This window comes from Mesoplodon mirus (genome assembly GCF_964341445.2).
Source record: "Mesoplodon mirus genome assembly, chromosome: 1".
NCBI lineage: Eukaryota > Metazoa > Chordata > Mammalia > Artiodactyla > Ziphiidae > Mesoplodon > Mesoplodon mirus.
This window is the reverse complement of record NC_138976.1, coordinates 42522725-42666903: the sequence shown is the minus strand read 5'-3', so window position 1 is coordinate 42666903 and position 144179 is coordinate 42522725. Positions and strand designations below refer to the sequence as shown.

Here is a 144179-nt window from a genome sequence, read left to right as displayed (position 1 = left end):
CAGTACCATACTGTCTTGATTACTGTAGCTTTGTAGTATAGTCTGAAGTCAGGGAGCCTGCTTCCTCCAGCTCCATTTTTCTTTCTCAAGATTGCTTTGGCTATTCGGGGTCTTTTGTGTTTCCATACAAATTGTGAAATTTTTTCTTCCAGTTCTGTAAAAAATGCCAGTGGTAGTTTGATAGGGATTGCATTGAATCTGTAGATTGCTTTGGGTAGTAGAGTCATTTTCACAATGTTGATTCTTCCAATTCAAGAACATGGTATATCTCTCCATCTATTTGTATCATCTTTAATTTCTTTCATCAGTGTCATACTTTTCTGCATACAGGTCTTTTGTCTCCTTAGGTAGGTTTATTCCTAGATATTTTATTCTTTTTGTTGCAATGGTAAATGGGAGTGCTTCCTTGATTTCACTTTCAGATTTTTCATCATTAGTGTATAGGAATGCAACAGATTTCTGTGCATTAATTTTACATCCTGCTACTTTACCAAATTCATTGATTAGCTCTAGTGGTTTTCTGGTAGCATCTTTAGGATTCTCTACGTATAGTATCATGTCATCTGCAAACAGTGACAGCTTTACTTCTTCTTTGCTGATTTGGATTCCTTTTATTTCTTTTTCTTCTCTGATTGCTGTGGCTAAAACTTCCAAAACTATGTTGAATAAGAGTGGTGACAGTGGGCAACCTTGTCTTGTTCCTGATGTTAGTGGAAATTATTTCAGTTTTTCCCCATTGGGGACGATGTTGGCTGTGGGTCTGTCATATATGGCCTTTATTATGTTGAGGAAAGTTCCCGCTATGCCTACTTTCTGCAGGGTTTTTATCTTAAATGGGTGCTGAATTTTGTTGAAAGCTTTCTCTGCATCTATTGAGATGATCATATGGTTTTTCTCCTTCAATTTGTTAATATGGTGTATCATGTTGATTGATTTGCATATATTGAAGAACCCTTGCATTCCTGGGATAAACCCCACTTGATCATAGTGTATGATCCGTTTAATGTGCTGTTGGATTCTGTTTGCTAGTATTTTGTTGAGGATTTTTGCATCTATGTTCATCAGTGATGTTGGCCTGTAGTTTTCTTTCTTTGTGACATCTTGGTCTGGTTTTGGTATCAGAGTGATGGTGGCCTCGTAGAATGAGTTTGGGAGTGTTCCTCCCTCTGCTATACTTTGGAAGAGTTTGAGAAGCATAGGTGTTAGCTCTTCTCTAAATGTTGGATAGAATTTGCCTGTGAGCCACCTGGTTCTGGGCTTTTGTTTGTTGGAAGATTTTTAATCAGTTTCAATTTCGGTGCTTGGGATTAGTCTGTTCATATTTTCTATTTCTTCCTGGTTCAGTCTCAGAAGGTTGTGCATTTCTAAGAATTTGTCCATTTCTTCCAGGTTGTCCATTTTATTGGCATATAGTTGCTGGCAGTAATCTCTCATGATCCTTTGTATTTCTGCAATGTCAGTTGTTACTTCTCCTTTTTCATTTCTAATTCTATTGATTTCAGTCTTCTCCCTTTTTTTCTTGATAAGTCTGGTGAACAGTTTATCAATTTTGTTTATCTTCTCAAAGAACCAGCTTTTAGTTTTATCGATCTTTGCTATCATTTCATTTCTTTTTCATTTATTTCTGATCTGATCTTTATGATTTCTTTCCGTGTGCTAACTTTGGGGTTTTTTGTTCTTCTTTCTCTAATTGCTTTAGGTGTAAGGTTAGATTATTTGAGATGTTTGTTTCTTAAGGTAGGATTGTATTCCTATAAACTTCTCTCTTAGAACTGCCTTTGCTGCATCCCATAGGTTTCAGGTAATTGTGTTTTCATTGTCATTTGTTTCTAGGTTTTTTTTTTTTTTTTTTTTTTTTTGTGGTACGCAGGCCTCTCACTCTTGTGGTCTCTCCTGATGCGGAGCAGAGGATCTGGACGTGCAGACTCAGCGGCCATGACTCACGGGCCCAGCCGCTCCGTGGCATGTGGGATCTTCCCGGACCGGGGCACGAACCCATGTCCCCTGCATCGGCAGGCGGACTCTCAACCACTGCGCCACCAGGGAAGCCCCTCTAGGTATTTTTTGATTTCCTCTTTGATTTCTTCAGTGATCTCTTGGTTATTAAGTAGTGTGCTGTTTAGCCTCCATGTGTTTGTATTTCTTACAGATTTTTTCCTGTAATTGATATCTAGTCTCATAGTGTTGTGGTGGGAAAAGATATTTGATATGATTTCAATTTTCTTAAATTTACCAAGGCTTGATTTGTGACCCAAGATATAATCTATCCTGGAGAATGTTCTATGAGCACTTGAGAAGAATGTGTATTCTGTTGTTTTTGGATGGAATGTCCTATAAATATCAATTAAGTCCATCTTGTTTAATGTATCATTTAAAGCTTGTGTTTCCTTATTTATTTTCATTATGGATGATCTGTCCACTGGTGAAAGTGGGGTGTTAAAGTCCCCTACTATGATTGTGTTACTGTCAATTTCCCCTTTTATGGCTGTTAGTATTTGCCTTATGTATTGAGGTGCTCCTATGTTGGGTGCATAAATATTTACAATTGTTATATCTTATTTCGGATTGATCCCTTGATCATGGTATAGTGTCCTCCTATATCTCTTCTAATAGTCTTTGTTTTAAAGTCTATTTTGTCTGATATGAGAATTGCTACTCCAGCTTTCATTTTTTTTTTTTTTTTTTTTTTTGTGGTACACGGGTCTCTCACTGTTGTGGCCTCTCCTGTTGCAGAGCACAGGCTCCAGATGGACGCACAGGCTCAGCAGCCATGGCTCACGGGCCCAGCCACTCCGCAGCATTTGGGATCTTCCTGGACCAGGGCACGAACCTGTGTCCCCTGCATCAGCAGGCGGACTGTCAACCACTGCGCCACCAGGGAAGCCCTCCAGCTTTCTTTTGATTTCCATTTGTATCGAACTTCTTTTTCCATCCCCTCACTTTCAGTCTGTATGTGTTCCTAGGTCTGAAGTGGGTCTCTTGTAGACAGCATATATATGGGTCTTGCTTTTGTATACATTCAGCCAGTCTATGTCTTTTGGTTGGAGCATTTAATCCATTTACATTTAAGGTAATTATCGATATGTATGTTCCTATTACCATTTTCTTAATTGTTTTGGGTTTATTATTGTAGGTCTTTTCCTTCTCTTGTGTTTCCTGCCTAGAGAAGTTCCTTTAGCATTTGTTGTAATGCTGGCTTGGTGGTGCTGAATTCTCTCAGCTTTTGCTTGTCTGTAAAGCTTTTAATTTCCCCATCAAATCTGAATGAGATCCTTGCTGGGTAGAGTAATCTTGGTTGTAGGGTTTTCTCCTTCATCACTTTAAATACGTCCTGCCACTCCTTTCTGGCTTGCAGAGCTTCTGCTGAAAGATCAGCTGTTAACCTTATGGGGATTCCCTTATGTGTTATTTGTTGTTTTTCTCTTGCTGCTTTTAATATTTGTTCTTTGGATTTAATTTTTTTTGTATTTAATTTTTGATAGTTTGATTAATATGTGTCTTGGCGTGTTTCTCCTTGGATTTATCCTGTATGGGACTCTCTGTGCTTCCTGGACTTGATTAACTATTTCCTCTCCCATATTAGGGAATTTTCAAGTATAATCTCTTCAAATATTTCTTCAGTCCCTTTCTTTTCCTCTTCTTCTTCTGGGACCCCTATAATTCAGTGTTGCTGTGTTTAATACTGTCCCAGAGGTCTCTGAGACTGTCCTCAATTCTTTTCATTCTTTTTTCTTTATTCTGCTCTGCAGCAGTTATTTCCACCATTTTACCTTCCAGGTCACTTATCCGTTCTTCTGCCTCAGTTATTCTGCTATTGATCCCTTCTAGAGAATTTTAAATTTCATCTATTGTGTTGTTCATCATTGTTTGTTTGCTCTTTAGTTCTTCTAGATCCTTGTTAAACATTTCTTGTATTTTCTCCATTCTATTTCCAAGATTTTGGGTCATCTTTACTATCATTATTCTGAATTCTTTTTCAGGTAGACTGCCTATTTCCTCTTCATTTGTTAGGTCTGATGGGGTTGTGCCTTGCTCCTTCATGTGCTGTGTGTTTCTCTGTCTTCTCATTTTGCTTAACTTACTGTGTTTGGGGTCTCCTTTTCACAGGCTGCATGTTCGTAGTTTCCGTTGTTTTTGGTGTTTGTCCCCACTGATTAAGGTTGGTTCAGTGGGTTTTGTAGGCTTCCTGGTGGAGGAGACTAGTGCCTGTGTTCTGGTGGATGCGGCTGGATCTTGTCTTTCTCATAGGCAGGTCCACGTGTGGTGGTGTGTTTTGGGGTGTCTGTGGCCTTATTATGATTTTAGGCAGCCTCTCTGCTAATGGATGGGGTTGTGTTCCTGTTTTGCTAGTTGTTTGGCATAGGGTGTACTGCACTGTAGCTTGCTGGTCATTGAGTGAAGCTGGGTCTTGGCGTTGAGATGGAGATCTGTGGGAGATTTTCGCCATTTGATATTACGTGGAGCTGGGAGATCTCTTGTGGACCAGTGTCCTGAATGTGGCTCTCCCACCTCAGAGGCACAGCACTGATGCCTGGCTGGAGCACCAAGAGATTGTCCTCCACATGGCTCAGAATAAAAGGGAGGGAAAAAAGAAAGAAAGAAAGAAGAAGATAAAATAAAATAAAGTAAAATAAAATAAAGTTATTAAAATAAAAAATAGTTAAAAATTTTTTATGTAATAAAAGAAAAAAAAAAGGACAGAACCCTAGGACAAATTGTAAAAGCAAAGCTATACAGACAAAATCACACACAGAAGCATACACATACACACTCACAAAAAGAGAAAAAGGGGAAAAAAATACATATTGTTGCTCCCAAAGTCCACTTCCTCAATTTGGGATGATTCATTGTCTATTCAGGTATTCCACAGATGCAGGGTACATCAGGTTGATTGTGGAGATTTAATCCGCTGCTCCTGAGGCTGCTGGGAGAGATTTCCCTTTCTCTTCTTTGTTCGCACAGCTCCGGAGGTTCAGCTTTGGATTGGGACCCACCTCTGCGTGTAGGTCGCCTGAGGGCGTCTGTTCTTCGCTCAGACAGGACGGGGTTAAAGGAGTCGCTGATTCGGGGGCTCTGGCTCATTCAGGCCGTGGGGGAGGGAGGGATATGGATGCTGGGCGAGCCTGTGGCGGCAGAGGCTGGCGTGAGGTTGCACCCGCCAGAGGCGCGCCGTGCGTTCTCCCGGGGAAGTTGTCCCCGGATCCCGGGACCCTGGCAGTGGCAGGCTGCACAGCCTCTCCGGAAGGGGGCTGTGGATAGTGATCTGTGCTTGCACAGAGGCTTCTTGGTGGCGGCAGCAGCAGCCTTAGCGTCTCATGCCCGTCTCTGGGGTCCGCGCTGTTAGCTACGGCTCATGCCTGTCTCTGGAGCTCCTTTAGCAGCGCTCTTAATCCCCTCTCCTCGCGCACCAGGAAACAAAGAGGGAAGAAAAAGTCTCGTGCCTCTTCGGCAGCTCCGGACTTTTTCCCGGACTCCCTCCCGGCTAGCTGTGGCGCACTAGCCCCTTCAGGCTGTGTTCACGCAGCCAACCCCAGTCTTCTCCCTGGGATCCGACCTCCGAAGCCCGAGCCTCAGCTCCCAGCCCCCGCCCGCCCCGGCGGGTGAGCAGACAAGCCTCTCGGGCTGGTGAGTGCTGGTCGGCACCAATCCTCCGTGAGGGAATCTCTCCGCTTTGCCCTCCACACCCCTGTTACTGCGCTCTCCTCCGTGGCTCCGAAGCTTCACCCCCGCCACCCCCCATCTCTGCCAGTGAAGGGGCTTCTAGTGTGTGGAAACCTTTCCTCCTTCACAGCTCCCTCCCACTGGTGCAGGTCCCGTCCCTATTCTTTTGTCTCTGTTCATTCTTTTTTCTTTTGCCCTACCCTGGTACGTGGGGAGTTTCTTACCTTTTGGGAGGTCTGAGTTCTTCTGCCAGCGTTTAGTAGGTGTTCTGTAGGAGTTGTTCCACAGGTAGATGTATTCCTGATGTATTTGTGGGGAGGAAGGTGATCTCCGTGTCTTACTCTTCCGCCATCTTGAAGCTCCTCCCAGAATTTCCTTACTTTTTAAGGCGGAATAATATTTCACTGTTACCCAACTCAGGTCTGGCTGAGTTCTGGGTACTGTCAGGGCAACCCAGGCTACAGGCTCAGCTTTATCTGTGACAGTTCAGGGGTGGCGTATTGGTGGTGTTAATAATGACCATGAATGACAGCAGACAAGGTGCGGTGAGAGAGGCGTGGTCTCTACAGTGACTCAGGTGGATTTTATGTGCCTAAGCTTATTGATTTTTTGTAATACAGATTTGATATTGTGTTTGCTGTCTTCCTCTGAGGAAAATATCTGAATTTTTGTAGTATATATTATATAGAGAGACGTTTGCTATGTTGAGAGTAAAACATAATTTCCTACAATAATCTGGGTTTTCTCCCCTATAGATTGGCTTAATGCCAAATTGCTTTGTTTCAAATAAGTGCTATCTTTTTCTACCCTGAGGTTTATCTTTTAACATGAAATTTCAGAATTACAGACTCTCAAATTTGTAGACAGGGAGAACTCTAATCCCACCCTTTCATCATGTATAAACCTCTTCTGAAATACTGGAGAAGCGCATCCATCTCCACTTGAGTACCTGGGGTTGCCCCTCCCCCTGTGGCATTCCCCCCCCAGTTGTTACAGCCTTCTCTGCCTGCCTGCTAGAGGGCACATACCATGTTTTACTCGTTTTTCCACAACATGTTTTACTTACTTTTAGTAAATTGTATGTGTAAGATCCTGTGAACATATAGGTTTTGTCAATTCTGGAATTCCCAGGGCCTCAAAAAGTCCTAGTATAGTGTAGGTATGGAATACGTTTTTGATGTTTGATAGAATGAATAAATGGATTGAATATTGGAAAATAAGGAACAAGAAAAGATCTGTTGCAGCATCAAATAAGTCTACTTAATTTCCTCACAAAAGTGAAGGAAGTCCTACATATTTAACTTATTTTGTTAAATTTGATAATGTTTCTGCCCGAGTCCTCATGAAGAGTTTCAGCTAGGTCAGTGCACTGTATAATCTTTTGATGCTTTTCTTAAAATGTCCCTAATTGTTCATAAATAACCATCAATAGACACACCATCAAAAGACAATTTCACAGCTGAATAATTAAGACTTTATCATCGTGGCTTAAAGGGCAACAGTAATAAGTGGTCAGTATATTTAGGCTACATCTAATGCTGACAAAGAAGATTAAAAAACATCACCAGGCACAAAAGCACAAATTGATTCCTCTTATATGAGGTACTTAGTCAAATTCATGGAGAGGAGGGTTGAAAAGATATTGTTTCATGGGTACACAGTTTCCGTTGGGATAATGAAAAAGTTCTGGAGATGGGTAGTAGTGACAGTTGCACCACAATGTGAATGTACTAAATGTCACTGCACTTTACACTTAGAAATGGTTAAAGTGGTAAAGTTTATGTTATGTATATCTTACCACAAAACAAATCTCCTAAGAAAGGAAAGGCCCTGGGATTTCCCTGGTGGTCCAGTGGTTAGGAGTCTGCGCTTCCAATGCAGGGGGCCTGGGCTCGATCCTTGGTCAGGGAACTAGATCTCGCACTCCTCAACTAAAGATCCCGAGTGATGGAGCTAAGACCCGGTACAGCCAAATTGAAAAAAAAAAAAAAAAAAGGCAAGGCCCTGTGCCACCTTATATGGCCAAAGAAGAGCCATACTTTTCCCTTCTTTTTAGTCTTCCTGAGATGTCATATTCGGTCTTTGTATTTGAGAAGGTTCTGAGTCACGTGCATTAGGATAAAAATGACTTGTGGACCCTCCAAGTCACCTAGTTCTCCTGGTTAGGCAGTGGTGGCCGAGCTGGGGATGCCAGCTACCAAGGAAGCTACTAAGAAGAAATGAGGCTGGGGTCCCTGAGATAGTTTTAGAGTTTCAGAATACCTTAAGGAAATCATAGTCAGCACTTACAGAGTTAAAACTGCCAGGTGAACTGTCCTAGCCTTTGAGTTCTGTCACCTCACGGGTATTTCATGCTAATTGGAAACCCTATGGTGGGTGTTTAGTAAAAACGAACATGGGCATGAATTATCACTTAATACACCAGGCTCTTCCAGAGATAATTAATTTTAAAACTTGACACTCAAAGGTGGTCTGCAGAGCAACAGCATGGGCTCCATTTGGGCCTTGCTTGGCTGGATGTTCAGAACCCCAGACCTTTGGAATCAGGACTGCATTCTGACAGGATTCCCAGGTGACTTACATACAATCCTAAATCTTGAGAAGAATTGCTTCAAGACTGGACTCCACGAAGAACAATAAAAAGGTACTCTATGGTGAACAGTTTGGGAATTACTTGTTCATGGAAGTAAAACCATGAAGTAACTCACAAAGTTATCAAAAAAATGAGGGTTTTAAGCTGGGGGACTATTGCCGGACAAAGCCCTTGCCTTCAGGAAGGTTGAGTTCCATGCAATTACCAAAGATTCTGTGGGAGCGACGGAGGATGTTGACATCCCACATTCCACAGAGATTTTTTTTTTTTACATCTTTATTGGAGTATAATTGCTCTACAATGGTGTATTAGTTTCTGCTTTATAAAAAAGTGAATCAGTTATACATATACATATGTTCCCATATCTCTTACCTCTTGCGTCTCCCTCCCTCCCACCCTCCCTATCCCCTCTATCCCCACCCCTCTAGGTGGTCACAAAGCACCAAGCTGGTCTCCCTGTGCTATGCGGCTGCTTCCCACTAGCTATCTATTTTACGTTTGGTAGTGTATATATGTCCATGCCACTCTCTCGCTTTGTCACAGCTTACCCTTCCCCCTCCCCATACCCTCAAGTCCATTCTCTAGTAGGTCTGTGTCTTTATTCCTGTCTTACCCTTAGGTTCTTCATGACATTTTTTTTCTTAAATTCCATATATATGTGTTAGCATACGGTATTTGTCTTTCTCTTTATGACTTACTTCACTCTGTATGACAGACTCTAGGTCCATCCACCTCATTTCAATTTCATTTCTTTTTATGGCTGAGTAATATTCCATTGTATATGTGCCACATCTTCTTTATCCATTCATCCGATGATGGACACTTAGGTTGTTTCCATCTCCAGGCTATTGTAAATAGAGCTGCAATGAACATTTTGGTACATGACTCTTTTTGAATTATGGTTTTCTCAGGGTATATGCCCAGTAGCGGGATTTCTGGGTCGTATGGTAGTTCTATCTGTAGTTTTTTAAGGAACCTCCATACTGTTCTCCATAGCGGCTGTACCAATTCACATTCCCACCAGCAGTGCAAGAGGGTTCCCTTTTCTCCACACCCTCTCCAGCATTTATTGTTTGTAGGTTTTTTGATGATGGCCAGTCTGACTGGTGTGAGATGATATCTCATTGTAGTTTTTTTTTTTTTTTTTGTGGTACGCGGGCCTCTCACTGTTGTAGCCTCTCCCGTTGCAGAGCACAGGCTCCGGACGCGCAGGCTCAACGGCTGTGGCTCACAGGCCCAGCCGCTCTGTGGCATGTGGGATCTTCCCGGACCGGGGCACGAGCCCGCGTCCCCTGCATTGGCAGGCGGACTCTTAACCACTGCGCCACCAGGGAAGCCCTCTCATTGTAGTTTTGATTTGAATTTCTCAAATGATTAATGATGTTGAGCATTCTTTCATGTGTTTGTTGGCAGTCTGTGTATCTTCTTTGGAGAAATGGGTTCCGCATCTCGAAAGAGGCCGAGGGTAGGGTGGGGACATCCAGCCCTGCTCTCCCTCTGAAGGCTGGTGTGGCCTACCTGGGCCCAGGGGGTTCAGCTGCTACTCCTCCATTAAGGCAGGTTGCTCTCTACACAGGAATTCTCTTTATAGCTAATCAGCTACTAAGAGAATACGATTTCTCTGTATGATTACATTTTTAGTTCTTTTCAAACAAGCTACGTGGTCATTTGAAAGAAATGCAGCAAATTTCCCCCAGATTTTAATATGGGACAATAACTCCTTAATGGCATGGAAACTCTCATTTCTGTGAACTCTTGCTTTGACTGATAATCCGTGGGTCAAAGGGGCTAGAACTATAACGTACTGAGTGTGCACTCTAAGCTGGATGCTGTTTATATGCAGTTATTAGCTCATCAACTTTCCCCAGTTCTGAGCCTGTTCTACGGAAGAGAAAACAGGCTCAGAGAAGTTACCTAATCTGTGCCAGGTCTCAAGGCTACAAAACGACAGAACCCGTGATTCAATCCAGGTGCACCTCACCCCCAACTTCTCCCTTTGCACACCAGCCTCCCATGAACGCACTAATGTTGGCATCCCATCTGTATTTACTCCACACTGAAACTGTCTCCCTGGCCCGGGGCACGTCTGCCCTGAGGCACAAATGGGACACTGGTAGTTAAAGAGCTTTGCAGGCTGTGAAGTTCCTTACAGCTGGTTAGATGGCAGCGGAATTACCAGGCAGCTTACCACCACAGGCTTTTGCATTTCCCTGGTCTCTCAGCCACCAAAACAAGATAAGAAAAGCTGATTTGTAAAGGTATTTCCTGCTGAATGAAATCTAGGAAGTACTGGAAACCTAAGGGACATCTGATCTTCCAGGGGTTTTTCTAATCCCATTCCACCCTTTCACCTTTGAGAAAAGAAATCCTTCTTGTGGGTGCGGAGACAGAGGGCAGGGAGGCGCACTGCGGCCATGCAGCACGGCACCCCCATGCCCTCGGCTCCCGGAATTCTCCAAGGGGTGTTGCAGTCACAGTGGCCCGAGCACCCCCAATTAGCATCCTGCTGTGGAAGAGTGGGCTTCTAAACGTGATCTAATAACCATCATCAACCATCGACTCTGCCTCTGCGTGAAGCTCCCTCCACAGCAGCTGACAGCCTACATGTCACACAGGGGCACTGCGAAGTGACCTCACAGGACACCCGAGGTATGGAGCGGAGCTTGGATTTATAGGATGCAGAACAGACAGAACACCATACGGCTGTAGGGGTTATTTTGCCAAAAATAATTACCGTGTGCCTGGTGCTAAGTGAATATGAGAGAAAATGACTGTGCTCTTGTCTTCAAGAACCTTTCAATATTGTGCAAAAAACCAAACCAAAACCCAAACACCAGTACAAGCATTGCTAGTGTGACCGGCCAAGAGCCACAAAATGATGGCCTGTCTCGGTTGCTGTGTTGAGTCCCACCCATTTCACCTAAGCCTTCCTCACACCAGCCCCTCCCTCAGGTCCTCATTGGGGTTTTGCAGTAGCTTCCTCCTGTCCACCCTCCTCAGGGCAGCCTCCTGCAGCCTTCTCCCCCTCCACAGGGCAGCCAGGGTGACACTGCTAAGTACAGTCCTTTTAATGAGCCCCTCGTGAAAACCTTCCGCAGCTCTCAGCACCCACAGAGCCTAGAGCGAGCCTACATCCCTGCCTTGCCTTCCATCCTGTCTCCTGCCCCTTCTGTGCCTCAGTCTTCTGAGTGCTTAGCTTCCTAGCATGTTTCTAACCCTCTTTAGTTTTGTTCATTCTCTTCCCTCTTCCCCAAATCTCTTCTAAGACTCGGCTCAGGTGTCATAACCTCTTAGATACTTTTTATTTATTTATTTTTTTTGCGGTACGCAGGCCTCTCACTGTTGTGGCCTCTCCCTTTGCGGAGCACAGGCTCCGGACGCGCAGGCTCAGTGGCCATGGCTCACGGGCCCAGCCGCTCCGCAGCATGTGGGATCCTCTCGGACTGGGGCACGAACCCGTGTCCCCTGCATCAGCAGGTGGACCCTCAACCACTGCACCACCTGGGAAGCCCTCTTAGATACCTTTTTAAAAGGGCACCTGCAATCTCGGCTCTTATCGTGATGTGCAGTGAAGCCTAACTGCGAGGGGCAGGGGGCTGGAGCCAGATGGTGTGGGGTGTCACCCTGACTTGGCCACTTACCACGTTGCCTTAGGTCAACTGTTTGGTCCATGCCATATTTCAGTTTCTCATCTACGAAAAAGACAGTCATCAGACCTACTTCACTGGGTTGTAGTGAAGACTGTTAATCAGAACAGTTCCTGGCATGTAGCAAGTATGGAGTAAATGCTATTAGCAACACTTACCCTATTCTTTTCATTGGTGTCTGTCTCATTTGTTAACACTAAGATCTTTCAGAGATGGTCTCTGGTTATCTGTGAAGCCTAAGGGATGGCGGAGAGCAGGTGCTCACAAATACGCCTGAAGGTAACTACCGCAGGGAGATGAACATAAAGCTCAGATGACAGAGTTGGAAAAAGCATTCCCTACTGGGAATAACAACATGTGAGAAAGTAAGGATGAAATTTGCGTGGGAGGCTGTAGAAGCAGCTTGGATGAGGTGAATGACCCTTATAGTGAAAAAGGGAGAAAGGCAATACAGAAGGAGAAAGGGAATGAGGACTCTGGAGCCCAGAGCAATCTGCAATGGTCTGTCAGTGGGCTGCAAGGGGACCCCAACAACTAAAAGAGTGGATGCAACAGAATCGGGTGGGGAAAATCCTGGCGGCAGGGAGACTGGTTAGGAAAGTAGAACATTACTTAGTAGCAACAATGGCTGCTATTCACAAACCCTGCTCTCTTAAAAGAAAAGGCAATTTTATGATCACAAAGAGGCTACATTTTTTTTTTATTGGCAACTCAATCTATATATATACAGTATTGCACAAATTATAAGTGGGTTGACAGTTATATTAACAATACAAATTCATGAGCATTTACATAAAGCTACTGCTCTAGCAGGTTTTGGTGCATTTTGTGCCTGGTACTTTAGTAAATATGACAAACATAAAGGAACTCAGCTACTTCAATTCATAAGAAACGGCTTTCAAAAAAAGCAAATATGTCATCTCACAGAACACTTAATATGTCAAACCCAGGAAAATCAATAACTAAATGACAAAAGGAACACTGTTAAAGAAAAGTTGCTGATAAAATGTCAGGTTAAAATATTAGGCTTAAAAATTTTAGCAGTTGGACTTAGGACCCAGAGTGTACACACCATATTGGGAATTATAAGAAAAGATCCCCATGTTCTGCTTCACAATTACTACTACCTTCCAAAAGAACAGTTCTGGGTGGCTACAATGTCTTCTTCCCTGCTAGTATAAACGACTGTTCCACAGTCCTGGTGAAACAAGATGGCAATTCACATAAATGGGTTTTAAAATAAGATTCTTCCCAAATAAAATAAAACTAAATATGCTCTCCAAATTACAAAGCAATCTTATCCAAATGTTCACCAGATAAATAAGCCAGACCACCCATTTACCTTCACTGACTGCCTCGGAGCGCAGGGCTGGCGTGTCACCTACAAGACGGGGAGATGTGGGTGATCCTGGCTGTGCCCCTACCCAGCCTGCAGTGTGAGGGGGTACAAAAGCCCTTCAGCTTCCCCAGGTATAGAACTGAAGGGATGGGCTAGATGGCTTTTAAGAGAACTTCTGACTAAAAGGATCTAAGTCCGCTTGAGATCCCATATCCGAGCAGACGCTTAGGGTGGGCAAAAGAAATGGACTTAAAAACAGGTGGGTGAAGTATTTACCTTTTGATCCCATCACTCAGAACTATTCTGCACTACAGTTCAAGGAAATCTTTGTCCAATACTTTAATGGCTGGGGATGCTGCAGGGTAAGCAAATGAGGCATCTGACAATGAAGTTTTAGATAAAAATGTAGAAACGCTGTGCCCAGTTTGGGTAGAAAAACAGTGCACCACCACACCACACCAGCAGTCAAGACTTCCTGCCTCTGAATTTTAAAAGCCATCCATCTTGTTGGGAGATGTACGTTCAACCCTTTCAAAAGATCTACCAATCTACACCTATTAAGAATATGTTTTCCAGGGCTTCCCTGGTGGCGCAGTGGTTGAGAGTCCACCTGCCGATGCAGGGGATACAGGTTCATGCCCTGGTCCGGGAAGATTCCACATGCCGCGGAGCGGCTGGGCCCGTGAGCCATGGCTGCTGAGCTTGCGCGTCCGGAGCCTGTGCTCCGCAACAGGAGAGGCCACAACAGTGAGAGGCCCGCGTACTGCAAAAAAAAAAAAAAAAAAAAAAGAAAGAATATGTTTTCTGAAATCCCCCCGGGAAGGCAACTTCCATGAAACTAGCTCTAACAGAAAGGATGCAGGAAGGAGAATTTAACTGCAGGGTAAAACTTTTTTTCTTTACAGATCAGAAAGACGACACAAAGAGAGCAATAGATTCTCATTTTCTGTCTCCTATAAAGGACACAAGTATCAATTCTTCTGGAATCTAACACACTGGCTTCATTTTCAAATGCATCACTTTATTTTCCTTGTAAGGCAGCCATACGTTACAAATCTTAAGCATGCGACAGTCCTATGACTTCTTCAATAAGCCGTAGAGCTTCCACAGCTCTCCTGGGGCCTACAGCCCGAGCAGTCCTGAGGAGTCAAATGTTAAAGCTTTCTCCACAGCCACACGTTCCTTTGATGTTTGGGTTATTGAACACAAACTCACTGGATAATTTGTCTTCAACATAGTCCATTTCTGTTCCTAAAAGTGTTAGCTGTGCTTTCTTCTCGATGAACACTCTGACTCCTGGGGGAGAAGAAAACATGAGTCATATAAAGCCTGCCATCCCATGGAACCTGCTGATTCAAAGCACAACTGAACTTTAAATAGTAACCACTAACAAACGTCAAACAAGAGGCTTTTGGGGCTTCCCTGGTGGCGCACTGGTTGAGAGTCCGCCTGCCGATGCAGGGGACACGGGTTCGTGCCCCGGTCCGGGAAGATCCCTGCGGAGCGGCTGGTCCCGTGAGCCATGGCTGCTGAGCCTGCGCGTCCGGAGCCTGTGCTCCGCAACGGGAGAGGCCACAACAGTGAGAGGCCTGCGTACCGCAGAAAAAACAAACAAAAAAACAACAAGAACCTTTTGAATCTGTCTCATTATTTTCTTTAAGGGATGCAGTGCTCAGTTTTCTGTCCCCTTTCCTACACAATAATCTATGTCAAAAACAATTGTATTAAGCGACAGTTGTGTACAGCAAATTCCATGACAATTCTGTGTAAAACTAGAATTTGCCTTTCTTCGCTATACTTCAATTTGCTACATGAAGAAAATGTGTATATTCTCAGTAAGAGTTCTGTAAAGATGGAGTGAATGAGATTAATGAAAATCCTGAAATGACATTTGTACACACAACACACTGCCAAGCCTAGAGAAACACAAAGGACTATGATATAATGGGCTAGTTTAATAAGACTAAATCATAAATCAGTACAAGCAGTTCTGCTTTTCTGCTTATGGACCTGAAAACTGATAATAACATAACTCCCTAGTTATCTCTACCTACCTAGTTGGTAGAGGTGGGCACCTTCATAAATACTAATGGATTAAGAAAGCCTTCTTCCTTATAAAAAACTGCATCATTACTTAAATATGAACTATCTTTATTAGATCTCTTCTTTAAGATGAAAAGTTTCAGGTTTAAGATACTTTTACATATTGATTTTAAAAATAATATATTATTCCTGTCTTACCCCTAGGTTCTTCATGACATTTTTTTTTCTTCTTAGATTCCATATATATGTGTTAGCATACGGTATTTGTCTTTCTCTTTCTGACTTACTTCACTCTGTATGACAGACTCCAGGTCCATCCACCTCACTACAAAGACACAGACCTACTAGAGAATGGACTTGAGGATATGGGGAGGGGGAAGGGTAAGCTGTGACAAAGTGAGAGAGTGGCATGGACATATAGACACTACCAAATGTAAAATAGATAGCTAGTGGGAAGCAGCCACATAGCACAGGGAGATCAGCTCGGTGCTTTGTGACCACCTAGAGGGGTGGGATAGGGAGGGTGGGAGAGAGGGAGACACAAGAAGGAAGAGATATGGGAACATATGTATATGTATAACTGATTCACTTTGTTATAAAGCAGAAACTAACACACCATTGTCAAGCAATTATACTGCAATAAAGATGTAAAAAAAAATATATATATATATATTAACAAATGTCTTTACTGATCAGTAACTTAAGTGCAATAAAAAGAATACACATCAAGAACCCATGAAAACTGGCTAATGGTGCACACAAAGCCAGTGCTGCAGAACCCATGCACGCTGAAACTCCCCTGAGGTTGTGGCAGTATTTATTTTGTTTTAAATAGATTTTATCAGATTATTGGGTAGGGGCAGGGACTGGCGGGGGGAAGGGCAAAATATAATTAAAGCACTGCAATTTTTAATAAAATTTGGAAATAGACCCTTCTAAAGCAGAAGATGACATTACTTATTTGACATAGATGCTTCACACCAAAGTGGCTGGTTCATTCTGAAGTTTTATCATCTTAAAATCTTTCTGCACACAATGATAACCTTTCATAACTGAAACAAATAAACAAGTTTATCCAATAATCTATCACTTAGTTACTAAGAGCGCAGCCTATGGAGTGAACTTGATTGTGTTCAAATGTTCATAAGGCCACTTACTGGCTGTGTGACCTTAGGCAAACATATTTAATCTCTCAGTGCCTCAGTTTCTTCATCTGCAAAATGGGGACAATACAGTACCATTCTCATTTTAGTTGCTGTGTATAAATCAGTTAATATTTGAAAGCCTGTCGAACCGTGCCTCCCTCACAGTGAGCATTATGTACACCATTCCTACTATTATCATCATTACTCTCCATGCTACACAAGGCTAAACATTTTAGGGAGAACAAAGTGTCCAGAAAAAGTTTGCTTAAAACTCACCATCTTGAACAACTTCTTCATCAGAGTCTCCTTTTGTCTTTGTATATTCCAGAGTGTAGGAAAGGCCATTACAACCCCTGGTTCGGACACCAACTTTCACACCAACCTGAAAAGGCATTGTAAAAATAAACTTAGTTTTAAAGTAGTACAGATTAAACAGTTATATTAATAAAAGCCCTATTTGATAACATTCATTTCTTCAAAAGCTAAAAGATAAATATTAGATTTCTGGCTATAAAGAGTCCCTTTAGGAAGTATAAGCAGAATGGGAAACCAGCATTTAAAAAATTTAACTACTGTACAAATATCATTACAACATTGGCAGGGATCCAAAAAGAATAAAAACCAATTATATACAAAGAAAGAAATATAGAGGGAACACTGCCCCCCAAAACTACAGTCACCAGTACCCTAAAAATGAGCTTGTGTGTTTTTTCCTATTTTCTTTCAGTCTTTGTCTCATATATAATCTAAACATGGGTTTTTTTTTTTTTTTTTTTTTTTTGGCCATGCCACGTGGCTTGTGGGATCTTAGTTCCCTGACCAGGGATTGAACCTATGCCCTTGGCCATGAAAGCTCAGAGTCCTAACCACTGGACTCCCAGGGAATTCCCTAAACATAGTTTTTATTAGAGCAGAAATAAAAAATTTATTCTCTACTTTGTTTTTTTTCCCACTTAAGACATCATTTTCCCATGTAATTAGCTTTTGTAATATCATTTGCAACTAATGCCTACATAATATTCCACTACACCTAAAGCATGTTTATTACTTAACCATTACTATTAACCATTTTGTCTGGGAATAACATTTTTAAGGGAAGAGTTTTAATTCCAAAAATGAATAATCACCTTTTTTAAAAAAAAAAAATATCTGATGGCAGAGACTACCTAAGAAAACTGGACTTTCTCAAAAATGTTTTTGCTTCACCTCACCACGTGAGATGTTCCCAGGATATTTCCCTATGGTTAGGTTCACCAAGGTTCATAGGTCATCACCTGGCAATCCTATTGCCTCTATGTGACATGGGGCCTTAATTCTGTAAACATTCTCAAGTACCAGAAAGCAAAAGCCTGCAGTCAACACAGACGTTAAGAAGTTTAAAAGGTGACCAAACAGCACGTTTAAAATACCAATGTCTACCTCAGTGTAGTTTTCTAACAATATCTACCCAATTCCTATCTATTCTTGAGTCCTATCTGCTTTCTCGTGTGTGTATACAGCATTATCATAATAAGTATCATTTTAGCAAGCAGATCCTGATTCCCTGAAAAGCAGTAACACGTGCTTGCTCCAGGAAAGCAAACATAAAGTGGGAAGACACCTGATGAAGAGCGTGAGTTAAATGTTAAGCTGTTTGGTGGTTCTGATGAGTTGAAGCATTCAGAGTATTCTCTTCTGTCTTCAAACAAGGAGACAACTATAGCTTTATTCACCTTCAGAGTGACAGCTTAGAGAATGTGTAAGGGAATTTCACATATTCAACATGATAAATAATAAACTGCCTGGCTGAAATTCTGGAGCATACGTCATAAATACTTGTTTAACTTAGTTTTTATCTTTGCAAATAGGAAGACTCAAACAAGCAGGAAGTCCAACTATTAGGAATAGAGAGACACTTAAAGAGTATGTGAAAATACAGCTTTAGGTAACTGGAGTTTGGAAAAGGGATTGCTTATGCCATAAATGACACCTGATGAAGTGTTTGCTCAACCCTTTTCATGACAATATGAACAAACATCCCTCAACTCTACAAAAGTGAAATTGTGTCAACTGGTCAATTTATACTCTAGTCATTAGTCTACCCAAATTGAGTTGGAATTGAGTTGGAACACTGATATACTTAGATTTAATAATTCTTAGGGGGAAGATGATCGAACTCCTGTTATATTGTAATACAGGTTGTACAATGGAACTTAGAAACTACTCTGTAGTCTAATTATTGAATATTAATAGTCTTGGAAGTCATTTACAGTATCCCTTATGCAATGAACAATATGCTAAGATTAAGATGGTACGCACACCCCTTGCCCAACAATTCTACATCTACGAATACAGCTTATGTAGATGAAATAAGCTATGCCTACAGATCCAGAACAACGGGCCTGGCACACTACAGATGTTAAATATTTGTTGAATAATGTTTGTGGAAGCACTGAATGAGAACAACCCAAAAGACCTTTAATATGAGAGCCTGGCTAAATAAACTTGTTCAACGGAATATACTAGTATATGCAGCCATGAAGAGAATAAGGATCTTTATGTTAGGATATGGAAAGATCTTCAAGCTATACTATTAGGGGCAAAGCAAAGTGCAACCACAGTGTGTGTGGTATGTTCTCACCTAAGTAGGAAAAGAGACACACACACAAATGAAACAGGCAAAGTCTAGGCCAGTGGTTCCCCTCAGGGAATTAGTTTTGGTTGTGACAACTCTGGCACAGGCCAGAGATTCTGCTAAACATCCTGCAATCCACTCCCAACAAGGACTATCCAGTCCAAAAACATCAACAGTGCTGAGGCTGAGAAACCTTGGTCTAGGTAATAAAATGCACAGATGATCTGTGCAAGGACACGAAGAGGCTGCCTCCTGGAAGGGAGAATGAATGAAGAATGTGGGGTGAGAGAGTGACTTCCTTTTCATAACACCCTGTTGTGTTACTTGCATTTAAAAATCATGAGCATTTTTTACTTTTTAAATAAAAACACCTAATTAATGAAAGCACACTGTTTATCACAAGATAAATTCATTGTGAAAATACAACTTCAATTTTTTACTAAATATTTGTCTGACTGGTTTTACTTACGTGTTCAGGCTTATCTTTAAGAAGCTGTTTTATCTTGTTTACTGCTGAAGGTGTCTGAAAAAAGGGAAGGTTATTAAGTTGTTACAAACTTTGCATTCTTCAGCCTTATATTTCCTAGTATTTAAGACAACTCAAGCCTATCTTTAGCAAATTCATGTGGTGAATTTATGTTCCATTCTAATCAGAGTACCTTGTGGATTTCATACACAAGCATATGAACTCTACTCAATTAAAAGCATTTTTTAAAATATCTACTAGCAACATCCTCTTCATCCCCTGCCCCCACCCCCCCAGTCAAGGTCAGCTCCCTGTCATAATCTCTGTGGTACTATCTACTCACATCACAAATGTAATTTTTCTAATCAGCATCTATTTCGAATTCCTACTTTGTGCCCAGCAACAAGCACATTGCCTGACACACAGAAGGCACTCGACAGTCAATGAATGATTTCAAGTACCACATTGGGAAAGCCAACCTTCAGGCATTTTTCCTATTGATCATTATTAACTCTATTGCTCATTCTGTTTACCCCAAATCTATTTCAGATCCATCAAAATGCACAGCTAGAGGAAAAAGTGATACCAGCATCAAATAACCCAGTGTGTGCCTCTCGTGCCAGTCCCACCGAATATTCACAGAGATTAACTGATTGATTGATTTCGGCCGCGCGGCACGTGGGATCTTAGTTCCCCAACCAGGGATCGAACCCGCGCCCCTTGCATTGAAAGCACGAAGTCTTGACCACTGGACCTCCAGGGAGGTCCCTAGTCACAGAGATTATTACATCAGCATCTAAGCATCTAGATGACCAGAACTAAGCTAGTCAATAATAGAAACAAGAACATGGAAGAGTTTTCAGGAGAAATGCTGTTTAACCAAGCCCAGTTGTCCTCGAAAATACTTCATGCGTAGATCAGCATTACAAACAAACCCCAATTTCCTGAGGAGGCTGTTAGGGAGAAAGCCTGTCCCAGGGCATTCCTGGTCCACTTCCTTGCTGTGTCCCAGCCCATTACTTGGCTTAAACAGGGATAAATGTCCCTCCTCCTCAGGATTCTTGTGAGGATTAAATGAACGAATTCATGAAAAGCATTTAGAATAGCACCAGGAACAGAGAGCTCAACATAAGCCAGCTATTATTATAACAATGAGAATGTATTATCATGAAGAGATCATGTCCTTCCTACTTCTTGTTTTACTAGCTCCTCTAGCTGGCAATGCTGAACCGGTCCTCAAGTTTTCTATACAGGCATTTTCCTGGTTTGTGAAATCTCAGAGTGGACATTATGACCTAAGAGTGGACATTATGACCTACAACTAGGTAGTAATCGTAGCCAGAACTCAAGCCTGTGCTGGGGGTACAGACCTGATGGATGGCCCGAGTGTGCTCTTTCACCCTGTCTGGTGGGGACTTGGCCAGATGAAGATGCTGAAGCAGAGTCTGGACCCAATTTAGAAAAGTCATGAAACCAATGTAGAAGGCTGACACTATCATTAAAAAAACAAAACCAGGGCTTCCCTGGTGGCGTAGTGGTTGAGAGTCTGCCTGTCGATGCAGGGGACACGGGTTCGTGCCCCGGTCCAGGAAGATCCCACATGCCGCAGAGCGGCTAGGCCCGTGAGCCATGGCCGCTGAGCCTGTGTCTCCGGAGCCTGTGTGTCCGGAGCCTGTGCTCTGCAATGGGAGAGGCCACGACAGTGAGAGGCCCGCATACCGCAAACAAAAACAAAAACAAAAACAGGGACTTCCCTGATGGCGCAGTGGTTAAGAATCCACCTGCCAATGCAGGGGACATGGGTTCGATCCCTGGTCCGGGAAGATCTCACATGCCACGGAGCAACTAAGCCCGCGTGCCACAACTACTGAAGCCCGGGTGCTACAACTAATGAAGCCCGCACGCCTAGAGCCTGTGCCCCGCAACAAGAGAAGCCACCACAATGAGAAGCCCGCGCACCGCAACAAAGAGTAGCCCCTGCTCGCCGCAACTAGAGAAAGCCCGTGCGCAGTAACAAAGACTCAACACAGCCAAAAAACAAAAACAAAAATCACAGAACAGTGCACTGCACTGGATAAACAGTGAAACTTTGATTTAGTTATTAACATACGGTGTGTATGTATTTCTTATTGTGTCTCACTTAAAAAAAAAAAGTTAAATAAATCACTACCAGTGGGTGGTTTATAAAGGCCGTTTCCCATGGTTCTATCAGAACAGGAACCAAGCAGATCAACGACAGGGAACAGGATGGGGGTGGGGGGTGGGGGGAAGGAGGAACTTCTGCAGAATTATTTTTATTTATTTATTTTTTAAGATCACAGTATGTTAACCTCAAATAGTTAAGAGAGATATTAATGGAAAAAAATTTTTTAAATGCTTAGTTACACTTCTAAATGATTGCCAGTAAAAACTAGCTTTCCTAATTTTCATGGTGATATTTCCCATGTGAGTCTTGAAGAAATTAATCTGATTACTGTCAAATTACAATCAAAAGATTTCCAGTAAATTAAAAAAAAAAAAGGCACAGCCATGGGAAAATACTCACTGGAAGTCCAACCTGATGCGGAGCCTTGGTTTATTGCCAGCAGATGGGAGGTGTAAGCTCAGGGCACACATACTACGCTGCCCCACCTCTTTCTTTTCATCCTGACCAGGGACTGAACCTGGGCCATGCAGTGAAAGCGCCGAATCCTATCCGCTGGACCACCAGGGAACTCCCGAGTCTCATGTGACTTTCTAAATTATCTAATTTGGTTTTTACAAAAGCAATATATTTCCTTCTTTTCTCAACTCTTAGTAGAAAACACTTAAACAGCAAACAAAAGCAATTCACAGAGAGTGGTCCACTTATCACAAAGTGGTTGATGCTCAACATTTCATACTGAAAGGAGCTTAAGAGAAAAATTACCTGCGTGCCTGGGAACTGTCATTACAGGAACCAAAACATGTCTTAATTTTCTAGTGTCAGGCAATAATCAAATATACCCCACTGGGAGGAGTGTTACTGATGATGTATAACCCTGCTGAGAGTCCACTTCAGGGTAAAGATATGGTTATTAGAACTTTCCAAGCAATGGATCTGAATTTCAGAACAAGTCAGAATGACTAAACAGGGGAACATCTAGGACTTAAGATCATTCTGGGAAATAGTATAAAAACTTCAACAAAACAACATGCTGCAAGCCTAGCGGCCCTCCCATTTCAACATACTCCCCCAAACAACTAAGTTACCCATACCCACCCAAGAAAGTTATGTAGAATCAATGAGTCTAATTCACCTGAGATTTGGCCAGTGAAATAAAATTCAAGAGGCCCTTGAAACTCAATGAAATATTATTTCTCTCATATGTGTATCACAGAACAAGACATTCTTTCAAGTGAAAGAGCATCTGTGAGTGAGATATTTTGGCCTTAAAAAAAAAAGATTTCTAGTCCGTTTTTGTGGTTGAAATTATGGGAGAAGGCACTGTAGATAAATGAATTTTTTGACTACTTCATAGCAACATACTTTTACTTTATCCCATGCCATAGCGTTTCTATTCCTTGTAGCAGAAACTTTCCATCCTCAATACTGCATTTCCTTAGTCATTCCCCAGGCAATTTTCATTTTTTGCTGTTTAAGGAAACAAGATTAAAACCCAAAGTTAACTCCACGATTATGTATACTAAACATGAGCCAACAACTACAACCTACTTTCGTTTCATTGTAAATCTGGCATTTTAAGGTTTAAAAGATGACAGATAAAGGGCAGCCAATGAATAAATTTCAGTATATTTTGTTTGAGTCATTCTATAACAGCTATGGCATTATGATGCTGTTTCCCTTTTGTCTTTGCCTATTCCTGTACATGCAGGTAATCACAGTATATATTCACAATTTTGTAGCCTACTTTTGAAAGTTTAACATGCTACTCATTTGATACATAGTAACATACATATATTCACTGTTTCTTGAGTACTTTCTAGGTGCTTAATGGTTTATATGCATCATCTTTTTATTCTTTCAGTTCTGTGATTTAGGTATTAAAGATTAAATAATTTGCACAGGGCTAGTAAGTCAAAGAATTAAGAGTTATGACTCCCAAACCTTTAAAAAAAATCATTACTTAGAATGACTACATATCTCGCCAACAGGATTTACTCTTACTTATTTAACTGGCCTTTCACTGTTAGACATTCAGGCTACTTCCAATTGTTTCCTGTGTAATGCCCCTTAAATTGCCTCCTATACCAATCTTACAGCTTGGTCACTGTTCCAAAGGACTTCTGGGGCTACTCCTTCAATGAATAAACACCTCCTTGAGCCCCTATGTATTTAACATCATATTGTTTCCAGACCCTTCTCAACCAGGAGCTGCTAGAAATTAAGCCCGAGCCCCTATGTATTTAACATCATATTGTTTCCAGACCCTTCTCAACCAGGAGCTGCTAGAAATTAAGCCCTAAGGCACCCACTGTATGCAATGAATTAACTTCTCTCTTGTGCATCAAGAATGATGCTGGCTATGTACCATTAATCTTCACATCTTTGGTTGAACTTTAGGCCAGTTGTGGGTATATCCCTATAACCCTAATTAGGGCTGCAATGATTCTGCTTTGTACAACAATGGAAATAAAGGCCTCTGCTTGCCTTTGTAGCGTTAAATCTTCACGTTCTCCAGTCATATTTTATTCTGGCTCCTATACATACAATTCCATTCACAATTCCTGGGTCTGCAGCGAAGTAGGGAAGGGGGATGTCATCCTCCTTGGATGAAGGGTACTGACTTTGATGTGGTGGGTTGAAACCTTATTCTATCAAGGACCCACCCCTGGTTGCATAAAAGTGCCTGTGACCAGTCTTTGAAGTCTTTCTCTCCAGCAAACCACCAATCCTCTCCTGGATTAACATCAGTTAACATAGGTAATCTGGCTCTGAAAACATGGAATCATGCTTTTATTTTATCAATACCTTTTCCTAACCTCTCACTGACTAGACTGCACAGGTACAGCACTTCTCAAAGGTTGCAACATGTCGAATTCCTGATGTCAAAATTTGTACTTAGCTAACATTCATCATCTCTTCTTACCCGTTTCATTGAACTATCTCATTTCATTTGCTCTCATCTGTCTTCACTCATTAGTCCTTTGATGAGTTCACTGCTTTTGCACTTAAATGAACATGGTGTTAAACGTTTGCAAAAACACTTGAAAATTAAGCACAGATATCAGTACATGCATGCCAGTATGTTAAGACTAGGAACACATGCCAGGATTAAAATAACTGCAAGCCTGCTACCACAGACCTTTGGTGGAAAGAAACAGGGATGTGCGTTGGCACCAGCTAAGATCACAGGGAAAGGGACTAAAGTCTGCTAGACAGTTAAGTAGGATAAATTCAGACAAGGGACTCCTGCATGCTAATTCGAAATGTTGATCAAAGGCAACACAGAGCCCTTGTGAACTGAGAACTGACATGACAAAGCAGTGCTGGTAGCAGAACTGGCCTGGTAAGCCGGGACAGGTAATGAAGCATAAAGGAGCAAGCGTGGATTGAGAGCTCAGGTCTGAGAAAGTGGGCTGGGTTACTGTTCCTAGTAATTTCTAGAGGTGCCAAAGGCCTGGCCCATGACTGTTTCCCAAGAGGGTGGGAAATGTAGGTCTTAAATGTCTGATGACTAAGTAGGATCGGAGAGAAAGGGTATGACCCATGCCAAATGGTGGAGAAAGAAAAGGCAAAAAAGTGTCTCCACACTTTCTGACTCTTCCTGGCTCTATCAGTACCAGTGGTAGAATTCTTTTGATTTCTGAATAATTTTTACTGAGATTGAAAGGAGACGCAAAGTATGAGTAGTGCTTTCTAGTTCTTATGATTTCAAATCTTGGAGAATTCTAAGATTTGATGGTGTATCTTTCAGACTGGAAAATGGGCTTGATGGTACAGAAAAAAACAATGTAGAATACAGTATCACACAAAAACCGGATAACCTCCTTATGCACCTAAAACAGTGACCCATTATAAAAATATATTCTCCCACCTGATCATGACCTTCTCCTGTTTTGCTGAAACGAATTTTCCGGCAACAGGCCTTCTTATGGCATTAAATTGAACGGAATCCATTATTCAATTTAATCTGTTTTCCCCAGTCTTCAGGAATTGAGTGTTTGCACAAAGACTTCTTTACCAAGAGTGGGGTGTGTGTGAGAAGAATGCTATGAAATTAATCTTTCAAAACTGCAAATAGTGACTGCTTAATGGACAGGGGGTTTTCTTTTGGGGCCAGGTGTTTTGGAGCTACATAGAAGTGACAGTTGCACAATACTGTGAATGTACTAAATGCCACCGAATCGAACGCTTACAAGTGGTTAATTTTATGTGAATTTAAAACACAAAACAAAACTGTGCACTACGTCGGGGATCCAGCATGCGCAGTAAATTCTGTAAGTATCTGCAGCAAGTTTCCTTTGAGTGTGTTTGACCTTTCACCCAGAGAACGCTGTAAACTCACTCAGGGTGGAAATTTATCCTTCTTTGTCCTTTGTTAGAGCTACCACGGCCTAGGACCGCTGGAAGCACAGAGTGCGTTTCAAAGCCTCTTCCACCCCAGACACCAGGAAGTAACCCTTTGTGCACTGCAGCCTTGATCTCTGCAAGGGGGAGGGCTTTGTTGTCTCCGCGCTATCACCGGCGCTCCCATATCACACTGTGGTCCTCCAGCCGGGCGAGGCTAGGCTCGGGTCTCCCCAAGCGCCTCAAGGGTAGGAACCCTGGTTCATTCACCCAGCTGCGCCCGGCACCTGGCATTTCGACCTCTAAGTAACCCGCGACCTCAAGCACTGCTGCCGCGGCAAGACCCTCCGCGGCCCCAATCTCCGGAAAAGCCGCGCCTGATCCCCAGGGGCCACGCTCGCACCGCCCCTCGCCCCTCAGCACGCGGCGGCGCGCGGCCCGCTGGGAAACGTAGTTCCCGGGCGCCCGGCTCCCGAGGAGCAGCCCCGCCCGCGCTTGTTTATCTCCCCAGCAGAGGCGAGTTAGGGATGCGGACGATGCGGCGGCTGCGGAGCGGGTCAGGGGTCCCGCCGCCCGGCCGTGCTGTGCCCTGCCACCGTGCCCCCCTCGCGGGGGCGAAGGTGAACCAATATAACGGGCCTGGTCGCGCGCCCCAGCCACTCACCAGGGTGAGGGCGGCCCGGGTGGGCTGCAGCTTCCTCTTGCTCACAGCCCGGACAGTGGCCCGGACTAACGAAGCCGACATCCTCGCCGTCCCGGCAACCCGATGCCTCGGGCCGGAGCTCGGCCACCTCAGCCTCTCTCCATGGACACGGCGGGCGCATTGACGCCACAAGCTCCGGCGCACGGCGCCCTAGGCCCCGCCCCTCGTGGGCCCGCCCGCGCCGTCGCCATTGGGCGGGCCGTATGAGTGACAGGCGGAGAGCGTGGCTTGGCGCCCGGGCCGTGATCATGTGACGCGGGGCACAGCGGTCGAGGGCAAGGTCGTAGCTCTGCGGCAGGTCCCCGCGCGCTGACTCACACCGGACTGGGGCACATGGAATGAGCTCGGAGTTGTCGACTCTGGAGGCGCGCCGTTCCACGCCCTGCCTTCTGGGCAAGGTGCTGCCCCGCCGCTTAAGAACTCAGAGGAGTCTACCGGCCGGGGAGGTGCCGTTCTCAAGGGCAGAATGGATTCGAGGCCCGGACAGCTACGTTTCCGTCTTCCTTTTTTGTCCAGCTAGGCAGTTCTTCTTAAGAGCGTAGAATTACCGCATATTCTCAATAAACATCCTCCTTCTCTCCCCCGCCTTTCCCCAAGCTGCTTGGGATGTTGAAATATGGTACTAACACAATGTTCGCTTTAGGTTGGAATCCAGCTTTACTGTAAGATGTGACTGGGCAGCTCGGGGAGTACTTTTATAGCGAGTACCAGTCGATAGCTTGATGGAATACCTGTTGCTTGTCAGATCTTGTGGCTGCTCAGGGACTTCTGTCCTTTAATTCGGCAAACATTCCTGAGCCCCAGGCATTGTCCAGCCAGCACTATACCCAGGCATACACAGAAAGCCTGGTAAACGGAAGGTCCAAGGAAGAATTGAAGATCCTGGTAGGAGAGAAGTGCAGCAGGGACAGCATATGGGAGGAGAACATCAAGAAACGCGGCATTTCTAAGTGCTAAAGGGAAAAAGGAAGGAGGGGGTTCTGTGGAGTCTTGCTGGGGAGGATGGATTCTTGCTCAGTGTTTTGACGTGGAAAGAACCAATCAGTGAAGTGTTTTTTATTTTTATTTTAAAATGCTGGGCTGGGTTGGGCGAGGGCTCCCCCTCGCCCCCCCCCCGCCGCGCGCACCACCACGGGCGAAGTGTGAAGTGTTTATTAGAACCCAGTTTATCTTTCATCCCCTAGAGCCTACAGGATTGGATAGTTCAGAATTCGTTAAGTAATTTTCTCTCTGCTACTGAGATGCAATCGCATTGACAGAAGAGAATAGTTGTTTTCCAAGCCCCTATGTGCACAGAAGAAACTGAGTTTAGGAGACGGTAGTGTGGAATCGTCTCTTGGTTTCATCTTTAACTAGGTGGGTGATTTGACTAGGTGGTGATCTGTGACTAGGTGGGTGATCACGTTCCTTCTCATGCCTTGTCTCCTAAAGATATGGTGAAGCTTAAATGAAAAGGTCTTGGAAGACTGCACAGCACACAGCAGCACTCCATAAACGGTGCTAATTGGTAATAGATATTCAAAGATGCCATAAATTGTGAAAATACTCCGTATGATACAATGTCATTATACATTTGTCCAAAGCCACATAATGTGCTACACCAAGAATGAATCTTAACATAAACAGTGGACTCCAGGTGACAATGATGTGCCCACGTAGGTTCATGGATTGTAACAAATGTCCCACTCCGCTACAGGATGTGGACAGTGGTGGAGGTTGGTGTGCTGCAGGGGCCATAAGGGAACTCTCTACTTTCTGCTCAATTTTGCTGTGAACCTAAACCTGATCTAAAAAATAAAGTTTATTAATAAAAATGTAAAAAAAAATGCCATGTATCATTTTTATCAATTATTGAAAAAATGTTATACAGTTGTGCAGCACTGTTCAGGTTTCAGAAGAACCCTTGAGCACGTTATCTCACTGAAGCCTCACTACTTTGAGCCACACAGAGCAGGAGCGTTGGCATGGCTATTTTATAAATGATGCTTAAACTCAAGCCGTTTAGTATAGTGCCTTAGACGCTATTTAAAAACTCTAGTCCTAAATTTTCTAATTGAGGATCCTGTGTATGACTAATAGCTTTCTTTCCTCTATTTAATACACACTACTCAGTTTTTAACTTGTTGGCTGTTTTGCATGTTTGTGCTCAGCCACATAATCTACTTGTCAGTGGATCAGGCATACCTAATGTTACTTGAAAATGGTGCAGATCCCTGAAAGAAATTGGCATGTTAGAAGAAAATGTCTTCTTTATCCATTCATCCGATGATGGACACTTAGGTTGTTTCCATCTCCGGGCTATTGTGAATAGAGCTGCAATGATGTGGCACATATATACAATGGAATATTACTCAGCCATAAAAAGAAATGAAATTGAGCTATTTGTAATGAGGTGGATAGACCTAGAGTCTGTCATACAGATTGAAGTCAGAAAGAGAAAGACAAATACCGTATGCTGACACATATATATGGAATTTAAGAAAAAAAAATATGAAGAACCTAGGGGTAAAACAGGAATAAAGACACAGACCTACTTGAGAATGGACTTGAGGATATGGGGAGGGGGACGGGTAAGCTGTGACAAAGCGAGAGAGAGGCAATGGACATACATACACTACCAAACGTAAGGTAGATAGATAGTGGGAAGCAGCCGCATAGCACAGGGAGATCAGCTCAGTGCTTTGTGACTGCCTGGATGGGTGGGATAGGGAGGGTGGGAGGGAGGGAGACGCAAGAGGGAAGGGATATGGGAACAGATGTATATGTATGACTGATTCACTTTGTTATGAAGCAGAAACTAATAAAAAAAAAAGAAGAGTGTCTTCATGACTATATAAAAAATGTGTGCTCCTTTATCTCAGAGCAGCCGCTGTTGTGTGTTGAAGTTAGGCGGGTGTGGGGACTGTTGAAGTGGTCGCAAGCTGTAACCACTTCTAGGTTTCCACTAATAGGTTAAAAATGTACAATAGGGAAATGTTCAACACTGCACTTCAGGATTTAATTTCAGGGTTCTAGACATTAAAAAAAGTTTTTTCTTAGTAAGACCACACTTGATCCTCACTACTGTGGAAGGGCAGGTATGATTTCCATTTTACAGGCAAGGAAAATGAACTGCTAAGAGGTCAGGGGGATTTGCCACACTCTTAGCTGGAAAAATGGCAGAGCCAGAACCTAATTAGGCCGAGAATCCCACTCAGTGGAAAGTGTGCTAAATTCTTGACTGCTGCTGTCCAAACAAGCCTGCTTTCAAAGAAAAAAAAGTACCGAGCACATCTTTGCAGTTTTAGGGAGGTTTGTTAAATTGTTTGCTTTTCAACATTTTTTTTTTTTTGCCATAATACTGAACCCTATTGACTTATCTACCCAGGATTTTTTCCACTAGGGGAATATATATATATATATTTGAATAAACTGAAGTTATCTGAGAACATTTAATAACATCTCTAAGTGTGCACATTCCTGCTACTGTACACACTGAGCAAGAGATTAAAAAGTATAGATTGGGGGTATAAAAAATGGATTTCATATTTTTGTTTGTTCCTGAGACAAAGAGGAAGGGAGAACCCTGGTGGTGGGGCATTTTTGGAGCTTGTAAGAGACAGACCAGCTGCATCTGCAAGATAGCCACACCCTGGAAACTGGACTCAGCATGGAGCAGATGTTCCTGTCCCCCAGCTGGGGTGCTGAGAAGGGGCTGTGACCAGCATCCAAGTAAAGGGAGTGAAGAGAACCAAGGGCAATACATTATCCAGGTCTGCTGGCAAACACTAGTCACTGTCCCATTGATTCAGTGTGACGAACTGAAAATCAAAAAGCTATCAAATATATTGGGCAGAATCTACTTTAGAAATCAGAATAAAATGTAGGAAACTTTCAACATTCTTAAAAGGATATATGAAAATATGGTTTCTATGAAAAGGAAGATAATAAGAACAAACTAAAAGAATGAGAGGAAAAGGAAGGTGGTGGGTTAGGTAAGTTCAAGAAAGTTAAAAGTGCAATAACAAACTTCATGTTAGAAACAGCAAACAGCAGAATGACACTAAAAATCAAGCCAGTCACGTGGAGGTTAAACTTGACAAGCTTTCCTAACCAGAAAGGAAAGAGATGATAGGGAGAGGCATTTGAGAATAGACAAAAGTATTTTTGAGAACTAAAATTATGAATATAGATATTCTCTCAAATTAAAAAAAAAAACCTTAGGTGGGGAGAGACATTGGATTCACTTTTGTTTCAGACAAATGTCACTGATACAAAAGTTACAGGGAGAAACAAACACAGAAGCATCCAAGCAGAAAAATAAAACCTGTAAGGGAACAAAAATCAGGTTGGCCCCAATCTCGTTACTATGCCAGAAGACAACAGAATGTCATCAACAGTCTTTCCAAAAAAAGTGACAAGAGTTACGTGTCCAGTCGACTTTCATGCACGAAGGCAAGAGAAGAAGAGAGCCGTGGAGGAAAGTCAGGTAGAGCAGTTTTAGCCCAGGGTGCTTAATTCACTTGTTAATTCATGAGTTTCTGTTCATTCAAAACTGAGTAAGGAATAATCCCTAATTCTTTCTAGCACAACTTCCCTACTCTAAAGTTAATTTTTTTTTTTTTTTTTTTTGGCTGCCCCGCGTGGCGTGCAGTATCTCAGTTCTCTGGCAAGGGACTGAACCTGGGCTACAGCAGTGAAAGCCCCGAATCCTAACCACTAAGCCAAAGGGAACTCCCCTCTAAAGTTAATTTTGATATGATTCTTTTTTAGCTGGAAAATGTCTCTAATTTGTTTAAAAGCAGGGCACACAAGGTGTGCTTCTTTCTGAGCCCTCTTCTATCTGGGAATGTTTGCCCAGCAAGCACCCCCTGCAGCCCTTCCTATGCATTCATCCCCCTAAATCTGTGCCTCTTACTGGCACATTCCCAGGACTTGGCAGGCGTCGGGTGTCAATAAACACCAGATCGAATGAGCACATGTAAAGGCAACACAGGATAAAGAGGAGCAGATCTGTAGTGCCCTTAATCCTTGACCTAGTTTCCTCAGGAAATTTAGGACTCTCAGTGGAAAGTAATGTGGATAAAGTTACAGGTTGAAAATGTGATTTTATTTCAAAATGATAAATAAACCGAGGCATAGTTTAGACCATGTACTACTTCTGAAGGGCATGTGAATTAGAGAAACAGTTCCAGGAGGGCTCCAGTCAGACCAAAATGATACCAATCAAACTCATGATTGGCAGAGATAGCCTCTTTAATAATCAGGGACTTTAAAAGTCCTCCACCCTAATTTCTGAATATCATAAAAAGTAAAAATTACTTTTGTCATTTTTCCTTTGAAAATGTTTTTAGCAGCAAACAGGACTCTTGTTTTCCTTACTTCATTTTTATGACCATAGTAGTTATATGTCAACTTACTTAAAATTAGAGAGGGAAGAAAACTAAAAGCCCCTCAGTGGCACTGCTCATCCACGGAAGGCTCACATAAACAGGTACGCATGTTCACGTTATCACTTCTTCTACAAATATCAATAAAGTAAGGTTTGTAAATCGTAAATACAGTAGTGGCAGTTCACACATATTTGACACGCTTTCACACAAGGATTCAATCAACAACAATAAATATAATTTCCCCTCTTCAAAACAAACAAACAAAAAGGATTTATAAGGGAAAAAAAAGGATTAATTTACTTGGAGTTTATCAGCACACCATTTTTAGTGTGCTTTGAAAGAATTAAAAACCATGAAATTGTGTTCCTGAATACTGGCCCATAGTTACATTTTTTTTAAACCTGTCTTCAATACATACATCATGGCTTTCTATTAAAATCCTTAAATCTACAGGGATTTGTAGTAGGTAAGACTATATTAAAATTTTTTTTCCTCATTAACAATTTAATTAAGTTAAAAAAAAATCTGACATTTCCCTTAAATGTTAAGTTGAAGCCTGATCTATGCTGCTGTGTCCTGTGAAATGAACCTAATTTTCAAAGTGAATAGGAACGCCTGAGTGGCCATTTAGAGTGCGGCATTTTCCTTCCCTCATGATTCCTGCTGGGTCCTCTTCGCTGAGGCTTTTCCCTGAGTCATATATTTACTGGAAAGGCTACCTAGAGGAGGGGAAAAAACAAAACCCAACATAAATGAAACAAGCCTCACTTTATCGTAAACGCCATACAATTACTTCTTATTGTTAATTATTCACAGAAACTTTTCATACTGGTCACTTGTTTTGAATCAAGTAATTTGGCTAGATACATTGTAAAAAAGTATATATAGAATATTATCTATTAAACGTAAGCCTCGTCACATTCTTTCTAAATGCAGACGAGTTGCTAGAGTGACATCATTTTAATACATTTGCATGCTCACTATTTACATATTGGTACAGAAGGCCAGGTGAACTTTTAAAGGCTCTGCTGTGCATCTGCAACCAAACAGAATAGATTGCAAAGAATACTTTGGTCAGAAATATATATCTTGCATCATTACTCTGAAGACACGAAGCTGTGAATGGTGATATTGTAGCCATAAGTCATTGATTTAAAAGAAAAAAAGGAAATTTACTATATTTACAGGTGAAGGACAGAAATAAAGACTGCTAATTAAATGCATACCACAGAACAGTTAATAAATTCTGTTCTGGAGTCTAAACAAATAGATCAACGAAGCAAGAAAATTGAGAAGTTCTTAAGTGATTACTTGTAAGAAAGTAGTATATAACAAAGGTTATACACATTGATTATATACATTTCAAACCAATGGGGGAAAGTATGGATTGTTCAATAACTGGTATTGTGTCAAATAAGTAATTTTGGAAGAAAAGGGTTAGATAAGTTTCCTTCCTCACATCATACTTTTCCTCCCCACCTAATTCCTAATGAATTACAGAATTAAATATAAGAGAGTCAAAGTATAAGAAGTAGTGAATATTTATACAATCTTGGGGTGGGGAAAGAGTTTCCTAAGTACATCACATTATGTTTTATTTATGAAAAAGGCTTTCTATGCTTAGTACTAAAGAAGTTACAAATCAATAGAGAAAAGATGAACACCAATAGATAGCTGGTGAAAGAAAAAGCAATATATGAAAGAGAAAAAAACAGCACATAAATATCTAAAAGATATTCAATATCAATGGGTAATCAAAGAAATGTAAACAAGATACCAATTCCTAACCACCAAATTGTTTGAAGGAATATCAGAAGGACAGGGAAGTGGGTAGAAATTTTGGTAAAGGAATATTCATACAAACCTTACAATAATTTAAGTATGCAAACAACTCAAATGTCCAGAACTTGTGATATGACTAAGTATATCATGAACACAATAGGATTATTAGGTATGCAGAGGATAACTAATAACATGAAAAAAGCAGGTTATAAAACCATATGAATAATATTTTCATTAAAACTAAAAATTAAAAAAGGAAAAAGGAAAAACCCTACCAATCAGATATTTGGCGCCTCATTTTCCTTATCTGTAAAATAAGGGCAATAACACCTACCCCCTTGGAGTTATTGTGACGATTAAATTAATTAATACATGTAAAGCAACTGAATAGTACCTGGCACATAGAAAGTACTCAATAAATGCTAACTATTATCATTACACTGATGTAAAAAGATGGGAAGATTTTACCTCCAAAACCTAAATAATAGTTAATGCTCTAGAACGGGACAAGTGTAAATGGCTTTTATTTTCATTTTGCTTAAACTATACTTTCTAAAATGTCCAAAGCCAAAATATTAAGTATGCAAATATAAACTTATGCCCCCCAAAAGCAAACTTTTCGAAGCAGGACATCTAGATAGTCAACTCACAGTGAAAAATCAGTGCTATGTCAAGAAGATTCAAAGCACTCTACTTGTATATAAATACCATATTTATACCACGGAGTGTCTACTGGTCAAAAATACACATCTTTGATATTCTAAACTGCACAAAGTATTGAGGACAGGCTTTTCACTCGAGGGACAAAAATTTAGATCACTACACCTCATATTCTACACACAATTCAGATGGATTAAAGATCTAAATAGGAAAAATAAGGTTTTAAAGCTAACAGAAAAAAATATAGATGTATATCTTTATAACCTCAGGCTAGGGAAGAATTTCTGAAAATTCTAAAATTTTGAATTACATGTCCAAGAAAATGGACATGTAAAATCATGAATTACATGTCCAAGAAAATTAATCAGGGAAAACCAATCATCTGATTATCTCAAAATTAAAAACTGAAGTGGCAATAGATACAAGGTGAAAGATAAGATATACTGGAGGAAGATATTAGGGAAGTATACAATAATAAATGCTCAGTATTCAGAATGAAGAACCCTTGTAAATTATTAAGGAAATGATAACGCAACAGGAAAATGGGCAAATGATCTGAACAGATCATTTATAGAAGAGGAACTCCAACTGGCCAGTAAACATAGAAAAAGGTGCTTAGCATCACCAGAGTCAAAAAAATACCCAATAGAACAACACCAAAGTATTTTTCACTCAACAGATTTGTAAGAATAAACACTGCTGATGGGAGTGATAATTGTTTCAACCAATAAGAGGGTATACGACAGTATCTAACTAAACTGAAAAGGCACATATGCACATATGAAAATGCGTTATGGCCCAACAATTTGACTTCTAGGTACTCAAACCCTATAGAATCTCTAAAACATGCTCAAGAAGACTCACACAAGAATGATCACTACAACACTGTTTATAATAGGAAAAAATCAGAGGTAATCTAAATGTTCATGTACTAGGTAGTGGCTACATAAAATATTCTGTATTCGTATGATGCAATACTGTAAAGAAACAGGCTAACTCTATATACAACAACATATATAAATTTCAAAATAATTTCGTTAAATAGATATAAAAAAGCAGGTTGTAGAACATTCTTATTATACAGTGTGATATGTCATTTAAATTTAAATATTCACCAAGGATACGTATGTTAAAGGATACATATGTAAGGGCTTAAAAAGAACGGGTACCTGAAGTCATAATAATGAATCCTCTGGGATGGAGCGGGACATGACAGACAGAATGGGCCTGGGGTAGTCACCATCTTAACCTTTTATTAACAAACGATTGAAAAGAAAATGTGAAAAAATAACGCCAATTCTCTAGTAGATGGGTAGTTGTTATATTATTTGTACCTTTAAAAATATTTTTCCCCCAAATGTTAAGAAACCATTCTTTTCTAAGAATAGTACTTATAGTTTTATTACTGCATCACTTAAACATGTAATCCCATATATATATATATATATATATATATAAAATCTCATCATACCTGAAGAAACTTCATATAAAAAATTCACATGTAAAAAGATAAAACTATGGGACTTCCCTGGCAGTCCAGTGGTTAAGTCTCCACACTTCCAGTGCAGGGGGCACGTATTCGATCCCCGGTTGGGAACTAGGAACCCACATACCGCATGGTGCGGCCAGAAAAAAAAATAGAACTGCTAGAAATAAAATATGAATTTTTATGTAATCTAGGGGAAGAACATGAAATTCTTAAAATTGTGTACGCATGACTTGAAACTACCCTAAAGTTGGCTAGATCAAATTACTAAAACAAACAAATGTATGTATGGAAAAATAAATCATAAATGAGGCTGAAAGAATAATAAACTGGTGGTGGTGGTGAAGGCTACTGTAACACATTTGACAAAGCATAAATGAATTTCTAAGTAGAAAGAACTAAAGACAAAAATGAATCCTTAACGAAAATACAAAGATATAACATGAAGAAATACAAATGAAAATGTGGGAAATGTTAGTGTTCAATGCTAATAGAATTTCAAGCAGACTGGCAAAAAAGACTACCCTAATGAAGTGAGGGTATGGAAAGGTTGTGAATGACTCTCTGAGACTGTCAACAATCACAACACGCCATTAATCTCTGTCCAAACATGCATACTTTTAAACCTATTATCCTCCTAAACGGGTATTTATCCTGAGGAAATAACTAGACAAACATGCAAATATACATTATAATGTTTAAACAGTGGTCTTCAACCTTGGGTACTTGTATTCCTGAACAGCTTAACAGGACAAGTGCTTAACATATTCGTTGGGCAATCAGAGAGTTGACCACAGTGCTTCAATTTCTGAGTTCTTTCTGAGAATGCCTTTGTGGCCCAGGCTTTGGGCTGGTTCTCAGGAATCACACCACTTTTTCTTTCCCCTTTCACAAGACAGAGAGGCATACCTTCTAACCATCCACCTCTTAATGTGGTACGTTGCCCCAGGGTGAAAAAAAAAAGCCTTGCGAGGCAGGGAGGCACACAAAATGCTGGTATCTGTGACAAAATGTGAATGCCTCTAATGAAAACCCAAATTTTTAGCTTTCATAAAATTACACCGATAGCTGATGACCATCAGAATAATTTCTGATGATGCATTACTATGTGATTTTTGGTCATTTAATTAAAAAGGAATGAAAACAACTGAGTGGCACTGTTGTAATACATCTTCCCTTCCCAGACTCCTAAAGGTATTTCTTATTACTTTTAATTTGCTATCATAAAGACTAATGAGGTTTCTCAATGTTTACCAAGTATAAAAACAAAAAGATTAGGAATAGAAATGATTCACTGTTTCATTCCTGCAATAAGTAGTACTGATCCAAAGATGAATTAATGCATGGGGAAAAAAATCCCATCTAATTAAAGGACAGTCATTTTCAGTAAGTAAACATAAAAAGCAATTTTTAATCAAAATTTGTAACATTTGTTTTGGTTAATTATATTATTCTTATAACTATAAAAATAATTTAGAAGAAATTTTTACACTTTGAGATTTAATAAAAAGCTTAAAAATTCAATTTATAAAAGAAAATCCAATTTATATAAACACTTCTGTTGCAGATAAGTATGATAGGCTGGTCAATAAAATGCTTGAAATATATATGATAAAAGGTATCATCTTAAGATAAAATTCCATGGAAGTGAAACAAAAGAATTCAAGGCGAAAAATAAAAGATGTAAAATTTCTGCAATAATATTTATATTTCATTTGATACACTTAAGGCTGATTTAAAAGTTTCGTTTTTAAAATGCCAATATTTACAAAAAACCTCCAGAAATTACATGTTTTGCAATTATGATGAAAAACTGAGATATAAACTTAAACACATACAAGGAGATACATTGGTGGTTCAACATTTTGGGGAAGAGTATGCGAGCAAAAAAGTTTTGAAGACACCGACATAACAAATGTTTGAAAAGAGCTAGTTCATTAATAAGGAATGGTTAAATAAATAATGTATATTCATATACTGGAATATCAAGAAGGGTATGAAAAAGAATGATCTATATTCACTGATACTAGGATCTCCCCATATGGTTTTTTTTTTTTTTTTTTTTGCGGTACGCGGTTCTCTCACTGTTGTGGCCTCTCCCGTTGTGGAGCCCAGGCTCCAGACGCGCAGGCTCAGCGGCCATGGCCCACGGGCCCAGCCGCTCCGCGGCATGTGGGATCTTCCTGAACCGGGGAACGAACCCGTGTGCCCTGCATCGGCAGGCGGACTCTCAACCACTGCGCCACCAGGGAAGCCCCTCCCCATATGGCTTTTAAAAAGTGCTTCTATTATTTTAAATTTACTATCATAAAGAGAACTGTGTTTTTGTTTTTAATAAGTAGGCTTTAACATTCTGGTTAAGGAAAAAAGTATACATCATCATGAAGGAGAAAAGATATCCGCCAATCTCTTATAGTATCTCCAATTTTTTTTTTTTTTTTTTTTGCGGTACACGGGACTCTCACTGTTGTGGCCTCTCCCGTTGCGGAGCACAGGCTCCGGACGCTCAGGCTCAGCGGCCATGGCCCACGGGACCAGCCGCTCCGTGGCATGTGGGATCTTCCCGGACCGGGGCACGAACCCGTGTGCCCTGCATCGGCAGGTGGACTCTCAACCACTGCACCACCAGGGAAGCCCAGTATCTCCAATTTTTAAGATTTCAAATCCTGGAATTAAAATGGAATAAACGAAGAGACAGGTAGTTTCTTTTGAAAAGTAATTTTCTTTGCAAGAACCCGTGTGCCCTGCATCGGCAGGCAGACTCTCAACCACTGCACCACCAGGGAAGCCCAGTATCTCCAATTTTTAAGATTTCAAATCCTGGGATTAAAATGGAATAAACGAAGAGACAGGTAGTTTCTTTTGAAAAGTAATTTTCTTTGCAAAAACGGTAGAGGATTAAGAAACATAAAAATGTTAGTTTTTTGAGATTCTCATACTGAACAGTTTATGACTATGGTTCTCCAATCTCCACATACTTCTGTTTTGTTAAACATTTCCATTATATATTTGTCCTAGAAGTTAGAGAGAATTACAGCATGGTTGGAGACTTTCTGTTAACCACAGTAATAAGAGTAGTAATAATTTATTGAGTGATGTGTGCCAGATGCTGTGTTAAGGGCTTTACATATATGAAATTAATCCTTACAATTGCCCTGTGAGATATTAGCCCCAATTTATCGACAAGGAAACTGAGGCACTGACAGGTTCGATAACTCGACAGAGGTAATGCAACTATTAATGACTGAGCTGGATTTCAAACTCAAGTAAGTCTGATTTTAATGCTCGTATTCTTGATCATTCTTCCAAACTTACTGAACACCTAAGGCACTGTGTTGGCTGTGTGTATGTGGGGGAGGGAGGAAACAATGAAGATCAAGGAAATTCATGGAATTCTCTATCTACTACTATCACATTTGAGAGTTAAGAACTATACGTAAGCCTAGTGGAAAGGAATGGAGGGAGGTATCAGGAGAGGAAAAGAGAACTTGGTTGAGTGCTTACTACTGAATGGGTGCTTTAATCTTCTCAGCACCCGATGACACAGATGGTGCTGCCAATTTTATAAATGTGACATCTGGAGCTCAGAGCAGCTAATCTCTTCTAAGGTCAATATAACTGATGTGTGAGAGCAGGGGCTGTCCACACCAGCAGGCTCTTGTTAGGAAACTACCCACGCATCACAGATAAATAAGCCTGTGAAAAGGAAGAGCTTTTCGGAAACTTAATACTACTTACAGTTGAGACATATTTCACATCTATAACAACATAGATAACTTGTATAAATTTACCATGGGTAAATTTGACAGTCTTAACAGTTGTCAATAAATTAAACTTGAAGTTTAATTTATTGGAAAGGATAAATTTTTTTTTTTTTTTTTTTTTTTTTGCGGTACGCGGGCCTCTCACTGTTGTGGCCTCTCCCGTTGCGGAGCACAGGCTCCGGACGCGCAGGCTCAGCGGCCACGGCCCACGGGCCCAGCCACTCCGCGGCACATGGGATCCTCCTGGACCGGGGCACGAACCCGTATCCCCTGCATCGGCAGGTGGACTCTCAACCACTGCGCCACCAGGGAAGCCCGGAAAGGATAAATTTTAACCACCTATGTTTTCTTTTCTGGTATAAAGTAAACCTATTTGTTGTAATAAACTTACTACAGGAAAAAAAAAAGTTAAGTTTTACAGTTATTCAAAAGATTTATAAATATGTAAGTCTTTTACTCAGAAGACAATTTATTGAAATCCTTACTGTCAATTGGTAATGCCATTTCTAGGCATATGTCTAATATCTGTATTTCTCCCCCACTTAAAAAATTATACAATTATAATACAAAGTTTTACTCTCAAGATGTGTAAAGCCTTTAGCAGAAGCAATGCCGACAGATGCCCTGCGGGAATATCAACCCCATCAGCAGCCCCTGCCAACCTCCGCCCGCGCTGCATGCAGCTACCGTTCTAAGTGCTTTTACGAGGGTTTCTCAACAGCCGTACCAGGCAAGTGATAGTAGTGCTATTATCCCCTCGTAACAGATGAGGAAACTGAAGGAAGTGGAGGCTAAGATCACAAAGCTAGAAACCACACCATGCGATCCGACGGCAAAGCTGATATTCAGAAACGCCTTATCCTTGGCAAAACAAGTATCTCAACTAAGCAAGAATCAGTATTTTCTCACATAAAATGTTCTGGAAATGCCTGTTCAAGGCTGAAGCTTGTAAAAACAACACTCTTTTGCCCTGCTTACATCTGCTAACTATGTGATCCTCAAACTCTCAGAGGATCTACGGGAAACAATCCCACAAATTGCAGTGGAGTCTGTTTCCCAAACACTTTCATCTGTTGAAGCGGCTTTCAGAAGCAGCCTGTCAATCTCCTCATCCATCTTTCATGGCTGCTGCCATTGTCAATCAAATCCTCTCACGATAGGCCCCATTCTCTTTTCACACAATTTCACTTTGAGGGTTTTCCCAGTAGAACTTTTCTTATTTTTAAGTCCATGCATTCCACTGACAGCAATTACAAGACCTTCCCAGGAAAGACCTGCTCTCCCCTGTTCTTACAGTCTCCTATGTCTTTACCTTTCATGGACACCATATTCCCCTTTTGGGTAAGGGTGGCAATTCTCTGAAGATTTCTGTTTCTCTTTGAGTTGTTCTACCTCACTCTGCATACCAACCTCAATACTCAGGCCTTTAAAATATATTTTTTAATTTATTTATTTATTTATGGCTGTGTTGGGTCTTCGTTTCTGTGTGAGGGCTTTCTCCAGTTGCGGCAAGCGGGGGCTACTCTTCATCTCAGTGCGCAGGGCCTCTCACTATCGCGGCCTCTCTTGTTGCAGAGCACAGGCTCCAGACGTGCAGGCTCAGTAATTGTGGCTCACGGGCCTAGTTGCTCCGTGGCATGTGGGATCTTCCCAGACCAGGGCTCGAACCCGTGTCCCCTGCATTGGCAGGCAGATTCTCAACCACTGCGCCACCAGGGAAACCCTGGCCTTTTAAATTTTGATTGTAAAGAGATTTGATGCCATTTCAAATGTTTTTCCTAATCATTAAAAAAAAACCCAACTGTAAAATTAGCATATCATAAAAATAAATGCCTACTTCTATGTAGATCATTTTATATACTGGAGATAATCATCGTGGTACTGACAGAAACGGAAGTACTTAAATAATTTAATAATTCAATTAATTTTTCTCTTGTTAACATTCAAAGTAGAAACAACCAAATACTCTTCGCCTGGAGCTCTCAGCTTTCCCAGGGTGAGATCACTGTGCCCTGGCTTATTTCAGCCTGGTTTGGTGAAAGCTGGGAAGAGCTCTCTCTACAGTGGGACTCTGGAGGCTGCTGAGGCTCTGACAGCACTATCTCTCAGAAACCGACACCTGATGGTAGATACAGATTAGCCTCTTCACACTCTGTAACTAACACAGGCACCTTCCAATCTAAAAGCAAACATTCTTTGCACATTAGCAATAAGACACAATATGTAAAAGCTGAGCATAAGATATGTGGCTTGTTTTACATTATATATAAAAATGTCAGGTTATATCGATGAAGTTTTAAAATTTCAAAAACTTAACTTTTCTCATCAACTATACAATCAAGTTAAAAAGAGAATGCTCTATTTGCTTATATAATGTTCCTCCTTTAACTCTACTTTACTGAAGATTAGAGAGAGAGAAAGAAAGAGAAGGCCTTCACAGCCTCCCATTTCCCCCTCCCTTTTAGCATTTTTCCTTAGGCCTGGGGCCTGGATGGGGATGGGGCACTAACCCCACCTGGCACTAACCCACAGCTGAAGTTAAGTAGCCTACAGTTCTTCCAGCACTTCTCACCACAACTCTCTACAATCAGGTTTTTCTGCCCTCCACTCCAAAGAAATGGCTCTTTTCAAAGTCACAGTGAGTGACTTCTGTGTTGCCAAATAAAATGCTGAATTCTCAGTCTTCGGTGCACAGACCTATGAGCAGCAATTCGCACGAAGTCAATTCTCCCTCTTTGAGGCACTTTCTCCATTTGGGCTCCGGGACCCAACTTGCTGCTTCTCCTTCCCCATGAACCCTTTTTCCTGTGTCTCCTTGGTTTATTTTGCCTGAGCCTCTACATGCTTTTTCTCTTTTCTAAGTGATCACAGTCAGACCCAGGACTTAACTACCATCTATTATACACTGAGCATCCTCAAATTTGTATCTGCAGCCTGAAATTTGCTCTAAATGCCAGGCTCCTATATCTACTTGGCTACTCAACATCTCTACCCAATATCTAGCAGGTCTCTTAAAACTCACACGTCTAAAACTGAACTCTATTTCTCCCCATAATCTGTTCTTCCTGACGGTTCCCCAGCACAGGAAATTCAAACTCCATTCTTCTAGCTGCTCAGAGCAAAAATCACAGTGTCTGCTCTGATTCTCAAAATCTCATGATTTTCTGTCATGTTTTATCATCTAACCCATCAACAGATCATGATGGCGCTACCTTTAAAGTCTCCAGAACATTAGCAGTCCTCACTTCCTCCACCCCCTTCCACCTACATCTAAGCCATCCTCCACTCTCCCCTGAACTATAGCAGGAGCCTCCCTGTTGGTTTGAATTTTCACCCTTGCCTCCTCACGGCATAATGAACCTTTTAAAACAATTCAGATAATACCACTCCTTTGTTCAAAACCCTCCAACAGTTGCCCATCTCATGTAGAGATAAAAATCCCATCCCCACCATTGCTGAAGGAGCTGCATGACCCACACTTGTATACCCGTGACCTCACCTCCCACCGACCCACCTCACCCTCATCCCACTTAGTGTCACCCATCCAGGACAAAACTGTTCTCAGCTCTGTTGTAAGAGTCTAACTCCAATTTCCTCTTGGCTTGCCTCTTTCTTTCACTTGACTCTCTGCTTAAATGTTACTCAATCAGAGAGGCCTCCTCCCTTCCAACATTCTCTTTCCCTTTTCCTGCTTTATATTTCTTAGCATCTGTCCCACATGAAATATTTGTCTCTCTTCTGACAAGAATGCAGAGTAAATGAGAGAAGGGGCTTTGCTGGTTCACTGCTGCTTCATCAGTGTTTAGGCCCACACCCTGAACTTAGAGGGGGTGGGTGGGTGGGAGGTGTGGCTTGATAAATATTTGTTGAAGGAATTAGTAAATGACGCAGCTGAGAGAGAGAGTGTTCAGGTCAATGATTACTTTCTTTCCTTACTTTGGTGCATGGTAAATGATCTCCATGAGGAGAATACACTGCTGACAAGACAGTGGCCATTTCAAGGCAGAAACAAAAAGTATAGAAGAGGAACAAATAACTAGACTATGGTTCCTACTCAAGGATGGTATAAGAATCACCTAGAACATTTAAAAAATACACAGGCCTAAGCCTAGCCCCTGAAGCATCTGATTTAAGAAATGAAGGTGGGGGCAGGGTAGCTGTATTTTTAGAAGTTCCCCAAGTGATTCTGATGTCCAATCCCTGTTAAAACCACTTATTCAAAGGAAGTGCCTCAAAAGGCATGTGGTACACTATGCAGTAAATAAAATAACACACATTTTTTTTTTCAAACCCACATACCTGACTGGGGACTCAAAAATATAGATGTTTTTTGTTTCTTTTGGTCTTCATGTAAAAGCACTGCCTAAAAAACGAAATAGACTGGTTTACAAAGTCGAAAGGAATAGCATCTGAAACAGCCTGAAAACTGTAACTAAATCCAAGGAGAGCTGAAATTAGGCATGTGGGTGGCAGCACTTTGCAAGTTAATCAACAAGCAAGACACGTCTGCAGGATCCCTTAAAGCACACCCGGCGAGCTGGTGCACAGGAAGCTCACCACAACCTGCGCCTCGGGCAGAGCGGAGGAGCCACAAGGATGGAGACAGGGCCTGGGGCAGCCCAGCACCTCCGAGCACCTGGCACAGAGCTGCTAGCACTCGGTACGTGTTTGCGGGAGAGACAGAGGACGGGAGGGCTTCCTGCTCAGGCCTGAGCCAGGTTTACCTGGACAAATGTGCCAGTTGGTCTCAAAGGGCTGGGTGAAGGAGGGGATCCAAATACACAATCAGACTTAGACAGACCTGAGAAAGAAATCAGCACTTTTGGTTCCTACTTTAAATCGAAAGTAGTAGCCCTGTTTCAAACTTGCACAGAAAGATTTTCTGTTGACATGACAGAAACTCTCCTCAGTATACTGTGTGGACAAAATAATAACGTATTGGAAGAAATGAGCGGGAGCAACATAATTTTTTAGACAGAAAGAAGCTGATTATTTTTAATTGCTCTTGGAGGAAATTCACCATACTCTAGCCCCACTCCTCCCCTTTTTATTTTACTTTTATATTATGACTACTTGATTTAATGTGAAAACACTGCAGTCAGAAGAAACCAAGATTCTAGTGCTTTCTGTAGTTTTGATAACACCCCATCCCTGCCCCAGGATATCCCATCTCTCTTTGATTTGCTACTGCCCGCTAGGCAGCCAGAATCACCACTCTAACTACTTTTTTTAAAAAAAATTTTGGTCAGATCTTAGTTCCCCGACCACAGATTGGCCCACAGCAGTGAGAGCGCCCCGAGTCCTAACCACTGGACGGCCAGGGAATTCCCTGCTCTAACTATTTTGAGAGATTCACTAGTAGGCAACTTAAAACTTGCTACTAGCTAGAAAGAAGAGATCCATCCAAGCTGCGGGAGGACAGGGGCATTCCTTCACCACTTTGTTGTACCAAAGAGGAACGCAATGCTCCTGCTCTGAGTAAACACAAGACCTGAGTTTTCTGAAGGGTAGCCTACAAAAGGAATTTTGGTGAGACTATATTACATCTTATCTATACTGTTTACAGTTTCCTCATCTGTAAACTGGAGATATCAATAATACCACATTTAATGGGGCTGTGGTGAAAATGAGATGAAATTACCCATCATAAGTGCTCAATGAATGTTAGCTATTGCTTTTAATTTCTTTTAAACATTTTACCTCTCATAATTATAAAAGAAGATAATTTTATTCTGGTATACGTCCCTTGTTAGGGCAAAAAAGTTTGAGTTTGAATTCCTTAGAAGTAGGACAAGCTGAAGCTGTAACTTTCATAAACATTTAAGCCCTATTTTTAAATCAATAATGAAAACAATTTAAAAATATACTTCTTTTCATATAAAGCTCATTTAAAAAAAATAAGGATAGCTGATCTAAAAATTTTCTACCTTAAAAAAAAGAGATACTATATTGCTGATATGGTATCATAAAATGGAAGAGAGGTATTAGTGTTCCAGGAACAACAAGGACTAGAGTGAGTATTTTAAGGAAATTGTCAGTGCTGACATTTTTTTATGCTGCACATAAACATTTACAATTGAGGACAGGAACAGGGTTACCACTTTAATCAAAAACATTTCTCAGGGTTTCATTTCCATGCTAATCAAATTCCATCCACTTTCACAGGTTTGTTCTGAGAAAAGAGAGAGTGTATAAATTGCTTTGTAAACCATAACTTATCCCCCCCACACAAAGAACCCTTACCCTTAATAGTCTGTTAAAAAGATGCCCATAACGGACACTTCACCCATTTAATAGAAAAAATGGATTAAGATCTGACAACTCAAAGGGGCAAGATCTGTGGATGATTTTCAGCTACGGACTGACAGTATCAATATATTTTTCCTCATCATAAGAATAATCATGCTCACTGCAGAAAATTATTAAAATGATGAAATGCAAAGACAATCCTCTGCAGGTAGAGGCACCATTAACTGTGTAACCCTTCTACTTCTAGTCCCCTTTCTAGGCCTGTGCGCACATGTATTTAAACAACAATACAAGCGGCTCCTGCACGCACTGTATGGTGTCCTGAGATCACTCCCCCGTGGCCCGGCAGCGCTTCCATTTCAAAAATGCACACACTGAGTAGCAAGGCTCAAGTGGCAGCTTGTTTTCTGGTCACTTAGGTTACATTTTTTTAGGTACTGGGGATTACCAGGTCTTCGATTCACTGATAATCTTATCAGAAAAGTCAACCAAATGACTCTGATAAGCCTCTCAAAAAACCAGCAATAAGTGTTCAAGACATATAGAGGATCAGAAGTAAAGGCAGGAGAGGTGGGTTCACCTTCTTAAAAATAAAATCTTTTCCAGTAAATAGATCTGTTAAAGAAATAAATATAAATAAAATAGTTAAGAACTCTAAAAAAGAGATTTCCCTTGAGATGTGAGTGCAAACATCAAGGTGTGATGGGTGTGCATACCTGAAGAGCCTTTAAACTGTGGGCATTCCTTTTTAATATGCCCTTCTCTTCCACAAATAAAACAACGTTTTTCTCTTAAGTCTTTGTCGTCTTGTCTCTTCCATTTTTCCACTGGTGGCCTGAGAATTTTCTCTCTCCCCAGGTCAACAGCTGCCCTCACTGGCTTGGCTTTCTGAAGTGTGCACTGCATGGGCTTATCTTCTTTTGTTGATACCTCCCTCTCTGTGTACTTGTTTTGAATTTCTTTGTCTTCTTTGCTTCTTTTCTCTTTGTTCTCGGGGTATCTTTGGTTCAGTGTATCTTCCTGATCTCGCCGTCGCCTCACTCTGTAGAAAATATAATATTAGTAGGAAAAATCTGAACAAAAACCCAAATAAATTCCTAAGGTCACTTCAGGTTTAGGAGACAACCAGATATAGGAGGCATCAGAGGGAAAAACAAGAGTTTAACAATTTAAGTGCATCTTCTCTATTAAGAAGCAACCTCAGGGCTTAAGGGTGTAGTTTTTTTCATTCTCACAAGTACTCTAGTGCTGTAAAACCAGTTTTTGCAACTAGTGGAACTCCTTAATTTAATACCTACTCTGATACTGATGCAATGAAACTCAAATTATCCTTGGAGTGATTTCTTAAACCTTTCTGGCCCATGAGCATTCTTTACCAGCACTGGAAACTTGAGACATGAAACTTCAGGTTCACAAGGAAACAGTGGTTATAAGGAGATTTATGTTCTTAAACTGTCAAAATTATTTCTTCCTTGCCCTACATGATCAGTGACTATTATTTGAATAAAAATAAAGTACTAAATAAGAGCCTTGAATTCCAGATGGTGACTTATTTTAAGTGGCATGTTTTTAAATGTGAATATTATCATCCAGTTAAAAATACCACCACCCCCCCAAAACAAGAATATGTCCCAAGCAAGCAACCAAACCTATGTCCCCCTCTGCCCTCCTGCAATCATTATCATAAGAAAGCATGGTGCCCAAATTGAGTAGGTCACTATAGCAATTATTAAGAATTAAAATGCATACAAGTGAAGGGTACTACAGTGCAGTAAAGTATTAGTGAGTCTAAATTCCCACACAGTACACCCCAGTTATTGTACATAGAAGTGTAACTGAGATCCTAAAAAAAAAAACCATTTTACTTGTCATTGACTGAAATGATTCTGAACTCCTCACTGCTGTAAAAGGGAAGAATTTCAGTTTCCTCTTTTGTTCTTACATCCCTGTTGGACAGTATGATAACCAAATGATCAAGTGATGATTAGGGCTGTGCCCCAGATTAGGAAAGGTGACTGGGCCTGGAAGACTGTTGCCCATACACCCTAGTTAATCCTAGTCATCTGCACTTAAAGCCATGTTTTAAATCACTTCATTTTCATGGTAAAAAAAGCTCAAATTTATCTGAGAACTGCTGGATTTAATATGTTTATTTTCTGTTACAAGAGAACCTCATTTAAAAACTGGTACAGCAAGAAAACAAAAACAAAACCACCCCTTTTGAATATTTGCTTACCTTCTCCTCATAGGACAGTCCTTCATGAAGTGTCCAATTTTCCCACAAATTCGGCAACATCTATCATTTGGGGCCAGCTCGCCTTCAGTTAGCACTTCTGGATCAAAAAAGTACTCCTAGCGGAATATAAATATATAAAAATCTGAACTATTAATATGAGATCCAAACACAAAAACTAACCAATATCAATCAGGAATCTCACTGACATACCAACATCGACATTATTAATTTTAATAGTTATTATTATATTGCTTAATTCCAAAATCTAAAACCATTAGGAGGTCTAATTCAGGATAGGCTTACCTAAATTCATTTTGGTTTATTACTATTCATCATGCAGAACACTGTTGAACCATAAAGATAGCTTGTTCCCTTGCACACTTCTGAACAAAAGCATTACACATCCCTGTGAGTCAGCTTTCTAGGACTTGGGGGAAGCTGAGGCCAGGTACAAAGACTTCATTTTCTCATAAAATGAAAAGGCTAAAACCTAAAAAGAAAGAAGCTATGTGCTGTTGCTTTGTTGTGGCTTCTGAAGGAAAATATCAGAGGAAAGGAAAGACAATGGTCTGGACTCTAGCCTCTTTGCCACCAAAATTAAGGTGGGTACCAGCAGAAGTGGCATCCCCTGGGAGCTTGTAGGACATACAGGCTTGGGCCCCACCCCAGACCTCCTGAATGAGAACCTGCATTTTAACAAAATCCCCAGGTGATTTGTTTGAACAAGTTTCAAAAGCACTGGTGTAGAAGACCACCACAGCAGTATCTAGCAAAAACTAGATGTAGAGATGTAATCAAATGCTGAACATGCTTATACACCCAGTAACTTAAGGTTCATTTTAAAAGTCTTTATTAAGAAAATTAATGCAGGAAAAACCCCTTTGTTTTTAATATAAAACTCTCTAGCTCCTAACCCCTTCCCATTTTCTCTCACTGAAATGAATTTTTATAATGCAGTTTTGTTTTGTTTTTAATGAGTGTGGTTCCATAAAAACCTAATTATTAGGTTATATGAGAACAGACAGATCTTTAGCACAGGCAGCACTGACTCTCTCTTGTCCCATTAAGGGATTTATTACTCTTTGCAAGCAGACTGGAAAAATCTAGATGTCATATGAGGGGGTGGGGGATGTCCTTGGATATGTGCAAACTGGGTTTGCAGAGGCTGGTATGGAGCTGAATGCTTGGTGGAACAGCAGTGCCACCAATGTGTGTTACCGAGGAAAAGCAGCAGCAACAAAATTATTAATTTTCCCACCCAAACTCCTCTTCCGGCTATCTCTTCCTGTTCTCCTGATAAATGGCTTCAAAACAGGGATGTTTATTAAAAGGTTTTTATCTTGGCTAGACTCACCAAACTTCCAGAGTATTTAGATTATTACTGAAGTAAAGTATACAAATTAGGTGCTTAAATGGCTTTTAGAATTGGTTTTTTGTGTTTCCAACACTTACCATTTTTGAGGGGTAGTCCTTTGGAAATCCTTTGACTGGAATACCAAATACTCTTCTCCCATTTATAAATGCTTTCATTATAAAATTTGTCACTAAGAAGAAAAGAGTAAAGGCTCAATTAGAGGGATTAAAAGGAAAAGAGATGGAATTAATATTTATAAACAAAGTAATAACTTACTTTTCCTTGATAATCCAGCTCCAAGATTATGATTCAAATCAAATGGATCTAAGTAAAGAAAATTAATGAAAACAAAAAAAGATAATCAAATAGGAAATACCAGTATTCATACATTAAGTGAGGTCTATATAACAAGAAGAAAGTGTTACATACTTTACCATGAATAACAGTATTAAATGACTGCCTTTTTAATGAGTTTTAAGTCTATAATACAACTAAGTAACAATATATATATTCCTAAATATAAGGCAAGTCTTCCCCCAAAAGTATCCATCAGAAAAGAGGGTATTGCTTTATATTTGAATCCTTGAAGAGTCCTTCATATTATGAGAAGGTGCTTCATTCTGAACAACAAAATACTGTTTGGAGAAGACATATTAGTCTGATATTACCTAATCATGCTAGTTTTACAGGCATATAGAGGTCACAAATATATTTAAAACATTTTAGTACTGAATGCTCCTGCTAATTAACAGCCTTTAAAACATCATTTTGGAAAATAATTTATCATGAAGCTCATAAAACATAAGATAAATGAAAACATACACAGGCACACACACCTGTCCCAGTAGCATACCAATGGCTATCTGGATCTCCATTTCCAGTAAAAGCTTTATATAAAGACTCCTGGGACTTCCCTGGTGGTGCAGTGGTTAGGAATCTGCCTGCCAATGCGGGGGACATGGGTTCGATCCCTGGTCCGGGAAGATCCCACATGCTGAGGAGCAACTAAGCCTGTGCTCTACAGCCCGCAAGCCACAACTACTGAAGCCCACGTGCCTATAGCCACGCGGCAACGAAGACCCAATGCAGCACCCCCCCCCAAAAAAGACTCCCGTATGATCTTTTTTTTTAATCAAATGGTTTGTGTTAGAATTTATTGATTGATTGATTGATTGATTGATTGGCTGCGTTGGGTCTTCGTTGCTGTGCGCAGACTTTCTCTAGTTGTGGCGAGCGGAGGCTACTTTTCGTTTCAGTGCACGGGCTTCTCTTTGCGGTGGCTTCTCTTTGTTGCGGAGCACGGGCTCTAGGTGTATGGGCTTCAGTAGCTGTGGCGCACCGGCTTAGTTGCTCCACGGCATGTGGGATCTTCCCGGACCAGGGCTCAAAACCGTGTCCCCTGCATTGGCAGGTGGATTCTTAACCACTGTGCCACCAGGGAAGTCCCTCCCATATGGTCTGAAATGTCTGCATCTCAAATGTCTTAGATAGGTATATATACATGATGTATCTGAAATATTATTTGTTAGATGATCCAAAAAGTGGTAGAAATGATGAAAAAAATGCTGATGTCAAAGATGTATGTGAGATCTGAATAAACTGGTTCATGAAATAAATTCAGGTAAAGCACTATTTCTAAGTCAAAATACTATTTTATATTTGATTTAAAATAAAAATACACAGAATAATTCACAATTTAAACATTATGTGTAGATATTTAATTATTTCCAATAAATGTCTAAAAACATATTTAAGAAAGCAAAGGAAAAAATAAACCCAAAACCTTTTTTGGGGATCATCTCATTAAGAAAATGGAGGATGTATATGGTACATACAAAAGGAGTAAAGAAGTAAAAAGAGGCATTCCTTCTGGTTGTCTGTTATGCTTCTAATGTATAATAACTGGGGTATACCATTTGGGATTTAGACCCACTAAGAGTTTACCGGTGTATAGGACCCTTTACTCAGTTTAACCCTATACTAATAATTGCTATGAGAAGGTTACCTTTCTAGTAGGTTTGGTCATGCTTTCTTCTGGTGATTTTTATGTGTGTGCTATGTGGAAGTATTTTTGGTTGTTTGCTTGGTGTAGCAGAGATACTACGATATTAGCTATTGTACAGACACTACAAACTACCACCACTGAAATTTCTCAGTTCTAGAATAACTAGTTAAAAGTCTTCCTTCTAATATAGCCTATTACTAATGGCTCGTTTGTAAATAATGTAAAAGTTAAAAGCAAAAGATAATGAGGCTTCAAAAAATTAAGAAAAAAATATTAATAATTGGCAGACCATAAGTACCCACTGTGATTCTGGAAAGGTTTAAGACAAAGTTCTATGTTTTTGACATATCAGATACCAAAAAGTTAAAACTGTATCTATAACCCATTGTCATCTGAATTTAATTTTACAAATGTTCACAGTATTTTAATACTGTCAATAAGCAGAAGTAATGATAAAAGCATAACCAAAAGTAACACATTATTTAGGTGGTATGATTATATTAAAACAAAAATAAAAAAGGACCAAAATCAACAAAATATTTAAGCCATTTCTCAATTCATTTTTAAGCATTTAAACTCCATTTTGTCTTTAAAATTAAAAATCCCACAAATTGATCATTTATATGTGGAATCTAAAAAATAAAACAAACAAATGAATGTAACAAAACAGAAACAGACTCACAGATATAGAGAACAAACTAGTGGTTACCAGTAGGGAAAGGGAAATGGGGAGGGGCGAGATAGGGGTATGGGATTAAGAGACACAAACTACTATATATCAAATAGATAAGCAACAAGAATATACTGTGCAGCACAGGGAATATAGCCAATATTTTATAATAACTTTAAATGGAGAGGAATCTATAAAAATATCGAATCACTATTTTATACACAGGAAGCTAATATAATATTGTAAAACAAGTACACAACAATAAGAAAAAACCAGTACTGAGCAACCACTGAAAATAATTTGGTGAATATATAAATATATATATAGTTAATAAAAAATCTACAAAGATAGAAACAAAAATCTCCCAAAGTGGAAATAAACTATCAAATATCAATACAAACACAACGGCCCATGGATCTTAGCATTCAAGGAAGGCTTCAGCATGGGCGAAATAAATGGCAAATTTTATATCTAACTACTTATAGGTAAACTTCTCCATCAATAAACAGCAAATAAGGATCTTGAAAACTGACTTTCGGTGGTACTCTTCAAACCCTCACTTAGGAAGGTTTTAAAAGTCCCACTATTTTGAAGCTGGCTTACCTCTATAGCAATCTTATTCTCCAGTACCTGTTAAACACAGGTAAAGGGCTTGTCATGGTGAACAAAGACTTTTGGATTTGTGAGACCCCATGGGAGGGCATCAGCCATTTAAAAATAAATCTTTAAGTTGGAAACAGACAAGTCTGCCTGATGTGGACAGTAACGGGATGGCCGCAAGGCACACCCCGATCAGTGGCTCATGGCTGCTCTGGAAGAGCTCTGCAAGGATGAAGAACACCCTCACAGTTCAATCTCTATATTCTATTCAGTTTTAAGTTTGATTTTATTTGTACCTTCAATAACAATGTATTTTGATGTCCACTGTTTCTTAAAGGTTGTAAGCAGACTTTTTCTCCTGATGCTAATAACATGTTCTTTAAAATCAAATTCCTCTGTGTAGAAACGAAGAAGTCCCAACCATAGCTGCCCAACAGATTCTGTATTTTTTCCATATTCTGGCCAATAGGTGGGCTAGAAATAGAAGGAACAAGAGATATCATGCTCTATAGTAAAGTGTTAATATCAATAGTCATTTGTATCTTAGGGAGTAAATCTGGATTTATTTTAATTAACTAGAGTTTAAATACATAAAAATACAATTATATAACTTTTCTTTTATATTTTAAAATATCATTTACATGAGTTTATTAGTTTCTACCCTATGACTTGGAGACAGAAAGAGCTCAGGGTTTTAAATGCCAAACCTCAGAATGCATGTTTGTGGAAGAATCTGGAAATAAATTTTAAGAGCCTTGGTGACACCTGGTTATTATATCTCTGTAACTGAGAGCCTTTCCTAACTCTCTGTAGGAAACCACAGAGCAAATATTTATTCATTTGGAATAAAGTTACTTGACCATTTGGAATTATTAGGCATTAAAGAAATCCTGGATACAGTCCCTAGAAACTCACCTGGCTTAAAAAAAATGTTTTCAACTTCAAAGGAATCATCTGTATGTGCTATTTTTTTTTTACTATCATAATATAAATAAATATTACAAGTGATAATATAGTTGTTGACCAGCTACACTACAGCATAGGACAGGTAACTTTCAGTCAAGGATGTAAAAAATCTTTACTATTAAAATACGTACCAGTTCATCTATTTGATCAAAAAAATAAATATTCCAGCCATCAACAAATATTTCAGGTTTCTTTTCACCTTTGTATATCTGAAATTAATTTTTAAACTATTAGTATGGATTACAAACTTAATGCATTGATACAAAAACTTGTAGGAAAATAGTAAAAATTTTAACTACAGAACCACAGAATTTTAGAGAAGGAAGAGGGCTCAAAGATCACCCAGCTCTACAGATGAGAAATACAATTTCTTTTACTAATACCTCTTGAAGGACAGGAATGACTGGTGGGTTCCTCTGCTGGAGAAAATATAGCACCATAAGCGTGTATGCATATGACGATAAGCTGCCTCTAGAAGCATCACCAATATCGCACATCTGGGGGGAAGGAAAAGGAGGAAGGAAAGACCACCAATGTCTTCTGCTACACTTGCATCTATTCTATTGTCACTAAGAGTAAGGTGCTTCTAGAGGGCACTAATATAAAAATTACATTTTCAAATGCTAAAATATGCCAACAAAACCAAGTAAGACCAACCAAAAAAATAAATAAAAATCAAAGCAAAACAAACCCCAACAAAGCTGTGGAACTATCAGCCAGAAGCAATATTAGGTTACCACGTAAAATTTAAGCAACAAAATTTATCTTGCTGAGTAGGGCTTCTCAAATAGTTAAAAGCATTTGACATGGCTATGGTTCTTTAAAAACACTCACTTATCTTTTCTTTTTCTTTTTTTAATTGAAGTATATTTGATTTACAATATTATATTAGTTTCAGGTGTACAACATAGTGATACAATATTTTTATAGACTATAGTCCCTTTAAAGTTATAACAAAATAGGGAATTCCTTGGAGGTCCAGTGGTTAGGACTCTGCACTCTCATTGACGAGGGCCTGGGTTCAATCCCTGGTCAGGGAACTAAAATCCCACAAGCCGTGCGGTGAGGCCAAAAAAAGTTTTTGCAAAATAATGGCTATATTCTCTGTGCTGTACAATATATCCTTGTTGCTTATTTACTTTATACATAGTACTTTGTGTCTCTTAATCCTATAATACCCCTATCGCTCCACTTCCTCTTCTCACTGGTAACCACTAGTTTGTTTTCTGTATCACTGAGTCTGTTTCTGTTACAGACTTATGTTTTCAACAAGGTTGAAGATGTAATGAGATTTCCTGATAAATCACAAGAGGAAGCATACTCACTTTTGTAAATACTTTCATGGTATAGCACAAATATTTCACTCTGGGATCAATGGCTGAATAAGCAGATAAGAGCCTTGTGTTATGAAGGGCCTGTTAAAAGGGAAATTACACTATAAGTCTACCAGTTAGAAGAACAAGTTTTAAGATGGAATTTTCTGAAAAGGTTTACACTGTAATTCATTTTAGGATGAAGACATTTAGGCTGAAACTAGTATTTTTCCCCTGAAGACAAACTTCTTGAACTTACTAGATAAGAATTACAAGTGACATCTGATCTCAGGCCTCCTTAGTCTAAACATTCCTAGAAAATATGGGCTATTAAAATAATCAGTTCCATTTAAGTCAATGTAAGATCTGTACCCCCCCCCGCCCATTATTCAAATTAAATGTCCTTGGGGGCCAGAGAGGGCCAATAAAGCCCTGAAATAAACCAGGTATGAGACCAAAGACACACACACACACACACACACACACACACACACACACACTCCAAAATTAAAACAAAGTTCAAGCCAAACAAAAAGCACTTGCCACTCTGACCTCATTTTAAATGAATACTAATATTAACTCAATTCTATGTTATATCCCCAGCTTCAGAACACCGCCAGGCACTTAGCAAGCACTCATAAATAACTACTGAAAGAATGAATTGGATGAAATGAATGGCTTAATTTTACTGAAAGATTGTGTAAATTAAGAGATACTTGCTCCCCTTAATCTCCATAAAGAAAAAGTCTAAAGAAAATCTTACCAATGTGTTATACAAACTGATGTCCACTTCCAGACCACTTCTCAAATGGAAGAACTTTACAATTGGCACCTTTGCTGTTGTAATAGGCAAGATGTTTCTCAGCCCTAGGTTGGGAAATAAGACAGTGTCATTAAATACAGCAGCAGGGGATATAAGTTGCTCTTACGTTAATGTGAGTCACTAAGACTAGTCAAAGAATTCTCTGTTATTAACAAACATCTGGGAAGACTCTTCTGGCAAAGTTTACATTTGTTAAACACATCAATATCTGAAGTACAAGAATGAACAAGGCAGCCACTGCTCTTCAGGAACTCAATGGATCATGTGCATGTGTATAGGGCTGTCAGTCTGATAAACACCACAAAAGAGGAAACTACTACAGAATCTGGACTATGTGGGCCCTACCTATTCTCTCCATATGACTACACATATAATATGGAGAAAAGCCCATGGGGTAATCATCAGAATCCTCAAAACAAAAATTACTCATCCTGGAGCTAGAAGCTATGTCAGTAAAAGAAAGGAATCAACTTCAACAGAGAAGTAAATTGCTTGAGCTAGGCTTTGAAAAAGAACAGGCAAAAAAAGAGAAGGCTGAGGGGATTTACCAGGCAAGGAAAACTGCACAGGGAAAGGGTAGATGCCTGAAGCAGAACGGCATGTTCAGGGAACTTCCATGGAATTGTTTAGGCTACAGAGTGGACTTGAGGGAAAGAAATAATGAGTAATAGGAGATGTGGTAAAAACTGGGAAGAGTCCAAATAGGGAACATATACATCCTTAGAGGCAAAGAAATGCCAATGAACTGGTGTAAGTTGGGGAGAATCACTGACCACATCTATTTAGACAAGGTCCCTGGCAATGGATAGACTGGAGGCACCCGGAAGAGAGACTAAGTGACCATTATAAAAACTGACCTGGCAGAGAAGCAGTAAGACATGTGTGAGAGCATCCATAACTGGATGGGTTGGGGAAGTAGAAGTAGGGGTGATAAGGGAGAAGGAGGGCTGTAACAGTAAGACCACTTCCTGAGTACCTAGATTCCTTTACAAACATTACCTCCTAAGACCATTCACAGATGAGGAAACAGAGACCCCGAGAAATGAACGTGCTTAGGAATGTGCAGCTGGTGAACTGTGGAGCTGGGATTCAAATCTAGGTATGACTGAATCTACTGAACCTAGTCTAGGACAGTCTAATTATCACTTCATTCATTTTGGTGATTCCAAGGAAGCCAATGTCAATAAGCAAGAAAGAGGATTCAGAAGGACGAGCAGGTAGTGGTGGCTGTAGCAGAAGGGAGGCAGTAAAGAGAAAGAAGAGCTCATCCTGAGATGTTGGGGTTTGAGCTCCTTCTGAGAGAGTTAAGTGGTGATGGCTAGAGGGCAGATCCCTAGTGGTCTGGAATGTAGAAAGAAAGTACACAGATGAAAGAAATTTCAGCAAAAAAGGTCTGTGTGGGAGACAGAAGTCTAACACACTGATAGGGAGGAGAGGCAAGGAAGCTCGTACTTACTGAACACTTAGCATATTTCAGGCCCTGTAGTTTAATGTATTGCCTTTCTTAATCTTAAATGCTATTACTGTTGTTCCTGCTTTAAAGATGAGAAACTGAGTGCTCATAATGAAGTTGAGTGACTTTTGGGGATCACACAGCCAGAAAGCGGGGACCGAAGATTTAAAACTAGAGAGTCTGATTCTAGAAGCCCCATTAACCACTTTGCTATACTGGCTCTAAATTAGATATCCTTTTTCTCAATCTCCTTCCCATTCTAGAATTTGACCCTGTTAACCAGTATGACACTTCTAAGCCTGTTCTCTAGGATTTATTCATAGCACATCATCCTGGTTCCTATTTTACCATTCCAATAGCTCCTTTTTCAGTGTCCTTCCCTAATTTCTACACTCAAGAATTAAAGCTTGGTCCTCAACTTCTCTCAAATGCTCCCATGGAATTCTGTTTTATGCTTGGCTTCTGTCTCTCTTTCTTCCTTCAAGCATTTCAATAGAAAACTGTTTCGTTTTGTTCTTCAATCCTAACTGACAACTCCATATTTCTAACTGCTTGCTGTACTGTTAACTCTTGGAGATTATATCTTCATGGCACGCTGGTGTTCTCTGCAAACATTCTCATTTCTCAAATACCCAGACATCAGCCTGAACCCTTATTTTCTACTTGTAGGTTCCAATTCTAGGAAATTTGCCTTTGGAATCTCTCATATTCTTTTCCTTTTAGGATCACTGGCATCTGGTTAAGGTCCTTCTGCCCTGTCACTTAGCTTATATCTTCCCTAAGAGTATATCAGCTCCCTAAAAAAGTCTAAGTTTTGCTTTTATTGGGTTTCTCCCCTCTGAAGAAAGTTCAGTGGCTTCCAAATATCTACAGACTTCACCTTATCTCCTAATAGTTTCCACTTGAAATTCCTCTCAAAATGTACCAATCTTCTCACTGTCCTAAAAAATATATTACAGTGATTCTCGCACTCACATCCATGCATCTCAGAGATGACTTCTCTTCCTATCCTTTTCAAATCATGTTCATCATCATCAGAGATCAGAAAAAGCCCATCCCTTCCATGAACCTCCCCTACTCAACTCTTTTCCCAGAATCTCTCTCTCTTCAGAAGTTATTTAATACTTGCTGTGGTTTCTACAACTCATTTTAATAAATGAATACTACCACACATTGTTACATAGCCTGTGAGATTACCTTAACTTTGAGATCTGAAAGCTGTCAAAGACCTGTATAGACTTATTTTTCTACCATCCCTAAGTGCCCAACACAGGGCTGAGCACATAACAGGTACCCAATAAAATACATGGGGAGACTGCTTTCTTAATCATGGTCCTGTAGCTATTATTCCATTTTTGTTCCATGCAATCTGCATTACATTGTAATCTGTATGTAAAAGTTATTTCTAGTCTAAAAATGACCTATTTTTAACATGGTTCCTTCTTAGGAAATACACACAGGTATTTAGGGGAAAGGGGCGTGATGTTTGCAGCTTAATCTCATATGGTACAGAAAAAAATTGTCAGCAAGCAAGAGATAGAATGATCAATCAAATGTGGTAAAATGTTAACAACTTGTGGATCTGAATGAAGGATAGACAGAGTTCTTTATACAATTTTTGCTGCTTTCCTTTAACTGTGAAATTATTTCAAAATCAAAAGTCAAAACCTAGCTCAGCACTAAATAACTAATAGTCACGGAAGCTTAGGAATTTAGTTTCTTTGCATAATCTTCAAAAATAAAAATAAAAAAGCACATGATCTTTAGAGGTAAAATTCCCAAAATGCTTATTTCAATGACCAAAAAAATTATATCAAAGCATATTAAAAAAATAGTGATGTGCTAGGTTTTCATTAGGAGTAAATCAAAATTAAGTTTTTTCCCCCTGTTATTTAAATAACACAGTATCCTCTTTAAACTCCTGGAAATAAAAAATGCAACAGGGACTTCCCTGGTGGCGCAGTGGTTAAGAATCTGCCTGCCAATGCAGGGTACATGGGTTCAAGCCCTGGTCTGGGAAGATCCCAAATGCCGCGGAGCAACTAAGCCCATGTGCCACAACTACTGAGCCCGCGCACCACAACTACTGAAGCCCACGGACCTAGAGCCCATGCTCTGCAACAAGAGAAGCCACCACAATGAGAAGCACGTGCACCACAACAAACAGTAGCCCCCGCGTGCAGCCACGAAGTCCCAACGCAGCCAAAAATAAATAAATAAAATATATTTATTAAAAAAAGAATGCAACAAAAAGGGGCATTCCAAGTGCATATTTATGTGTATGTATGTATGTATGTGTGCATGCCCACGCTGTGAATTTAAGTCTACTCTTCACTAAGATATAAGAAAGCTTTTCATGGATGGTGCATGGATTTTAAGTTCCACAAAGGCAACGAAAATATTTTGCTCACTTTCAACTCTTAGCACAGAAGTTTGATGAACCACAGTTTAAATGAAGACTCTCACTGTTAACAGCATCCATAGCTGCCTCTGACAAAGAGAGGCAGGAGAATATGCTAATGGCATTTCAGCTCTGTGCACAATTTACAGAATCTGTATATTTTACAGCTGTAATTACTTGTTCAGGGTCACACACAGCTAAACAGCTGTAAGTACAATCCATCACCCTAGTCCATGGTGCTTTCCACTACACTTCACATCACTGCGAGCAGCCCCTACACTTTGAGTTACACAATGCTGATAAGGCAAAGCGATTCCCAAAATTTCTTGTGTGGTATATACTTTGTCTTCAAATAAAACTGACAGAGGCAAAAACGTGCACACACATATTACAACCAATTCCTCAGTTTTTCATACTTAATCACATAAGATTTTTTTTAAAGACACCAATACCATAAATATTATATGAACCACTACACTGTTTCATTGGCATTCATAAGTTCTAAGTATGCAAAACACTAATAAAAAAGAAAAATATTTTTTAGAAAAAGCTTATAGAGGTACCTGAATGTTTTTTGAGGACTCTTGCCAATTCTTCAATAGTTCTTACACAGTCCAACCCCTGCAAGAAAAATGGCACGAACAAAAAAAAAAAGGCACAAACTACTGAATCAGAAATGGAAGACAGGTTCCTAACCTGGTTATAGTTTCCATTTCCTCCAGAAATAACAAAATTAACTTCAAATTATTCTACATACATTTTTCCCTTTTAGGCGAGCGTTAATCCTCATTCATAGGAATATCCTAAGGATATGGAAACCCTCATTGGGTTGCTCTTGGAGGCACAAGAGAGGCTGAAATCAGTGCCTCCAGAAAAGTCTCTGAACCAGCGAGGATCTCCATTTTTCCCCGCTATGTAATTATGTCACTCAGAAGTACTCTTTATGTGACAGAATTAATAAGACGGAGCTTCTGTGGCCCGTCTTATTCATTCTGGGTAGACCTTCATTACACTTTAATTAAGAGCTGATGAAATGCTGTGGAGAGTAATTAAGCTCAGATTATTTCTCCACAGGGCCAGTAAAAAATATAATGCACAAAAAGAAAGTCATACAGGAAATATGAATAATATTTCAAATATTTAAAAACATTCGGGCTGAAACATTAAGTCCTTCTGATGGCTATATACTTCCCAGAATATATTTGGAATTTAATTTAGAAATGCCCTCAAGACTAGTTTATTAATCATGTAAAAATTCAATCTTGATGATGTATTGGGTTGGCCAAAAAGTTCGTTTGGGTCTTTCCAGAACTTTACAGGAGAGCCCGAATGAACTTTTTGGCCACCCGATATAATCAGGTCATTCTATACATTGGACCCAATCTTGCTTATCCACCTTATTCACCATAGTCATGCTAGATAACTTTTGACGATTTTCCCAAATCAGATACATCCTCAAAGGATAAAAACTTGAAACTCAAAAGAGGCATAAAAAGATCCTGAGCAACAGCAACATGACTCCTTTGGATATACAGCATTTGGACTGTTATAAATAAAAAATTCAGTACTTCTCAGACTTTACACCTTTTTTCAAAAGTATTTTACATTTTATAAATGTCTTCATATCCATGAGGGCTGGCAAACCTTTCCTGCTTTGTGGACCATACGGCCTGTTGCAAGGACTCAACCTTGAAGTTACAGAGTGAAAGCAGATGTAGACAATACATAAATGAAGGGGTGTGGCTGTATGCCAATAAAAACTGATATTTACAACACAGGCAGCGAGCCATAGTTCGCTGACTCCTGACATACATGATCCAAGCTGATGAGCACAACCATCTCCTGAGGCAAGAGGATCTCACTTCCATATTAGAGATTATCAACCAAAGACCACATGTTTAAGGACTGATGAATCAAGTCTGTCTTGAATTCAGTTCAGCACTCTCCTATCACTGTACCACATGGCCTGCCTACTAAAAAACTTCTCAGAAAACCTTACTTTGGCATATTTATGTACCTGAGTCAGCCTAGTGGCTATGCCAATGGGACACGGGAGAGGCTGGTTTGGCTTTCTAGAATTCCCAGATGTTGCTTTCAAATCTAGTTTGCACTACAAGTTGCAAGCAGAAGGCTTTCTACTCCTCACATTCACTTCTCAACTTCTAAGTTATCTGACCAGACAGATTGTGCCAAATGGCATACTCCGCATGATACACCCTGATAAATCGGGAAAATACCATGCTGTATTGTCAGTCAAGATGGTCAAATCACACTCCACAGCAAATGGAAGTTTTACGTGGTCACTGTACCTCAGCAGTTTCAAGTCCATTAATTGTCATACAGACGTCAAGGTCACTCTGTTTGAACCCAAATCCATTTTTGGAGGAGCCAAACAAGCTCAGTTTAGTTCCTGTTAGGGATATATGAGAAGTCATACCTAATTACCTGAGTACATTTAATTTTCTGATCGAAACAACTCTCTCATGAGTCAAAAATACCCAGTTGTTAACTGTCCTATAATAATCTCATTATAATTATGTTCTTTTATTAACTAGTCATTTATTATAAATTATTTTCTCTCAAAATTTACTATAAATAAATAAATACAAGCTATAGAAGACATGAAAGATTATCAAATGCCACTTTCTTCTTAAATGCAAGGACATTTCAAGGAAAATGTGGATCATCTCAGCACATTTAATAATGTAAGCTTACTACTTTCTAAATAAATTCACTTTTTACAGGTCTGAACTTTGACTCTAAACCTAATACTAAATGAAGTTCACTTGTGGTATCTGCTAAGCAAAATACTACACTGCATCTGTCTTTTCTATTGGCAAACTAGGATTGGGAAGACCAAAAACCACCCTAGGTATATCACAAAACAACTGAAGCCCTGTCCCCACCACCACTGCAAGACTGCTTTCTTAGTCTCAAAATTAATGTTGTTGTAACACATGTACTCATTCTGAAGGAAAGTCACACTATCGTTCTTTTCATAAAGGTAAAAAATTATTTACCTGGAAACTCTTGTCTTATGAAACTTTCCAGGTTTTGCCGAATATGTTCACGTGCCTGATCTTCTAAAATAGTTGGAGAAAAGTCCTCTGTTTAAAATAAAGATACATTCAGAAACAAAGATTGTTCACATTCTCTGAAAAATTATATTTTTTAATAAAACCTAACTGGCTTTAAAAAAAATAAACAAAACTCTAAATTTTGTGTGTCTTCTCAGTAGACAGCATTAAGCAATGTAAAATAAAGATGCCTCGTGAGAGAGTCTATCACCAAGAACTGCTCCTGAGATGTAAAGCAGTCTGAACAAGGGTTCTGCTCCTGGGTTTCACAGAGACCCAGAGCCCTATGAAGGCAGCCTTCAGGGAACTCCCCCCAAAGGTGAACGTAATAGTTTGTGAGCATGTGCATATGTATGTATTTTTTCTAAAGAGAACCAATAGTTTTCTTTCACACTTATACTCTCTGAAGAGGTTTAAAAAAGAAATCCCTGATTAAGAATAAGTGTCTTCTGGCACAGACAGACAGCTCAAGGTGCAGCAATGTGATGTATCACATTCTTCCACTCTAAGCAGCTGCCATGCCTCTCCATCGAATGTTTTTCCTTGTAGAACTTTATACCTCTGTATACCAACACTTCCCCAAACTGGTGCTCCTTAAAGGGCTGTTATAAAGGTTATTAGCATTAATTAAAAAGTACTCTACGCTCAAATTTTGGAAAAGAGTTACATAAGAGTAAAGAGTTGAATAAGTTCTTTACCATAGCATTTCTCAGAAGGCTTTATTATGCTAATGTGCCCTGAAAACCTCTATGGGAGGGGGCAGGATATAGAGTTATTCCCTACTTGACCTATGGAATACTTCTTGTGACGAAATATGATTAATGGCAGGCACCTAGAAAAACATTTCAAGGAATACCAGTTAGGAAATGATAGTACTCCAGTCTTAAGACTTAAAAGATTCTCCCTCCGTGTCTTTAACAATTTTTTATTGCATGTCCCAAATGGAACAGGATACATAGAGCACTGTGGATACAATGGAGAATGGAACAGACTTAGCCCCTATAATGAAGCTACTGGGTTAGTGATTCAGATAACTCTTGAGAAAATGACATTTTTTTTTTTTTTTTTTTTTGCGGTATACGGGCCTGTCACTGTTGTAGCCTCTCCCGTTGTGGAGCACAGGCTCCGGACGCGCAGGCTCAGCGGCCATGGCTCATGGGCCTAGCTGCTCCGTGGCATGTGGGATCTTCCCGGACCGGGGCACGAACCCGTGTCCCCTGCATCGGCAGGCGGACTCCCAACCACTGCGCCACCAGGGAAGCCCGCCAATTTAATATTCTGACAAATCAAAAGAAATGTTAATAACTTACTGTAACACTGAATGCAAACTTGATCTAAGATATTTGAAAATTTGGGTGTTAATGGTGGCAAAGGTTCCAGCTGGATTCTTTTGAAGTCTTCGGGACAGTCCTTCTTTAGATGACCCTCTCGTTTGCATAAACTGCATACTACTGTAGGAGACTGCAGGAAGATGGCAAAGCAAATAATATAAGATTTAAGATAAAACTTTATTTACCAAATAAAGGGGTCTTGAATCTTTTTTCCAAAGTACACATTCTACTTCTCACATTCCAAAGGAATGAAAATATAATGGTGTGGCCACTCCAAAGTATCTGAGATGGGGACACCCTTTTGGTACACTCAGGAGAAAAAGGCAGTTAGTTTTACTACCAACGGCATTACTTTTCTCCTCTGCAAATTCCTAAGAGATTAAGGAGGGAAGTGGACCTAGTGGTTGCACTGGAGTGAAAGAGCAACTTGTTAACCACTACCAAGAGGGGACAGCCCTGTTTTAGTACACAAAAATCAGAAGTACATGCATTAAAACTCTTTCAAGTCTCCTAGTGCCATGTCTAGGAGTGGCACTGATTACCTTGCCTTTGGTGAAGGTGAGTTTACTAAATTCATAGAAGAAATCAGACTGATCCGCAGTTGAATTTTCCTCGCATACATTTTCTTCTTTAAGACTGATTTTATTAAGTTCCATTAGTAGATTTCCATCCACCTGGTGTTTTCCACATTCCTTCAAGTCTTCACACTTAGCAGATCCACCTAATTCCTCATCCTCTTCAGACAGGGCATCCTCATCCCCTGATCCAGTGTAGGTGTTGTCTAACTCATCTTCATTAGCAACATCATCCTCATCTTCCCTTCGGGAAATGGAGAGCCTGGGTTCTTCCTCCTCCTCCTCTTCCTCCTCCTCTTCTTCATCAGAGTGAATGATTCCCGATGTCTGGCCCTGTCTTGAAGGGGTAAAGTGGCTTAGAGCATCTCCAAGTTCGTCTGTACCTTCAATGCTTTCTTCATCAACATCAGCCTTGTCATCTAAAGTAGCAAATTCGTCACACTCTTTAGCTGTAGGATTTTCGAAGCCTTTTAAATCCAAAGTGCCATCAGTCTCGTTATTTCCTGGGCTGCCACAGATGACAAGCTCTCCACGTTTGCTACTACTTAAAGCTTGATCATCAGCAGTCAAAGGATGCTTGCCCTCCATTCCACATTTTTCTTTCTCATCTTTACTTCCTGCTTCTTGATGATGTACTTTAACATCCTCAGAGTCATCACAAGTGACCTCTGCCTTGATATAGTCTGAGTTTTCCAGGTGGACACTGATGTGTGTGTTTCCCATTTCCTCTGCTGATGGGCTTTCAAAGCTTTCAGCAGTCTCTTTAAGAGTAAGTGACTGTATCTCGCAGGTGCTTGCAGTTAAACTGGCAGCACCAGGACCTTGAGCCAAAACTGAGGTTTTGAGTTTATCACCTTTCGCTTGTACATCCGGATCACGTTTTGCTACTTCTTTAGAAAGTTTGGAAGTACAGGGATCAGTACTCAGAGGCTTTGGAAGGCTGGATTTTGTAATTTTGTGTGGAAGAGCAAAATATTTATACGTTGTCCTTAAACAATGAAGTATATATTCAAACACAGGTTGATTATTTAGGGTCCTTGCCACATTTCTTTTAACAGAGTAGGGATCTGTAATGAAAAAAAAACCCTGCTACTTCATACACTTCTATTTCATGTTTTAAAAATTAGCCTGCTATAGATAAAGACAACAAGTAAGCAACAGTAAAATTTATCATGTATCATATGCTTTTTAAAAAACTGGGGATGGGGAGTAAGAAGATACAGTTTAAAAACGAAAAGAAATGCTTTCTTAAACATCTGCTCTCTGAAGAGAACCCATTCTGTTCAGAACAAGTACCCCTTCCCTATTCTGTTCTGTGACTGCGGAGGTTGAAAAAAAAAAAAAAAAAAAAAGATGTCATCAGTGTGGCTCTTGTGCCCTCGGGAAGTGAGGTCTTCCCGCCAGGCTCTGCTGAGTGCTTAGCCTCCCCACTCAGCCAGGCCCTGCGGTTTGTAGAGCTTACCTCCACTCTTCTGCCCTGGGAAGCCCCATCACTGAACTGGCTGGACTGAATTCAGGGGCGAGAGGGAGGCACCAGGAGGAGACACCACTTCTCTCAATCTTTTCTCCTCCCCTAGAACTCCAGCAGGTTAGGCAATTGGCCAGAAGAGCTGAGCCAGAGAAACTGCAGGGGAGGGTTTAAAAATGTGAGATCCCCATGACTGCACACAGAATTTATGCAAAATGCAAAAAAACCCTCTTATGCAATATAAGGCTTGAAAAAAATCAAGCAAAAATAAGAGAATTCCATTTAGGAGGTTCTTTAAATTATCTGAAGGAGGAGAATTAAGATTTCTAGTGGGGTTTCCACCTCCTGACTTTGTAAAGCTGAGAAGATCTCAGACATTTAATGAAATCTACAGGGCACATCAGTATGTCTTTTATACAATGGTTTCAGTTAAATGAACCTTAATTCATTTAAGAGTTTAAGTGTTTTTTTTAAGAGAAAAGGTGTTTTTATGAATAAGTTCTAAATGTTACTTCAGATATTCCAAAAATAACTATCCTTTTTCTCTATGGAGAGGAATCCAATGAAGAATGTTATTTTTCATGAGAAAAGGCATTTTCCTCAACCTTTGTAAAACTAAACAACATCAACAACAATCCATGAAAGGAGTGAATCTAAAAATCCAGAAATGAGAACAGCAAAGAGGAAAGCAGGATTTACACATCACTTGGAAAAGACTTTTTAAGCATTTCAAGTTGTTAAGCAATTTACAAAGAAAATAAGGACACAGCCAGCCATTCTTTTAGTTGCTTAAGTGATTAAGATGTTTTGTTGCAGCACTTAAAAAACCCAGGATGAACAATTTGGTCCCTTGGAATGACTCACTGTAACACATGCAAGATTCTAGCTATCTATTTCACTTTTGGGGTCAGGCCTACCTCACATGTAGGAGCTGAAAAAAGACTGAAATAAAAAGCATGCTGTTAGACTGACACCTTAAAAAAAAGGTGGGGTCGGGAAATTAAAGATAAACATTTTGAGGTACCTTCAATGGCAATGCGCTTTTTGGGCCAATCCTTTGATTCACGAGATACCGATTCTTTGACACGGATACTTATCACTAAATCAGCCAAATTAAATTCTAAAGCATAGAATCGAAGCAATTCCACCCAGAGCTGCCCAACTGGTACTGAAGGCTGGTGTTTTAAATCAAACATTAATGATACCTATTAACAGCAAAGAGAAAACACGCAGGTTATTTCAGATGTCAGTACAATCTGAAAAATAAGAGATCATTCAAGCATCAAATTTAAAAAAATCTGAAAAACCTTAGCAAAGATATGAATTTGACAGCCTATCTAGATAACCACATTCTAGGTTCTATTTTGATTGTAGGAAAACAGCCTTCCTTCGCTGAATTCCCAGGATTAAAGTATGTTAAAATCTAGTCATTATCATAGGAATAGACAGGCAGTTTTATGTAACCAGGCAGCACTCCTTATTTTGAAGTCTTAAGGGCAGGTGGAGAGAACTGTGCCCCGACTGCTACTACTCTCAGCACTGAGCTCTCCCTGTTCCTGCCTCTGGAGGGTGCCTTTACACAGTTACACACAGAAATGGGCTGCAGCTAGAGGCACAGAGCAAAAGGAAAAACACTCCACTCACTTGCTCTGAGAAGCTACATTAAGTTCATTGAATCTGCCAGTAGCAACTGATTTTAAAGTCAAATAAATAACTCTTGATATCAGAAATTAATACTAAGTTTTCCACTCACAGACTCATGACAAGTTGGGACATACTGTGATGGAATATAGTGCAAAGTATAAAGGACTTAGAAAAGAAAAAAATTGGTCCAAATACAATTTTGCCACTTCACAGATCTTAACTGCTCTGTGACTTAGCTTCTTCTTTCTTGGACTGGCAGTATAGCACAGAGGCTAAGAGAACTGGCTTTGGAGTGGGACATGCTTAGCTTTCAAATCCAGCTCTGCCATTTATTCGCTGTGTCTGATCCTGGTGAAGGTATATAAGCTGTCTAAGCCTCAGTTTCCTCATCTGAACAATGGGGATCACAGTACCCACCTCATAGGGTTGTTGGGAGGACTGAGTGAGAGAGTGTCTGTTAAGAGCTTAGCACAGTGCCTGGCACACATGTTCAAAAAATGGTCGCTACCATTATCTGCAGAGTAGGGATGATACCACCTATAACACAGGATAGTTATGAGGATTAAATCAGAAACAAGGGAAAGCATCTGGCAGACTGGCTGCTCTCTGTATTTTTTCATTTAGGTATAGTCTTTTAAATACAAGAAATCCATATACCATTGAAACAATGTCACAACTGTAAGATGCTCTTAAGAGGTAATCTGGTTCAACTCCCATATGCTACAAGAGAAGGAACTGAAGTCCAAAGAGTGACTTGTCAAAGGTCTCAATGCCCATCAGGAGCAAAATGAGGACAATGTCTCCTGACCCCAGTCCAGTGTTCTTTCACCACACCATGCAATTTCGACACTGTCGAGGTCTCAGTTTCAGAAGTGGCAGCGTGATTTATCTCTCCAATTAGCATTCAAATGAAAAGATAAAGTATTTAATTGGACTTGCAGCAATAGCTTTTCCTTCTAGGGTATACAAATTTGTTTCCAATCGCACTTTATTATATCAAGCTTCAAAACAAGTGGTATGGTATTTTATTAATGCCACATACTTATTCACTAAATCTTAACCACAAAGGTTCTGTGAAATAAGATAAAGTTATTAGGTGGACTTACAAAGCAAAACTGATTAAAAATGGAAGTTGTCTAGGTCCCACACACTATAGTTGAGGACACAAAGAAAATCCCAGAAATGGAAAGCTTCATTAGATCTCACCTCTTTATCCATATATTCAGCATTACTAAGGATTTTTAAGCATCTCACTGAAATGACTTGATAATATCATAACATGGAACCTAAGAGACCTTTGACATATCTAGACTAGTGGTACTTACACTTTTTGTTGTTGTTGGTATTGTTTCTGCTTTTCTAACGTAGAGAACACTTTCTTTCTCAAATAAAATAAGACTAGCAACTAGCATTTACTGAGTGCTTACCACATGCTCGGCACTGAGTGAAGCATTCTATAAATCAGTGACTATGAGAGGGTACCAATATCATCCCCATTCACAGGTGAGGAAACTGGGGCACAGAAAGATTAAGTCACCTGCCCAAAGACACACAGCTAGGAAGTGGGAGAGCTGCATTTGTGTTTGTCAATTCAAATATTCTGGCTCCACAGCCTGTGCTTTTAGCCACTCCTGGAACCCCAAATAGAAAACTGATACCAGCAGCATGTTCCGGCGGCAACAGGGGTAGAGTGCCACCCCAACCCTCTTCCCCTCAACTCTCAATGATTCCAGAAAACACACCTGGAGAACGTATGATTCACCATTATCTCATTTTAGGCATGAGTAAATAAGGACTAAAAGAGTGACATGATCTGTTAGTGAAGAGCTAGGATTAGAATCTGGATCTCAGAAGTATTTTGTGGGTATTACTGTCATTTTACCCCAAAGGGTTATGGGGAAGCTCATGGAGTCAAGGCCCATTTACCAATTTGGGTCAGAATCCTATTGTTATTACTAGTATAATTACATTGTTCAGATTTTTGTTTGAAATTCTAATGGCAATTCTTTCCTTTCGCATAAATTCTCCTGCCCACCCCTAATGGTATGGATACGCACAAGCACACCAGACCACAGACTTATTCACTGTTATTTTAGTAATTTGAGCTTAGTTAACTTTTCATATATTTAAACCTCATAATACTATCTAAGACCTAAGCTCTTAGAGGACAGATGGGAATTTATCTTTGAATTCTCAGCCTCTTTCATAGCACCTTGCACACACAAGAAACCACATGAGTAACTGGGGATTCAATTATTTGAATTTTACCTTTTTTCATTACTTGTCTATTCAAAGGACTGAATAGGAAACTAAACAGCCACGAAATAGTTAAGACAGTTGAGGAAAGAAGAGAGGAAGAACTGAGTAACTCATAAACTCCACAATTAACAACAAATTAAAAATAGACGGTAAAACTAGCAACAAGGGAGAACAGACCTGTCCCCTTTTAACGGGCATTTCTTTTGGTGCCTCTTCTTTTGCTGAGTCTGTGTCCCCTGCAGCATTATCAGTGTACTCCCAGACCACAGAGTCTTTCTGAATTTCTTTAAGGTTGAAATTCCCTAGTTTGTTTAATGAGAATCCTTCAATCTGGGAAAAATTAGACACATACTATTATAAGGCAGAAACGATTTTATATCAAGCAGAGCATATTAATCCTGGAAGAAATGAAAAGTAACATACTTTAGTTCACTGAAAATATAAAAGGTATTTTTTAATAAAAGGAGTATCTTTGAGACATCTGTAAATTTAAAGGAAAAATCAAGGTTTTGATTTGCAAAAGAATTGGTGATTTTTGGAAATAATTCTTTAGTAGATAGTCTAAGAGAAGGCAACATGGCCTAGGCCTAAGGTCATGGTTCTGGAATAAAACCACCTGGGCCCAAATCTCACTCCCTCATGTACTAGCTGTGAGACCTTCAGTAAGGTCCTCATTTTATTTAGGTTTCAGGCTCTTGTAAAAAGGGATAACACTAGAATCTCCTTCATGGGATAGCTATGGAATAAAATAATGGACACAAAGCATTCAGATACAGGGTATGGCATATAGTAAGTGTTTAATAAATATAAAGTGTTTCTTTTGACATTGTTAAGATGCTAAAGAAAAGTCTAGGCTCAAAAGGTCTAAGAAATGTGGAACAAATGTGAACAGATTTCTTTACTGTAGGTACAAAGGGATGTATCACAGCCTTTTAGACAGGTTAATGTACATAATGAATTGTGGGGTGGGGTGTGTCTGTGGTAGCCCCAGTTCCCCAATGTATTTCCACATCAAATGGACTACTTCTTTGGTCTAGCAGACAGAGCAATCCTAAAACAGAAGACATCATGTCACTCCCCTGCTCATGACAGTTTCCTTCTTACTCAGGATGAAATTCGGTCTTTTCTAGGGCCTAGGTAATCTGGTCCTTTGCTACTTCTCTGACCCATTTTCTCGATCTGTCCTCCTGGCTTGGAGCTGACACCTGCTATTCCCTCTGCTTGGAAGGCTCTTCTCCCTAAATCAGCTAACCCATGCAGTGAGGAACACATTCAGGCTCTGCTCAAATATCTTGGACTCTAAATAACTCCTACTCTTTCACTCTCTGTCCTTCCTACCCTGGTTTATTTTTCCTCAGAGAATTACCACCACTTGATATGTACTTATTTACCTTTCTCACCTTATGTAAGGTGTTTCTCCCGCTGCTTTTGAGTTTTGCTCTTTAGTTTTGGTTTTCAGCAGTCTGACTATGATGTGCTAAGCATGCTTCTCTTTGAATTTATCTTACTTGAGGTTTACTTGGCTTATTGAGACTGTAAGTTTGTCTTTTTATCAAATTTGTGAAACTTTATTTTTTTCTATCCCCTTCTCTTGCTCCTCTCCTTCTGGGGCTCAAACTACCCATAGGTTAGATTTTTTTGAAATTGTTCCACAAGTCCCTGAGGTTTATTTATTTTTTAACTTTTTTTCTTTTTCTTCTTTAGATTAGTTTCTACTTATCTATTTTCATATCTACTGACTCTTTCCTATGTCACCTCCACTCTGCTATGATGCCCATCCAGTAAATTTTTTTAATTTAAAATAATGTATCTTTCACTTCTAAAATTTCCATTTGGTTCTCTTTACACTTCCTAATTCTCTGGCTGATATTCTCTATCTCTTCAAATTATTGCAAGTGTATTTCCTTTGTCTCATGGAGCAGTTGTAACAACTGCTTTTAAAGTCTTTGGTATCTTATCTTGGGCTTGGCATCTGTTGATTTCTTTTCCCTTGAGAGTGTGTCCCATTTTCCTGGCTCTTTGTATTGTTGAGTATTTTTGGATTGTATTCTGGATATTGTGATACTATAATGTATTGTGAAAATTCTGGATTCTTTATGTTACTCCAATACGTGTAGCTACTTTTGTTTTATAGGTAATTAACTTGCTTAGACAAAATGCAGATTGTCACATCTCTGGGAGACAGCAGCTCCAACCTCAGCTCAGTTTAGTAAGCCTTGGCTCTTAACTGTTTTCAGTCTGCTTCACATGTATGGTTTATAAGTCTGTCATTTTTAAAAAAATTCTCAGTCATGGGCTTCCCTGGTGGCGCAGTGGTTGAGAGTCCGCCGGCCGATGCAGGGGACACGGGTTCGTGCCCTGGTCCGGGAAGATCCTGCATGCCACGGAGCGGCTGGGCCCGTGGGCTATGGCCGCTGAGCCTGCGCGTCCAGAGCCTGTGCTCCGCAATGGGAGAGGCCACAGCAGTGAGAGGCCCGCGTACCACACACAAAAAAAATTCTCAGTCATTATTACTTCAACTGTTTCTTCTGTTTCTTTCTCTTTCTTCTTCTCCAGGTATTCCCATTATACATACAGTACAACCCTTAGTAACTGTCCTACAGTTCTTAGCTATTCTGTTCCATTTCTTTTTCATTCTTTTGTTCCTCTTTGCTTTTCAGTTTGAGAAGTTTCCATTGAATAAAGCTCACTGATTTTTTCCACAGCTTTGTCCAGTTTCCTGATGAATCCATCAAAGGCATTCTTCATTTTTGCTAGTTTTGATTTTTAGTATTTCCGTTTGATTCTTCCCTCGAGTTTTCATCTCTCAGCTTATATTACCTATTTGTTTTTGCATGTTGACCATTTTTTCCTTTAGGGCCCTTAGCATATTCTTGTTTTTTAAACTCCTAGTCTGATAATTCCAATGTTTGCTGTTTCTTCAAACTGTGTTTTCTGACTTTTAGTATGCCTTGTTATTTTTTTGTGGAAAGCTGGGTAAAATATAGGCCTGTGGTGTGAGGTTTTCTTTTACCTGGCTAGGAGTCAGGCTATGTGCTGTTTGTTGTAGCTGTACATGTCAAGGGGCTATAACTTATGCTGGTATCCTTGTTTTTGTCTCCTGTATTGCTTTTGGGTTTCCCAAGAGATTTCTTCTTATATGAGGTCTGTCTGTTGTAATCCCATTATTACACCGGAGGCCTAATGATGCTGTAGTAGGGTGTGAGGGGAGAGGAAGCATTCTATAGTCCTATGTTCAGATCTCAGTCTTTTAGTCAGACTGTGGTCCTGGGCTGTGACCTTCACAAAGTGCTTCTCAGTCCTGCCCACCTGAGGTGAGACAGGAAACTACAGAGGGTTGGAGTTGGTATTTTTCCTTTACCCAGGACAGTTAGGCCCTGATAAAACTTAAGGTGGTTAGGCTCTGGTAAAACAGTTTCCCTTGAGGGCAGGTTTTTGTTTCTAACAGAATAATGCTCCAGGCAATTTCAAAATGGCTAGCTTTTCCCTCAAATGTGATTTTTCTTAGATTTTTACCCTGAGAAACTGGTGGGCATTTTTGGAGATAAAACTCATGAAATCAGCCCCCTAAGACTGGCCCCCTTATTGTTTTTCACTTTCAAGCTTATCCAAACTGAGTCTCCAGAATCAGAGTCCATGTTTTCCTACCCTGGTGGCCATTCCATGGGCAGGATTCTGTTCCCTGGGCTTATGCTCTGACAAGTTATATATTTGCCTGTCTCTCCAATTTTGGGGGCAGTGGTTTTCCTCATGACCTCAATTCTCTGATGGATCTAAAAAGAGTTGTTGATTTTCAGCATGTTCAGTTTTTTTCTTTTTGTGAGGACAGAGTATTGACTTCTAATCTCCTTATATGGCACGCTGGACTGGTTCAAAAGTCAGTCAGTGAGGTACTGAGTTCCCACACAGAATTAAGGGTTCCACTTCTCTATATCTTCCCTTTCTGTTTTTTCTTCCCCTTATTATCTGGTGGCCTTAGTTCCTCTGGCCAGAAAGAGGACTGGTTTTTCTACCAGGGTTGCCTTCAGGGGTAAAGCCACTGAAAAACAGAAACTCACTCTGTGTTGGTCACTTGCTACAGGTTTTGACTTCTCTCCAAAGTCTGTTTGCATTTGTTCAGTCTCCAGAGCCTTCACGTTGTTGTTTTATGTATTTTGTTGAGAATTTATAGCTGTTATTTCCAGAAGGATCACTTGTTTTAGGAGTTCACACCTACATACCGTAAGCGGAACTTGCCTTTCTATTGAAGGGGGAAAGGACTACATCTGTTCTCCTACCTGTAGAGTTCCAGGAACTCTACATTCCTGATCTCATTTCAAAAATTTGCAGATGAGTCTTTCACCAAGGCTCAGAGATTAAATAACTTGTTCAAGGTCACAAGGATTTAAGTGGCAAATCCTGGGTGAATCTCAGGGCTGCCAAACTTTAACACTACTCTTCTTTCTACTATATTATCTGGCATTCTTAAAGTGTAAATAACTGTTTCCTAAGGGTTACGTTTACATAATCTAAAATAAGGAAGATTCCAAATAATATCTACTAGTAAAATATTGTTGTAGGGGATAAAAGATGCTAAGAACACAGGGTTAAGCCTATTCATCATTCACAACTCACGTATCAATATCTAATGATAATAAATGGGAATTTTAATTGGGAGTAAAAGGTCAGAGAGATAATCTCCAACATGGAAGAAATCTGAGTAGGTTGGGAGAGAATGGCTGAAAGATTTTTGAAAACACAGGTCTGAGCACAGAGATACAATACTCTAAACTTCTTGACAGAGAATTTAGTCTTATACATATGTGTATTACCTTCAGGGCCTAGTACAGTGACTAAGATACAGAGTGCTTTAAAAATTTTGAAGGAGTTAACAGTTTAGATACTTTCATGCACGTAATTTTGAGGTTCTCAATAGATTTTCTGCAGAAATAGTGATATAAAATATCTGGCATGAACAAGGCACTGAATTTCTTTTCTCTCACTTGCTTCATATTTTTGACTAAAAGACCCTAGCAGAAGCCAGCACCCTGATACTTGACTAGTTTAAAATGCTGAAAGCTACAGATCACTTTGGTTCAGGCAGCAGAGTTTGCCGTATTTGATACACAGAATTCAATCTAGTATTTGGCCACCACATACTTGTTTTTGTTATTGAATCTTAAATAAATAAATGGTATAATCAAAACCAAATTCTGGGTCACCTTAGAGAAATTCCAGTACTACTCCCGAGGAAATAATACACTGGCCATAGGAAAGGGTATTCATGCTACTCTTAAGCAAATCCTGAGGAGAATCCCATCACCAGAATAGAAGCATTTTTTTTTTTTTTTTTTTTTTTTACTGCATCCTCACATCAGTGACAGATGCCTACTTTAGAGATGATGAGGACACAAGAAAAGGCAGATTTCACTAAGACATTAGTGAGCATGGCAATGCATCCAACCTCTTCTAAGGCTTTTTGTTTGGCATAGGAGTCCAACTGGTTTGGTTCCATCTTAAACTCCTGTCTCTCTTGGATCAAAGTGAAAAGAAAACTTCAAAGACTTTCACAGAATCCTATTGGGGTCTGATGAAAAGGGTTATTTATCAACTAAGGCTTGACTTTGTTCTCTCACCCTTTTTTCTACCAGGAGAACAGACTAGCAAGGATACCCTGAGTTTTTTCATTTCAGTACCACAAGCACAAAGAGAGCTCCCTTTAGGCAACTGGGTCACAGCACAGCAGACTGCAATCCCTAATGCCAAGACAGAGTCTATATAGGACTTATTCTGCTTTAGTCTTTATTCTCAGGGCCTGGCAGACAAAGGTCCCTGCTTAATTCTCAACTTATGAAGTATAAAGAAAAAATTCCTTAAAATCTTATATATTTTTTATAGACCCATAATTAAGGGCTACTGCTCTAGAACATCTCCTTAAATGACAAGAATCCTGCGTATGGTAAGAAGACTAGTTAAAATACTGGATGTACCAAAGTAAGCTTTCAACCAGTGAGCCTTTTTATAAAGTAAGTGTACAAGTAAGATTTTTATCAAGATAAACACCTAGGGATTAACAGTGAGGTTTCCAAGAGAATGAGAAGAACCTCATTTTGACTTTGGGATGGCTTCTTCTTAAATCTTACTATTTGAATAAATCAGCTCAACTTAAATTTATCCAGAAAGAAAGAACAGTCACATCACTGAAGTCTAATTCATCTTAAAGATTATAGCAAAATATTATTCAAGAGGTGACTACTAAGTTCTGCATCTTGTGCTATAGGTAGCAACTTCAGCACTTATATTTTCTTTTGTTTCACAGGGAACGGGGTATATAGAGAATCAAAAGACTAGAAATAGAAAGTAAGTGATAGCGAAGCAAAAGTTTCCTACAGTCTGCCTGGAGGTGATATATAAATTCAAGTATCAAATTATAAAACTGTACCCAAAGAAAGTGTGTACCAAATGATAATATAGGTTCACATTCTCTTGTCTGAAAACCTCAGGATCATGTGTTCCATAAATCAAGAGTTTTTTCAGTTTAGAAAAGTAACAGTGGCCCTAAGCAGAGTACAGGGCAGCATCCTGAGTCAAATACGTTAATATTTCAGCAGTGAAAAGTATGAATATTCACAATAGTAGGATAAATAAATTCATGTCAGTTCTGGTTAGGTTTTTAGACTCTGAAATTATACACAAGGGATTGTGGCCCTGTAACAAAATCAGTATCAGATATATAAGCAAAAAAGTTTTATACCCATGATCCTAGATAAACAGGCAGAAGGGGTTCTTTCCTCTGTTGAAGAAAGAAAATGGCCATCAGGGCAAACACATAAGGTGGCAAACCTCCTTCTTCAGGGCGATCTATACTGCAAAGCTATAAATGAGAGAAAAGAGGATAAGCATTCTTTTGTACTTGTCAAAAAGTACATTCTTTTGTAAACTTGTCATTTACGCAATTTGGTCTAAAACCCGTTACTTCATTTCCGTGTGTCACATGATTTACCCCTCCAAATAAAACTCCACAGTGACAAAATACTTCCTTGTACTTTTGGGGTAACCAAATATTGTGGTTTTGAGTGACAGTTTCAATTTCAAATTTTTCATTTTGTTAACTAAACTCATTTGTGAAGGGCCCTAAAACTAATATTTGCTGTTTTATTTTTTTGATATCCATGGTAAATCCATTCACTTGGTTCAAAAACTTGTTAATGAAGTCAAAATGATGGTTCAATTCCAACTGTAAGCCAATTGGCTTTGCTCAGTTTGATGGTCCCCTCACCCTTAGCTACTATCTTGAAAATGCATGCTTTGGTCAGAAAGGCGATTAGGGGAGAATGTAGGCAAACTCATTAGCGTTAGCAGAAATAACAACTTAGAAAGCATGGCCTATTTAGTGATGAAGGAGGAGGCTGCTTTCAAAGCACAGCACATTGTGATTATCAATTCACCCAGTTAAGAGTGGGACATCCTCTGTCCCTGTTGGGTCCTGGACCCAAGCAACAGGAACTACGTATTGTTACGGCCATGTCTTAATCGGTAAAGCTTTGGCTTTTCTCTACACAGAAATCTCAATTTTATAATCATGATGGGACCTTACATTTTGGGGAAATGTTAGATGCTCTCATGCTTATTTGAGCATTTCAATAGGATACCATATTTAAAACACTGTAGAAATGTAAAGCAAGATCAGATAGTGGCTTTCATTTTTGGGGAGTCTCTGGGTATATTACTGGAAATGGTATGAGAAGCTTCACCTCAAACTTTCCTGTGCCTGAGAATCACTGCCAGAAACTAGTTAAAATGTAAACACTTGGTGGGTCACATGAGAGTAATGTACTTACTATTGATGAGATTCATCTTATGAAGCTGCAGCTTCATTTATAAATGCTTTTGGACATTGTTTTTTCCTCAGCAAAGACCTGGTTTATTTACAGTGTATTTGATTCATAGGGTACAAAGGTAGGAATATTGTGATGAGTATATTTTCTTGATCTGCAGAAAATGATTTCTTAACCCACTTGTGGGAGTCCTGCGCTCTAAACTGACTTTTCACTGATGGCCATAATTTGCCTTAATCCACACACATGTTTTTATCAGGTTTCCCTGACAACCTACATCAAGAATCTTTAAGCAGCGTAATTTTGTCTCTCTTAATTGAGCAGGACAACATGAACAAGATCCAGCCCCAAGCTGAGACTAAGGGATGGGGGGCTTTAGTTAGTGAAGCTGATCAAGCACAGACAACCTTATAAATTCATGAAATAAAGTGAACTTGCTTCCAAGGATGTCAGCTGAGAAATCCATAGAAATCCCTGCTACACAATTAACATGGCAAGAATTATGGTTTGAGACAGACTCGTACAAAAAAATAAGATTCTTGGAGAGTTGCATTTTTCTGAGGGTAACAGCAGTGTCATTCTACCAATAGAAAGGGGGAAATGGGAGAGGGACTGACAGAATTCTCTTCTGCTGTTATTCAAACTATGTGTTTTTGAATTTGCCTCCAGCCAATGAGAGTAATGTTAGATTTAGGACACATCATTGAAATGCCAGCTGGTTGCTTCCACTAACAAATATATGGAAATAGCTTTCGAGGTATTTTTTAAACCATCAAAATTTTACTTTTGTTTGGTGAGGGATCAGAACTACAAAGAAAAGAAAAAAAAATGTAAACACTTGGGCCATAACTCTGGGATTTGACTTACAAATCTAATTTTTAATAAGCATCATAAAGCATTTTGATCTTTTGAGCAATATGTCATAGTGAAATAGAAACTGAATTTTTCTTTCTGTACACATTAAAATTTCTGTTCTAATACTCAGATGCCACCTCCCTTGATGTCTATAAATATGCATCCAAACATTTAAGATTAAATGAACCATGTAAAAATCAAAGCATACTGCTTATGCACACATAGAATGTGCATTCATTTAAAGAACTCAAACCTACCTTTGCCCAGTGCCTAAAGGCAATCACCAAAGGAACCAGCTTTGATTCTAGTTTTCCAAGGGCAGTTAAATGATTTGTTGTCAGACAAGCATTTTCATTTCCTGCACTCACTTTACAAAGAAGACCACTGGTGGGGGTAGAGGGTGAGAATGGGAAGGAAAAAGAGAAAGTATTATACAGGTATCAGGTGTCTTTTACACCACCAACTAATTTACACTGATAATAAATACTTCTAACTCACTAAACCTTTATGGGTCATCTCAATATTGGATTAAAAAAGACAGGGCAGGGCTTCCCTGGTGGTGCAGTGGTTGAGAGTGTGCCTGCCGATGCAGGGGACACGGGTTCGTGCCCCGGTCCGGGAAGATCCCACATGCCACAGAGCGGCTGGGCCCGTGAGCCATGGCCGCTGGGCCTGTGCGTCCGGAGCCTGTGCTCCGCAACGGGAGAGGCCACAACAGTGAGAGGACCGCAAACCGCAAAGAAAAAAAAAAAAAAAAAAAAGATAGGGCAGCTGTCTTCCGAGTAAACTTTATTTTTCAAGAACTAAAACTTCATGTTTTCATATATTAAAATTATTTTTTGGGGAAAATGCAAGTAAGGAGAATACTGTAAAATGTTTCAAATGGGAGTATGAATTCATCTTTATAAGGGCAAGAGTGTTTTCCCTAGTTGGAGGAATCTGCCTAATGGCAAATCACTACAGCCTACAAACTACCCATTTACAGTGGTAATGGTAATACTTCCAGATGGAGAGAGAGCCGGGTGAACTGTTACTCAGCACTGTTTAAAATGCTTCTAAAAAGGATGGCAAATAAAGGTGATTAGAGCAAGTAACTATTTGACAGAGCTGTTTTTTACTGAAATGGGTCAAAATGCTTCCTTCCTATATTTTTTTTAAAGTAATTTTACCCTTTTAAAAATAAAACACTTTTTCCTCTTGCGTTAAACAGCAACAGTAGAGGGAGAATGCTAACAGGAAGCTTGTGAAATTAACCACATAGGAGCTTACAATTCTAGAAACTGGACATTAAGATGGAGTAAAGTACAAGTGCTTTTGGCAAGCTGGTATTTAATAAACAGCTTAAAGAAGCAGAGACCTTTGCTTTTCTCTGCACACCACCACTGGCACCCTAGCGTGGAAATCTGCGTCAACATCAATAAAAGAGTCTGGAAAAAGAAAAGAATATCAGATAGGTTAGTTAACTAAGCCTTTGTTTAAAAGCACAACTAGATAAAGTACAAGTACCAGTTGTGAATTATCTGTTTGGCCTTTTGAAAGACCATTACAAAATAAGGTTCTCAAGAGATGATTATGAAATAAAAGTGACTTGAAAAGGAAAAAAGTATTATATTCAAGAATCAAGTAATCACATTAATTTAAAATCCTTATTTTGAAAAACTAATGTCTGATTAGAAATGACTACATTATTGAATTAGAACATTTAAATGTTACGTGGGTAACATAATTAGAAATATGAATAGGACATTAAAAAAAATTGCTGCAAAAGCTACTAAAATACGTGGGGTCAAAATACATGCTGACTGAAGTAAGAAGAAATGTTTAAATGTTTCATTCAATCAAAACAAAAAGGATGGGAAAGACTAATTCAAGGGATGAGACAATTTAATGAGGCCTATGGAAAGCACATAAGCCGTCAAGCCCCAGCTGGACATTACTCTGGACAACTGATAAACCTAATTGGGAACAACTATTTGTTGATTCATTCATCTGGGCTGGGCCACACTATTTATTATTTGTAAAGTATTAATTTAAACCATGAAATAAAAAAGATTATCCTTTATTTTTTTACCCTCAAGAGTAAATTTTACATATTTTGATTCTTTTTAGTCTCAGCCTAGGGCTAATATAATCTTTATAAATTATGACAGTATCACCAAGCTAAAAGCTTTACTTACAAAGTAATTATTCTGCATAGTAGGACAACTAACAAGACTCTAACTAACTTGCTAATAATTCATGGGCATTTGCTTTAGTTTTTTGTTTGGATATTACCCATATAAGTAAATCAAAAAACATGACTTCCTATTTTCAAAGTTTGAGAAATAAGATATTCAAATTATAGACAAATGAAAAATTTAAGCGCAAAATGTGGAAAGAATTTGGCCTTACCACTGTTCTTTAAACATTCTTGGACAAGTAAGAGAACATCTGGCTGAGACATCTAGGAAATAAATCAGTGAATATATCAAATAATCCATAAGTACTTTTGCTTCACTGAGATAATACACAGTCGTCTGAAATTACCCAAACTCCTTTCCAAATTAGAAAGCACCTTGCTACCACAGTAAAGGAATTAATCATTGTGCTGTGTGCACACATCAGTCAGACAGAGAGATGGGCAAAAAGAGCATGAGTGTGGGCAAAAAGAGACCTACTACGCAGTTAACTCCTGATTCACTAATTCCTGAGGTAATTAGCCTCTCAGCAAATCTCAAAGTTGTGGCTAGAGGTTGTCAAATTGTTAACAATATTACTTTTCACTCTGTGAGACTACTTCAACAGATTGCTTACCTGGGTCTCCACTTTAGTCTTGCCTTTCTCTATTAATCCTTGCTCCACACAGGAACCAAAACCACTTAAAAATCATACATTAGATCTAGTTGTGACCCTCCTTAAAACTCTCAGTCTGGCTTCTTAATGCCCTTAGGTCGAAATGAAATTCTGGCTTCCTGTATGTTGGGCCCCAGACTACTCCTCTATCCTAATCTTAAGCTATTCTTTCTCAAGGTCCCTTCACCACAGCCCTTACAACTTTCCCTTCAGCGCCTTGAATGGCCAAACTCACAGTTTGCAAATGATGTGCCCTCAGGCTGAAACACTTTTTTTTTTTTTTCCTTCGAGGTACTGGGCCTCTCACTACTCTTTTACCCTTTCACTGTCCCCACCCATTTTCATCTTTTAGAGTTCAGTTTAAATGTAATCCTTTCAAAGGGGCCTTCAGGACAGCTGTATCTACACTCTTATTTTCTCTCACAGAACCTTGTTTCCCTGCATAGCTCTCATTATAATTAATTATACATACATAATTACTTATCTCCTTCTCTACGTATGAATTCCAGGAGGGAGGAATGATATCTGTTTTGTCCTCTAGAACCTAGTATGGTGCTTGACATATACTCAAACTCACTGAATATTTGCTAAATGAATGAATGACATGAAATCAAAATAACTGCTATGCTGGTAAATTATTAAGCAGAATTTAAGGTTAAAAGAACAGTAAAATCTATTGGTCAGCTAAGCATGTAGCTATAGCAGTCAGGGATGGCAAGGAATGAGCAGTTGTGAAACAGAACATCTGGGGGAGCAGACTAGGAATCATTTTTATTTTTAAGTAACAACCCAAGTAAATGGGCACAAACCATTTGCAAACTGGCCTGCAGGAACCACCAGTAAGTAAATGGATAATCTACCAAAGTCCCTTCCAGTTTTAAAGTTCTGACTCATCAACATCTTTTTGAACCATGTTTAAACCAGAAATCTAGGCTAGGTGTAGTTCTTCAAAAGCAGAATTATTTTTACAAGGTGGGTGTATACAAGAGGAAACTCAGGAACAAATTAAGCTTGCAGGTCATAAATGTTTATATAGATACACAATTTGAAATCTGAAATCCTTTCCTGCCATTGGAAAGTTGACTTATCAAGATAATTTAATCCTTTCAAGTTAACAGACCTAAATTACCCCATCAGATTTACATGGTTAGAAGACCAGTGTCTAAAGAAAGTATGAAAGATCTGTAGAATAAAAAGAAATGCGCTAAAATTGAAGGCATGCAGAAGAACATAAAAACAGCAATTTTAGGAAAAACAATGCAGTTTTAGGAAAAAAACATCACACTTAAACTGTCTTCAAGTATCTAAAATATATCCATATATAGCTCACATTTGGGGAAAAAAAGAATTTCTGTACCACTCTGTGAAAATTCTAACACTTCACTTTGTACTTACAATGGCTGGAAATTGAATGTCAATGTTTATATCCGAATTTTTGAAACCCAATCTGCTACTGGATGACCCATATAATCTCAGAGAACAATCTAAAACCAAAAAAAATTAAATAACTACAAGTCATAAATAAAGTAAAATTTCTCAAGTTATTACAAGACACTGCTATTTCAGAAATGTAACCATCAATTAGAACTACACACAAAGGAAAAACAGTGTTCAAGTCTGGCATAAGCAAAGAACAAGAATGGGTGACTCTTTGCTCTTGTCTTCATTTTATTTTATTTAAAAAGGAAGACTGCATTGACTGCAGTTTAGTTTAATAGCCACTCTTTTCATATCAGTTGTAAAACATGTTAAAACTTACTTTACTATTTCATGTTTTGTGCAGAAAATACTATTTGAAATGATTTTTAAAATGTGGACGTCGAAAAGGGATGCCTAACTTTGCTATACGTTTGTAAACCTGATAGTATGTATATACTGAAGAGTTAATGCAAACACTTCACCTTTTTGAAAGCGTACATAGGTATAATTTACTATAAGGATCATGTTTCAGTAAAACAATAATTACAAAAATCAGAATAAAGTTACTTTTCAATATGAATACTCATTGTATTATGAACAAAAAGCTTAATTTAACATAATATAATCCCTCTAGGAAAAGTTTAGAAAATAATTGTAATATCACTGATATAACTTAAAATGTTAGGCAGCAAGCGATTCACAGTTCAGAGTAAGACGTGTGTATGTGTACCACCTATATTTATTTTATAGCATTTTTCCCAATGTTTTACTATTGTTGTGCCAAAAAATTACCCCTTCTCACCAGGGGGCTTTGTATTTTTTTTTTTTTTTTCAGGTTTGTTAAGTCAAACAACTTCTTTGGGTTTTAACAGGTTTTCCATGACAAAGCACATTCAATTTTACAATGAAAATCTATGGCAAAAATCAAAATTACAAATGACTTCTCAGGAGCTTGTCTACAACATAAAGGATGAGACACCTATACAGGGGGATGAGCAGAATCTTGCCCTTTATTTTTTTAACAGATATATATTAATATGAATCATATACTATATGAATGATCTTTCAGTAGAACAAACAGTTTTATGGGTGGTACGGAGATAAATTCAAATAGTGATTTCAACCCTGGCTGTGGATCAGAATCACTTGTGGAGCTTTCAAAAAAAATAGTTTTCCATGGCTCCACAGACATAACTTGGAAAAATCAATTCAACACTGTACAAAATCTCTTACAAATTAGTTTTGAAAGCTCATTTTAGATGGTGCAATTCTTTTAAGTGAGGTTAAATAGAACCTTTTATGGACACAGATAACCTGAAAATGACTCCAGGATATTTTTCTTTATTTTAACTCAAAATATTGTGTCAATGTAAATAGGCAGAAAGGTGTGGTGATCATTTTGTAATGTGTAAAAAAATACTGTATCACTATGTTGTACACCTGAAACTAATATATTGTAAGTCAACTATACTTCAATTAAAAAAAAAGAAACTGAACTTAGAGGTGGAAAGTAAATAAATAAATAGAAAGGTAAACAGATATACAAGAGTCCCATGGTGCTCTAATAATATGGGGCATGTAAATGGACAGACACAATGAAACTCACAATGAAGACAGGTTAATGACAACATATGTAAAAGTCTTTGTTACCTTAGGGTAAGCCAGGAGAAACAAAAACGTACAATAAAATTGAGAGCTTCAGGACATGGCAAATCAATTTCTATTAGGCAAAAATTACTACTGGTAGGAAAAATGAATGGGGTACTTTTAGGTAGCTAAAAAGAAAAACAAATCTAGAAAATACCTGGTAACTTGTGCTGGAACACATTTTCCATGATACGTTTAATTTCTAGTCTCTGTTCCAAGTTCTCATTGTGTAAGCCAAACTCCTGTACCACTCTGTCAATGGCAATACCAATCGCATTTATCTGGGAGGGTGTAGGCGGAGGTAACGTGGTGAGCAACTCTTCCTCCTGCTTCTCCTTTTAGGATCAATGTTGAGATTAAAAATGACTCACACAGTTTTTACCTTCTACCATTCACAGAGACAACACCCTGTACAGTATTCTGGAATATTTTTCTTAGCCCTCCTTCTCACTTTAGCTGTTTTAGTCTTCATCTTATCAAACACGCACACACTTCTTTATGCACATAAAGTGATAATAGAGGGAAGACAGGAATAAGGAAAAAGTGTAAAGAAAGAACTTTAGAAACAGCAATGGCAAATTATTTACTTTATTATTACTGGCCTAAGGACATATATCTAGGTCCTACCATTGGCTTCATTCATCCTGATACTGTCCTAAGGAAATTCACAAGACTGCCCAGCAAACATATCTGACCAGTATAAAATATTTTGGTCAAAATAAATTCAGCAATATAAGTAGCAAAATTACTAATACCATAATCTTAAGGAAAGTCATAAAGATGACAAGTAATAACTGACAAGCAAACATATTTGTTTGGGTTATAGTAAACTTACCTTAATGTTTTTCTTGTGCCTCTTCTCTTTGATATGCTTATGAGCAAATGCAATGGATTCAATTAAAACATCACAGAGTTTGCAGGTGTACTTTGCTGTAGGGTAGTTTCTCGGTCGCTACAATTTGAAGAGATTTGTAGAGACATACACATAAGCACATATTTATAGAGACATACAGAGAGAAAGATGTACAGAGACAAAATACAGGTAAACAAAAACTGGCCAGGAGATGATTTCTCATTCACTTTAAAAACCGTTAATATAGTACTATCACTCTTTATCACTATGCTAATAATCATTTTTTAAAAGTAATTCTTAAAAAAAAAGTAATTCTATTAAATCAAACAGTATCACTTTTGACTTGTAGTGCTTAAATACCAAAGTAGGAGATATAATTCATCAAAGCACATGTTCCCAATTACTAACAGATTAAGCCAAAACAAGGATTTTAACTAACAAATAAAGGCTGTTACCCTTTTCAGCCTGTCTATGCAGTCTCTTTTCAATCGCTCCTCAGCCTGCTGTAAGCCCAGTAGCTCCTTAGTTGAAAGCACAGACTCATCAATCACAGGGCCTTCCAAGTCTCCATCCTGTTCATTTTCCTCATTTCTAGTCCTCCGTGGCTTCCTAGGTCTGGACCTCTGTTTCTTGTTTTCTTAAGTTAGGGGGAAAATATTATTGGCAATACTGAATAACACCACTCTGAGTAAAAAGCAGAACTTACATATTTATTAATGAAATCATGTGATATCTGAATGACATATGAACACAGAGCAAAAGGAAAGGTACACCTCTCCCATGGATAAAGTGCTTAAATACTCTTAAGCTCCTCACATTTGGATACACCAATCCACAGAAACCATCTTTTTGGAAAACTTAAAAGAATTCTACTTCAACCATAAAATATGATTTTATCATCTCTTCCTGGTATACTGCTGAGCATACTCAAGCAATAGTAAAAATTATCCTTTGAAGTACACCTGTAATTCTAATGTGATTAATATATCATAATATATAATGTACATGTATCTAACGCTTCCTAGTACACCTGTAAGTATACCTGGTATTCTAATGAAAACTATCCACATCTGTTTTCATTTTTTATAAGTGAACAGTCTCAATGGAGCAAAGATGGACAGTCTATCTCCAAAGAACTCAGAAATCAACTACATTCTTATCTGGAGTGAAAATCCGTCACTAAATTGTAAATTTAGCATTCACATAATTGGGCCCTCCCCCACATTAATATCAAGAAGTCCAAGCCAAAACTGTATTTACTGAGGATAACTATTACCCATTTTATCTTTACTTTCATTTTAGCTTCTTTGAACGGCCTGCACACTGAGCACATTTCAAAGGAAAAAAACAATTAGCAGTTGAAATAAAAGTTTTCCACAAGTACAGACTAATACATTTGTTTATAAACCCTGCTGTTAGTTCTACAGTCCTTATAACTAATAAATGAATCTATTCCTTTTTTAAACTTCTAACTTTTCAACTTCAGTAAAACTGAAGATGCTTGTGGAACTGATCTACAAAAAATTGTTTTTAATAGCTTTGGTAATTTCTATCAAGTTCTGAAAATGAAGCTACTAGTACCACATAAGAGTAAAATGAAATTCATTTCCTCAATTAAAAGTGTGATAAGTGGACTGAACAGTTTTTAAATGGCTTACCAAAAAGTACTCTCTGAAAATATAAACCTACTGAAATGCTCTGCATGAGGTAACTGTCATGTCAAGTTTTCAGTGGAACTCATTACTTGTATAGCAAGTATGATGAATCAGTCGACTGAAAAGTAATTATGTCAGGAAAGGGACGTATAGGACCTCTAATTTTAAAAATAGCTATCGCCAACAGCTCTAAAGGAAAAGCAGCAAGCACTGTACTCAAACTACCCTAAGATGAATCTAATGAAATTCTGCAAATACAGCAGCAATTAAAAAAATTAAACAAGTATTAGGACAAATACAGTTGTTGTTTTTTTTTTTTAAAGCAATCAAAATGGGACAAATAGAATACTAAAAGGTGAGTAGTCAAAAACGGTCTATTGCTTTTTAACACTCCCCCTATGCCCAATTAAGGATAGTGCTCCTGGTCCCCATAAGCCTTTGAGATAAGCAATTCTTTTAACTCAGAGGTGTGTCTATTCTCATTTATTTTGCTTATCAATACAAACTCTAAATAACTGCATCTGACTTCAGTTTTCAGGGCAAAGTTTCTTAGGCAAACACTCGTTAAAGGTTTACACTAACATGTGCCACATCATCAGAGAAGTCCATCGTTAGTTCACAAAGCAAAAACTGGTATGAAACCAAACTCCTTTTTTCATCTCCTCTCTCTGGATCACAAAGGCTTCTCACTATATTTGCTATCATTTTTCTAGAAGGAGTGACTTTAATTTCCCTCCAAAGAGCACAGTTAACTCCTTATTTTATACACAGAAGTGGATGGCTGCACAAATTGTCTGGTGATGACAATAAATGCAGCTACCAGTACTGAGTATTTTCTCATGCGACAGATGCAATGTAAGCACTTTATGTGCACTGCCTCAGATTAATCCCTACAGTGATCCTGTCACGGATGCTAATATTATCCCCATTATACAGATAGGGAACATGCTGGTCCAAGAAAATAAGTAACTTGTCCAGGGACACATGACTAAACCCAATAAAGGGATTTAAAACAGAGATTAGAGCATGGATGGAATTCTGAAATTCATCTTTCTATCTAACAGTATAAGAAAAATCCCTTCTTGTAGCAAACCCATTCACATCTAAAATAGACCAGAACTCCCTACCCCTTACTTTGTTTAAAAAAAAAGGCAGGAACTGACAAGGCAATACAAACTTCTGAACTGAATTTCATAGGCCTGCATGGTAAAAACAGTTAAAATCTCATTGGAGGGAATCTAGAAAGGCAAAGCTGGGTATTGCTAAAAAAATTCCCATAATTACTTAGAGGAAAACTACCTGGCTCATCCCAGGCTTTTTGTAGTAATATGAATTTTCTATATACAGTACTCCAAGTTTCTCATATTTTATTTGCATATGGTCCATTACTCCATTCACAAAGGACAAGTGCATCTGAGCGGATATTTTCCAGCTAAGATCATTAATGGCATTGTCCCAAATATATTAAATTGGCAATCTAGGATATAGGAGGAATGAAGTAGGGGAAGTAAAGTAGAACTGAAAAATAGAAAGTTAGTATTAAAAAACAAAGCAACTCTAAGATAATTTTCATTACATCTTCTTGCATCATTTAATAAGACCCTTCCTTATTAAGATATAAGTTTGATTTAAGGAAAATTTCAGTCCCTTTAGTGAGATCCTTTTTAGGATCCTCTGAGTATAGTGTAAAGTTTATACTTTAAACTGAATTTCTCGCTACAGTAAGCAATGTTATGCCAAAGCTTAATATTTTCTTTATGAAGATTTTTCAAGGGATAGAAACTGAACAGCCCTTCATTTGGAAACTGAAAGCACACAAATATAATTTTATATATCGCAAACACAGGAGTTTTGGATTGACTTCAACAAAAAGATAGTAAAAATGCAGGTCCTATTCAAAATCACTTAAGCTTTGCTTTTAAGACTAGACAGGAATATAGAATAAGAGGTTTTTGGTCTGCAAACAGTCTCTTTTAATATCTATCTGGTTGCAAACTTCTGACCTATAAATCTTTCTTTTGGTCATGCTGCTTAAGATCAACTTTTTCTTTTCTGAAAGACCAACAATTGGTAACTAAATTAGAATGTCCATGTCTCGCCTGGACACAGTAATAAAGAACTACTTAAATATACACAAACTTTTAGAATCGAAAGGCCAGAAATTATGAATACGTGTTCAGTTCCCTCTGTCAGATTCCAGGCCGAGTTCATGGCCAGAGCAGCACAGTACTTGATTTCAGTTCCACTTCCTCATCTACCACTCTGCATAAACAAGTCTGGATAAATTTAACCTCTCCAGAGACACAGCTATCTGTTTTGTATTGAATAAAACTGTGATTCTACCTTTGATACAGCATGACAGAGCGCTGCAATTCCTTCAAGTTCTTTTTAGCTTAAAGATTTACGAGGCTGGTTGATTCTTCTGTTCTTCTGCTACATGGACAAAATCTATTCACCTTTTAGAAAAAGGTATAAATAATAACTCTGGGGCAATTATTATCAAGCACATAGGGTGCTAAGAAGGCTTTTGGTTTTACTGAAACTAAAAGGACAAGCTTTTATCTTATCTGAATTTCTGACTTTCTAAACAATGTTTTTCAACCTGTTTACCATGTTCACTTTTGAGAAAAAAAATCTTGCAATATCCTTCTCTAGAGATAGATGCTCCACACAAAAGATACATATCCCTCCGTAGCAGGAGATATATGCAGTCTACATCATGTTTTTATATAGAATAAGTTTTTTTTTAAGTTTTATATTCTGTCATTTATATTATAGATACATTCAGTATTCAAGTACAAAATTAAAATACATAATTTAGAAAACACATACATACCCCTCAGAAATTACGGTATATCCCCAGGGGGATATCATCACCCTCTTCTGTAAAAAGTACCAATGGGAAATATAGTTTTACTAAAGTAAAATAAGCCTTGTGGCAAAGTAAACTTTTAAAGGGAAATACATGCAACATATTGAAGTTGCCCAAATAACATGATTACAATCCTTAAAATAATCACATTAAATAAGCAGAAACTATGAAAAATTGGAACTGCATTGCTGAAAATAATAAAACTCATTTGAATGAAAAATAAAAGACATTGCTGACATCAGGGTTGTAACCTGACAAGTTGGAAACATTACCAGGGCTTCCTGCTTCCATTTCTGACATAGTTTCGAGGCTTGTCAGGTCTTTATGAAATAGTCGTCTTACAGTTCTGCACCCTCTTCCATCTTGCCACCTATACCCATCTTCACTTTCTTGAAAAGAGTCTTTTCTTGGTCGGTTTGTAACAGGAATTCTAGGTCCAGGTTTGAATTCTCTCCAACTGTCTGAATTACCAGCAAGTTCATCAGATAGCCATCTTTTACTCTGATCTTTGTGGTTGTCATTCATCCAAGCGGGTTGACTGTAAATTGGGTTCTTAAATGCATATGGATTGCTAGAAACAGCATATGGTCCTTTTCTGGGGGTATTCCCATAGTTCCCTGGTGTTCCTTTTTTTTTTGGAAGGCCTTTTTCCATTTTACTGCTATGGCCTTTAGCATAATCATCCATTATTAAATAATCTTGTTGGGGGTGACCCCTTCTGAAATCCTCATCATCTGTAGTCCCTCGCTCTTTAGCACGCCTCACAAAATAAGGTTTTGCGGCATCTCCCATCGTCTTTGACTTCAGTTTTCTTACTCTTCACCTGGAAGAAGGCATTTTGGAGACAAACTATAACAAGGTATCATACTAAGTTCACAAAGTACCACACATTTATTGCACAGATGCTCAAAAGCTTGTAAGAAACCCTTCTTTTCCTAATTTCCATCACGCTCCAATAATTAGTGCGTTATGCTAGAAGTTAGGAGGCTTAATTCTATAATATTCTTCATAGATATTATATAGATATAACAAAAGCTCTTTTCTTCAGAACCCCCCCAAAAACCCCCCAAAACCAAATACCTCACTCCAAGCCTATACTTTAGAGAACTCCCCAGTCTTTTAAAAACAAGCTGGCAATTACTTTTAAGTGTTACTACAAAGTAACCGAAACTTTGTGACCGCAGTACATCTCTCAACTCCACTTTTCAGTCCCTTCTACGTACCCTGGCACCTCGGCTCCGCTTGCGACTATTCAGAACGACAGGCTTCGATCTCTTGGGCTACGGAGGGCTCCCGACCAAGGCTCCGCTCTGGTCAGTGAGGCTGGCTTTCTGACCAAGGGACAACTCAAGCTAACGCCCCCAGTCCTCATCCTCCCACCCCAAACAAGTTTGGTTTTGTCACGAACAGCAGTTCTCCCTCTTCGATCCCCATGGGACCGCCCCACCCCCGATCTGCCTCGGTTTCCACCCTTTGGGTCGGAGGCGGAGAAACAGGAGGCGTCTCCGCAGTCCTGGCCAAGAAGCCACCGCGGGGACCAGGAAGCAGGAAGTGACCTGCCTCCTCGAAAGGGTTCCGGGGTCTCCCCGGCCGGACAGGGGGCTGGGGCCGAGTGCCTCCACCCAGATCCCTTCTTCTCCAGCCCCCGCAGGGTCTGACACAAAGTGAAGACGCGGACTAGAGAGCCCGAGAGCTCAGCCCCACCGGCTCGGGGGGTTCCCTGGACCTCGCAACTGGGGAGAGGAGGCCGGCGGAGGATGGAGCCAACGTATCTCCCGGGCCGGGCCCACTCTCGACTGTGCAGACCGGAGAACCCACCCAAGACCCTCCCCGGACGCGAGTCTGACAGGGACACGGGGGGAAACGGTGCCCGTGAGCACTCACCATCTCCGCCGCGGCCCCCCGCCTCTTCCTGTCCCGGCCGGGCTCCCTCTCCGTGTTTTCCTCCAGCCCCACTTCCGGCGCTCAGCGCTGTCTCATTGTGCGCCATTGGAATTCGGCAGTGCCCCATTCCGAGCGCTCCGCCGCGCACACCGGAAACTCTCGCCACCCCGCCGCTCCCGTTTCCGCCGCCGCTTCGCGGGCGCATTTCCCGGGAGTAGGGTGTTGGGCGTTGGGTTGGTGTCGGAGTGCAGCCTCTCCACTCTTGTTCGCTCGGAGCTGTCCTCGCCTGGGCCCCTCTCTCTCCTGTGCTTTTAAAAGCACCGGGGAGGCGTGCGGAGGAAGCCTCTGGTTCTCTGCGAGAGAAGCGAAGCCCGCGGTCGTGGCGTAGCCGCGTGCCCAGGTCGGCTCGGAGGCTCGCTTTGCCCCTGGATGCTCCTGGTTACCTCCAGGGCAAGTTCAGCGTGGGTCTGAGGCCTCGTGGCGCTCGTGCTGTTTTTCTGATAATTCGAGTGATTGAAAGTCTCAGTGAGGTCTTAATGGCCGACCCTAGCTTTTAAGCCTCCGCTGTTCATCCAGATCACAGTATGGCTCAGAGAAAGAAATGCTGTGCTTTTTTCTTGGATTGTGTACGGATTTGTTTCTCTTAAAAACAAAATCTGGTTTCGCAGAAAATGTGTAAACGCAAAGGATGACCAAGGAGGGCATTCATATTCGAATTTTCAAACGGAGAATGTTTTAATGCAACTAGCAAACAACTGGGTTCCTTTCTTCTCTCTTTCTTTTCCATTGACTTTACCTTCCTTGCTATCTGCCGTGTTCTAAATGCTTGGAAAGCCTCGAGCAACTAATAAAATTAGGGAGCTTTGAGAAAATGCAACAGTTTTGATTTCTCTTCTCTTTAAGGGTATTTAAATTTAAATCCATGAGATTCTGTGGGGATAATGGTCTTAAAATGATCACATTAGTACTGGCTGTTGCCAGGCACCGTTCTGAGGGCTTTGCAAATAATTACTCATTTAATCCTCACAGCAGTCCCACTAGGAGAATAGCATTTAACCCCCTTTTAAAGATGGTGGGCGAAATAGCGTTTATGGTGAAGTAAATGGAACCGCTGGAATCCAAACCCTAATGAGGCAGAGTCTGTTCTTAACCACTGTCTATACTAAAGGTGATTTAAAACAGGTAGGTACAACTTTTGTACAATGCTTTATCTAGATACTTTGGTTCTGAAAATACATGACAAGCCAGTAATCTGACAGGCAGACAGTGGCCTTTTATGGAGTCCAAAGGGAGTGTGATGATACATTATTACATTTATTATATGGAAGAGCAGCACCACCACACCCAGCCGAGTAACTCTGTATGGAACAACCGGTTTAGGAAAAGTCAGTCTTGACTGTCTAGAGTTCTAGGGGAGCAGTAGAGGACACATCTTTTTAAGAGTTTAAAATATTTTTTATTTGCATTTTCTTCAATGTGTTTCCCAAAGCCTAACTTCTATTCAAAATGTATTTTTAAGATTCATCTTGAGGATAAATGAGGCTCTCTAAAACAAGATGCAATACTAATCAAAAGATATTGACAGGTAAGATACCTCTTTCTGTCAGTATTGTACTGTAATGGGAATATAAATTGGTCATGGAGTTCATAAAATCCAGTTGAAAAGTTTGTTTTGATTCTTTTTTGGATGCCACTGGAGGGAATACTGATTTTCTCAGAATCTTTGCAGTGATTGCGTCATGGTCCAGACATATTTCCAACAATTTGGAGCAGAAATATGGGGCTGTCTGCGTTAGAGTTCATTAACAAATTACAGAGGGCTAACAGAATCCCGTTTCTGCCTGCCGCAAAGTCTCTTAGTTTAAATTATTTCAGGACCTTATATTTATGACCTAAGAAGTTGTGTAAAGTAAAATAATTCTGTTTCCAGTGCTTGTTTTCAAACCTCAGGAAAGTCAATGAGCTAGTATATGCTATGAATTAAAACCTAGACTGTGCTGTTCCAGAGTCAGCCATTTATTTAGGGTCATTCATCCGTTTCATTTTTTTCAACAGATGTTGAATTCCTGATATGTGCCTGATATATGAGAGAAGTAGGCACAGTCCCTGTTTTCAAAGTGTTGAAAAATATGGTAAAGGTAAAAAATGTCCTGAAATTGAAAATTTAAGACTTCGCTTAGATGAATATACTTTTTTTCCTCCTAAATTTGAGCTAATGTTACTCTGGGGCTCTACTTCCCTCTGGGAACTATGGGGAAAAAAATTTAACTTGCCAGTTAACATATCTCAAGTCTTTGCTAATTTAAATCATATCTTTGATGGTTTGGTTTCTTGGATATATGCCCTATTGTTCAGATTTCCTTCTCCACTTCCTTTGCATGCTATCTGGAGATGTGATGATCTGGAGTCATATGATTGGAAAGAAGTGTCCCTAGATACACATCCACAGGCTCTTTGAGGGGCTCCTCTTGCTTCTTTGGTCTTTCTAGGCTCTGTTCTTTGCCTTGTTGCTGGATATCTGATGCTGAGGTCTGAGACTCATGGACGCGTGGTTAGTTCTGTCAGCTTAGTCCATCTCCAGTGGTTCGCTATTGCCAGCTTGGACCAGTCCTACTACACATGATGGCATCATGCATCCCTCTTGGGATCTAGCTGCAACTCCCAGGAGATTTTCATTCTGGGTGGTCCACTACTTCCCCCCAGTTGGCAATCTCCTGGCTACTTTGCTGTCTGTCTTCCTTGGCATCAAGAAGAATCCAGAAACATCTGGATTCTTTTCAAGAACACAAAGAATCTCAAGTATGCCTGAAAGTGCCAATTTCAGTTCTCTGCTTGATTGTGTCCTGCTGTTATTTTCACACTCCTGAAATCATCCCATGTTTCTCTTCGGTAGTCTGCTTCCCCCATGTTCCAGTCTGGGGATGGGCCACATGTTTCAAACTTTTCCCTCAACTAATCTCACCCTCTGAGTGATGGAAAGTTCTGCTCCCCTCCCTGTTGCCATGGAGACTAGCAGCCCCATCTTTCCTTCCTCTCCCTACTTCCAAGTTTCAGCCGCCCCTTTTCCCATGAAAACTTAATACCCAACTCCCAGCCATTTCTTAGGTCCCGTTGCCTGCTTCTCATCTCCACAATCATCAAATGCTGCACTCTAGACTTTTTTAGGTTCCCCACAGCCCTGCCCCCCACAGCTTTCCTGGGATCGAACTTCCCAAGAAGCCTTTGAGTATTCACTGGATCAGGAACCTGAGAATATCCCTGGGCTCATGTGCTACCCCCTAAAACCTGCAGCCCTCCCATTGCAACTGAAAGCTGAGGGTTACCTGAGGCTTTTAGAAGTCACCTCTAGGCCATCTTCATCTTTACAGACCCAACCCCCAAAAGACACCAGGAAGCTGCTGCCTCTCTCCTTGCCAAGCAGCCCAGCACAGATGAAGTCCTTTCTCCCAGCACTGGACACAGAGCAGTGATGGAGAGAAATCAGGTCTGGATTATTCAGAAGAAAAAAAATCCGTATCTCCTTCAAAAGGAGATATAGCTAGTGGTGGGTAGGTCTGTGGCAGTGTTGGTGATACAAAGATGGGAGAGGAAGGAAGGAAACTTCTACTGATTGTGTAACCACTGGGCTGAGCACTCAGTACTTGTGTCTGATTGTCTTCTCGCAGTTCTACAATTTGTGAGTTAGTTAGAAAACTGAGGTTCAAAGAGTAGTCATAGGCTTATGGTAACATGGCTTTACCGGCCTATTCACAACGTGACCACAGCCTTTTAGACTTAAGTGTTTATATTCTTTTTACTCTACCATGCACCAAGCTCCTGTGCCCTGACTGAACCCTCACACCGTCAGGAGCTAGTGTTCCTTTCTGAATTCTCTATTTTTTTTTTTTTTTTTTTTGCGGTACGCGGGCCTCTCACGGTTGTGGCCTCTCCCGTTGTGGAGCACAGGCTCCAGACGCGCAGGCTCAGCGGCCATGGCTCACGGTCCCAGCCGCTCCGCGGCGTGTGGGATCTTCCCGGACTGGGGCACGAACCCATGTCCCCTGCATCAGCAGGCGGACTCTCAACCACTGCGCCACCAGGGAAGCACTGAATTCTCTCTTTTTGAGACCACTCTCTGCAATTGCGATTCATTAGTCTCAGGCTATAGATCCAGCTCTGCCTCTACTTTGTTTTGATCTTCAGCAAATTACCTTCCCTCCTGATCTTCAGTTTCTAACTGTAAGCCCGAGACAAGGAACGTGATGCCAAACATTCAGTCACTATTCTTGACTGATCCTGAAAAGCTCAGTTCTTCTCATGAGTAATTTATTTTGGGGTGTGCATTTTAATAATTTGTTTATATATTAATAATTTGTTTTATTGATTATTTTAAATCTAAGTAAAACATTACATTTTATATATTTTGAGGTTTTATTTAGATTTATCTTCTATTTATGATATTAAATTCCTCTATTGTTGTGGTATAAAATCTTCTTTTAAAATATATAAATTAGGATAACACAGGGAACTCTACTTAATGCACTGTAGTGTCCTAAATGGAGGGGATATATGTATATGTATGGCTGATTCATTTTGCTGTGCAGTAGAAGCTAACACAACATTGTAAAGCAACTGTACTCCAATAAAAATTAATTAAAAGAATATAAGTTAAAACATATCCATTTAAGAAAACTAGTAATAATTATCAAGAGATGTCAAAAATCATGAAGACGATATACATATGATTGAACTTTGGGGAGCACTGGACCCAAGGGAGAGAAGAGATAATGCCCAGAATTAAACACCGAGGCTGTCCAACATTTAGACATTAAGAAAAATAAGAGAACCTGATAAAGAAGACCAAAAAAGGAGGAGCTTCAGTGATAAGAGGGAATTTTTTTTAACATCTTTATTGGAGTATAATAGCTTTACAATGTTGTGTTAGTTTCATTGTGAATCAGCTATATGTATATACATATATCCCCATATCCCCTCCCTCTTGTGCCTCCCTCCCACCCTCCCTATCCCACCCCTCTAGGTGGTCACAAAGCACCGAGCTGATCTCCCTGTGCAATGCACTAGCTTCCCACTAGCTATCTGTTTTACATTTGGTAGTGTATATATGTCAGTGCCACTCTCTCACTTCGTCCCAGTTTGCCCTTCCCTGTCCCTGTGTCCTCAAGTCCATTCTCTATGTCTGCATCTTTATTCCTGTCCTGCCCCTAGGTTTATCAGAACCGTTTTTTTTTTTTAGATTCCATATGTATGTGTTAACATACGGTATTTGTTTTTCTCTTTCTGACTTACTTCACTCTGTATGACAGACTCTAGGTCCATCCACCTCACTACAAATAACTCAATTTCATTTCATTTTATGGCTGAATAATATTCTGTTGTATATATGTGCCACATCTTCTTTATCCATTCATCTGTCAGTGACCACTTAGGTTGCTTCCATGTCCTGGCTATTGTAAATAGAGCTGCAAAGAACATTGTGGTACATGACTCTTTCTGAATTATGGTTTTCTCAGGATATATGCCCAGTAGTTGGATTGCTGGGTCATATGGTAGTTCTATTTTTAGTTTTTTAAGGAACCTCCATGCTGTTCTCCATAGTGGCTGTACGAATTTACATTCCCACCAACAGTGCAAGAGGGTTCCCTTTTCTCCACATCCTCTCTAGCATTTGTTGTTTGTAGATTTTCTGATGATGGCCATTCTGACCAGCGTGAGGTGATACCTCATTGTGGTTTTGATTTGCATTTCTGATAAAAGAGAATTTCATAGAGTGTAATATATAAAACTTTTCTCTGAACCGCTCTGGCCTGATGGATGCCAAATGTACCAAAAATGCTACGTCAAGACATCCAGGGGTTCCGTTGGGAGGGGAGGATCCCCAACCAGCCTAGGTCAAGGCATTTAACTAATGACATTGGGTGGGGTTAACACAGTGACTCAAATTTCCAGAAGCAATCCCAGGTAAGTATCATCTATTGCTTTGAAACTATTCTCTCCTGAGCCAAAAAGGTAGAAATTGAGAAGGGAGAAAAGTAGTGAAGAGGATGGGAAAGTAGTATTTAGAAGTCAAAGGTGGTGGAAGTGGGGGAAAGCTTCGCAATGCAGAGAGAGAAAATGAAGCTTAAATTAGGGCTGTACCAACCATATATAAGGAGAAAATATAGGTTGAAGAGTAGTCTTCATTACAGAAAATGGAGTAAACTTTGATTAAATAAAAATAGTAAATAAAAAATATTAATGGCTCTAATCTTGAACTGTTCTAGTATTCTTTAACCATTGTACTTTATCCCCTGGGCATGGAACAGACCACAGTGCTTCTCTGAGTGGGGCTGCCCGATAAAATGCTTGGGACATACTTACACTAAAAAAAAAAATTGCTCGTTTATTTGAAATTCAGATTTAACTGGGTGTCCTGTATTAACTAATTAATTTTGTTGTTGCTAACTTTGCCTGTCTCCAATATCTTCCGGAGGCTTTCTGCTAGAGCTTGAACTCTTGGCAAGGATTTACCCAACTAAAGAATACTTACTGGTTCTCATGTTATCTAAGTATATCTTACTATGCTGTCTTCTTGCAGTGACCATATAAAAAGCTCCCTTTCTCCCCCAACCACATTGTATTTTGAAAAATAGCAAACCTATAGAAAATTTGCAAGAAATGTACAATGGATATCTATATACCATTTACGTAATTCAACAATTTTAACATTTTGTCACATTTTCTTCCTTTCCCTCCTCCCTTTTTTCCTCCCTTTGTGCATATGTGTATTGTTTAGCTGAACCACTTGAGAGTTAGTTGCAGATATCTAGACACCTAGGCCCCCAAACTCTCAGCATGTATCTTTTAAAAATGAGGATATTTTCCTCTGTAACTACAGTGTAATTATCACACTCAGGACATTTAATATTGACATAATGCTACTTTCTAATATGCAGTCCATATTTAAGTTTCTGCAATTGTCCCAGTAATGTCCTTTAACATTTTTTTTCTTTTGGTATTCTAGATTTGAGCAAGGATCGTACATCATATTTATTTTCATGTCTCTGTTCTTTAATGTAGCACAGGTTGACAGTCTTTTTTTTTTTTTCATTCATAATATTGACATTTTTGAAGAGTCCAAGTGCATTCTTTTGCAGATGTCTGATTGTTTCCTTATGGTTAGACTTAGGTTAAACATTTTTGGCAGGAATACTAATAGGTGATATATCACACATCTGAGTGTGTCACAACAGAGGATATATGATGTGAATATGTCCTTTTGATAATGATCAGTTGGATTATTTGATTAAGGTGTTATGTACTGTATTTCTCCATTATAAAGATTCATTTTTTCCCTTTGTAGTTAATAAGTGACTTGTGATGGGTTATTTTGGACTGTGTGAAGGTCCTGTTCCCCATATTTCTCCCAATGGTTTTAGTATCCATTGATGATTCTCTCCTGAAATCAAATATTAATATGGTAGTTGTGAAATAGTGACTTTCTATTTCTATCATCTCTTTTATGTTTATTAGTTAGCATTCTTCTATAAAGGAAGTCTTTCCTTTCTCCTCCTAATCACTTTAAAATTAAAAAAAAGTCAGTGTAGACTCATGGATTCTATTTTATTCAGTGTGTTATAATCCATTCCTGTCATTATTCACTTTGATGCTCATATTGTCCCAAATTTGGCAAGTGGCAGCCCCTTAAACAGGTTCTTATATCTCTTTGACGTATCTTCCTTAGTATTGAGTACTTCCTTAAATTCTGGCACTAGAAAATGCTCCAGGCTCACCTTGAAATTATGCATTTTCCCAAAGGGTTTGGGGAATGGTGTTTAGAAAACAAGCCCTGGGTGCCATGTGTGCTCATTGCTCTGGGGTGAAATTGCTTTTAGGTCCTCTAAATGGACAGTACTAGAAACACTTTTTTAAATCCATGAGTTCATAATGATACTCTAATTGATATCCCATCCAGTAGTATAGAATTCTACCTCCATTCCGTATTTGTCTCTTTGTTCTCCCACAGTGAACTCCCTGCTTCCTCAAAACATCAATGTATTTACTCATTTGCTCACTTCTATAACATACACAAAACAGTTGCTCACTTCTATAACATACACAAAACAGTTTGAGAATTACTTCACCAACATTATCCAAAACAAGCTTACCAAGTAAAGTTTGAGATTTTTTTTGTCCTTAGAATATATCCCACTGAAAGTGTATAGTCAGAATAATTTGTTATTATGTTCAGATGTTTTTTGGATTAATTCTTTTTTCTTTGTAATTGTATTATTAACTTGGTTATAATCAAGTTAATTCATTTATTTCACTTTCAGGGCCTCCTACCCACCCATTCTTGTTGATTTAATTTATTTTTTTTAATATGTGAAATGCTTAACATGGTTCAAAATATGAAACTATATAAAAGTTATATTCAGACAGGTCCTATCCCCTCTCCATCTCTTCCATTTCATTCCCCCAACCCCCATAGATAAGCAAATTTATTTGTTTCTTGTTTATCTTTGTTTTTCTTTTTTGTAAATATAAATGATACATGCCGCACTATTTACAATAGGCAAACATGGAAGCAACCTAAATGTCCATCGACAGATGAATGGATAAAGAATATGTGGTACATTGGGACTTCCCTGGTGGTGCAGTAGTTAAGAATCTGCCTGCCAACGCAGGGGACACAGGTTCCAGCACTGGTCTGGGAAGATCCCATATGCCACGGAGCAACTAAGCCCATGTGCCAAAACTACTGAGCCTATGCACCACAACTACTGAGCCCATGTGCCACAACTACTGAAGCCCGCACGCCTAGAGCCCGTGCTCCTCAACAAGAGAAGCCACTGCAGTGAGAAGCCCGTGCACCAAAACAAAGAGCAGCCCCCGCTCGCTGCAACTAGAGAAAGCCCACATGCAGCAACAAAGACCCAACGCAGCCAAAAAAAAATATGTGGTATATATATATAATGGAATATTCTCAGCCTAAGAAAAGAATGAAATAATGCCATTTACAGTAATGTGGATGGACCTAGAGATCATCATGCTAATTAATCAGAAATAGACTCACAGGGACTTCCCTGGTGGCACAGTGGTTAAGAATCGCCTGCCAGTGCAGGGGACATGAGTTCGAGCCCAGTCCGGGAAGATCCCACATGCCACAAAGCAACTAAGCCCGTGTGCTGAAGCCCGTGCACCTAGAGCCCGTGCTCTGCAAGAAGAGAAGCCACTGCAACAAGAAACCCGTGCACCTCAACGAAGAGTAGCCCCCCCCTCACTGCAACTGTAGAAAGCCTGTGCGCAGCAACAAAGACCCAATGCGGCCAAAAATAAATAAATAAATATTTTTTAAAAAGAAATAGACTCACAGACATGGAAAACAAACTTATGGTTACCAAAGGGGAAACAGGGGAGGGATAAATCAAGAGTTTGGGATTAACATATACACACTACTATATATAAAATAAATAACCAACAAGGACCTACTATATAGCATTGAGAACTATACTCAATATTTTGTAATAACCTATAAGGGAAAAACTTTTCAAAGAATTTTGGTGGTTTTATGTACACAAGTAGTTTTGTAATGTATTAGAGGGCAGTGGCCGTCAAAGCATTATTTTGTAACGATATTGCAAAACAGTTTGATACGTGAGATTAAAAAAAAACGTTATCTGATTTGAATAAGTCGTGTATTTGCCTTTGCAATTTGGAGAAAGGTTAATAATAATCTCTTTATTTGGTGTTACAAAAGGCTCTCACTTTAACCTGTGAGGTATGTTGGGCAAGGGTTATTACCCTATTTTATAGATGAGGAAAGTTGAGACTGAGAGAGGTTTGGGGAATAACCCAAAGCCATGTGACTAATAAGTGCCAGAGTCAGAATTAAAACTCAGGCTGTTTGATTCCTAATTCAGTATTCTTTAAGTAACGGAAGACTAAATACTGAATTATGAATTTACATACTGGGCATTTGTGTTTTGATGGTGGTTCAGAATTGAGAGTTTTTCTTGTATGTTGATGGAAAATTCATTAAAAAATACTAATTATTTAAATGAAATCACTAGGTTAACAGTTAATTAAATGTTTACTTTTCTGATATTGGGCATGCTATTACACAAGCTGTCATTGATTGGTAGTCAGTAGAGATGCTGAGGAAAGTGGAAATAAAGTGTAAACAGGGGTCTCACTTGACATTTTCAGACTTTCTTGGGGGTTCCTGTCAATTTCCCTATGATGACTTCCTACTGCCCTTAAGATAAAGACTGACACCATCACATGGTCCGCAGTCTCCGAGGAGCCTGTTCCTTCCCCGCCTTCCAGCGTCATGCTGCCCATTCTCCCCGGGGTCTCTTTTCCCTAGCCACACTTTGCCTTCTCTCAGTCTTCAAACCTGCCACCCCAGGGCGTGTACACATATTCTTCTTCCTGGGCTGCTTTCCCCCGCCTTTCTTCACCCAGTTAACATTCTCATCACTCAATGCTCAGATCAGTAAGATCAATAAGATCACTTGTTCAGGGAAGCTTCTCTGATCTCTCTGGCTGGGCCAATCTCTCTTATATTCTCTCATAGTATCATGTGCTCCTTCTATATAACACTCCTCACAATCATAATTTTACCAATGTTTGTGCAATTTTTTTTTAAAAGCTTGTTATGGGGATTCTTTTTTAAAAATATTTATTTATTTATTTATTTATTTTTGGCTGTGTCGGGTCTTAGTTGCGGCATGCAGGATCTGTGTTGTGGCGCGTGGGCTTCTCTCTAGCTGTGGCACGTGGGTGGCGCACAGGCTTCTCTCTAGTTGTGGCATGTGGGCTCCAGAGCATGTGGGTTCTGTAGTTGTGGCATGCAGAATCTCTAGTTGTGGTGCGTGGGCTCAGTAGTTGCAGTGCATGGGCTTAGTAGTTGTGGTGCGCAGACTTAGTTGCCCTGTGGCATGTGGCATGTTAGTTCCCTGACCAGGAATTGAACCTGCATCCCCTGCATTGGAAGGTGGATCCTTAACCATTGGACCACCAGGGAAGTCCCTTGTGCAATTACTTGATCAATGTCTGCCTCTCCCACTAGTGTGCAAACACCAGGAGAGCAAGAACTCTGGTTTTGTCACCATGGTGTTCCACAGCCTAGTGCGGTGCCCGGCACACAGTAGGAGTTCAACCAATACTGATGCATGAGTGATGGTGTGCATGGTTGCAGGTATGCATGAACCCAGGCAGTTCCCTCAACTTGGCATGCCACTTTCATACATTCTCGTTTTCTCTAGGTCTTTTTGACCTTTCCATACCTGCTTATGACATTTTGAGCCTTTAGTAGATGCACGTATGTTTAATCATATTACCTCTCTAGCTCCTGATTCTGCATGTGTATTCTGTTCTGTAACCTCTGAACTCAGTAAGCTTTCATGGGTTTAGTGGTATTCGTGAGAATTTGAGGAGCTGTCTCCTCCATTGCTACCCAGCCTCCCATCATTTCACTGACTCTTCTTCCTTCTCTCTCTCTTCCAATTTCCTCTTCTCTCCTGACTCTTCTTCCTCTTCCACTCTAGGAGTGTCACAGGCATCTTACCCCACACAGGATAATTTTGCAGAAGCCATGGTACCAGCCAACATCTGTGACCCTGTAGATATTCCCCTTCTCTGAGTGGACTGACCCAGGCCTTTTCCCAACAAAGATAGACCTTGTGGAAGATAAAGTCTAGTACTAGCTACTAAAAGTAAGTAATAACAAAATAATACATCATTATGTTACATTAGAATGGTATCATTTCTGGTCAAGTTTGAAGACTGTCCAGTGCTCTAGCCCATGGCATTGGGGGAGAGATTGGTGAAAGGGAGGATGAGAGGAAACGAGGGTAATGAATAACTTTCTCACACTTCCTAAGGTGTGTTCTTCCTACTGCTTTCCTATCTCAGGTCCTTCCTGCAATTACTTCCAGCCACCATCTGTCTCCCCATTTCTTCCATCAGAGAGAAAAGATCACATTCTCAAGTGTTCCTCTGAGGACATTTGGGCAAAATCAGATTGAGGACAGACCATTGTAATATCTGGAATCACCAGGTAGTGCCTGTGGCCGATTCAGGGAGTCCGTATCTTAATGTGCCATCTTCCTCTTGTAGTCACTTGAGCCTGTCAGAGTTTTCAAAGTGGGTATTTCTGCCATCCTCAGTTCTTCTTTCAGGTTTTGTTGCATTTCCTTACCCAGAGCTATTTTGTACAAGCATGTCTCATGATGTTGTCACTTTAGGGTCTGAGGTTTTGGTGCCTACCCTGGAGAACTTTAGCTTTATTCTGTTCCAGGTGTTCATAAGTGTGAGCGTTTATCTAGATAAATCAACAACGAACTGCCATCCCACTCCACCCCAACAGTTCTGGAGCCCTTTTTGTGTGCCCGGAGCTGCACTGTGGCAATTACCTGCATTATCTCCTTATATTCTTACAGCTGCCCTTCAAGACAGACCTGACCATTATCCTCATCATGTAAGTGTGGAAACTGGGACTTAGAGGGGGTAGTTAGCTTGTCCTAAGACACACAGCTATGAATAGCAGAGCCAGGATTTGAACCTCTGACTCACACCGAAACCCATGAGCCTGAATGTCAAGCTATTTACCACGGCTGGGGGAGGAAGGTGTGAGGAATGAAAACCAGTGTTTTGTTAGGTCAACAGATTTGTTTACACTCTCTGTATAAACAGTGAAATTTCCCCATAGGAGTCACATCAGAAGAGACAGTAACGCCTAAAAACACATTGGTGAACTTGACTCTGCCTTAACTGCTGTTAGTTCTTGTTTTCACTCATCAGTGTCTTACTTTTCTTTCGCTAACATCTTTTTGTTATTCATTAATCAAAAAACCTTAACCAGCTCTCTTTTGGAATAACTGTTTTTATAGTTTTCTAGAAAAAAACCTGCTTCCCTTTTCACTTTTTCCTAGGATCTCTTTCCACAAAAGGCCGTATCCCTGAATTTGTATCATTCCAGGCATTAGAGTATCAGGGTCAGAAACCGGTGTAGGTTTTTAAGATTATTTGCTTCCTTCTCCTCCCCAAACACACACAGACACACACATGTTGCTTTGCATACTCATTATTAAAAATACAGACTTAAAAACTCTCAGAGGCAGGTGGTCAATTAATTAAGATGACTTCAAAATATGTTGAGTTTGTGTGTGTGTGTCGGGGGTTGGGAGCTCAGTTGCGGTCTCTAGATCTAGATCTAGCCCACGGTGAACCAGCTCTGGGGCCCACTTACAGACCACAGAGGTTTATGCAGCGGGAGGGCTAACAACATCCTCCCTTCTAGAAAAATGGAGTGACTCAGAATACAGATGTTTCGCCTACCCTTGCATTTGCAATTAGGAGCTGGCTCGGCAGTTCCCAGGGAGTCTTTGAATCATCTGTTCTTGTATTTTCTCATGCCGCTGTTCTTTTTAGAACAATCTAGGACGTGTCAGCTGAAAAGAAAATTACTTGCAAAGAGAGACTGGCTTTTTATGTGGGGGTGGGGACAGAGAGTTCTCTTTCTCCCTCTCTACATGTAGAGAGAATGAGCTAATAATTGTCAGAGAAATAGATGAGTTCTCACGAACCCAGATACCTGGAGAACTTCATGGTATGAAGCAGTTTAATGTAACTTAACTTTACTCCTGGTGTGTAATAAATAACAAAGACATGATCATTTCACTTTAATAAATAAATACTAACACAAAGGAGATGAACCAGAGAAACCTGAATTTTCGGGCAGCCTCATGAAGTAAAAATAAACTGAGTACCTTTTTTTAAAAATTTTATTTATTTATTCATTTATTTAACTTTTGGCTGCGCTGGGTCTTTGCTGATGCACGTGGACCTCCTCTAGTTGCTAAGAGCGGGGGCCACTCCTTGTTGCGGTCCACGGGCTTCTCATTGCGTTGGCTTCTCCCGCTGCAGAGCACGGGCTTCAGGCACACAGGCTTCAGTAGTTGTGGCCCGCAGGCTCAGTAGTTGTGGCTTGCGGGCTCTAGAGTGCAGGCCCAGCAGTTGTGGCACACGGGCTTAGTTGCTCCGCGGCATGTGGGATCTTCCCGGACCAGGGCTTGAACCCGTGTCCCCTGCATTGGCAGGCGGATTCCTAACCACTGCGCCACCAGGGAAGCCCCTGAGTACCTATTTTGAAATCATTTTTGATGCAGTGTGCCCTAGGGCTGTGTCACTGCTGGTATTTGTTTTTTTCCATCTACATAAGAGTGTCCCAGTCCAAGCAGACCCTGGATTTAGAAAAACAGATGGTTTGTTTAGATGAGGTCCTGTATTGCCCTGGCACAGGAGAAAAGACCTTATTTTTTTTATCTGTCAAATATTTGCATAAAGCATTTTGTAAGGCATTAAAACCTGGTTTCCACACTCATATTTTATTACTCCTTCATTTCCTGGGATTCTGGGAGGCGTGGAAGCAGAGACAACAGTATTAGTATCACAGAATTTTAGAGCAAAATGTACTTCAGAGGAATACTCCTCAAGTGTTCCTCAAATGTATGTTCATGGACTGATGATAATTAGGAAACTTTCAGCATTTGAACAGAATGAAAAACAAAGAAACAAGAAAGTGATTTTTGCATAAAGCAAAATGTATTCAATTTAAAATGAGATTTTAAAAAAGAATATCTGTTCTACTTTTCTGATTTGGGGGGGAATGAAACCTTTATTCTCTACCTTTTCTTTGCTGCACCTTTTTTTGTGAAGGAAACCAGAATATGTCACCCCAAAATATGTCTCTTCGACAGAAAAAGTTGTTTTGAGCTGAAAGCAATTAAGAAGCAGCAAATGTAGGAAAAGGTCCCTGCTTTCTGCCTAAAGGCAGGGTATAAATTCCTTTTTTTTAAATTTTCAAATTTTTTTACTTTTTTGGCACAACTTGCAGGATCTTAGTTCCCTGACCAGGGATTGAACTTGGGCCACAGCAGTAAAAGCCCAGAATCCTAACCACCAGGCCACCGGGGAACTCCCTGTAAATTCTCCTTTTACTGGAGATAGACTCTTATCAGCCCAGAGACACCAGAAGAATCTGCAAACAAATCTTACTCCACTAGTGTCCTCCCATATAGTTACCTCCCCACAGTTTGCTGCTCTTGGAAGTCTAAAACTGCTTTCCTTTGTCCTATCATTTCTCTAGAGATTTATTGTTCTTGGTTGAAGATGCTATATAAGCTAGAGTTCTAAGCCACTGCTTTGAGTTATTCTTCATTTAGATTTCTCCTGGCTGATGTGAGCTGCATGCTTTGTTTTTCTCTTGTTAATTTGTTGTTGTTGTTAAGAGCCCCAGCTGAAAGCCTAAGACAGGTAAAGGTAAAGTTTTGCTTCCCTTGCACCTGTCAGAGGAGAAGAGGCTCACGAAACTGAGACCCAGATGGGGATCAAACTATCACTTTGGTCCTGGGCTGGGCAAGGGCTCAGCAACACTCTAAATCCAGTCCAGAGGGCAGTCTTCTCCCTCCCTTGCAACCAAATTCAACCGGGTCCACTCCACAAGGCTGATCTGACTCACACCCAGTCACAGGCAGAGAAGGTGGAGCAGAGATAGAATTATGGATTGCTAGAGTGGGCTGGGCTTAGCCTGCTTAACTGCACAAAGAGACATACAGGTGCAGTGAACTCTCACCCAGACCTTGCCCACCAGTGAACTATACCCTGTGAATGTCAGCTCATCGATCAGATTAGGTGCTTCTCTTCCTTTTGGATGGCAAGAGCATGGAGTGGAAGCTCTCTTCCCAGCATAGGCCTAGACGTGGAAATGTTGAAGGAAGAGCCTTCCTCTGTGAATCAAAATGGAGAGTTCAGAAGGGCTGGGTTGGCTATAGAATTTAGTAAAAGAGCCTCGATGCTTTGACGGTCTCATTGTTTCTGGCATCACTGCATAGCTAAGGGTTGGAAAGAATCGTGGAAGAGAATCGTACAACGGTGTTTGTAGTTCTACAAGCAGGCTAAGAGATTTTTTATGATTAAAAGTTTTAAAATTGTAGTAAAATACATATAAAATTTGCAATCTTAACCATTTTTAAGTGTACAGTTCAGTGATATTAAGTACATTCACATTGCTGGGTTACCATGACCACCATTCATCTCCAGAACTTTTTCATCTTCTCAAATTGAAACTGTACCAATGAAATATTAACTCCCTCCTCCCTCCAGATCCTGACAGCCACCATTCTACTTCCTGTCTCTATGCATTTGACTATTCTAAGTACCACATATAAAAGGAATCTTACTTATCCTTTAGTGACTAGCTTCTTTCACTTTTAGCATAATGTCTTTAAGGCTGATAAGGTTGGATCATGTGTCAGAATTTCCTTCTTTTTTAAACTTGGCTAATAATTCCACTGTATGTATATAACTGATTGTCCTCTATGGGAACTTGAGCCAGACCCTCAACGTGGCAGCTGGTATCTGTTGTACCAATAGTTCTGGGAATGGCCTAAAAATGCACAGGGAGTCCTAGCGTCTTCCTGAGTGTAGAGCTGGGGAGTGGAAGAAGATGTGGGATACATTCTTCACCTCAGCTGAGAAGCACAGATAGGGCAATCAAGGAGATACAGGAGTGCCACAATTTCCATGGCTCCTCTCTCAGGATCCATCCCATTGGAAGCTTGCATGTGGATGGTACCTCTAACCTCTGGCTTGTTCCTAAAAGTGCCTTTTGTGCCACGGGGATCCATGATCTTCTGTCTGTAACACTCATGAAAGAGACAATTCTGCTGTCAGGATTGTGTTCTTGAGAAGATTCGTACCATACAGCAATCTGAGTGAGAGAAAATGTTGAACCTTAATGTCTTCAGACTTTAATTGACCCAGGTCAAAGGATTTCATGTTTGGAATTCAACCTCTCTTTGGAAATGTAATCGTTGATGTAGGTTTAGGTTAAAATTTGGGCGTTTATGTGTTGCTGGCTTTGTGTTATTTAGAGTTTTTTAGACTTTTGTCTGGTGTTCATTGCAAGATCTCTGGTGAGTGATGTTGAGTATTGAATGGAATATCATTTGGAATGGAAAACAGAAAAAACAATGAATTTTGGCCTATAGTGTATATGGCCTTAAAGTCATCTTAACATTCTGTTTTGACCTGCTTCAGAGTCTTCTGGGGCGGTAGCTGAGCTGCCCACTTCTCAGCCCCCGGAAGCAGCCACCAGGACAGGTGTGGGGAGCACAGGCCCAGCTCATCTAGGCGGAGGAGTCACCCTCCCTGACAGGCTGTGCTGCATCTGACTGGCGTCAGGCGTGGTTGCTAAACCCAATGCCTCCAGAGATGCCAGCTAGCATTCCCTTATTGAGCTTTATGAGGCACCCTATTACTCTGTGGAGCATTTGGCACTTGACCAACCCCGTAATAAAGTTGTTTTCAGTCCTTATTTGGATCTCTGTGTCAGTTCTTCACTGATTGTAGTGAGGGTGAGAGGAGGGGTGGGGTGAGTAGATGGTTGTAGTTGTCGACATCTTGAATTTATTTTGCACATAAAGGGTTGGCAAGCCTACGTTAATCCTTAAAATTAAAAAAAAATTGTTTTTCAAACTGACCCATGGACTCATTGTCTGGGATCCACCTCTTTAAAGACCACACAGAACTACATGATTACTTTATAAATGAGGAACCCAAAGCCCAAAGAGTTTACTTAACTTGCCCGTGGTCATAGATGATGACCAAGCTCTGCCAGCTCTTTCCTCCAAACTATTTAGAAGTCCCATTTGAGATGTAGAACCCCTTGTGCATTCACCCACTAGGATGCACAGCACCATGATATTTGCTCCAGGACACACAGTGGTCTGGTGGAAGGTGGGAGAGACCTCTGGTCCTGGGCTGCCATGACTATCATGTCCATGACATGGGAGGCTGAGATGGGAAAATAGGGTAAATCCAGCTTCCCTCCTTTAAAGCCACAAAATGGTATAGCTGAAGATAATACCTGGTCCTATCTATACCACAGACATATTGGGAGGACCAAATTAGATAACGTATGTGTGAATGCTTGGAAAATTTTGATGTGCAATCTGAAAGCAATGTTAGTCTGGCTGGCAAGACCTATTTGTGTGAGCACTTGTAGAATCAGCATCATTTTACAAGCATGCTTCAAGCACCAGATTTTCAAATCAGCCTTTGTATCTCCGTCTAGTGAAGACCCATCCATGAGATACGTGAAAACATTCTTTTTCATTGATTTTTGAGTACTGAATTCAGCTGCCACTAATGTTTCCAATTCGTGTAATGAAGTGTGCCATTGTCACACAGACATTTTTCAAATTTCAGATAGAAAAACATCTTCCTTAAGCTTTCCCTCTCTATAGCCCTTCTTAAAGATTTTGCCATCTTTTCATGTCATGTTCTAACTCCTAAGTAATTTTTTTCTTTCTTTTCTTTTTTTTTTTTTTTTTTTGTGGTACGCGGTCCTCTCACTGTTGTGGCCTCTCCCGTTGTGGAGCACAGGCTCCGGACGCGCAGGCTCAGCGGCCATGGCTCACGGGCCCAGCCTCTCTGCAGCATGTGGGATCTTCCCGGACCGGGGCACGAACTCGTGTCCCCTACATCGGCAGGTGGACTCTCAACCACTGAGCCACCAGGGAAGCCCCTAAGTAATTTTTTAAATGAGCTTTTCAGAGTCTTTTATTATACTGATAAAGTTCAGTAATTCAGTTATCATTTTATCTGTTTGAGCCTGGTATTGGAAAGATAAGACATCTAATATAATTTACAAGTAGGAAAATGTAGGAAAATGAGAAATTTAAAACATATTAAATAGCAAGAAACAAAACAACCTTTTATAACTTGCTTTTCTTGCTCTAGGACATTCTAAGATTTAGCCTGAAGTGAGGACCTATCTCTTCTCTAGTTTGCTTTGTCGTTTCTAAAATGTGATTTGATTCTATTACGTGTTTCCTATTGGTACCTCTGTTTCTGATGTCAGAATTTGACTTTCAGAACCACTGTTGAGTTGAGTGCCAGTAATTTCTAAGAAGTGCTTGTCTCATCGGGAGGGAAGTGTCCTAGTCCATTCAGACTGCTGTAATGAAATACTGCATGGCTTATGAAAAATAGAAGTTTATTTCTCACTGTTCTGGAGCTGGAAGTCCAAGATCAGGGTGCCAGTGTGGTTGGGCGAGGGATCTCTTCTGGGTCTCAGACTTCTCCCTGTGTCCTCACATGGTAGAAGGCCCGAGGGAGCTCTGTGGGGTCTCTTACATGGGCACTAATCCCATTCATGAGGCCTCTACCCTCATGACCTAAGCACCTCCTAAAGGCCCCACCTCCTAATAACATCCATCACGTTGGGTGTTAGGTTTCAATATATAAATTTGAGGGGGACACAAACATTCAGTCTGTAGCAGGATGTGTTGAAAACCAGCTGGTAACCTGCGAATGAAAATGTGATCTGCCCAGGAGAAAAGGTATCACTGTCATAAAGCAAAATAAACGTTACAAATACATCTTCTTGTCCATTTCTAGAGTGCCCCCCATGCCTTCATTTATTCAATAAATGTTTTTTAATTGCACATCATAATGTAACAGACATTGCTCTAGACACGGGATACATCAGAGAACAAAACAGGAAGAAAAAAAAGGCCAAGATCTCTGCCCTCCTTGAGCTTACGTTCCAGTGCTGCTGGACAGCTTGTGTAACAAATAACCCAGTTGTCCTGTGGGAAAGGAGGCAGTGGACATCAGGAAAAGGACGAAGCAGGGCTGGGGAGCAGAAGTGTGTGTGCAGTGGGGTGGGATGTGGGGTCAGGGGTACTGAGATCTCTAAACTGCCCAAGGTGTGCGGGCCTGGCCTGGTGGTCCCTCCCAAGGCTGATCAATGAACGACCACCTAACCCTGGCACCCCTCACCTTCCCCTTTTATTTTCTTTCCTCTTTCTCCCTTGGTTCCTTGCATCTTCCCCTATATTTCCCTGTCTTTCTAGGCTCCTGTGTCTCTTATTCTAACATTGCACTTCTTTCCCTCTCCATTTTCTTTCTTGTATCTATACCCCATCTTTAGTCTTTTTAGTGTCTTTATTATTATTTTTCCCATCATCTATGACCCTCTCTCATTCTCCTCTCCTTTGAATTTCTCCTTCTTTCCCTTTTTTCTCCATGCTTTTTCCAACCTATCACACTGGAAAGAAGGAAAATACCACCTTAACAACCTGAGTATGTGATTGGAGTGAAAGGGCCACATGGGCCACAGGGACATTGGGAAAACCAAGCCTTATCTCCTACCATGTTTCACAATAACGTGAAATATAGTCTAATTTTTGAAGTATGATTGTTTTTTGTAGAATTGTTACTTAATGCAAAGCAAGAAGACCATGGTGGGTGTAGTTCCCAAGAGTTTATTCTGCAATAAAACAGGCTTTGAATCCAGATAAGTAAGCAAATATTGATAGTACGCATTCAGTTTTTTTTTACAGAGCCCAGAATTCATTTTTCTCCACACTAGGTGGCAGTGGAGTCAAAGAAAAACATTCAGAGCAGCTTTGGTGAGTTTTCCCACAAAGCTGGATGAGGATGGAGACAGAGCAAAATCTGTATAAAGAGAAAATTAAATTACAACAGAGGTGTGATATAACACTAACACGTCACATTCTCATTTTGGAAAAATGTGTTTGGGGCTGTGGCTCTTTACAGAGTAAGTAAAGCATTAGAGATCTAACTCCTAATAATACACGATGTAACTTTTTGTTGGCAAAGTGAAGATTTTAATTTGAGTTTGTCCTTAAAAATAGCTACTAGGTTTGTTAATATATATGTATATTTCTGAGTCTTTTTTCTGCCACTCAAGATCAGTTAGGTCTCAGAGGACATTTACTGTGGAAACTGGAAACCCTGAGGAAATCAGCTCTTCAGTGGTTTTCAAATATTTTAGTAAGAAATTTAAGAGTAATATACTCAAGATTCTCAAAATAACAATAAAAATAATAAATATACAGAGGGGAGATAAAACAAATGTCTTAAACTGTTAGCAGTTGGTGAACCTAGGTGGAAGGTGTATGGTATTCATGGTATTGCTCTTGTAACTTTTCCATAGCTTTAAAATTTTTCAAAATAAAAAATAGAAAATGGAAAAAAGCTAAAAAAATCTTATTTGCTTGGGTGAAGAACTGGAAACACATTGAATGTTCAATGATTGGGAAATAGTTAAGACATCTTAAAACATTTGTTCAGTGGAATATATATGTCCATTATATGATGATGACATGTGAAAATGCTTATGAATAAATGGTGAATGAAAATGACGGGCTATAAAACTTTACAGAGTAGGATCTCATTATAGTTGGAAAAAACACACCTTCCAAGAACTAAAAATAAGATCTACTTTACCAAGATGTTAATCTCTATCTAGGTACTTGTATTGTGGATGATATTTATTTTCATTGTGTTTTTATGTATTTGTATTTTCCCCAACTTTTTATTATGAAATTCTTCAAACATTCAGAAAATTTGAAAGACTGATACAATGAACATCCACGTGCCCTCTACTTAGATTCAACAGTTGTTAGTTTTCTCATATTTACCCTATCTATATCTATCTATGTGTATCTATGTATCTGTCTATCTACATTTGGAGTTGGCAAACTAAGGCCAAGGCCAAATCTTGCTTATCACCTGTCTTTGTACAACACTGATAAATTAAAGAAGGGTTTTTACATTTTTAAGCAGCAACATTTTAACTAGTTATACAGTTATCTACAAAATATCCTTGATTTTGTCTTTTGGTTTATAAAGCCTAAAACTGTTACTGTCTGGCCCTTTACAGAAATATTTCGCCAACCCTGGATCTACATACACACACACACACACACAGAGACACATATACAGTTTTTGCTGAATCATTTGAAAAGCAAGTTGCAGACATTATAACATTTCTCCTTCAATTACTTCATTAATGCATCTCCTAAAAATAATACTCTTACCTAAACATAATAGTTATCTCACCAAAAAAATGAACAGTTATTTCATAATACCATAAAATACCCACCCATATGCAAATTTGTGTGACTGTGTTTGCAAACTTTACAAAAATGAAAATGCATAACTTTATAACAATAAAAAATTAAAAAAAATCATATGTTACAGTCAACGTGAATTTTTAGCATCAATTTTATTATACAAGGGATTTAGGAAAATTGCTCTATGCAGCTACTCCCCTGGGCATTTCAGGGTCAAAATTTAATGTGTTTGCAGGTCAAACAGCTCATATTCTGTAACGCATTCAGTGTTGGTGGTCATATTATTGTTTCTGTAGTTGTAGGCAGGAGAAGGTATGATGCTGTGTAATTTTTTCTTTGCATTTAAAAATATCTCTAATATCTAATAATTTCTGAAGCTGGGTGATTGGTATATGGGAGTTTGCTGTACTATTTCTTCTACCATTTTGTGTATGGTTAAAAATTTCCGTAATAAAAAATATATGTATATACAAATCACTACAGTAATAGTCTTGACTTGTGACCTGTATCTGCTAAGGCAAAGTTGCTTTTAAAATATGTCAGAATGCTAAAACTTAAATGTGAAAATTGTGTGTGTGTTTGTATGAACCTTTTATTTTAGAATAGGAAACCTGGTAGTTATGGCAAGCAAAACATAGAAAGATCGGCTTAAAATTTTGAATGGATTTTGAGAAAAGGCTACTTTATCCTTTGGGAGCCTCGTTTTTGTAAACATTTCATTTTTTGTGGGATGTGAATCATGTGTTGGAATCACCTGATTTAGCTGTGGTATAACTAAGTCTGGAGGGTTTGGGGGACACTCTGTTTTTAAACTTCCCCACCGCCAATCATGATTATGGTTACATGAGATTCGTGTCTTGAAAAAAGAGATCTGTGTTCCAAAGCTCTGGAATTATTTAAACCATGTACTTTGTAAGCTCATCTTTGTTCTCTTTGAGCCATAATGTTATGTCTACTTTTACCACAATCATGTGGATAAGGAACTGTCAGGTCAGGTCCTCTCCCATCATGCAACAGTGTAGAATGTGCTTTACAAAGTCAATTGAAATCTCTCTTCTTGCTTTATGAAGAGGTCAAAGATAAATATTCTAGTGCATTTTTTTTAAATGGAGATAATCACATTGTGTTTTTTAGTAAGGAAAAAGTATTAATAAAAATTTGGGAAAGAGTTACAGTGGGCCCTTGAAAACCCTTGTGGATAAAAAATGTGATGCTATTATATTTTTGGAAATGTAAAACATACAGATTTTTAATGTGCTCAGTGAGATACAGAAAGTTATTAATTATGGAGTGTTAAATTCACGGCAGCCAGATGTGCTTGAATTTGCATAATAAATATTCATTCTTTTGGAAAGAAATTGTCACAGAACATTTTCTTCCCATTGAGTAGGAAATGTACATGTATTACCCCTTCCCCTTTGCATGTTCTCCTTATTATAGGATAATCTACTTTCTGGCACTTCTTTATCATATTAATATAAAATCTATTTATGTATATTTGGCTTCATGTGGGTTCATGAAGCAACTTTTCATCTGTTAATGTCATTTTTCCAACAGATGGCTTCTTTCCTTCATCTTTTCATCATATATTTATTTGTCACCTACTACAGTTGATTCTTATTACTCACAGTATTATTATTTTCTACAGTCACCAGGAACACTGAATTACTGATACTAAAGCATTACTTTTAGGGAAAATACAGAATTAAGGTCCTAACAGTCTCTGGTCACATTTCCGTAAATTGGTCAATATATAAACTTGTTTTATGTATGTTTTTGTTTAAGGAGACTTTATTTAATATATAGTTGACTTATTAACATTGAACTCACAGCCAGCAGCACTAAAACTCATGCCTGAAGGAAGCCTATCTGATACACATACTTTCTCAGTAAGGCACATCACAGCCTTCTTGCACTTAGGAATACTGGACAACACTTCAGCACTACGCTTGGGAGTCATTTTAAACAGTGAAATCATCAATGAAAAGCACAAAGTTGTGAAAAATGTGGCACTAAATAGACCACGGAAAGGACATAGTTTGTATTAGGAGAGCTGAAATAAGAAGGCAGAGCCTTCTTGAACTGCTGTGAGGAAAGCGTGTAATACTGCGCTTGGCAAGTAGTAGGTTCTCAGTTAGGTACGTAGGGTTGGTGCAGGGATGGGTAGCTTTATGGAGAAGGTGACTTTTTTTTTTTTTTTTTGCAGTACGCGGACCTCTCACTGTTGTGGCCCCTCCGGTTACAGAACACAGGCTCCAGACAGGCTCAGCGGCCATGGCTCACGGGCCCAGCCGCTCTGCGGCATGCGGGATCTTCCCGGAACAGGGCACGAACCCGTGTCCCCTGCATCGGCAGGCGGATTCTCAACCACTGCGCCACCAGGGAAGCCCAGAAGGTGACTTTTGAGCTGAGCCTTGAAGTGTGAGAGAGGTGTCCACGGTGAACTACTGGTGGTGGTGGGGGGTGTATATTGGGCTTCTAAGCCCTTTGTGGTTTTGTACTTTACATGCCCCCTTCTAGTCAAGCCTGGTGCTGGGAACATAATAGTTACTCAGTTAATAAATGTTGACAGGTTAGTTGGGTGGGTGAGTAAAAGGGGAAGCGTCCCTTTATGATCCCTTTGGTATCTGCTTCTTTGCTAAGCCACCTATTTTCATAACAACACATATCTTTGGCACGTTATACACCAATCTGTGGAGATTTAGTCTGTAGTAATTGAACAAGAGATGGTACATACTTCAGCTAAGAGTTGTATACTTCCAAATTGATTTTGAGTAAGAATGTGGCTGGAAAATTGAAGACAGGAAGAAAGAAGATAAGAAAATGTGTGTGTATGTGTGTGTGTGTGTGTGTGTGTGTGTAGGTTGGTGTGTGTGTGGGTGGGTGTGGGAGAGAAAGAGAAAAGTGACATACATCAATGTGGGTGAGTCTTAACAGTGTGATATTAAGTGAAATAGTAATTGTCCAAAGAATATATGCAAATATATCATCTAGAGAAACAGGGTAGCACCATGATCAAGGGATCAAAGCTAAGTCACTAATGAGGGGCCTCTGGATGTGATTTACATAGCACATAGCATCACTTCTGTGGTATTCCTGCCAAAAAAGTGTATCCTGAATGCAATAGAAAGGAAACATCAGGAGAACCCAAATTGAGTGATGTTAGCAAGATACCAGACAAATATTAAATGTCATGAGGAGTAAAGAATGGTGGAGGAAATGTTTGAGATTAAAGAAGACTAGAGACACACAACTGAATGCCATGTGCAAATCTGAATCAGATTTTTGTACTTGAAAAAATTGCTGTAAATGCTGTTATAGTAAGTCCCCTACATATGATCGAGTTCCATTCCGAGAGTGCATTTGCAAGTCCAGTTTGTTCATAAGTCCAATAAAGTTAGCCTAGGTACCCAACTTTTACAGATAATGCCAGACACTTGAAGTAAGTTACATGATTGGACATGAAAATGCACATTCACATCTTTGAAAGTTCACAACTTGAAGGTTCATATGTGGGGGACTTACTGTATTGGGATAGTTAAAAATGGACTGTTGCTAAAATATAAGCATAGTATCAATGTTAAATTTCCTCATTTGTGGTTATGTAAGAGATTTTCCTTATTCTTAGGAAATACACACTGATGTGTTAAGGCAGTGATCCCCAACCTTTTCGGCACCAGAGACCGGTTTCATGGAAGACAGTTTTTTCATGGATCAGGCAGGGGTGTGTCGGGGGAGATGGTTTCAGGATGATTCAAGCACATTACGTTTATTGTGCATTTTATTTCTATTATTATTACATTGTAATATATAATGAAATAATTATACAACTCACCATAATGGAGAATCAGTGGGAGCCCTGAGCTTGTTTTCACTTGCCACTCACTGATAGTGTTTTGATATGAGTCTGCAAGCAATTGATTTATTGGGGACTCTGTGCAGTCAAACCTCTCTGCTAATGATTATCTGTATTTGCAGCCGCTCCCCAGTGCTAGCATCACTGCCTCAGCTCCACCTCAGATCATCAGGCATTAGATTCTCATAAGGAGCGCACACCTAGATCCCTTGCATGCACAGTTCACAGTAGGGTTCGCACTCCTATGAGAATCTAATGCCACTGCTGATCTGAGAGGAGGTGGAGCTCAGGTGGGAATGTGAGCGATGGGAAGCGGCTGTAAATACAGATGAAGCTTCGTTCACTTGCCTGCCACTCACCTTCTGCTGTGCAGCCCGGTTCCTAACAGGCCACAGACTGGTAATCGTCCATGGTCCAGGGGTTGGGGACCCCTATGTTAGGGGCTAAAGAAGCAAGATATATGCAACTTATTTTCAAATGAGTTGGAGAATAATAACTCTCTCTCTACAAACAAACAAATACATAAATAAAATATAAATAATATGTATCAGTAAGGCTCTATGGGAGTTTATATACTATCCTTGAAACATTTTTGTAACTTTGAACTTATTTCAAAATAAAAAGTAAAAAGAAATCTATAAAGTAAGGCTAAAACAAAGAAAGAAGTAGATAACAGCACCATACCTTTCATAAACTTAAAAAACTAGAGTAAGACATTTTTTAGAACTACATGTAGAAACAATAATACTGTATTAAAATAAAGAAAGGAATGATGGCCAGGATTTGGCGTGGTGGATACCCTGGGTCGGGGGGCCAGTGCTTAGGATAGAAGGCTACCAAATATTTTGCTGTAGGATATTGTGAGATCCCCCTTTTTGTTTCAATAGTTGTTAGATTCATTGGTGCTTATTACATTATTAAAAATAAGAAATTAGAAAAAACATGAATCAAATAAAAGAGGGCCATGCATGGAAACTGCTGAGAGTGTTATGAAAGATACAATATGATTAATCTATTGTTTTCATCTGAGGTCAGTTTAGAAAAAAATAGAAAGACAGGGAGTGAGAGAAGGAGGGAGGAGGGCAGAGGGAAAGAGAGAGAAATGGAGAAGTCAAGGAGCAGGAAAAGAATGGGGCATCAGGTCTTTTGAAGGAAAAGAAAAAAATAAAACAAGTCTGAAGAAAATAAACTGAAAAAATGAGTGAGGAAAGACTGAGCATATTTCTGAGAGAAGCGAAGAACAGATTGGAGGAAGTCGAAAGAATGAGAAATGGGAATGCTGAGGCAGAAGAAAAGCCTACATGGTATTTCTGAACCACAAAAGGGACACTCTGTCTCCACAGAGGAGTGTCAGCCAAAGGGCCAGATTCCAGGAAAGGGTGATGTGGTTAAACAACACACCAAGGTTTGGTCTAACGGAAAGCTGACACTCAGCCAGCTGGGCTTTTCCAAAAACTTGGAGAGTTGTGGTCACTTCTGGCTTCTTCAATACTCCAAGCTATTAATTAGGAGGAACTGCTGGATTAACCTGTGGCCATAATCACCTATGATGGGGGCTTATGCCCAGATGCTTGTTGTGGGTAATTGAAGGCACTCCTCTGGGAGCTGCCATCTTGTTTCAACCTCTGGTGCCCAATGTGGGAGTAGTGCATGCTGGGAACACGCAAGGGAAACTGGGAATTGTGCAAAGTACAGATGCATTTTTCAAGGAAAACTGTCACTCCTGATAATTGTCCTGCAGCCTCTGGGTGCTCAGTGATAATCAGCCAACGAATGACTGGCTTTGTCAGCATTGACATCACCGGAACACTCTGGAAATACTCAAGCTGCCTCAAAGGTTCAGTCTTTCCTCTGTTTTGCTCTATGACCTTTGGAAAGAAAACCAACCAAAGAAAATGACTCTGCTGGAGTGGGGGAGGGGTGATTCCCGCTTGCCAGGAAATTCAGTCTGCCCTAGTGAGGGGGAAAACAAGGACTTCTACCATCTGGCTCCTGCTTCCCTAGCCTTTTCTGTGACTGCTCTCACCTTGGATCTGTTCTTGTGTTGAGTTAATCACAGCCCCCTGAATAAATGATAATTTCCTTTTATCACTCCATCCATTTGGAATGTCCTATTTCCCTGTTTCTCTCAACCTGGGGAATGAATACTTTTTTTAAAGTTAAATAAATGCTCTGTTCGAGTGGTACTTCTTCCATAAAACTTTTCTTGATACCCTGTGCCTCTGACCATCCACATACACACAGAGCCTCTCACCCCTTGGGAATCCCTCTTGTGTTCTTTGGATGTCTTTCCAAGCGAGAGCACTTCACTGCATTGATTTGTCTTCTCCTACTTCTGTCTTCTGAGGGCAGAACATTAGAAACAGTGCTCAGTGAATGTCGAGCAACTCTATGAATGAATAATAAGGCCATATTAGTGCTTTACACCCCTTGCCTCATTTAAGCCTCACACAGCCCTGGAAAGTGGTTACTATCAATATTATCATTAATCCTGTCCTTACAGATGAGGAAAATAAGGCTCACAGAGGTTAAGTTATTCATCCAAGATCGTACCATCATTAAGTCATAGAAGTTGGATTTAAACCTAGATAGTCTGACTTCAGAGTCCTCCCATGACAGCATGGCCTCCTGAACAATCATGAGTTACAGGTGGATTAAGATGCTGAGCATTTTTACCCACTGTAACTATTTCCAGGCTAAGTGTAATCATTATGCAAGGTCAATAGTGGTGAATGTTCATGAAATTTAAGACATGGGCTTTGCCTCAAGGAGTTTGAATCACTTGAGAAACTCCAACTAATATCTGGAGCATTTTGTGAACAATGCAAAATAATATGCATTCATACATGTATGTATTTTTGGCACTTCTATGTATGAGGCATCTTGCTATAAATTGTGAGGACTAGAAAGAAAAATGAATATAATAACTATGCCATCCCAATTTTCTAGGATGGACTGGAATTTTTTAAATGATGGCTTTATTAAAATATACCATACGTCCATATACCATAAAATTAACTCCTTGAAAGCCTGCAATTCAGTTGTTTTAAGCAGATTTACAGAGTTCTGCAACCGTTACCAGTAGCTAATTTTAGAACATTTTCATCACCCCAAAAGGAAATCCTGCACCCATTAGTGGTCATTTTCTCTTCCCCCTGACAAGTCATTGAGCCCCTGACAACCACTAATCTACTTTCTATCTCTATAGATTTGCCTATTTGCAAAATAGATTTCATTTCTATGAAATCGATTCTATTTGTGGAAATGGCTGAGCTGATGATCCTAAGAGTCATGGAAATGCAAGGGACCCAGGACAGCCAAAATATCTTTAAAAAGAACAATATGTGATTTTCATGTCTGGTTTCTTTCACTTAGCATAATGTTTTCATCCATGTTGTAGTATATATCAATGCTACATTCCTTTTAATGACTGAAAAATATTCCATTGCATGAATAGTATACACATTTTGTTGATTCATTTATCTGTTGAGGACAACTGGATTGCTTCTACTTTTTGGTTGCTATGAACATCTGTGTACAAGTTTTAGTGTGGAAATACATTTTGATTTCTCTTAAGTTTATACCTAGGAGTGGAAATCCTGGGTCATATGGCAATCCTGTGTTTTATTTTTGAGGAACTGCCAAATTGTTTTTCAAAATGGCTACACCATGTTATATTCCCTCCAGCAATGTATGACAGTTCAAATTTCTCCACATCCTTGCCAACACTTCTTATTATCTATCTTTTTGATTATAGTGATCCTAGTGCGTGTGAAGTGGTATCTCTTTGTGGTTTCAATTTGCATTTCCCTGATGCCTAATGATGTTGACATTTTCTCATGTGCCTTTTGGCCATATGGCTTCTTTAGGAATCTGTTTATTCAAGTCCTTTACCCATTTATAATTGGGTTGTTTGTTGTTTTACTGTTGAGTTGTAGGAGTTCATTTATTCCACATACTAAACCTTTATCTGATGTGTATATATATACTTTTTTCTCCCATTCTGCAGGTTGTCTTTTACTTTCTTAATAATGTCCTTTATGCACAAATTCTTTTAATTTTGATGGAGTCCAACTTTTTCTTTTTTGCTCCTGCTTTTGGTGTCATATCTGAGAATGCATTGTCAAATCTGAGGTCATGAAGAGTTCCCCTCTTGGAAGATTTTCTTCTAAGAGATTTATGGTTTTAGCTCTTTAGGACATTGATCTGCTTTTAGTTGATTTCTGTGTATTGTGTGTGGTAGGGATCCAACTTTATTCTTTTGCCCATGGATATCCGGTGGTCCAGGATCATTGTTGAAGGGACTATTCTTTCCCTAATGAATGGCCTTGGCATTCTTGTAGAAAATCAAATGGCTATAGATATATGGATTTACTTCTGGTATATAAACCAGGCCATAGATGTATGGGTCTATTTATCCCATTGATCTATATGTTTAGCTTTATGCCAATCTCACATTATTGGTTTTTTAAAAAATTAATTAATTAATTAATTTTTGGCTGTGTTGGGTCTTTGTTGCTGTGCGTGGGCTTTTCTCTAGTTGTGGAGAGCTGGGGCTACTCTTCTTTGCGGTGTGCAGGCTTCTCATTGCAGTGGCTTCTCTTGTTGTGGAGCATGGGATCTAGGCACATGGGCTTCAGTAGTTGTGGCTCGCGGGTTCTAGAGTGCAGGCTCAGTAGTTGTGGCACATGGGCTTAGTTGCTCCATGGCATGTGGGATCTTCCTGAACTAGGGCTCAAACCCATGTTCCCTGCATTGGCAGGTGGGTTCTCAGCCACTGAGCCACCACAGAAGGCCTCACATTGTTTTGATTACTGTATCTTTGTAATAAGTTTTTTTTTTTTTTTTTTGGCCTTGCTGCATGGCTTGCAAGATCTTAGTTCCTCAACCATGGATTGAACCATGTCCCCTGCAGTGGAAGCACAGAGTCCTAACCACTGGACCACCAGGGAATTCCCTGTAGTAAGTTTTGAAATTGAAAAACATGAGTTCTCTAATTTTTTCTTTTTCAATGTTATTTTGGCTGATCTGGGTCCTTTGCATTTCCGTTTGAGTCTTAGGACCATCAGCTTATAAATTTCTGCAAAACAAGGTAGCTAGGATTATGAAAGGGATTATGTTGAATCTGTAGATCAATTTGGGGAGTATTGCCATCTTATAATATTAAGTCTTCTGATTCATGAATGCAGGATGTGTTTCAATTAATGTAGGTGTTCTTTAAGTTTTTTAAATGATGCTTTGTAGTTTTCAGTGTATATTCTTACACTTCTTTTACTAAATTCATTCTTGTGTATTTTTATTATCTTTTATGCTATTATAAATTGAATCGTTCTTTAAATTTCATTTTTGTATTGTTCATTGATAGTGTATAGAAATACAATTGATTTTTGTATATTAATCTTCTATTCTGCAACATTGCTGATTCAGTTATTAGTTCCAGTATTTTTTTTGTTTGGATTCTTTAGGATTTTCTATATACAAGATCATGTCACCTGTGAATAGAGATAATTTCACTTCCTTTCCAATCTGGATGCTTTTATTTCTTTTCCTTGCTTAATTGCTCTGGTTAGAGCCTCTAGTACAATGATGACCAGAGACAATGAGAGCAGACATTCTTGTCTTGTTCCTGATCTTGGTGGGAAAGTATTTAGTCTTTCTTCATTAAGTATGATGTTAGCTGTGGGATTTTAGTAGAGGACCTTCATCAGATTGATGACACTTTCTTGTATTAGTTTTCTGAGTGTTTTTATCATAAAAGATGTTCAATCTTGTCAATCTCTTTCAAGATGATCATGTAGTTTTTGCTCTTCATTCTATTAATGTGGTGTACTACACTGGTTGATTTTCATATGTTGAACCAATCTTGAATTCCTAAGATAAATCACTCTTAGTGGTGGTGTATAATTCTTTTTATAAATGGCTAGGTTTGGTTTATTAGTATCAGGTGAGGGGTTTTGTGCCTATATTCATGAAGTATATTGGTCTGTAGTTTTCTTCTCATGATGTCTTTGGTTTTGGTATCAGGGTAATACTCACGTTATAGAATAATTTTAAAGTGTTTCATATTTTCTATTTTTTGGCGGGGGAAGAATTTGAGAAGCATTGTTAATTCCTCTTTAACTCTTTGGTCGAATTTACTAGTAAGGCCATTTGAGTCTGGTCTTTTCTTTGTAGGAAGTGTTTCAATTACTAATTTTATAGCAGAATCTGTATTCAGATTTTGTATTTCTTTTTGAGTCAGTGTTGGTAGTTTCTGTCTTTCTAGGAATTTTTCCATTTCATCTAGGTTATCTAATTTGTTGGCATATAATTGTTCATAGTACTTTCTTATGATCCTTTTTATTTCTATAAGGCTGATAGTCATGTCCCCTCTTTCATTCCTGGTTTTAGTAATTTGAATCTTCTCTCTTTTTTTTATTGAACAGCCTAGCTAAAGACATGTCAATTTTGTATTTCTTTTGTTATTTTTCTAGTTTCTATTTCATCTATTTCCACTCTAATCTTTATTGTTTCCTTTCTTATTTTTGCTTTGGTTTTAGTTTGCTCTTCTTTTTTCTAGTCTAAGGTGGAAGATTTGGTTATTGATTTTAGATCTTCCTTTTAAATGTAGACATTTAAAGCTTTAAATTTTCCTCTAAGCACTACTTTGTCTGCATTCCATAAATTTGGCATGTTGTGTCTTAATTTTCATTCATCTCAAACTTTCTTCTAATTTTCTTCTTTGATACACTGGTTATTAAAAGTGTGTTGTTTAATTTTCTCATGTTTGTGAAAATCCCAAATTTACTTCTATTATTGATTTCTAATTTCATTCCATTATGGTCAAGGAACATACTTTGTATGATTTCAATCATTTTAAACTTATTAAGGCTTCCTTTTTTCCCCTAACAGACAGTCTATTCTGGAGAGTGTTCCACGCATGCTTAAAAAGAATGTGTATTGGGCTTCCCTGGTGGCACAGTGGTTGAGAGTCCGCCTGCCGATGCAGGGGACACGAGTTCATGCCCCAGTCTGGGAAGATCCCACATGCTGCGGAGCGGCTAGGCCCGTGAGCCATAGCCGCTGAGCCTGCGGTCCAGAGCCTGTGCTCTGCAACGGGAGAGGCCACAACAGCGAGAGGCCCGTGTACTGTGAAAAAAAAAGAATGTGTATTGTGCTGTAGCTGGGTGGAGTGTTCTATCAATATTTGTTAGGTCTAGTTGGTTTATAATATTTTTCAAGTCTTCTGTTTCCTTTTTGAACTTCTGCCTAATTGTTCTACCCATTATTGCAAGTGGATTACCAAATATTATTGCTGAATTGTCTATTTCTTCCTTCATTTATGTAAATTTTTGCTTCATATATTTTGTGACTCTGTTATTAGATTCATATATGTTATAATTGTTATGTCTTCTTGATGCATTGACTCTTTCATCATCATAAAATCTTCTTCCTAAAGTCTGTTTTACCTGATATTAATATAGGACTCCAGCTCTCTTTTGGTTACTGGTTGCATGCTATATCATTTTTCCATTTTTATGCTTTTCATCTATTTGTGTCTTTGAATCAAAACAATGTCTCTTATAGACACCATATAGTTGGATCATTAAAAAAATCTAATCTGCCAATATCTGCCTTTTGATTAGAATGTTTAGTCCATTTACATTTAATATAATTACTGATAAGCTAGGATTTTGCCTGTCATTTATTATTTGTTTTCTATATATCTTATATCCTTTTTGTTCCTCTAATTTCTTTATTGCCTTTTTTCTTGTGTTAAATAGATATATTCTAGTATGACATTTAAATTCTCTTGCTGTTGTTTCTTTCACTATGTTTTATGAATTATTTTCTTAGAAATTACCCTGAGGATTATAATTAACATCTTTTTAAATTTTTTATTTATTTTTTATTTTTTGGCTGCATTGGGTCTTAGTTGCAGCACGTGGGTTCTTTGTTGCAGCATGCAGGATCTTTCATTGCAGCATGCGGGCTCTTCGTTGTGGCACGTGGGCTTCTCTCTAGTTGTGGAGTGTGGATTTTCTCTCTCTAGTTGTGGCATGTGGGCTCCAGAGCGCATGGGCTCTGTAGTTTGTGGCACGCAGTCTCTCTAGTTGAGGTGTGCAGGCTCAGTAGTTGCGGTGCACGGGCTTAGTTGCCTCGTGGCATGTGGGATCGTGGTTCCCCAACCAGGGATTGAACCTGTGTCCCCTGCATTGAAGTCAGATTATTTACCACTGGACCACCAGGGAAGCCCCTAAAATTAACATCTTAACATGAAAAAATCTAATTTTTATGAATAACCAGCTTAATTTTTACAGTATATAAAACTTTTCTGATGGACTGTATTTAATGTAATATTATTCTTTTCAAAACAGATGGGTTGTTAATATGATTTTATTTTTGTATGCTTTTTAAGATTTCTTATATAATTCTATGTCAGGTCATGTATTTCTTGCTTCAAAGAACTTTTAATTTAGTTGAGGAAAAACCACAGATAGATGTGAAAAGTCAGATGGCAATGAAATCTTTAAATACTAATTCAAGGCAATAACAGACATGAATAACACCTAATTTGTTGCCATACAGCTGTATACCAACATGTCTAGATAGAAAATGTGTAGTGGCTTAATATCAGGACATTTCAGAAAAATCAGAGTCAGTGTGAGACTCACGGCCCAAGCTGGTCAAAGAAGACTTCACAGAGTTAGAATTTGACCAAGTTTATGTGGAGGTGTACAAACTCATTGAAAGGTAAGGAGAACAAATGGGAACTCACTAAGCTGGCTTCTGTCTTTTCAATGAGAAACAGGGGATGAGGTCACTTGTTCACTCTTAAGTCCGCAGCACCTAGAACATTGCCTAACACATTATAGGTGCTCAGTAGATATTTACCAGATGACCAAATAAGTGAATTTGGTTGAAAACATCAGTTAGGGGTGTAACTGCAACCTTGGAAGAGAGACAATACATTCTGAAACATCCACTTTGGACTACTTGCTACGTAATTGATAAGGGGGAAATAGCCATTTAGCCATCCTGTAAGGGGAATTCAATTGCTGGCATCTTTAGACCATTGCCATTATGCCTATTAGTTTTCAATTACCAGGGACACTGCAAGATTTTCACTTTTACTTAAAAAAATCTGTACATCTAAACACTTTTCTGGGAATTCAGAAACAATTGAAGGTGGACACTGTATATGTTTGTATATTTCAGTGATGGAAGAATGGGGTGGCAAAAGTTTTGCAAGTATTGAGAAGAGAGATAATAGGAAATGTGTGGGAACATTGCTTTGAAACATCTGAAATGGCTGTATTATTATTTTCCTTTCTTAAATTCGTTTTCTGGTCTTTGACTATCAAGGGTCATCAACATCAGAAAATTTCAATAGTTCCAGCAAATATCAGCAAAAATAACTGAATAGAATTTATTTTTAAGGGTTTGAACATTTTTAACATCTTTATTGGAGTATACATGTTTATATTAGCTTGTTAATGTGATGTTTGGTAAAGGTTCTGTAAATCTTTGGTTAAGGTTAACTTTAAGCAACTTAAGTGTCCATCGACAGATGATTGTGTAAAGAAGGTGTGGCACATATATACAATGGACTATTACTCAGCCATAAAAAGAAACGAAATTGAGTTATTTGTAGTGAGGTGGATGGACCTAGAGTCTGTCATACAGAGTGAAGTAAGTCAGAAAGAGAAAAACAAATACTGTATGCTAACACATATATATGGAATCTAAAAAAAAAAAAAAGGTTCTGAAGAACGTAGGGGCAGGACAGGAATAAAGACATAGAGAATGGACTTGAGGACATGGGGAGTGGGAAGGGTAAGCTGAGATGAAGTGAGAGAGTGGCATGGACTTATATATACTACTAAATGTAAAATAGATAGCTAGTGGGAAGCAGCCACATAGCACAGGGAGATCAGCTCGGTGCTTTGTGACCACCTAGAGGTGTGGGATACGGAGGGTGGGAGGGAGATGCAACAGGGAGGAGATATGGGGACATGTGTATGCATATGGCTGATTTGCTTTGTTGTGCAGCAGAAACTAGCACAGTATTGGGAAGCAATTATACTCCAATAAAGATGTTTAAAAAAAAAAGAAACTTGCATTATCCCTCTATCTCTTGGTCACTGGAGAAAGGAATCTTGCTGAAAGGCTGAGAGTTCTGAGGTTAAATTCATCTTTAACTGCACTTGCAAAGCCAGTAGAGGGAGCAGTGTACCTATCCTTTGATTTCTGGGATTGAAAATAAGTGCATAGGCTGGTTATCCAGGCTCAAAAAGAGAGAAAAAGGAGTCTGAGACTATGATTTGGTCTTTGGGGATCATGATTTTATGTTAAGGAATTAGCAGAGTTATAGAATTGTTTTATTACCATTGGAGAATGTTGATAAGGGTGGTGTATGAAGATTGTTTTTTTCTGTTTTGCTTCCCTGGTGAAAAGTCATTGGAGCATTTTTGTTCCAAGTCCACAAAAAACTGGCCTGAATAAACTCATCAACCAGATTAGATTCTGGGTATCCAGGATTGCTTGCGTAATGGGTTGGGCATTTTCGCTGATCCTTGAAATCTTTGATGTGGCTGCAGAGTGGGAGCTGGGATGCATTCTTCCTCCCTGTCTCATCAGCTCCCATTCCGCAGGTCTCCAATGTCTGCGCTACATTATCTCCACAGCTGACTTAGCAGAGATAGGACGCCTCCTGTTCTCTTCTGTCTTGCCTGACTCACTCCCACAGTGTTACTCTCCCCTAGCAACAGGGCGGTGGGCTGAGCAAATGAGGCAGCAACCCCTCCTCGCCAGCTCTCACCCCCTTCTGCAACTGTCTGTTTATGCAACATTTTGCTCATTCTTTTTCTATCAGATTCTCCCAGTGTTTCCAGGTACTTATTCAGAGAGGCTTATGTGGGGCTCTTTTCTTTGCCTTTGCTTATCTTTCAGCATGGAAATGAATGCTATAGTAATATCATCAACCCATCTTTTTTAGCATTTCTTTGGGATACAATTCTTTTGACGTTCACTTTTGGTCTTGTGATATCTCTTGTACTTCTTGAGCAGGTGTTTAAATCTCTCCTTTTAGTTTAGCCTTTTTTCTTGTTTATACCTTCTCTTTCCAGCTAGAAGGTGAATTAATATTGATATTTATGGCTGAAGATAAGCTCTTTTCACCTAGATCCTGGTCTTCTACATGAGTCAAGGCCTTTCTCATTTGGCTAAAAGTGTTTTAGAGGAAAAAAATATAGATTAATTCTGCCCTCCACCCTTTAGTAAAAAGAAAAAGGGATTTGTACTTTATGGGATCAACTTATTTTCTCCTTTCCTCTTGACAGGTTTTGGTAAATGTCCAATTCCAATAATAAGTTAACATTTTCAGTGTCAATCCAGGTTAAAAAGTAAGTAAACTCTGTTTTGTTCTTGTTCTCTTTGGCCCTTTCTCGTTGTCACCTTTAGCCACTGCCCCCTCCCTCACTTTTTCCCTAACAAGTCACAATCTGCCCTGTGCTTGTTTCAGGTCAGTATGCTTGGAAGGAGAATTCCAGTCTATTGCTTGGTTACTCACTAATCACTCTCATGTGACATGCTTTGTGAGACAGACTAACTGTTGGCCATTCTCAAAGTATAGCTATGGTGACAAAATCATTACAAATGTCTTTGGCCACTTTATTCAGAAAAGATCTTAAATATAAGAATTTGGGAAAGGCAGCTTTATCTTTTAAAGATAAAGTATCTCATCTGTTTTACCCAATTTTGCAATTGGTTCAGAGGTCAAGAAGGGACCTGGATCTCTCTAATCCTCAACACCAGGATTGAGATGGAAAAATTGAGTTGTAGCTGTTGTTGTTTTGGCTGCACTGTGTGGCTTGCAGGATCTTAGTTCCCTGACCAGGGATTGAACCTAGGCCCTGGCAGTGAAAGCTGAGTCCTAACAAATGGACTGCCAGGGAATTGCTGGAAAAGTTGAGTTTTGAGGGTTGGGGGGAAGTGGGATAAGTTTGGAGAAAGGCAGAAACCCAGAGGGCAAGGCTATTATAATAGAGGTGGAAGAACTGGGACAGAGAACTCAGAATGAGGGACCAGATTTTGTGAGGATTCCAGGTATGTCTTATGTCAAAGGGAAATGAAGGTAGAGGGTTATAGAGACTGAGGATAAAGAGCAAAGTTACCATGTCTGAAGAGTCCTTACTGTTGACTTGGGAGTTTCAGAGTTTGGTGAAGGAAGTTCAATTCATCATTCTACTCTGAGAAATAGAAATCTTATTGCCTTAGTGACTATTTTGTCTGATGTTAATATAGCTACTTTAGCTTTTGATTGTTGTATGTATACTTAGTATATGTATTTCCCATGTTTATCAACCATTATATGTCCTTTGATTTTAGGTGCATCGCTTACAAACTGCATAACCTGCCTTCTGAATTTTTTTAAAAAACTCAGTTTGTTTTCATTTAGTCCATTTAGCTTTATTATGGACTTTCCTTTTGTCTCACTTTTTTCTAGTCCTCCCTCCTTTCCTTTTTTTAAAAAAAAATTCTTCTTGACATCCTTTGAATTTATTTTTTATTTTATTTTAATTTTTTAATTTTAGTTAGTTTAATTGAAATATAGTTGATTTACAATGTTGTGTTAGTTTCAGGTATACAGCAAAGTGTTTCAGTTATACATATATAGATTCTTTTTCAGATTCTTTTCCCTTATAGGTTATTACAAAATATTGAGTATAGTTCTCTGTGCTATATAGTAGTTCCTTGTTGGTTATCTATTTTACATATAGTAGTGTGTATACATTTATCCCAAACGCCTAATTTATCCCTCCCCCTGTCCCTTTCCCCTTTAGTAACCATAAGTTTGTTTTCTATGTCTGTGGGTCTATTTCTGTTTTGTGTATAAGTTTATTTGTATCATTTTTTTTAGATTTCACATATAAGCATTATCATATGATATTTGTCTTGTCTGGCTTGCTTCACTTCATATGATAATCTCTAGGTCCAAAAAACAAACAACCCAATCAAAAAATGAGCAGAAGATCTAAATAGACATTTCTCCAAAGAAGACATACAGATGGCCAAAAGGCACATGAAAATATGCTAGACATCACTAATTAATAGAAAAATGCAAATCAAAACTACAATGAGGCATCATCTCACACTGTTCAAAATGGCCATCATCAAAAGGTCTACAAATAATAAATGCTGGAGAGGGTGTGGAGAAAAAGGAACTCTCCTATACTGTTGGTGGGAAAATAAATTAGTACAGCCACTATGGAGAACAGTATGGAGGTTCCTTAAAAGACTAAAAATAGAGCTACCATATGATCCAGCAATCCCACTCCTGGGCATATATCTGGAGAAAACCATAATTTGAAAGATACATGCAGGGACTTCCCTAGTGGCACAGTGGTTAAGAATCTTCCTGCCAATTCAGGTGACATGAGTTCGAGCCCTGGTCTGGGAAGATCCCACATGCCACGGAGCAACTAAGCCTGTGAGCCACAACTACTGAAGCCCACGTGCCTAGAGCCCATGCTCTGCAACAAGAGAAGCCACTGCAATGAGAAGCCTGCATGCCACAATGAAGAGTAGTCCCTGCTCGCCGCAACTAGAGAAAGCCCGTGCATAGCAACGAAGACCCAATGCAGCCAAAAATAAATAAATAAATAAATTTATTAAAAAAATAAAAGGAAGATACATGCACCCCAATGTTCATAGCAGAACTATTTACAATATCCAAGACATGGATGCTTCTTAAATGTCCATAAACAAATAAATGGATAAAGAACATGTGGTACATAACTACAATGGAATATTACTCAGCGATAAAAAGAAGGAAATAATTCCATTTGCAGCAACATGTATGTTTGTTTTTAAATTTTTTTCTAATTCTGTTTTTGTTTGGAATTTATGTCCTCTCTATCTTTACGTCACTATGAAAGCTAATTTAAGGTATATGCCTGTCAAAGTTTAAGTTAATCAGTATCCTTATTGTTCTCTGATAAAATAGACCTCAGAAAGCTTAAACTCTATTCACCCTCCTTCTCCCTTATACACTATTGCAGTTGTATTTTATCTCTAGAATATTTTCTGCCACAAATCAGAGTATTATCATTGTTTTAGGCAGAGACTTTTTTTTTGTTGTTGTTGTTACTTGGTCCAGACTTTTTTTATTGATGTGTGATGGTTTTTTTTTTGTATCAATATTTTTTTTATTAGTTTCTGCTTTATAACAAAGTGAATCAGTCATACATATACATCTGTTCCCACATCCCTTCCCTCATGCATCTCCCTCCCTCCCACCCTCCCCATCCCACCCCTCCAGGCGGTCACAAAGCTAGGCAGAGACTTTTAAAGATTTACTTATCTATTTACTACTATAGTATCTCTGCTCACCATTTTTTTTTACATCAAATCCTTTTGATCTTAGACAATACTCTTGCCTCAAGTACAGGCCTTACAATGTTTCAGTTTATCTGAAAATGTCCTTATTGCACCTCATTCTTGAAAAGTATTTTTCCAATATTTTATTATGAAGATTTTCAAACATATAGCAAAGTTGAAAGAATGTTATAGTGAACACCCATATACTCACCACCTGGATTCTACCATAATTATTTGAAAAGAATATTTGCTGGAACTAGGGCTCCAGATTGCTTGTTATTTTCTTTCTTTCAATGTGTTATCTTCTGGCTTCTGGTGGATGTATATCAAGAAGTCAGCCATTGGTCTTTTTGCCATTTCTCTGTAATCTATCTTCTCTCTCTGGCTGTTTTTAAAAATTCTTTTCATCTCTGACATTCTTCAGTTTCACTGTGATACATCTAGTGTATGTTTGCTTGGGTTTCATTGAGTGCCATGATCTGAAGACTGGTGTCTTTCAGCAATTCTGGAAAATCTCATCCATTATCCCTTTAAATATAATTTCTTCTTTATTCTCCTTAATAATTCCGTCTGCAGCTACTTTAAGCTGACTTCTCCACTTAAGATTCTTTGGGTTATCTAAGCACTCAGAATTGGTACCAAAACCTTAGTGAGGGCCACTGAATGAGTACTAAGCCCCAGGAGAGATTTCCCCTTCTCTCCTTTCCCTTTAGCTTCAAGGATGGGGTAAGCAAGTTTCCATGCAGTCCTCTTCCTGTGTGGTGGAGTTTAGTTCTTTTTCACTCTCACTGGGCAGGTGTTACCCTGTGGTGTCTCACCTTTATGCAGGGATAGTCTGTCACATTCTCACTGCCTGTCTCTCCCTGCACCGCCCTCCTCCTTGAAGACATGAAAATGGGAACTCATTGACTCTAGGAATGCACAAAACTTCAGGTTAATTTCCCTCTTCCTCAGAGTTGGTGCAAGTTAAGTAACACACACATAGAGATTCTGGGTAGACCTGGCTGGATAAAATGGGCAAAAGCACCATGAGTCATTTCAATGCATGATTATCAGAAAATTAAATCCAAGGAAAGCTTCTTCCAATCAAATGCTGGACCATCTGGGGACATAGATTCCCAGATAAAACTCTCAGTTACCTGACCCTGTCCATTTATGGGGAAAACATAACTTTTAGAAGTTATCAGTAATCCAGAGATGACAAATCACCCATACAGCAAAGTGGGGCTCCATAAATATAAGGTTAATTTGAAACTTTTGTTTTCATTCTAGGTAAGCTTTCTAAGCATTTAGAGACTTTTTTTTTTTCTTTTGGTATCAAGTTGACTTTTTTGGGGGACCAGATGTAATCTCAGGACTTTTTGTTTCATTCTAATTGTTAGAATTGTGTTTATACTGGCTAAAACTATGCATGTTATTTATAGCAGAAATTATTTGTAAGTACAGTCTTATCATTCATCACCAATGCTTGATAGTTTCTGTAAATATTTCAGGCTGTAAATTAAATATCACTTGCTACTTGACTACATTTCTTTCGGTAGTTTGTGCCAACTGTGTTTTGACCATATCTAAAAAAGTTATGTTGTAATTTGTTCTTTTGGCATATATTATGTGTACTTTGGCAGTTAATGAAAAGAGATGCACTTCATGAAGATTTAAGTATTTACATCATTATATCATCTTAATATATGATTCAGTGGAAATACATACATATGTTCAAAGAAGAATTGTAAGTGAATCTATGCTTTTTACATTAGGAGAGTAAAGCAAATGATGAAAGAGTGTCCTTAAAGTGCTGTGTTGCTATTTATACTTCCTAAATCATGGAACTGTGGTGGATTTTTAGCTACATTTCTCATGTAACAAGCCAGTAATTATGAAATCATTATTTTTATAACCATTATTAGTTGGCCACAAGCACACTTGGCAGTAACTTCTTATTCTTTTGATGCTTTGTATATTTAACATTAGATCATTCTTATTGTCTTTCATTATTTCATCTTGTGGGGTGTCAACTTTGCAATCATGTTCAATAAAAGTGAGAAACAAATATATATGTGAACAAACATATGAAACCCATTGAACAAAGTGGAGCTTTTAAAGCAGTAGCACATCTCTTAATAATATGTAATTTATTATCAGAGAACCATTTAGACATTGGACAATATAACTGAATCATATGAGTGCTGCATATTATTTTAGATATTAGTATTATTTCTCACATATGAGCCATGGGTTTTCAAATTTTATTTTGAAATAAATGTATCTGCCTACTGGAATATAAGTTCCATGAGGACAGGGACTTTGCTTTATTTACCATTAATTTGTAGTTTAAGACATAATTGTCACCAAAATCTTTTACAATGAACAAGTTAATGTTTAATTAGGAACTAATTGATAGTGGAAAATATTTTAGTAAACAGAAGAAATCAAATGTAGTCTTAATTTCAGTCAATATTTCTTCAAAACTATTTATTTAATGTGTTTTGTGGCTACCGGGTTAGGTGCATACAGATTTAAAGCAAGTATATTTTCCTGGTATATTGTTCTTTTTATCATTAAATAATGACTCTCTTAATTTGAAATAGTGGTTTTTTTTGGTCTTAAGATCTCTTGGTCTAATATTGCTATACTGGTTTCTTCCTGCCCTCTTTCACTCTCTCCTTTCTTCCCTCTCTCCCTCCCTCCTTCCCTTCCTTCCCCTTCATCCTCATCCTCCTTCCTTCTCCCCTCCTCCTTCTCTTCCTCCTCCTCCTCCTCCTCCTCTTCTTTCTTAGTATTTGCCTGGTATATTCTCTTTCATCCTTTCATTAGCTTACATTTGACCTTTTTGAGCCATTGTAGATATGTTTATAGAAAGCACATAGCTGGATTTTTTTGTTTTTTAAGATCTTGTCTGAGAATCTTTGCTTTTACAGGCGCATTTGTTTCATTTACAGTCACTTTGATTACTAGCATATTGGACTTACTTTAATCATCTTATTTTGTGTTTCTATTTCATGCGCCTTTTCTTTTTTTCTTTTTTTTTGCTTTTGCTTTCTGCCTTCCTAACTTGTCTTGGAAGGACTGAGTTTCTTTATTCCTATCCTCCATTCCAACCACCAATTTGGAAGTTCTGTATTTTATTTCTGATCTTTTAATAGTCAATCTTAAAATTTTAACATCAACACATGACTTAATACAATCTAATATTAATTAGTAGCTTTAGATACGTATTAGCTTTCTCCTCCCATTCCAAATTCCACTGATTATTTTATCATACTTAAAATAATATTCTTATTTATTAGTCAATGCTTATTTAGATTTACAAATAATCGCTCATCATTGCTTCACTTTTCTTCTTCCTGAGGGGCATATGTCTTTTAATTTTAGTTTGAATCATACAAAATTGTCCTTTTTTTTTTTTTTTGGCTGTGCCACACAGCTTGTGGGATCTTAGTTCCCCAACCAGGGATTGAACCTGGGCCTTTGGCAGTGAAAGCCTGGAGTCCTAACCACTGGACTGCCAGGGTATTCCCTGAAATTGTCATTTTTGTGCATCAAAAATGGCCAAATATCAGACATTTCATGTGGTTCAATCTAATAGTCATTTCAGGGAGGAATTGTAGGTAAACTTTTTCAGTCTAAAAATGTAAAAATGGTTTTATTTCACCATCACTTCTATATAATTTAGCTATGTTTACCCTCTACCTGGGTTATTTTCCCTCATTGCTTAAAGATATTTCACTGCCCTCTGGAATCATCATTGCTGATGAGAAGTCTGTTGTCAGTCTAATTGCCATTTATTTATAGATAATTTGTCTTTCTCATTCCTTTGTTGTTGAAATTTTGAAAGTTTTCTATAACATATCTGGGTGTGGATATTTTTATTTGTTTTTAACTTAAATGATGTTTGCCCTTCATTTCTAGAAGTTCCAGAAATGGCTATTTTTTCAAGTTGACCCATTCATTTTCTGTTTCTAATATTTTCCTTATGGTTTTTGTTCCTTCATTATCTCTTTATTAATTTTAAATAAACTTGTTTGTAGTCTCACACTATATATAATTTATATTTGGGGAGTGCTAATTTTCCTATTGATTGCATTTTCTGAATCTCCTCCATTGTGTCTTGACTTCTCATTGGGTTTATAAAATGATTTTCAGCTATGGTAACTCCCCCACCCCCACCTCCACCCTCCTGGGATTTTCTTAAATCCTTATTTCCAAAGAGTAGTTTCACATTTTCTAGGGTACTAAGAGTGCTTTTTATATCAACAATTTTTTGGGGGAGGGGTACATGGGCCTCTCACTGTTGTGGCCTCTCCCGTTGCAGAGCACAGGCTCCAGGCACGCAGGCTCAGCGGCCATGGCTTATGGGCCTAGCCACTCAGTGGCATGTGGGATCTTTCTGGACCGGGGCATGAACCCGTGTCCCCTGCATCAGCAGGCGGACTCTCAACCACTGCGCCACTAGGGAAGCCCATATATCAACAATTTTTATGTCAGTATCAACTGCATGGTTTGTTGTAGCAGCTACATGATTTAAACCCTACATCTGTGTATAATGGATACCTGGGGTTTTGATTTCTCACAGTTGATTTGTTTGTCACCCAAGTCCCTGGAGAGATGGTAAGCTTTTGAACTGCTTTTACAGTTAGGTGGGAGGAGTGACTTTAGTCTTTTCATGGAGGAGGTAGTTCTTCAAGGCTCCATGCTTTACATGCGATGTCCAACTACAGGTCTTCCCTCTGTGTAGACATTTTATCTCCTGTCCTCATAGAAGCATTAATCCTGAGCCTCTATGGTCTGTGATTGAGGTTGAAGCTGCTGTTGGGGCCTCGCTTTCCTCTGGCCTTGATTTCTCTTTATCTGGCACAATGGGGATTTTCTAATTTTTTCTAACTTGGGTATGTGTTAATTTTTTTGTTTTTGTTTTTTCTACATTTTATTCATTTAGTTATGGCCTGTTTCTTGGTTTATGTTTCTTTGTTGTCTTTTAATTCTATTTTGACTTTTTTTGTTTCTTCCAGTTGAAGCACTAACATTCTTTGTGTGTTATATTTTAAAATAAACTGTATTATCTTAAAAAGTTGATATAAATATAATCCATAATACATGTGCAACAACTCCTCTCTTATCCAGATGGCTTTTGCTTGGTATTTACATTAAATGCATGTATTCTTACAGTTGTGAAAATCCAGTTTGTTGAAAGTTACCCACCTCAAGATGGAGGACTTTCCCTAAGAAAGTAGGCACAAACTTTTCAATGATAAGTTTTCTTCTCTCATCCTTATTAATTTAGAATGGTGAAATTAAGGATTTTGAGGTTATCAGTGTCCAAAGGCTAATGTAGGATTTTTAAAGCAAGACATTCTAGAATAATCAACCAGTTTTCATTCCTCTTTACTTTTTATTCTTTTCCTCTTACAGATTTCAGACAGCAAAAAGTAACCAACCACTCACCTTGCAGGATCATTAGGTCTTAAAGATGTTATCTTCTTGGATAAATACTTGTTATTTAATTATATATTGTTTTTCAGTGGAGATTGCTGATTTTTAAAAGAAATGATAAATTGGGGTTAGTAAATCCTACTGTTTGTACTAAGGATATTTTATTTATTGAGTCTTTTGAGAATTGACAGACACTCTGTTCTATTTTTATGGGCTTTTGAAAATAAATTAGAAAAAACAGGTAACTAGAATAACTTTTACAACATAGCAGAACATTTACTGTACATGCACATGGGCACACACACACACACAGCCATGCCATGCCATCAACGTCATTTTCATTTACTTTTTGTTTTTTCTGGCAACAGTAGAACATGCCCTGACAACCCGCCTTCCATTATAAATATTTTAAAAACTAGGCAGGAGAGAGTCATCCCTTAACCACAGTCATAATGTAATGAAGGATACACACAGCTGCAGCAACACTCTGTAATTACTTAATTTGTTTTTGACAGATCCCATTTGCAGAGGAGAGGAAAGTATGAACCACACATGAGTAAGGATTTTATATACGCCTGAATTTGTTTGTCGGTTGTGAATATTCACACATTTTCTTGGAAAATGACACAAATTACGGGGCAGGAAATCAAAGCCAACATCACCCTTTTCCCAGCAGAGAAAAGCTCAAGATGTTTGCTGTGTATGGAAAGTTGAAGCAAAAACTCAAGCCAGTGTCTCCTCACCAAAGGGAAAAAGTACTAAATTAGCAATCACATTCCAGTTTGTGGCATTAGAGTGGGAGAGTGAGTTAAGAATGTAGGCCTTGCTCATCAGATGGAAGAGCTTATTTTAATGAGTAAATGGAGCCTAGGACAGGCCACCATTTATCCCAAACCACCTTTCATAATAGTTATGTGTTGAGTGGTGTGATAACTATTTCTATGTTTTCAATAACCCAGCTATTGGGGTTCAGGCTGCTCCTCATCATGCACTTCTTAGGTAACTAGTGTTGACCTACATAGAACGGAGGTTGATGGGGCTGTGGGATGTTTCCTGGATCTCCTGAGACATGTCCTGAGTTGTCTGGAACTGAAGACTTTAAAGGGACTGGTCTTGAAGTGGTGTTAGGGCAAGATGGAACCCAACGATCAGAGATGTGTAATTGTGATTTGGTCTCTTTTTGGGAGTATGAGAAGTCTCCTTCTACCCCAACTGGGAGTTGTAGTGGGGTTAACAAATCCATACAGTTCTGTAAGGGGATGATGGAAACCTTACAAAGTGGGGAACACAGAGCAATGGAACAATTTGAGTTATCTCAGAGTTATCATCAGTAGTCAAAACTGTGCTTTTGGACACAGCAATTGGGCCTGATTAAGAGGCTGTCTGTCACCTTAGGAAGATGGGTTAGGGTAAATTATATCTTACATAAATCAGAGTAAGGAACTATAATAAAGGGTATATCATTATTCTATTAATATTGTATTGAGAAACTAGGCAGAGCTCTGGAATTATTCACCTGGTAGAAATCTGACCAAGTAGAGTTAAAGATCTGTCTGTGCTTTCTCTGTCCCCGATTGTCTTGATTCTTTTTGGCAACAGGATTCCAATGCATAAAACCATATGCAAATGTCATAAGCAGTAATTAAAAGCAGAGTCACATGTGATTTAGTTAGCTTACCTTGAAGAAAGTTCTTGGGAGGAGTTTGGGAAGATTTGTTCCTTGCAGAAGGAGGTCATGAAGGGCAGGTATTTGAGTTATAAAAAGAGTCAACTTGAGGCTGTAGGCTCAAGAGAGCTCCTGGGGATGCTGATCTGTCATTGCTCCTGCTCCTTTGATCAAGTCATGTAGTTGTGGTCAAATCATGTAGTTATATATTCACATTGTCTTGCATGTTCTCCTCAGTAGGAAAGAATTTAGGCCTGGGGAGATGCAGACATTTCCTCTCAGGTGTCCTGAGTACTTTCGCCCAAGGTCATTGTCATCAGACAACCTGTGACTAAGATTGTTTTCCCTGCCCTTCCCAGCAGCCCCCAGCCTCGGGCTTCCAGAGCAGACATGGTGTCAGAATTATGCTTGATCCTGCCTAAAGACAACGGGGGTGTATAAACGGCAGGGTGCTGAAGGTTGTGGGGCATCTTTATCCTCTCTTATGTCATCTCATTCCAGTATTCAAGGTCAGTCTCCCAAAGAGCACTTCTTTTTTTTTTTGTTGTTGTTGTGGTACGTGGGCCTCTCACTGCTGGGGACTCTCCCGTTGCGGAGCACAGGCTCCGGACGCACAGGCTCAGCAGCCATGGCTCACGGGCCCAGCCACTCTGCGGAATGTGGGATCTTCCCGGACCGGGGCACAAACCCGTGTCCCCTGCATCAGCAGGCGGACTTTCAACCACTGCGCCACCAGGGAAGCCCCCAAAGAGCACTCTTTTAAGCTATGGTACTTAAGGCAGTAGTCATCTTTCTTTACAGTCCTATCAAAATGTTATTTGATATTTTCACTAGTGGACACATTTATACATACTTACTTGAAACTTGGAGAGTGATTTTACTTGATAAATCTCAGCAGCTTAATATATACCTATAAAGTTGGTCTGAAGGCATTGGCAAATGATAGATGAACTTATTCAAATCAAAGGCCTATGGTCCCTTATTGATTTTTCAAGTTTTTTCTTTCACATTAGAAACATTTAAACTTTGATTGCTTACAACTTAGTTCTTCCTTTTTACACAGCATTGTTTAATGCTAGATTATTCCTGAATATATATAAATCCTATTTATAAAATTGGTACCTTCTAGTTAAATTAGATAAATCTAATTTATCAAAAATAATCCTGACAGTGGAGTTAAGATGGCAGAGGAGTAGGAAGATGTGGAGTTCACCTCTCTCCACAGGTGCATCAGGAATACATCTATAGATGCAACAATTCTCATAGAACACTGGCTGAACACTAGCCAGAAGACCTTGGCACCAGAAGGGACTATAAAGATCCTTGCATAACTGGGTAGGACAAAGAAAAAAGAAGTGAGAAGGAAGAGGAGAGGAAGCAGGATGGGACCTACACCCCGGGGTGGGGGAGCTGAAGCAGAGGAGAGATTCCTGAATTCAGGGAAACCCCCTCTCTGATGGGGAAATCAACTGGGACAGAAGGGAAGCATTTGAGGCTGTCGGAAGAGGGTGAAGCAGCCGATCTGTGGCAGATGGGACAAAGTGAGAAATACACAGATGGTCTGTATGGCGGCCCTGTGTGCCCCGGACTGGGACGTGTGTTCACAAGTGTGCAAGGGGCTGGAAGCTGGAGTGTGGGGATTAGGGAAATGGCCTGGGGCAAGAACTGCTGTTGGCTGTGGGGAGACAGACTGAGGGGATGGGAGGGAGGAAGTCCACAGCAGGGAATGCTTATGGAGGAAGACTGGGCTGCCATGGAAGCAGGTGCTACTGCTGAGTGACACGCAGTGGGAGGAGCCACTGTTGTAGCCTCTCTCTCCCCGTATGCCGGCGCCTGCCAACGAACAATAAAAGAAGCCCTCTCCGGGCTGGCCCTCACACACTGGCTGCCGGGCACCAGAAAAAGCCCGGCCAGGGCTGGCCCTCACTAGGGCCATATCTCTTGCGCCCATGGCCACTGGCTTCCCTGCACATTTTGCGCTGCCACGGCTCCCACGATCCAAGCAGTCATACTACCTCTGTGCACTATCCTCACTGGGGCAGACCCAAGATCTCCAAGGAAGCCTCAGGAACAGACTACTATGGGTGGACCACATGCAGAGGTGGGGACAAAACCAAAGCTGAACCCCAGGGATGGGGTGACTAAGGAAGAGTATTGAAAATCTTCCCATCAGCTGCACAAGCTGCAGATTATATCCCCACAATCACCAAGGTAGACCCTGCATCTATGGAATATCTGAGTAGACAATGAGTGTTCCCACAAATGAAAACGGTCTAGCTCTGGCAGCTGTAGACTTTGGGGGCAGCACATGCAGGATCAGAGTCTGAGTGGTCCTCACAGGGCCCACGACAGGTCCAGAGACCAGCCCAGAGGCAGAGGAGGGCCTCTTGGGGAGGCGGAGATGGGCTGCGGCTCACAGTGCGTGCAAGGACAGTGACAGCTGAGACCCCAGGGAAACATAATTATTACTATTAATTGTATTATGTTTTGATTCATTCTGTTGTTGGTTCTGGATTTCTTTTGGTGTTTTTTTGTTTGTTTGTTGTTGTTTTAGGGTTTTTTAGTTTAGTCTTTTAGGAACTTCGTGTTTTATAACATATTTTTAATTTTTATTTTTTTAATATGTTTCTATTTTTACTTTGCTTTTCTGTTGTTCTGTGTTCTTTTCTTATTTTTCTTCTTTTTCTTTAATATAGTTAAAAATTTTTTATATTTCCATTTCTACTTTGCTTTTCTGTTGTTCTGTGGTTTTCCCTTTTTATTTTATTATTTTTTTTTTAAATCATTTTTATCAGTTTGTTCAGTTTCCTTGCTTTATTCTTCAGTAGGCACACTATTTTGGTTTTGACTTTAGGTTTTGTGTTTTTCTTAGTTCTGATTCTAATTGTCTGATTTCGTTTTGGGGTTCTTCTCTTTGGTTGTTCTCTTGCTTTTTGTTTTATTTGGTCTGTTTTTGTTTCTTTTGCAGTGTGTGTGTTTCCTCGTTTCTGTTTTTGTTTGATTTTGTTTTTACCATTTCTCTGGGGTTTTGTTTGTCTTTTTTTTCCATAATAATTTTTTAAAATTTCTATTTCTATGTTGCTTTTCTGTTGTTGTCTTCTTTCCCCTTTTTCTTTTTCTTTTTTTTAAATCATTTTTTTGGTTTGTTTTGTTTCTTTGCTTCATTATTCAGCTGGCACCCTGCTTTGGTTTTATTTTCTGGTTTTGTGTTTTTGTTCCTTTATAAAATTTTTTTATTTTTAAAACAATTTTTTAAATGATATTTTATTTTATTTCTTATTTATTTATTTTTTGGCAGATCTTTATTGGAGTATAATTGCTTCACAATACTGTGTTAGTTTCTGTTGCACAAGAAAGTGAATCAGCCCTATGAATACACATGTCCCCATATCGCCTCGCTCTTGACCCTCCCTTCCATCCTCCCTATCCCACTCCTCTAGGTCATTGCAAAGCACCAAGCAGATCTACCTGTGCTATGCTGCTACTTCCCACCAGCCAACTATTTTGCATTTGGTAGAGTATATATGTTGATGCTACACTCACTTTGCCCCTGCTTTGCCCTCCCACTCCATGTCCTCAAGTCCATTCTCTGTGTCTACCTATTTATTCCTGCCCTGCAACTAGGTTCATCAGTAACATTTTTTTTTCTTTTTAGATTCCACGTATATGAGTTAGCATACAGTATTTGTTTTTCTCTTTCTGACTTACTTCACTCTCTATGACAGACTCTAGGTCCATCCACTTCACTACAAATAACTCAATTTCGTTAGTTTTTACGGCTGAGTAATATTCCATTGTATATATGTGCTGCATCTTCTTTATTAATTCATCTGTTGATAGACATTTAGGTTGGTTCCATGTCCTGGCTATTGTAAATAGTACTGCAATGAACATTGTGGTACATGTTTCTTTTTGAATTATGGATTTCTCAGGGTATATTCTTAGTAGTGGGATTGCTGGGTCATACAGTAGTTCTATTTTTAGTTTTTAAAGGAACCTCCATGCTGCTTTCCATAGTAGTTGTATCAACTTACATTCCCACCAACAGTGCAAGAGGGTTCCCTTTTCACCACACCCTTTCCAGCATTTATTGTTTCTAGATTTTTTTTGAATTTTATTTTATTTATTTTTTTATGTAGCAGGGTCTTATTAGTTATCCATTTTATACATATTAGTGTATACATGTCAATCCCAATCTCCCAATTCATCACCCCACCACCCCCACCCCACCACTACTTTCCCCCCTTGGTGTCCATACGTTTGTTCTCTACATCTGTGACTCAATTTCTGCCCTGCAAACTGGTTCATCTGTACCAATTTTCTAGATTCCACATACATGCGTTAATATACGATATTTGTTTTTCCCTTTCTGACTTACTTAACTCTGTATGAGAGTCTCTAGATTCATCCCCGTCTCTACAAATGACCCAATTTCGTTCTTTTTATGGCTGAGTAATATTCCATTGTATATATGTACCACATCTTCTTTATCCATTCATCTGTCGATGGGCATTTAGGTTGCTTCCATGATCTGGCTATTGAAAATAGTGCCACAATGAACACTGGGGTGCATGTGTCTTTTTGAATTATGGTTTTCTCTGGGTATATGCCCAGTAGTGGGATTGCTGGATCATACAGTAATTCTATTTTTAGTTTTTTAAGGAACCTCCATACAGTTCTCCATAGTGGCTGTATCAATTTACATTCCCACCAACAGTGCAAGAGGGTTCCCTTTTCTCCACACCCTCTCCAGCATTTGTTGTTTGTAGATTTTCTGATGATGCCCATTCTAACTAGTGTGAGGTGATACCTCATTGTAGATTTGATTTCCATTTCTCTAATAATTAGTGATGTTGAGCAGCTTTTCACAGATGGCTTGTTGGCTATCTGTATGTCTTCTTTGGAGAAATG

At 39.3% G+C, this 144179-nt stretch overlaps 2 protein-coding genes across 9 annotated transcripts; both read right to left on the bottom strand.

Annotated features, from left to right (window-relative positions):
- Window positions 1-14097: 14097 nt before the first annotated feature.
- Window positions 14098-26841, bottom strand: ISCA1 (iron-sulfur cluster assembly 1). The gene is made up of 4 exons (XM_082625033.1): window positions 26663-26841; window positions 19512-19565; window positions 16705-16810; window positions 14098-14536 (listed from the first exon to the last, which is right to left on the bottom strand). The coding sequence occupies exons 1-4, from the start codon at window positions 26741-26743 to the stop codon at window positions 14388-14390; spliced, it is 390 nt and encodes a 129-aa protein (XP_082481159.1). The 5' UTR covers window positions 26744-26841; the 3' UTR covers window positions 14098-14387.
- Window positions 26842-31768: 4927 nt separating this feature from the next.
- Window positions 31769-92138, bottom strand: TUT7 (terminal uridylyl transferase 7). Of its 8 annotated transcripts, XR_014294333.1 has the most exons (30): window positions 91363-92137; window positions 90412-90962; window positions 86068-86249; window positions 85595-85711; window positions 84917-85094; window positions 83089-83177; window positions 81253-81304; window positions 80219-80288; window positions 79119-79245; window positions 76923-77042; window positions 70367-70519; window positions 67311-67491; window positions 64786-65885; window positions 64223-64373; window positions 62856-62942; window positions 62145-62245; window positions 60399-60456; window positions 55922-56025; window positions 55171-55260; window positions 54229-54342; window positions 53977-54054; window positions 53176-53353; window positions 49881-49928; window positions 49703-49794; window positions 48251-48366; window positions 46731-47056; window positions 44490-44566; window positions 44065-44128; window positions 35685-35764; window positions 32761-32792 (listed from the first exon to the last, which is right to left on the bottom strand). XR_014294333.1 is itself a non-coding variant. In XM_082624348.1 (29 exons), the coding sequence occupies exons 2-29, from the start codon at window positions 90929-90931 to the stop codon at window positions 32725-32727; spliced, it is 4641 nt and encodes a 1546-aa protein (XP_082480474.1). In that variant the 5' UTR covers window positions 90932-90962; window positions 91363-92137; the 3' UTR covers window positions 31769-32724. The 8 variants fall into 8 exon arrangements, 7 of the variants coding, with proteins under 7 accessions (XP_082480474.1, XP_082480475.1, XP_082480479.1 ...); XM_082624348.1 differs by lacking the exon at window positions 35685-35764 and having other exon boundaries at window positions 31769-32792; XM_082624349.1 differs by lacking the exon at window positions 35685-35764 and having other exon boundaries at window positions 31769-32792; window positions 92024-92120.
- Window positions 92139-144179: the final 52041 nt, after the last annotated feature.

Coding starts and splice junctions, on each gene's coding strand:
- TUT7 (XM_082624348.1), bottom strand. CDS start 90,931: ATGGGAGATGCCGCAAAACCTTATTTTGTGAGGCGTGCTAAAGAGCGA. Junction 53,354..53,976: donor TTGATCAAATAGATGAACTG/GTACGTATTTTA, acceptor TTCTATTTCTAG/CCCACCTATTGGCCAGAATA. Junction 44,129..44,489: donor CAACTGGCACATTTGTCCAG/GTAAACCTGGCT, acceptor TTCGTTTTTTAG/GCAGTGCTTTTACATGAAGA.
- ISCA1 (XM_082625033.1), bottom strand. CDS start 26,743: ATGTCGGCTTCGTTAGTCCGGGCCACTGTCCGGGCTGTGAGCAAGAGG. Junction 19,566..26,662: donor CCCGGGCCGCCCTCACCCTG/GTGAGTGGCTGG, acceptor CCCTTTTTTCAG/ACACCTTCAGCAGTAAACAA. Junction 16,811..19,511: donor TTAAAGATAAGCCTGAACAC/GTAAGTAAAACC, acceptor ATGCCTTTTCAG/GTTGGTGTGAAAGTTGGTGT.